This window comes from Plectropomus leopardus, chromosome 8 (genome assembly GCF_008729295.1).
Source record: "Plectropomus leopardus isolate mb chromosome 8, YSFRI_Pleo_2.0, whole genome shotgun sequence".
In the NCBI taxonomy this organism is placed as follows: domain Eukaryota; kingdom Metazoa; phylum Chordata; class Actinopteri; order Perciformes; family Serranidae; genus Plectropomus; species Plectropomus leopardus.
Genome location: NC_056470.1, coordinates 16,691,978 through 16,815,036, shown reverse-complemented (window position 1 = coordinate 16,815,036; position 123,059 = coordinate 16,691,978). Strand labels below are relative to the sequence as shown.

The 123,059-nt window shown below is 40.0% G+C and overlaps 6 protein-coding genes across 7 annotated transcripts in view; 1 reads left to right on the top strand and 5 right to left on the bottom strand.

The window, feature by feature from the left end:
• Nucleotides 1–2,248: 2,248 nt before the first annotated feature.
• On the top strand, nt 2,249–7,851 carry LOC121946563 (transmembrane protease serine 12). The gene is made up of 5 exons (XM_042491181.1): nt 2,249–2,318; nt 4,761–4,944; nt 6,635–6,909; nt 7,386–7,528; nt 7,615–7,851. The coding sequence occupies exons 1-5, from the start codon at nt 2,249–2,251 to the stop codon at nt 7,849–7,851; spliced, it is 909 nt and encodes a 302-aa protein (XP_042347115.1).
• Nucleotides 7,852–9,408: 1,557 nt separating this feature from the next.
• Nucleotides 9,409–62,419, bottom strand: dip2ba (disco-interacting protein 2 homolog Ba). The gene is made up of 39 exons (XM_042492114.1): nt 62,168–62,419; nt 36,414–36,485; nt 34,461–34,616; nt 33,337–33,462; nt 32,920–33,156; nt 32,700–32,828; nt 32,258–32,269; nt 31,760–31,879; nt 30,407–30,604; nt 30,014–30,105; nt 29,829–29,939; nt 28,737–28,860; nt 28,319–28,428; nt 27,270–27,372; nt 26,969–27,033; nt 26,768–26,861; nt 26,398–26,517; nt 26,168–26,282; nt 25,057–25,196; nt 24,814–24,950; nt 24,165–24,245; nt 23,935–24,062; nt 23,597–23,711; nt 23,158–23,359; nt 22,934–23,046; nt 19,990–20,070; nt 19,216–19,339; nt 18,921–19,042; nt 18,067–18,178; nt 17,541–17,650; nt 17,249–17,379; nt 16,487–16,655; nt 15,777–15,947; nt 15,424–15,485; nt 15,247–15,304; nt 15,043–15,117; nt 14,626–14,800; nt 13,773–13,896; nt 9,409–13,669 (listed from the first exon to the last, which is right to left on the bottom strand). Exons 1-39 carry the CDS (start codon nt 62,250–62,252, stop codon nt 13,417–13,419), a joined length of 4,752 nt encoding a protein of 1,583 aa, XP_042348048.1. The 5' UTR covers nt 62,253–62,419; the 3' UTR covers nt 9,409–13,416.
• Nucleotides 62,420–65,915: 3,496 nt separating this feature from the next.
• atf7a (activating transcription factor 7a) lies at nt 65,916–82,759 on the bottom strand. The gene is made up of 11 exons (XM_042491830.1): nt 82,480–82,759; nt 77,837–77,933; nt 77,500–77,612; nt 75,968–76,126; nt 75,725–75,873; nt 74,174–74,267; nt 73,947–74,066; nt 71,632–71,781; nt 70,312–70,500; nt 69,579–69,684; nt 65,916–68,914 (listed from the first exon to the last, which is right to left on the bottom strand). Exons 1-11 carry the CDS (start codon nt 82,576–82,578, stop codon nt 68,682–68,684), a joined length of 1,509 nt encoding a protein of 502 aa, XP_042347764.1. The 5' UTR covers nt 82,579–82,759; the 3' UTR covers nt 65,916–68,681.
• Nucleotides 82,760–94,964: 12,205 nt separating this feature from the next.
• Nucleotides 94,965–99,517, bottom strand: asb8 (ankyrin repeat and SOCS box containing 8). Its single transcript, XM_042492526.1, has 4 exons — nt 99,297–99,517; nt 97,898–98,074; nt 97,699–97,803; nt 94,965–96,858 (listed from the first exon to the last, which is right to left on the bottom strand). Exons 2-4 carry the CDS (start codon nt 98,024–98,026, stop codon nt 96,223–96,225), a joined length of 870 nt encoding a protein of 289 aa, XP_042348460.1. The 5' UTR covers nt 98,027–98,074; nt 99,297–99,517; the 3' UTR covers nt 94,965–96,222.
• A 3,864-nt stretch (nt 99,518–103,381) lies between these two features.
• Nucleotides 103,382–120,104, bottom strand: LOC121946724 (la-related protein 4). 2 transcript variants are annotated; one of them, XM_042491445.1, is made up of 17 exons: nt 119,556–120,104; nt 115,121–115,238; nt 114,683–114,841; nt 112,918–113,005; nt 112,693–112,829; nt 112,498–112,601; nt 112,295–112,405; nt 111,704–111,757; nt 111,376–111,585; nt 110,218–110,321; nt 109,433–109,474; nt 106,100–106,339; nt 105,933–105,987; nt 105,668–105,826; nt 105,418–105,557; nt 104,026–104,231; nt 103,382–103,695 (listed from the first exon to the last, which is right to left on the bottom strand). In XM_042491445.1, the coding sequence occupies exons 1-17, from the start codon at nt 119,670–119,672 to the stop codon at nt 103,463–103,465; spliced, it is 2,277 nt and encodes a 758-aa protein (XP_042347379.1). In that variant the 5' UTR covers nt 119,673–120,104; the 3' UTR covers nt 103,382–103,462. The 2 variants fall into 2 exon arrangements, with proteins under 2 accessions (XP_042347379.1, XP_042347380.1); XM_042491446.1 differs by lacking the exon at nt 109,433–109,474.
• A 2,637-nt stretch (nt 120,105–122,741) lies between these two features.
• pfkma (phosphofructokinase, muscle a) overlaps nt 122,742–123,059 on the bottom strand; it is a 13,618-nt gene continuing 13,300 nt past the window's right edge. The window contains exon 22 of the mRNA XM_042491450.1: nt 122,742–123,059. This exon is cut by the window's right edge and continues 75 nt beyond it. Coding sequence (XP_042347384.1) covers nt 122,993–123,059 — 67 coding nt within the window. The 3' untranslated portion in view covers nt 122,742–122,992.

Sequence of the window (123,059 nt, the reverse complement as noted above, 5' to 3'; positions counted from 1 at the left end):
AATTTGAAACATCAACTTCTCATTTGAAAGTAAGGGATTGTTATTTATGAAACGGGAGAGGGTAGCGCAAAAATGTCAAAACAAATTCAACACTGAGGAGGGACTTATTTTGTTTTTTGGGGTTAGAGGAGGAGCACACAACTTTAAATGAGTGTATTCTGTATTCATTTTACCGCATAATTACATTTATCATAGCCAGAAACTGTAAAAACTGAAATTATTGTTGGATTTCCGACTGTCCTTGAACACATTATGTGTGAAGAAGGTTTCCATCAGGAAAAAAAAACCAACCTAAGCTTACATTAGTGATATTTCATCAGAATCACTTTATTACATGTCTCATTTCAAATTTGGCAAAAAAAATATGCCCTTTGCACTTAAGTAACCAGTATGCAAGTTTTTTAAACAATTTCTTCTTCGGCTCATAATTTTTCATTCTCAAAAATCAAAGAATAAGTTAATACATTTTAAAATCTAACAACCAATTTAAGGTGGAGGAACCTTTATGCATTTTATCTAAGTCACTCAGGGAGGCTCAAGGAAAATTCTTTGTATCTGCGGGGAGGATAACAATTAAAACAGATAAATAACAATGAAGTCACACCACAGCCACCCACTCCTCTAATAAATAAAGGACAGTCTCTAACATAAGTGGACTATAAAATGTATACCTGCAAACTAATGTCACACATATCACATTTTGAAATATAAAGCCTCTCATCTTTAAGTAACCACAAGCTATTTTCATTTAAAGCCTCTGCATCAGACCACTGTCCTCCTCCAGCAGTGCTCTTTAATTACACAAATGAATATGCAAATAGGCAGCACTTAATCTTGTAACCCCCCCCCCACTTCTCCTGTTGTCACACAATGTGTGTGTGTGTGTGTGTGTGTGTGGGTGAGAGAGAAAGAGAGAGAGAAAGATGAATACACCTAAATCAAAATTAGCCTAACTAAAAATCTTTGAAACATTTTTATTTCTGTACATTTTTTCCCTACTGGAACATTATCTTGGCTACAATTAAATAGTTACATTATTATTATGAGTTGTAGTAGTAGTAGCAGCAGCATTAGTAGTAGTAGTAGTAGTAGTAGCAGTGGTAGTAGTAGTCGTAATAGTCCTGTTTTAAATGTTGTATTGAGTCATGATCTAATTACAGAGTTTATTTCCCTTTTAATGCACATAATGCAATTAAGTAATAATATTTTGTTACCGTACTTAAGTAGTTTTTGGGAGTATCTGAACTTGACTCGAGTTTTTATACTTCTGTTAACTTTCACGTTTACTCATCCACGTTTCCTACATAAAATGTATACTTTTACTCCAATAAATTTCCCCTAAGCTTTCTTTTACTTACTACAAAACAGGGAAGAAGGATGGGAGGAGGGAAGGAAGGAGGAGGGGAGGGATGGATAGCAGAATAAAAGGATGTTAGGATGTGAAAAACTGGATTTAGTTAGTTCGTTAAATCCTTTAACCCTTTGAAACCTGAGCAAATTGGCTGGATTTCTTTCAAAAACACGGTAAGAGGGCAACAATCAACTAAACAAGCCCAAAAATTGATATAATTAGGAGAATTATGAATATATGTAGGAACTTCTCACCCTCGTTTTTGGATAATATGTAATATATAAGAACCCCCCGCTATTTTAATTTCCATGTCACCTTTTACTATTTTTGCAGGACATTTTTGGCAAAGTTGCTCATTGAGTGTTTTTCTGTGTTTGTGAAGGAAATCAGACCAATTTTCTCAGGTTTCAGGGTTTAAATGAAAGGCATCTGAATGCAGCACAAGAAAACTGATGTCAATCTAAGTGTTAAAGGGTTAAGTTGTGAAGACCTCCCTTTTTCTTCAAGCGTAATATAGGCTCCATTTTTAAGGCAGTGTAAATTTTAAGAAGAAATAAATTTCATTATCTAAAAAATTTTGACTGTGGGCTTTTTTATCACTTGCATTTACTTGTACTTTTACTTTATTAGGCCTAGATTTATTATCACTGAATTACTTTTAAAAGGCTACTTAAGCTGGAGTAAATGTCAGTTGCTTTAAGACTTTTACTCAAGTATTATTAATAGGTGTCTTTATCTTCTACCAGAGTCATTTTCTGATCAGATATCTGCACTTTTACTGAATTGTTGCTTTCAGATCTGCCACTGCGTACACGTGACGTCATTGGCCGGAAATAGCTGCCGTTGTTTTAGTTTGCGGTCAAAGTAAAAGTCTCCCGGATTTCACCGTTAAAGTAAATGGAGTTTAAAGCACTTCTGCTGTTTGTGAGTGCTCTGTGTTTGAGTGCCCTGACTTCACCACAGGACAGTGAGTATAGTCAGGACCAGGGGTGGAGGGAGAAAAGATCATGTAGATTTATCTCAACCTTTATTTTATATACGTATATTCTTTTTTAACGAAATATTCAGCTAACGGTACAGAGAGTAGCCAACGCTTAGCTAGCTTACGGTCTGTATCTGAATATGTTGCCATGGTGACTGAGAAATTCATGTAAAGCCAGTCAATTATCATTTAAAAATATCCGTGAAAAAATCCCACTGCAACAATAGCCCGACTTGATAATGTGTTTTTTCATGTTTACTTTCCTTCTCTTCTTTTCTTTACATAATTATTTATCCTCATCTGTCTGTCCTTTCTCATGAATACTCTTATTACAGCCTATATTTTTAAAAACAATTTTCTAATTGTTTTTGATCAATGTCAGTAGATTGTATGTTTATTATTATTATCGTCACTATTATTTTTAGATAAAGATTCTTTATATATAGTCTATGGTCAAGTCCGTTGAGGGTTTTCTGGGTTTCCCCTGCATGTCTCCTTTTCTTAAAATGTATGACATTGAAGTTTTTAATATGTGCTAAATAAATAAAATTAAATCATGTAAAATTGACGATAGAATTATGAGTACAAGTAATAGTGTTAACTTTTTTATTTACACACTTAATAAACTTAATAAACTGGATATTTCCTCTTGAGTCGTTGAAAAGCTCACTCTTCCCTCTACACGAGTAATATCTAAAGTGACACTATGTACTAAAGCTTACGCCGCATTTGAAAATTCCGACCGTCTACAGGTCTTTAAACGCACCACAGACGTGTCGATCGGCTCAGAGCAGACGTCGGCTGAACATTCCCTGCAGTGTGTGCGTCCATAGAGCCGTGAGTTATGTTGTTTGACATGTTGTACATGTGGTACACTGTTAATTCTGTTTAACTTTGAGTTTATAACTCATTTGAAGCTGTAATTTCCGTTGTTATCTTGTTAGAGATACACATCCCAGCTCAGTATATTTTTATGTTTAATTTGTGATTTATTTTCTAATCAGCCTGTATTGTTGTGTTTATATTGCAGTAACCACACACATGCGCACAGAATTCATAAAGAGCTGAAACTTTATTCCTGGACTCTGTTTTCCTTCTGCACTTACCTGCACATTAACGAGTGTCCTGACCGACACTCTGAAGTGATTGCTGCCACCCAATATCCCCATACAGTCTCATACACACTACATGTAACTTTAGAAAGAAAAAATACAAATGAAAAATTTAATTCATCAGTATTAAACGCAGCATTGCTAAGTTTAACACATAGTTCGAGGTAAAGAGGGATTGTTTATGACCAGTAACGTTAGCTAAGAGCAGCTAATTCTAGCAAACACAGTAACGTTACTTACGTTACTGACTGTGGTGAAAATGCTAGCGCTAATGTTTTACTGTCACAACAGTAAAACAAAGAGATAAACACATCTTACCTGTACAGGAGACATGTTTGTTGTTTTCGGCTTGTGGTCCCCGGAGCTAAAGTCCAGTGGCGCGTTCAAAAACTGTTTTCACCGGTTTGTTCCGGTTTCCGGTGTCATATCGAAATGTGTTCCCTCGTCAAAAAGTGATTTCCTGTTAATGCGTAGCGCCCCCACGGTGGATATCACAACACACACGACACCTGTCTGAATGACATGTTACCTCTGAATTATGTTAAACGGTCTTCAAAGGGTTTGGGGTTTTTGTCCCAGGTGTACTCAATCAGCAATGACTTTCTTATAGAGCTTAGCTACATATTATAGGCTACAATGTCAGTTTTCATTTCAAACTTTCTTTGGCATATTTAATGTTAATACCCGTGCCAATAAAGCCCTTTATATTGAACTGAATTAAATCATGCCACACTAAAAAGGCTGTGCACATGCGTAACACAACAGGGTGCTAAACACATCACCATACATCAATGTTTTGCCACATTTTGTCAGAGCTGAATCATGGATGCATCGAGCTGAATGTGGCCCTGATGTAGTTACTGTAACACAATAGGATCCGGTTTACTAAAAGGTAAACTATAATCAATTTGTATCATTAAACTAAAAAAAATTAACTTAAACTATAGTGCAGTTTATCACAATGTGCAATTATCACCATGAGCAATTGCTGTTTATAATAATTTATAATATAAAGAGGTAGCAGATCATCACCTCAGAAACTGAAACCTGAACATTTTCAGCATTTTTGCTAGTTGATAGATTTAAATGATTAATACTTTTTAAAATTGTTTTGGACTATCTCTGTTGATTGACTAATTGATTGGCATATTATATCAGAACTAAATTAGAGTAATGTTATGTTGGTAGTGTCACACACCTCAGATGCAGCTACTGTCACATGACTGCCTTCAATAATGTAAACAAGATGTAACAAGAAACAAGATAAGATATTTTCAATAGTGACAAGAAAACTTTATTTGATTTTATTTCTGAGGCTGTGGGCAGCGGCCCCTGATGGGCCCCCCTGGCGGGTCTCGTATAGTGGGGGGCCGGGCAGCTTCTGAGGGGGCATGGCCCTGGCAGGTCAGCATCCAGATCATGTCCCGGCACCTCTGCGGTGGGACAATCATCAGCAGCCTCTATGTGCTCACTGCTGCACACTGCTTCCACAGACACCTGTGAGTATAACTGACACACGTCACTGATGAGACCCACCTGCACTCAGTCACATTTGGACTATAACCCACTGTGATTTTGCACATGGACTAGACAAAATAACAAACAAATTATGGAAAACATTGCTTCTAAAGTGAACTAATAACAAAAGAAAATGTGTGAGACATATTTGGTTAAACGCCAGTTTGCGGCATTTTCCAGTGATAAAGGATGTCTGCCAGCTGCAGCTGTCAGTCGTCAATCATGGCTCGTGAACTTCTAAACTAGGCAGCGCTGATCAAATATGAATACTGCATTTCCTGTTTCTCACCCTAAATGTTTTCAGAACCAATTTTAGTGCACTGTTTAGCTGTAAAATGAGAAAGTTTGTCTACTGTTTGCAAGATGGCAGCCGGATTGCATAACGTTCTCATTTTACAGCTACACTGTACACTAACATATGTTTCTGAAAACATTTTAGGCGAGAAATAGATAATATGGTAACAGAATCTTGATTCATATTTGTTCAGTGCTGCCTAGTTAAACTGCGTTAAAGACACCTCTGCTCTGATTGTTTTAGTTTGGGCACAGTGGATTCTTTCAAATGCTGTTAGAAGCACAACACATAGGAATATATACAGTATATAGTATACAGTATATATATATACAGATATTTGTATACATTTATATATATATACACAGATTGTTTCATGTACTACTACCTGGATATAATGTTGCTTATGATGCTTTGTGTTCATGGTAATGTCAGAATAGCTAGCCATGGTCATTGACATTAGACAACATGAGAATGTGACTTAATAAACTATTCTCTCCATACTCAATTGCATACTGAACTTTAAACAATATTAAACAACATATGAAGGTATAAAGAGAAGTTGCCATGGAAGTCATGATTACAAATACTAAACACAAGCAAATCTACAAGAAACACAATTTAAAGCTAAAGTAACAGGGATTCACATATAGATCACACACACAGAGTCCGTCTGGATTTACCATCATGGTTCCCTGCATGCAGATAAGAGGTCCATATGAGCAGGTTTCTCATTATGTTATTTTACACAGATTCAGGGTCACTATTTTGCTCCCTGTCTTAGTATTTCACAGATGAAGGTTTTAAAGGATGTGAGGAGGAAATAAAACGTGCGTCTGATGACAGATGGTTGCAAAACACAATTTACGTGTAACAAACTATAGTTGCAGTTTGGGGCCCTTGGACATGAAACACCAAGTGGCCCATAAATTCAGCCATGAGTTCAGACTGAGAAACGCTGCTGTGATTCGTCCTAGTTTGACCCAGTGTTGTAGTGGTCTGATTTCTCCCTCTGAGTTCTTATGATTCATTTACTTTTTTCTAAAAGTTTTCATGCTTGACATTTTTTTCCTATCTCAATACAAGTGTTTAGAGAGTTTAATTGTGTGTACACGTATCTGTACAAGTATGTTTGTTTCAGTGTTAAGGCTAAACCACTATTGTTAAATACCATTTGTTTTTGATCTCCACTGACATTACACATGAAAAAGAACAGACAGTACTTATTGAATATGTGCTTTATATTTTACAGGAAACCAGTTTGCAGAAATGACCGAGAGCAGCTTTTGTGTACTATTTAACATGTGAGAAAATGGACAGTTTGTGAAGGAAAAGGCTGTCAGTCATAAACAGTCAAATACACTCTGTTCTGTGTCCAGGCGAATCAGAGGCTATTTCCGTGTGGTGGCCGGACTTAACATGATATCTTCTCCAGGAGGTCAAACCCAGATCCGCTTCATCCGTGAGGTCAAAATGCACAAGGGCTACAACACTAGTACATCTGACAACGATGTGACTCTCCTGCGAGTCAGCTCTCCCTTCATCTTCACCGACCACGTCCAGCCTGTTTGCACTCCTCACAATGTGACTCATGAGTTCACTCTCAACTTCAGCCATTGTTTCATCAGCGGATGGGGGAGCACCTCTTACAGAGGTTGGTTAAAAAAGTCACTAACTCGGTAGAATGGTTATAAAAGGCTTAGCATCCCAACACACACACATACACACGCACACATACACACACACGCCTGCTGCAGCAAACCATCAGTCACAGCAAAGAGAGAGAGAAACCAAAAAACTCAGCTCTTCCAACAAGGGCCTTACATAATCAGACCATGATTAGGGGAGTGGTTTGGGGAGGAGGGAGGCCTGAGGCTGCATTCAACATGATCACACTGATAAAAACTGAAATGAGGGAGCACCTCAACACATATTCATCAGCTTCCATGTTTGGGCGTCCACAGGAGGAGTTAAAGTTGTTTACAAATACTAATAAACACTTGTGTCTGCTTATGAAGCCTGCAGGTCCTTCCTTCCCACTGCTGTCAGACTGTACACTGTATTTTTAAGTGTTGCTCTCGTATAATTGCTTTGCCTTGTATAAGTGTCATGTTGGTGTTTCTGCTGCAGGCCGGCTGATGAACAGACTGCAGGAGGCGGAGGTGGAGCTCATTGACAGGAGAACATGTAACCTGATCACCTGGTACAATGGCTTCATCACTGAAAACATGATTTGTGCTGGACTAGAGAGCGGGGCGGCTGATTCCTGTCAGGTGATTATTCTTTTAGACAGTTTTAAAACCAGCTGCAGTTTCACTTCAATAAGACAGGGCTGCTGTTTGTGTGTGGTGTGCCTCAGGGCGACAGCGGGGGCCCCCTGCAGTGTTACAGCGAGGAAGAGGACAGGTTTTATGTGGTCGGAGTGACAAGCACCGGGTACGAGTGCGGACTTCCTCACAGGCCAGGGGTGTACGCCAGAACCAGCAGGTTTGCAGGCTGGCTGAAGACGAGTCAGACAGCATCAGCATCAGCTGCACTCAGACTGAACACAGGACTGATCTCAGGTCTGCTCACTGCTGCTCTGATGCTGCTCTGAAACATCCAGCCTGTCAGCAATAAATACCACTGCTGTGTACATCAGACTGAGTACGTAATTTTAGCTATCTGGATCAGTGTTCAGTTGTTCCACTAACTCATCATTAATATTTTAGTTTTAACAGTTTTAGCCTGTTAAATTTACGAGACCTTGTTTTTCATGGCCTGGAAGTTTTTCAATGAGTGTCTTACTCTGAGCGATGGTCTCTAATATAATACAGTATTTTCTGCCAAAGTTAGACCAATTCTTCTTATTTTACAAGAAATGCCTTTATTTGAGTTTATTCTCAGAATTCTGACTTTAAAGTCAGGACTTTGAGATGAGCGCTTCAGCATAATGAGTGCTCTGCTCTTGGGGCTTTATGTATATATTTAATGCCAATACATTTGTAATTTTAGTTAGGTAGGGTTTTGAACACAGGACTTTGTATTGGTAATTGAATAGTCTACAGTGTAGTATTACTACTTTTGTTTAACTAAAAGATCTGAGTATTTCCTCCACCAATGGCCTGGTAGACCCCTCATCTCTTGGAAAAGGTTTTCAGGTCTTCTGGACCAAAATCCATCTCTTAACTTATTTACATTTCACAAAAGCACACTGTATATTAGAAAGTAAGAAGCCCATGAGCATTTATTTATGTATCACTAACATTTACAGCTACTTCATTACGAAATAGAAACAATCAATACCAGACAAATGAAGTTTTTTCTTATTATCTTGCAACTCAAAAACTGTATGAAAGGCAAATGGCAGACTCTTGGTCAAAGTTGCATTATTGTTGCAGTATGAAGTAGACTTCTCAAATCATCATGACTTTGCAACAATCATGTTACTTAATGTATGAATGAATGCCTGAAAAAACACAGCAGCATGGTGGGCTCAGTTGTGATTTCAAATGTACTGTTCGTGATTTGTTGTAAACAGCATGAGGAGAGATGGATGATTGGGAGGGTAGGATAAGGATGCCAGGGTATCCCACATCTTCTTAAACATAAAGTTCAAGTACTTTTCAAGGACTTTCCAGGCTCGTTTCCCTCAACGTCAAGGACCCAACAGAGTATTGTTTGAGTTAAGGATCAAGGTTAATTACTGTTCAGACACTGAGAAATATTATGAGTTCTAGCAGGCATTACAATCAAAGAAATGTCTATTTTTGCACAAACTATATAAATGGAGGCACTTTAAATGACCCATGTCTATTTTCAAAAAAATGTCATTGCCTTTTCGAATTCAAATTCAAAACATTTTTCAAGGATCCTTGGAAACTCTTTCATTCTAAGAGTCAGCCAGGAAGTGCCATAGCGATTACTATTATTTAATAATAATTTTCATATTTTCTTTAAAAAATGAAATGAGAACATTTACTGAAAATTACGTTTAATATGTGAAATTGTCAGAAACAGGGCCATGACGACATCACAGAGGGAGCAAATTAAATGTCCTCAGATGAAGTGGTCAGACTGACACCTGGTGGAAGAGAGACGCTACTCTCTTTTAACGCAGCAGCTTCCAGAGACGTCTGGAAGAGAAACAAGGACAAAACGACAGGAGAAATTCTGACAAAGGATTTTTTTTTTATTTGACATGAAACACATCCAATGACAGTGTGACAGTGTTTTTTGTCAAGTAAGACATGTTGTTAGAAGTTATCGCACCATTGACTAGTTCAGAATGTCTTTGCTGCAGCTCGACGATGCATAGTGAACAGACAGTCGTTGAGGTATACATTGTGGGCCCTTGAGTTTGTTTCTTTTTGTGTGAAAGATCCTAATTTCATTACCTCACATGTACATTTTGTGCTTAGAATAACTTTGGAGGTTTGAAATGCACGCCATTCCTCACAACACCACAACTTGAAAACTGAAATAAATATCAAAATGGAAATGGTGGATGTGTCGAGTTGCATTGTCCATGTCAAGAAGGTTTTCATCGGATCTCTGAGCCGATAAAAACTGGTGATGACGAACGATTTTATAACTGAACAGTGAGTGAAATGTTGGCATGGAAAAAGAATGACTTTTTTTCACACAAAAAAGGGCGTCCAGGAAGAAACCTTCTTTGTTATGACATTGGAGGACAAAAGTTTGTCAACTTTCTCTTATTGAATAGCACCAATGTCTATTGAAAAGGCTTGAAGGCCAACATGACATTATAAAACTTTATTAAAACTTGTTGGAGTGAAACAGAAGCAACAAAGCAATTATCACACAGCAGCTCAGAAGCTTCACTTTGTTATTCATGTGTAACTCAAACGTGCCCAGGATACTGGCTCGCAACAGTGTCCGTCACTGAACGATGAGTGGTTTATTGTCGTGTTGTGCTGTACGTAGAGCTGCTTCTACATAAAAAACAGCTGTTTGCAGAAGTTGTGCAGATTTAAAGAAAGATTGTATCAAGAAAATATGGATAAAACCCCTAGAAAACATATTTGATTCCAATCATGGATGGAAAGAATTAAAATACAGTGGTGGCGACATTAAAAAAAAAAAGAAAGAAAAAATGGTTTAATATTCTGGGATCGTTTTCTTACAAAAGACAAACTTTGTTGCACCAGAAAAAAGCCAAATATCACTGTTAAACTGGACACACACACTCACACGCACACACACACACTCCCTCATGTATACGCACACACACAGATAAAATGATATTGGGAAAGTGCACATCGTTCCTGCCAAAATAATCTGAAACCTTGTTTCCTCTTTTGCAATGTGATACCATTAAATTAACAATGCAGAAAAATGCTGTCAAGTATGAAAGATCAGTCAAGTTTTTATCGACAAGGTTCATATCCATGTACACATTAACACCAGTAATACAGTATTTGACCTCTAAAATACAGTATACAGACAACATCCTTACCCTCATTTATTGCCTCCATTTCTTTTCTATAAAGGAGGATTTTTAGCATTTTTAAATCACGGGTTGCTCACTGATTGTTGCTCATTCCTAATTTTTTTTCAGTGTTACAGACATTCAGAAAGAATTGTTTTAAATGGTAATGATGAAATGAGAAAGGCATGACTGAAAAACATCTTTGCAAAAAGAACATGACACCCCCCTTCCTCTAAAAAAAAAAAAAAATGTGATATGAGTTAAAAAACTGGCGTCTGATTCCACTTGTGAAAATAGTGGAATATTTATTTAAATAGTTCAGCTAGAAATGAGGGATTAAAAAAAGTAAAAGTAATGAAGTTCCACAGGTTTAGTAAGGCAAAGTTCTGTCCTCTTTCTTGATATCTTTTTTTTTTTTTTTTTTAAATGGTATAAATACAACAGTCCGTCATCATGAATGTCACCATGGTGCAATAAAAAGGCACTGACCTGCCTTCTGAGGATCTACATTGATCTAATTGACTGCGACGCTAATACTAAAGGAGAAGTGTGAAGGATTTAGTGGCATCTAGCAGTGAGATTGCAACTGAGTGCGCCTCTACGGCCATTGATCTGTTCACTCCTATTCTGAAGCCTCAAGTTCAGCAGTATGGTAGCAGCCATCTTGAAGTTTTGGAGCAACAGTGACCATATTTTGACGAGAGGTTGGAGCTGTGGAGGAGCGAGGGGTGGATCTGACGCCTTGCAGACAGCCTGTCATTTAAAGAGGCCTCGCCCTCAATTATGTGTAACCGTAGGGCGTGTTTCCACCTTGCGTTTTTGTTCTCAGCACCAGTGTCTTTTTTCAAGCTTTTACCAATGAGGAGTGGGCATCTGTGGCTGCACGTGGCCGCCTGGAGAAAAAGTGCCACGCCCGGCATATTTTTTCAGAGTGCTCCAAATTTTATGTGTGGCTGTTCTCTGTGCTTCTGGTTGAAAATCTTTGAACTTTTCAGAAAGGCGCTTACGATGCCAATCTATGGCAGTCTATGGTCACAACAAAGACAGAGACGGAGCCAGCCTCAAGTGTCCATTCAAGAAACTGCAGATTTTGGCACTTTCTTATTGGCTTCATTTTCAGCCCTGCTGCTTGAGGAGACAGTGGTGGTCTTTGAGGCCGTTAAATACATCGCAACAAGTGAATGGAAAATTCTTTTAACTGTACAGTTCGGTCCTCTCCCGTCATTTTTAAAATGTCTTTGTTGCGTCCTACGGTCATGTCTCGCTTGAACCACACTAAACGGCCTCCACGATCTCTGGTGGTACTGTCCCGTTTCATCCGTAGCTACAGACGGAAAGCTCCGTATGTCCGGATCTAATGTTGCTCACAACTCAGCACTATGTTTCATTAATTACATAGTTATGAATATTATACTGCATTTCTGCTCATAGATGCCCCTAAAACCTACACACCGCACAAAGATGCTCTTTGCTTTGTTGTGGGAAATTACACACAGACTGAAAGCCAGCGTCTCACTTCAGTTCAAACCAGGAAACTATTATTATCCTGTCCAAAATTTGACCAAAACATTTCTACTCAAGATCAACATACTCAGCAGGCGGAGTCTGTCTGGAGTCCGTGATACTCCACCTTCTCATGAAGACTGAGTGATATGCTGCCATCCACCGATCCAAACAAGCCACAGCTTTTTTTTTTTGGTCTTCACATTGCCACTGATTGCATCCCAAATTAGCATGCACACCTAAACACCAGGTATAGCTTCAACTTGTCTTCTGAAAATTGGTGCTTTTAAAAAGAAACATGTTAGTACTTCACAATCGTAAGAACTATCTAACGGACTGACTCACACCATAAATGAATCTGTGTTTCTGCCCATCAAAGATCACTTTTAATATCTACGTCTGTATGTTTATGAAGCCAGTCTTTCTTTTCCCACACCAACAAATAATTCAAGTGTATTTTTTTAGGACAGTTCGTAGCACGTGAATGCCGACAGCACGTCTGCTGGCAAATCCAGTATGTGATGGGAGGTGAGAGCCACGGTGCACCTGGTAGAGGAAGGTAATGTGTCGGGACCGGCCCCCCGCAGGGCTGCACTCGCTGGTGGCACTGTTTAATACTGATGTGGATTTGCTCTGGTGAAAGCAGCAAACATGGGGGGTGTCTCCTTGAGGCAGGTGAGACAGGAAGTGGACTCAGAGGTGCGAGGACTTAAAGTGCAAGAGGGTGAAAGTTCCAGCTCCTCTCAGCAGTTCCAGTGCGCCATCCTGCCTTCAAGAAGCGACGGGGTTAAAAAAAAAAAAGAAGCACACAAAGATGAAAACCAAGGAATGGAAGGAGGGGAGGATTTCTTTCTTTGATGAAAGCATGTTATTAAAAGTCTTTATAAAACATGAATTGGAGCCATGAGGGAGAAGTGGGATGCACGGGGAGGATCAAATTTCCTCCATTTGACATCTACTATCAAGAGGAGAGAAAATATCCTCCCCCCTCAGTAGATCTCAGTGAACCTGGACTGCAGCGATCGAGCAGGTGGAAGGAAAGAAGGAACTGTTTCTGTGAGGGAAGCACGTTCTCGTTACTGTACTTGCATTCCCACATTGTTTGGTGTTTTGAATGTGTCTGAGGTTTAACATCAGGGCTGCTACTGAACGCACCCCAAAGTCCTTCTCCCTCACGTCCGTTCTCAGAGCCTGGCTCAGTTTTCTGCATTTTCGTCGGTTGGTGAATCACATGTTGTAGGCCACGTAGATGGGGTCCAGTTGGTCTGCCAGGAAGGAGTCTCGCAGGTGCATCCTCTGCTTCTCTCCTCTGGAGTTGATGGGGATCACTCCGGGGTCCACGATCACCACCACCCCGACGATGAGGTGGTGCTCCTCCAGGACCACGTTGGTGACGAGGGGCACCAGGTCCAAGGCTTCCTGCTCTGAGCCGCTCAGCTCCGCCACCACCACCAGCAGGTTGGTCCAAGTAAACACAGCACTGAGGAGCAAGAGGTGTTTGGTCATGTTTCTGTGTCTTTCTTAGTGAGTGTAGGGAAATATAACTGTATATTTGATGAAAATGACCAAATGAGGAACTTCACCTTTCTGCAATGCAGCGGTGGGCTCGGGACACAGAGGTCTCTATGTCGATGGGGTGATAGCGTAACCCCCTCAACTCCAACGTTTCATCAAGAGAGCCCACAACAAACAAGGCATCATGACGATCTTTAGCAGAGAAGAACAACGGTATCTGATTATTACCAGTCCTGAAAACGCACCACTGGTTTTCAGTTGTGGATAGCTGTATTGTAGCTCAAGTGATCTCATCACAACCAGGTCTCTAGTTTATAGTTATGGATGATATGATAATATAAACTGTAAGACATAAATGTGCCTACCTTTAGACACAAGTTATGCATTTATCATTTCCCGGATGGGAAATTGTTGCAGCAGCACAAATATAGCAATCGTACAGATAAGTAAAGACGACGAAAGAATAAATAATAAGGGGTGTATAAAAATTATATTAAAAAGAAAAGAATTTAAAAAAAAAAAAAAGTGTGCAAAAGCAGATGGAGACAAAAATTGTAAAGCAACAGTAGTGATTAATAGCAGCAGAGACAGCACGCCTCCGTTCAGTGTTCATCACACTGACGTGATTCAATAGTGGCACTTAATGTATGTCGATATTAATACAGATTTAATATAAATGTAATTTAGAATATGATGAAAAACTATTATCATTATGATTTATAGCATCAATGTGATTATATATTTTTATTTTTCAATTCATATGTTTATTATACTTGTTTGGTTAGATTAGCAATCATCAGTTTTCCCTAAGCTTTACTACATCATGATATATTTTAATGTTGTAATATAAACTTGTATATATCATGATAGCATATGTTATTGATACTGCCAGCCTCAAGACTGTGTTCTGTGTCCTCTCACCTCCGCTTGCATCCAGCAGCTCGGTCCTCTTGATGAAGCCCAGGTAGCCCGTCCTGGCCCACAGAGTGTGGGGCTCCCCAAAACTGAGTCTGGTGTTGAAATGATCTGCCTGCAGGCTCTCCTCCCCGTAGATGGTGTAGTAGCCGCTGGCACTGTGAGGGCTGTTCACCCAGATCTGAACAAAAAAGTGAATTAGGCCTGAAGCTTTTTTTTTTTTTTGCACATTTCTGTGACCACTAAAATCTGGGTTTTTACATAAGTTTAAAAAAATACATATAAAAGCATCGATTTTTGTGTCATATAGCAGCACCCACTTCGCTCTGAGCAGTTGAAACCAATCAACATGTTACAGATGTATGAGAGGAAAAGGTGAAATGTTTAAACATCAGCATCCCATGATGCTCTCTGCCCACTCACCTCCCCGAGATGTGAATCTCCTAGCGGGCCTCTGGTCTCTGGGTTGACTATGATGACCCTCACTCCTGGTAGGATCTTACAAGAGAACATAAGAGGAGAGTTTAGCTTCACTGATAATAGAAACCACTTCTATAACCTCTCTGGGTCTGTGGCCAGTGAGAGCATCACGCACGGAAGTCTTTTTAATCGATGATCAATACTTACAGTGCCAGACTCCATCAGTGGAAGACTCTGTGGCGCTCCTCGCTCCACCAGCCTCACCCTGAAGAATGCGGACAAAAAAAAAAAGGCCTGTCAATCATTCTTTTCAAAAGGACTAACATGCTGTTTTTGTTTTCACTAGTTGGATTATGTGACAACTGCACTTGTTTCCAGTGTTACCTGTCGTGGCGCAGAGACTTCATGTCAACATAGACAGTGGAGGGATCTGGTCCAGCAGTGCCCTGAGGACGCAGAGAGGAAAATAAATACTCTGAAATGTAATTAATCCGAATGAACGTGAAGCATTTTGGCCCGTTTATCATTCAGTTATACTTAAGATTGTCATGGGAAAACATTTCTGTAGAATGGAATAAAGAAACATGCTGGTTGTAAGTCAAATATAACAAAAATAACTAAAAATGACTACAACATTAAACTCTGTTAAGTTTTTTAAAAAAAAAAGCAGAGAATGCAAAAGAATGAGATAAATTAGGGCAAAGTTTGAATTCAGCGCGTGTCTATATGAAACCAACCTGCATGCAGATGGCCAGGTTCACCCTGGAGCCGAAGGCGGTGCTGACGGCGCGCGGCGAAAGGCCGAGGTCTTTGAAGAGCTTGGAGAAGGACTGCGTGAGAGAGAGGCGAGGACGCTCCTCTGCTATCACCACACAGCTCCGCACGCACGACAGATTCAGACCCCGCGCCTGGAGTCACACACGGATAAAGGTTATTCACACTTTGAACAGCTGAGTGTAGACTGAGCCTGACGCGAACATGAAATCTGCATTACTGGGTGTTTTTATCCAAAGTGCGCTGAAACATAAGAACCAGATTTATGAAGTAAATAGACGTAAACTTCCACATGCTGTTAGCACTTACAGTCCATTCAATAAGTGTGCAACTAATGTGCCAGATGACCCACAGCCTGGTCTGTTGCCGTGGACTGAAATTATGGACATGTACCAGTTTACTTTTTTTTAATGATCCATATCTCTCACCCCCTTATTTCACGTTTTCTCTCTACTGTAGCCTCACTCAGAGAGTTGTAAAGTGACCAAATAAATATAATTTTTAAATGATTAAATCAGAGAGGCGTTCACTACTTTTCTACACAGCAGAGAAGATTCTGTTGCAACCATTTCATTACCATGTTGTTATTATTAGAGTAACGACAGAGCAGTAATTTCAAAGGGGAACCACATGTTGCATCATTATTTTGGGTGTGTGTGAGTGTGATTCTGACCTTCAGTATCTCCGTCTGGGTGCCCAGGCCTTTGGTGCAGAGCTCCATGACAGAGTAGGAGCAGAAGGTGTCTCTGATCTTGTACTGACTGAGCGTGCTCAGCCACAGAGGCAGCGAGCTCTCCAGCTCCAGGGGAGGGATAAGAATGGACTGGTGACCTGAGTAAACACTGGGGCAAAAACACACTCGCTACAGCAACAACACCACATTTACAGGATCACTGTGTATGTGTAATATAATACTTGGCCTGCTAGGGCTTTTCCATACACATACGCTAGCTTGGTTTGACTTGGAATGAGTTGGCACCTCAGCCCAGTGTGGCAGGGATTTGTGTGTCCATTACTACAAGGCATCTTGAGTACATGAGATTTAAAGCCAGTGGGCTGATCAACATCTGAAGCTCCCCAATTACTTTGCTGTGAGTGCTTTCCATCACACAGTATACCACGTGAAAGAAGTTGACCTGCTGGAGATGTCACCACTACCTGCTTTTGGAAGTTGGGTTCAATTTTGGCCCAACTCTCTCAACACGTAATAGTCACTAGGGTAATGACGTGACTTGACTAGAGATGTAATGTTACGTTATAGGATCCACGGACTGGACAGCAGTATCGATAATCTCAAACTTTTCAGATTTTCAGGTTTTGAAAAAAGTGGGACCGGGTACTCAGTAGTAATGGGTTTCTTTCCCAATCACTAGTTGCGTCCAGAAGTTCCGATGGAAAAGCCCTGTGTGTGTGTGTTTGTGTGTGTGTGTGTTACCTGGAGAGGCACCACAGGACAAAGCCCAGGCCACAGTATGGGTCCAGGCAGATGGCTATTTGGCGTGAGGAGTAGAGCTCACACTGCAGCTTAATGGAGCGGCACAGAGTACTGACCGCTGCATGAGACATCTGACAAGACAAAGACATGAACTCTTAACGAATAACGCATTTTGTCATCAAACATACACAGAAAGAGCAAATCCATTTCAGGTCCAACTGGCTAAAGTGATAACTTCATGTTATGATGATAATATATATGACGATATGCACGATAGGTGAGTTCAGTTTACCTTGACTCCAGTCAGCATGCCCGTTGTGGACACACTGAAGTCCAGGTAGGCCAGCATCTCAGCTGTAGGGGGTTTATAGATGTGCGGAGGTCGCTTCCTGGGGAGATCATCTGAGAGAAAAGGAAAGTGAATATTTGTTATTTTCTTACTGGACAAAATTAATCACACACACATGCACTGTCTTACTGTTAGTGTTATTGTTTGCTATTGGGCAATGTGCTGCAACCTGGTAATTGCTGCATGTTTTTGTATTTGTCATTTGTAGCATCACTCTGCTGCAACTGGCTGAACAATTTGGATTACAGAGAGTAGCTTCTGGTCTACATTAGGTTTCTCCAGTATGTTTAAATTTAGGCAAGGAGCAAACAGGACACCCTGTGGCCCGAAGGGAAACACATTACTAAGTGTTTGTGCTAATCTGTGCATTACAAACTCGTGTCCTAAAGGCAGTAAAGTGCACAGTGCAGCTGCTTCATGTCATGCCAAATACCTCTTAGTTGTTCTAATTTAAACAAATCTCCTGTACCTGTGTCGATGATAGTGGGCCACGTCTTGATGTTGACGCTGGCAGCAGCCTCCCTGGACCTGAGGATCCTCATGAGAGGCTGAGTGGTGAGGATGCAGGCTGCTTTGCTCACCTGTGACACCAAACAAACATAAAAAAGTTCACTGATGGATAAAAACTACAATGCTTTTAGGCATTTTAGGGGGATATACTGAAAGAAATGTAACACAAAAAGTATGTTTTCTTCAGTGTATACTCAACTGAAACTAAGAATTATTGAGTTTTCGGCTTAGAGAGAGACATTTATATCTATATTGGGTTTCTACAGTAGCCCAGAAGAGACAAACTAAACACTGGCTCTGGAGAGGGCCTTCTGTGTTTTTACATTACTTTAACACTAGATGCCACTAAACCTTAAATACTACACCTTTAACAGTGAACTCTGATATAAAGCCTCCATACAAGGTGCCACTCAAAAAAACCCACATTTAATTAATGTTCTACTTTATTGGTCCCTAAGGTGAAATTAAATTTGATCTACTTTCCCCTAGGGAAATCACATATAGGGGTCAACAGCAAAACTACAATGACTCAGTTGAGACTCAGTTACTTGCATTAGGACTTTTCAACACTTACAATAGATATCTCAGGTGGAGCATGAAAAGTAAAAGTAAAAGCTCATATTGCTTTGACGTATGTATTTATTTAAGTGCTTGAAAGTGAAGTAATATTGAAAAATTCAGCAGTGCTATAATGTTCAGTACTACTACTTTGAGTAGCAAATAGTTGATGAATTTATTAACCTTTAATGCTTGATTTAAAGACACTGTGTGACAGAAGCTGTATTAATCATAATGTCAGTGTTGTGCACTCACATCTATGATCATGCGGACAGTGGGGAGAGTAGCAGCCAGGTTCTGTGGGTGGGGCGGCCTCACCGTCACAGGGATGACCCCCGCATAGAGACAGCCATAGAAGGCAGCTATCAGGTCAACACCTGCACAAATAAGAGACGGACAGGAACATGGTGAACAAAAAGACTGACAAATACAACAGCTGCACTTTTTCTACTGTATATTAAATAGAAAAAGAAGGAAATGTGTTTGTCAACAATGATGAAGTGTGTGTGTGTGTGTGTGTGTGTGTGTGTGTGTGTGAGAGAGAGTTGACCTGGGGGATAAAGCAGCACCACATTGTCTCCTGTGTTGAGGCCTCCTCTCTCCATGAGAGTCGCTGTGATTTTCTCTGCTCTCTTGTGCAGCTGAGCACAAGTGGCTGTGCACACTGCCACCCCCTACAGAGAGAAGACAGGAAGTACAGCTGAACACACCCAACAAAATGGATCATTATTAGCACCAAAGGTAAAAGAAAGACTAGTATGTACTATTTGTGTGTTACTGTTAACTTGATTTATCTGATGTGTGTGTGTGTGTGTGTGTGTGTGTGCTTTGCCTCATAAATTCAATGCATCCCTTTCCTTTACAGCAGTACACTAAATGTTACCGACGTGGCAACTTTCTTGCTAGTTTTAGTGACTTTTCTCTCAAAAAAGTGACACATTTATTGACTTATTCTCAGACGTAATCAAAGTAATCACAGTCCACAGCTCCTCTTCCAACATCACTACGTCTCCTTTTGTGCCATGTTTATGATTATATTTTATTTATTTATCTCTTTTTTTTTTTTTTTTTTTACATACATTTTTTTTTCAGTTGAATTATATTTAAGTTCAGGATAATACACTGTTAAAGACATTCTTTTTTAAATGCATGATGTTTCAAAAAGCCATTATTAATTTTGTTAAATAACTGGGATCAATAAGATTATGATTTTGCCATAATGGAGCAGCCCTACTGTGTGTGTGTGTGTGTGTGTGTGTGTGTGTGTGTGTGTGTGTGTGTGTGTGTGTGTGTGTGTGTGTGTGTGTGTGTTCATGTTATCTACCTTTGCATTGAGCAGCACATACAGGACATGGTCTGGGTCGGTTTGAGCTCTCCACTGCAGAGCTTCAGACAAAAACTGGTGCTGGTAAAGAGAGTGTGACATCACATAAACATTAATAGCGGACTTACTCAATATATCCACTGTACACAAAAAAAACACACACAAAGCTGCATCAGTGACAAATAATAATCCATTTAAAAATAATCCAACAGATAAAAACACGTACTGTAAAAGCTTGCCTGAAAACAGTGAATGTGGTGGCAATTCAAGTCATCCAACCAACTCAAAAATAAACAACAGATACATTTGTTCATTTCGAACAGTGTGGAAAAGAGAACAGAAAACATTTTTAAGTACGTAAAAGATATTCAGTGAAGCTTTTGACTTTTCACACAGGGACACACAAGCACACAACAGATTATGTTTTTTGCCAAGTGCAGGGTCAAGTTGAGACTATCTGCATCTGGAGCCACTAACCAGCTATGAGCCTTTCAAACAAAGGGTCGGGACAACTTTGAAAACAACATAAACGTGCCTCAGCGCAATCTTTCCTAACGACAAACAATCCAATGGCTATTTTTAAAATTAAACACATTGGCAATATTAAATGCATCATTAGTCTCTTGATCAGTCGTATGAGTAAACGGAGGTGCACAGGATCGCAAAACGACAAGACGTGACAGCAAAGAAAGTCCAGTTAAAGGCAGACGCCAAGAGAACATTAGGCAAAACGCAAAGTGACAGAGAAATAAAGTTCACACTGTGACGTTCTCTGGACAAACAAACATCATTTATAGAAGTGTCACGTTAAAATCACTGGCCCAAGTCATCCTTTGCACCATTCTCTCTCTCTCTCTCTCTCTCTCTCTCTCTCTCTCAGTCAAACAACAGGTCGTGCTCTGGTCAACAATTAATCAGGAGTCACATCATGCAGACCGGCTGCCCTGACAACTCATCAAGCCATGCTACACGCGGGAGCATTACAGTGAACACAGCGAGCAGAGGTGCACACCAAAATATTCCTATTTAATGCTGTTATTCCGGGGTTTATCATGAGATATTAGCATAATGCATCACAGTATATGATTACATGGCCTTTAATGGTCACATGTGATGGTTTTCTCTATTACCTCCTTAAAGCAATAAAAACAAAAAACTTCACTTTGAGTAAAGCAGATTGATATCACTTAATTTGGTTTGGCCAAACAGTTAGGCTGCCAGCCAACTCCCATCCTGAAGGAGATGGCAAATAAAGTCTATCATGGAACACTTATAAATGCGGAGTGCTATTAAAACTTCATTTAATGTATTTCTGTATTTAAGTTTAAGTGTGTGGACCCCTGCTGGCCAAGGAACCAGCCTGGACAGTCATCTCTGTGTGTCGGGCCAAAGCTGCTGCTGGTGGCCATCAGGCTGTCGCGGCTGCAAAAGCACATCTGACTGACAGAAGCAGCAGAAGCAAAGACGGCTGGGAAAAGAGGGCCAGGCTAGAGCCTTACCATCATGGTGGGCCACATACAGAGCTAAAGCCCAACCCAAGCAAAGTTAAAGGCAGAACAACAACAACAGAGATTTAGGATCAGACAGCAGCATCCATTTTCCCCTGACTGGTACAGGGGCATCTTTGACCTGGTTAACACATTCAGAACATTTACAGTTTACACATCAGTTTAACTTCTATATATTTGAGTTTCATGCTGTAAAGATTATTTTTTATAATTATTCCATGAATTACTGGGCTATAAAACATCAGAGAATAATAAATAGGACATCACATTTTCATAGAGCCCAATGTTACACCATTAAAAGTCTTGTTTAGTCCCACCAACAGACCAAACGACAAAGATATTCAGCTTTCAACAATGTTAAGACAGTGTCATAGATTTGGCTTTTTTGCTTGATAAATCATTAAACTACTAATCGATTATCAAAAAACTTGCAGATTATTGATTGACTAATTATTGTAGCCTTAACATGGAGTATAATATAAAGCGACTAAGATTAGCAACAGTATAAAGCTTATTAGTATAACTGTTGTCTCACTGTCCAGGTGTTAATGTTAGAGCCAATAATTCCTTTAGATATAACAATTCACAGTAATATATATTAAACTCATGAAAAACAATGGGCTATTTTCCTGACAACATCTATTATTAAAGGTTAAGTTTTGTATTTTTCAGCCTGGACCTTCTGTTCCCATGTTTTTTGTGTTGAAGTGACTAATGGGAACAACGATCTTTGAAAGTGGTTCAGTATTGAGGGAGAGGGCTGCAGCTGCAATGTAAACACTCGGGTCACGATTGTGCTGTCAATGTATGTCCACTAAAAGTGCTTGTTTTTTCCACTGACAGGCTCGGATTATTGATACAGGTGTCAGACAACAGCCAGACTCTGTTTAAATAAACAGTAGCGTTAACAAAATGAAGCATACTTCATTCAACATCGACAGAGACAAAATCAAACTCACAAAAAAGTGTCTTGGTTTGGCTTTCCACTGTTCTAACAATCTCCAACTCTGTTTGGTTGAAATAAACCCTTAAATCACCCAGCTAGATGTGAAAATATGCTGGATCTATACACGCTAAAATTACTTTTTATTTAAACAGTCTGTTGGGTTTGGTAATAGTGATTTCGGAGCTGTTTCTAGTCAAACAAAAAGGCTGACCTCTGTAGGGTCCTTTCCATAATAACACAGAATAACAATCTGAGCCTATCAGCGGCAAAAACAAGCACTTTAAGAGGAAGTAAATAGACGTTGCAAACATGACCTGAGTGGCTTCCCAGCTGGTGATTAACAATTTCAAAAATCATTGATCCCATTAGTCAATTAGACACAAAAACATGAGGAGATAGTGTCCAGGTTGAAAAAATACCAAACTTACCCTCCGAGTTCTGATAACTATTCTAGGGTTAGTGTGGTAAGAGTGTGGTTCCAGGTCAGTACCTTCCGGATCAGATCCTGGTCCTCCACCACACCCAGCTCTCTGCCTGTAGCCTGAGCAATCCGCTTCCCTGCCACCAAGTTCCCAACCAGCATCGAAGCCGGACCGACATCCACTGAACAGATCAAAGACAATCAGATTTTATCTAGTGACACATTTACAACCACAAATTTGTCATTTCTGTGATGTTATAACGCATCAGTGGATGTGGTCTAAGGCGGCCTACCTGGCTGTTTCTGGCGCGGCTTGGGCATGTTGGTAACACAGGTGTGCGGGCACATGAGGATATTACAGGGGTGCAGGTTTCCCTCCAGAAAGTTCTGCTTGGTTTCACAGATGTGGATGCCTCCAAGGGGCGTCTTTGGGAGGGTGTTGGCCGGGACGAGGGCGAGGCAGTACAGGCCGACCTGATGGATACTGTCGATGGCCTGTGAAGAAAATGGGCACAGTGAAAAATACTTTAATGAATGCAATATTAACACTGTATATCATAAAAATTTCCTCACAAGAAAGGGTTGTTGAGTGGCTTTCTGTTTTTCTATGTGTTTGTACACATAAACACAATCATAAAAAAGAAAATATTCATATATTTCTTTAGTCATGTTTATTTATTCTGAATGTATACAGAATATTCACAGTAGGTGACACTGAATATGTGATTGTACCTGCAGTACTCGACTCATCCACTGAAAGCTGTCTTCCTCACTGGCGTCAGGTCTCTGCTCTGCCACGATCACTATTCTCTCGTCATAAAACACCGTCACTGAGAACACAGCGATCCTGCAAAAAAGACAACAGAGATATCATCACTAACACAGGGAGAGGCTGCAGGATGCTAAACAGATTCTTCATTTTTTAGTTGGACATAAAGGAGCAATTTTTCTAATTCACCAAAAAATATTGCAAAATTATCACTTCTCATGCACCCCTGTTCTCTGTTATGAGATAAAATTGTAAAAACACACAAAGCACAGTGGCTCACAGGGAGCAGTCAGTGTCTCACCTCCCCCTGTAAACTGTTTTCACAGGTTCCACTGCCAGCGCGGTGGCAACCAGGTCGTCTGCGTTGTGACGTCGCCCACTCACCATCAGCAGCCCCTCAATCTTCCCCACAACAAACACCAGACTGCCCTGTGGAGCAGACATTTTATCTCAATGAGAAAAAGTCTCATCTTATTTCTTCAGCCAAACCTCAGAAAAATAACTCATTATTTCTGTGTATGTATGCCTTACCGGTCCTACAAATCCAAGCAGACCAGTCCGGGTGAAGGGGATTTCTCCTATGGGTGCTCCAGCTTGGTTGACGGGGATCACCTACATATGAGTGGAGAAATCAAAGTTCACCCTGACATTATATTTCAAAGGTATGGCATAATAATTATGAAACTAGTTAAAAGTTACGTTAAGAGGTGGTTTATTGCCTAAAAATATTTAAATGAAGAAATGTGCTGGATAAAAACACACCTGAGAGAATAATTTGGAGGATATGTGAAGAAATACAATGCAACGGTTTTACTGTAACTGTGTCTCCACCTAGTGGATCATTTAAACCTGTGCTACATTCCCATCCATCCATTTTCTAAACCAGCTCGTCCTGAGCAGGACGGAGGGAGACTAATCCCAGCAAACACTTGACACGAGGCAGATGACGCCCTGAATATGTCACCTGGAAGTTCATTATAAAGTGTTAACATGACTTTTTTAAGTAGGCATTTCTTGTCTCATGCCAAATATTTAATTAACAGCCAAAGTCTGTCACATGGTTACATACTCTGCTCCAGTATTTTGGAAAAAATTCTATGCAAAATTCAACATCAAGTACAGGTGTAAAATGAGTTGTGCCATATGTATTCTTAAATATTAGTTTTGAACTTTGACGGACCTCGAATGTGTTCTTGGTGACACCAGGCAGACCGTAGTACATGGTCCCTCCAGCCCGAGAGTTGATCACAATCTCTCCTATTTCATCTGTCTTGCACAGCTGAGGAGGCCCGTCAGGTTTCACAATGCACATCAGAGCTGAAACAAACAAACAGGTCACAACATTACATAAGATAAGCTAAAGTAGGAATGTAGACTAAATGTGGCAGCTACAGTGCCAACTCCGCCAACTCTGGTGGCTAACCTCCAGGCATGATGTGGCCCACATCCTGAACAGTGAGAGCAGAGTTCTTGTCCTCTGTGTTCACCCTGATCACCCCGTGGCTCAGCCCGCCCATCGACAGGATGGCTCTGGCTGGTAGTGGAGCTCCTCGTGCACCAGGCCTGCGGGAAACAAACAAAGCGAAGTGATGTGTGAGAGAAATAATTAATGGATCAGACGGGGAGGCAGCAGACAGTTAACCCATTATGTAGATCTACTCATTTACACCCAAAGTCTCAGTCTCAAAGCAAAGCGGTTTCAGTCTTTTTGTCTTCAACAATACAGAAAAAGTAAAGGAAAATCACAGTTTGATTTAGTTTTAGTTTGAATTTGATTTAATCTTAAAGTAGTGCATCACTTCAGCCGAGACATCATTTTTAACTTGAACTAATAAAAATATGAAGTTAGGAAGAGATGTACATTTTAAGTGACTACTTTGTATAAGCACAGAAGTCATATCATATAATCTCTTCATTTAGTTGTCTTTGTGTCTTTTATTATGGGTGAATTTCACCAGCCAACACGTCTCCTCACTTCCCTCATTCACGTCTCAGCCTCGCATCTTAGCTCCTCCCAACAACCATGTGATAGAGAGATGCGAGAAGAGACATGCGGACAAATGAACTGAAGCTGCTTAATGAGAGATCCATAGTTCCATAGCGCCAGTCTTAAGGAACGTCAGTTACTGTGCCACATGCGGAGGTGCAGCATATATAAGGCACACCACTTGATAAAAGACTTTCACAGAGGATACATCTGTGTTTCGTTGCTCTGAGCTCCTCTAGAGGCCTCCTCATCTCCCTGAGGTGCATTTAAGGGATTGGAAGATCATCCAAGATAGCTGAGGGTGAACCATTTCCACGATGCACGAGTAGAGCGAGGAAGCACACGTTAATGAAAAGCACTAATGATCTCTCTCCTTCAGTCCTTTCATCCTCACCATTCCCATTTCCACATTTAACCTAAAAACTCACTAAATGTATGTGACTTAATGCTGAGTATTTTGTGCTAAGCTTCTCTTGTTGCCACACTAGTTTTTTACGTTGTATCAAAGTGTCTCTTCCCAGAGTATGCGAGACTGCAGATGTGGTACCTGCGTATGGCTACAGTCAGTGCCTCAGGTGAGGTGGCACATGGACAGATCACCTCAGGCTTCAAACCATGAGACTGAAACACATTCAGGAAGGCATCACACGACGACACAGACCCTGTCAACAAACAATGGGATAAAAACATTACCAAAACAGGGCCATACACATAAGTTCACACCATAACAGTTCTTCATCACAAAGAAACCATGTTTATGCAGGTGAAGTGACTCACATGGGTTTGCTCCATCAGCCACAATAAGCATACGTATGGAGGACAGGTTGGTGTCCTTCTGTTCTTTGTGGGCCATCATGGCCCAGTGGAGGTCACGGCACTTCACTAAGGCCACACGTGCTATCAGAGGGTAAAGGAATATGTTATATATGGTGCACTTACATATTGTAATTTTAGTTTGTTTAATAATTTTTGCATATTTTTTGTGTTTGCTGTGCCCTTTCTACTTGACTTTTGCTGCCATTTCAAAATGTTGTTAATTTTAGTGGTTTGTAGGTATTTTTTTAAATCTATATCAAATTGTGTAGACAGTAGAATAATAAAACCACACTGATGTGGGACATAAAATAAGATTGGACATTGGCTGAACCTTTGTGAATGTGGACCCTCTGCACCCAGGACATGGGACATGCTTTCATGACAGCATATGGCACGGTGATGGTGTGAATTCTGTTCATGACACTCTGGGAAAAAAATACAAATATTGTCAGTGTCACATGGTGCCACATACTAACATTAAAAAGGTAAACTAGTCTGGATACACAAAACAAACTGTTGCATTTAATCTCACCGTTAAGACGCCGTGCCACATGCCCATATCCTTCTTGCAGTCCAATACATTGACCAGTGTCTCTCCTAAAACAGAAAACACAAAGATCCTCAGCTAATCATCTCTGTGGTGTCTCTCTGCGATCAACAGCTGAGTGCTGCTAAACTTGTAAAAATCACGTTTAATGCTTAGTTTCCCAAAGTATTCACTATGTAAGTACTCACCCTTACACACACACAACCCCACACACACACACACATCAAGAGAGTTAGCGTAAGAGAGGCAGGAGAGGTTTACATTACATAAGGTATTGAGCTCTGACCTTCACAGTAGTTACAGGCCTGCGTCAGGGCCTGACAGTGGGTCAGCATGGAGATCTTGGACACAGCAACTCCCATCACCGTCCCCTCTTTACTGGCCTTGTACTTTAGTGGAAGACACACACACACACACAAATGTGGGCGAAGCTAAATAAGAGTAAAAGCTCTCGGGAAAAAAAAACAATCATACTAATCATAAATAAATTTAATGTATAAAGCTATAGCAAATCTAGAGCTCTATTTGCAGGGGGAATAGTATTACCAGGAGACCTTGTGAGATTTAGAAATTAACCCCCCTAGGTCTGTGTTTAGTGCAGTGCATTCGCACAGAATAAGCAAATTATTTTGCTTATTTTGCTTAGCAGAGTACTTTGTAATTTACTCAAATATGCTGACATTATCCCTCAGATATGATGTCATGGCTCTGTGTAACGAACAACAGCCCACAAAGCCTGTTTGAGCAGTGCACGCACCTACTTTGAGCAAGCACTTGGTCGCTTAAAGGGTCGCTGGCAATATTTAGTGAAAAGAAATTACTCTCAAACTTAAGGAAATGAAAAAGAATTGCTCCCAAAATGCTGCAAAAATGTTCATTAATAGGCCAATTGCAAGCGTAGCCTCCACGATTCTCGATCAGGGAAGAGGTAGAAAAAGGGCACAACAGAGAAATATGGTATGGTGAAATACGGTGTGTAATTTGCGGTGGATCGTGGTGGATTACAGACATGGCAGATTTGCGCAGGATTAAGTTTACAGATGTCCTCTGTAATTATTAAAAATTTGCAGTCAACAGTCCCCAGGTAGCACTAGTCCAGTGCGAACAGGGCTCAAGAGTTAGATGTTAATTTTACAAGGCATGAAAAAGGCATTAACACAATAAATCATATTATAGAGACTTGGAAAATTTAGAGTTGAGACAGTGGAGAAATGTAATATCATATTATTTACTTTCCCAAGTTTCTCATGCAGGGTGGATGAAGGAAAATCAATCAAATTTTGTTGGATTACCAAAGTAGAAATGCCAAAAGTGAATGTATGTTGTGAAGAGTACCTCTATGTAGGCGGTGTCTGTGTTGGCAGTTGGGATGTGAGGCTGCCAGTCTTTGGATGGTTTGGTCAGATACTTGGTGTCTGTCACTACCCATTTCATCCTTGGCCATCCTGGTATCACAGAGAAACACAGAGATATTTTAGCTGACACAAAGCCAAAAGAAAGTGTGTTTTGGTACACTCTGCACAAATCTGACAATCTTCACCTTGTGACCTCCTGGTTTTAAGGTTAAAGGTGAACAGTAGATACTTTACAAGCAGGATGACCACTGTGCTTTACACACTGTGGTCCTAAAGTGGCCAGTGAACACCACACTGTATATATAATGAGTCCATCTAATGGGTCCCTAAAAGACTGAGACAGAAACGACTTCTGCTGAGTGAGCAGCATTGAATATAGTGCATTTGGGCTGACTGACCTTTGAACTGGATGATCTCTCCGTTTGGTGTCTTAGGCAGCCCTTTGAGACACACCTCACTGGTCAATGCTAGACTAACACCACAGCTGCCCAACAGGAAGCCAATCTGCTGGCTGCCTGCATCCTATGGAGAGGGACAAGGGTCAGGAGAAAGTGATACACACAGAAGAGAAGACAGAATGCTGTGACAATTAAAAACCACATATACACTCTAGCTACCAATATATTGGTCATATTATATATATATTATACAGTCATGACTAGAAGCACAGAGATGGCATTATGGCTAGTAAATAAATAGTTGCTCGGTTACAATTGACCTAGTTTAAAGGGACAGTTTACCCAGAACTGAAAAAACAAATTTTTCCTTTTACCTGTCGTGCTAACTATCAGTCTAGATTGTTTTAGAGTGGGTTGCACAGTGTAGGAGATATCAGTCGTAGAGATGTCTCGCTTCTTTTTGATATGATGGAACTAGATGGCACTCGTCTTGTGGTGCTCAAAGTGCCAAAAAATACATTTTAAAAACTCAACAGCAACATCTCTTTCCAGAAATCATGACCCGGTCACTCAAGATAATCAACAGACCTTGTGTGAGCAGTTTCATGTAGGAACTATTTTCTTTCTACTGAACTACACCCGTCATTGTATCACTGAGCAGAAGGAAGCGTGCATCTACTGATAGCTCACCTTGTGCTACTGAGCTAGCTAAAGTTTCAGCTCAGCCAAGGAGGACACCATTAATGTTAAATCTTGTGCTTACACAAGCATGAGCCTTTTGTTCCTGAATAGATACTTGCTTCCTTCTGTGCTGTAATACTGTAGACTGTTGTTATTCAGTAGCTAGAAAACAGTTTGAACATAAAAGTGCTCTACCACCGATATCTCCAACACTCAGCAAGTCACACCAAAACTATCCAGATTGCTTAACAACACTACAGGTGAGAGGAAAAATATGTGTTTTTGATTTGTGATGAACCGTCACTTTAAGTGATATACAATTCAAGATAACCAAGACTAATATTATCACAAAAAATCTCATTTTGTATTTCCACCACAGAGGAATTCACTTAGCAACAGAGACATCATTACCTGTCGTGACAGTGGTACCTCAATGGGCACAGGGATGACCTCAGCCAACAGGCAGCCGTAGAAAGCCACCCAGAACATACCGGGGTCGCTGTTTGGGTACACCAGTGCCACCTAAAAAACAGAAAAAGTTATTTTCCATGTTTCTTTATCCTTTACATACTAAGTGGTGACTGACAGACTCTTACCCGATCTCCAGGTTGCAGGACAGGTTCTGTCTTGGTGCCCAGTTTATTCAGCAGTGTATAGGCCAGTTTCAGACTGCGACTCCACAGTTTTCCTGTGGAGAAGAAAAGCGAATAATGATTTAAAAAATGTCCAGTTTGTTGTCTATTTACCATGTTGTATAACTGATCCAGGATAGATCAGTTCCACTCCCACTGCAGCTCGTGTAGGAAATGTGCTGTACATGTAGGTGTTGTTCTGCTCAGGCGGGCCAACAAATATTTATTCAGTTGAACCAACTCATATGCAAGAGATAAACCTAACATTTACATCTCACAGACACAATAACATGAGCATTAACTTTGGACTATAAACCATTGTTGTTTATTATTTCTATGAGTGGAGGTGCTGCTCACCGTATGTGAGTGTGTAGAGGGGTTTGCCGGTGATGTCCAGAGCAGTGAGGGCAGGACTCTTGGCCTGTGTGGCCCCCCAGCGAGCAAGGGCAGCCTGCAGGGCAGGAGGCCAGTTACTGACCACTCCGAGGGGCTCCCCCTTCACTGGGATGATTTGACGTCCCTCAGGCTTCGGGGTGTTGGGGTCCGGCTGGGGCACTGGACAAAGGCACAGAGGAGAGGGGACACAGTAGATGATAAGGAGAAGCAAACTGCTTGCAACATTAATTCCTGCCGAGTGCAGTTTAGTTTGAAATGCTGGTTCTAATAATAAATCCATTTTGGACAGTTTCTTCCCGTTGAGTGTATTTTTACCAGTTACAGTTCTATTTCAATAACTGTAAAAAATAATCAAAATAATTCAACATTGCAAAAGTTGATATAAAAACAGCAAAAAAAAAATCCACCTGCTATCAGTCTGTGTGAAGCGACCAGAGGTTCGCAAATTTATCTGTTTGGCAAATTAAATGGTGTCAACAGGACATTTCACATACTATTATTAATGGTAGAACTGTGGCCAGGCATGTGCACAGACAGATTAAGGGTGGTGCTCTTTTGTCCCCTGACTAGAAAAGTGCCCTTTTTGCAAGACATATCTTTCTATTTCTTTTTAAAAAATGTATAACTTAGATTTTTAAGCTTGGCGCATTAAAAGAATGATGCAGTCCCCAAATGTCTGTGCATGTTGCTGTCCATGACATGTCCCTTTTTCAAATGAAATGTCCTCTAGTGTTCAATACCCCGTCATACCACTTACTTGGTTAAAAATCTTGGTGTTTTTCAATTACAAAATACTCAAAAGAAATTGGCATTTCAAATACAAGTGGAGTCTTCATACACGAAGTCTGCATGAATCTCAGGTTGACTTTAAAGGCAAATAATAATAAATAAAAATCACTGCCACCTAGATTTTTCACTTAGTTAGATGTTCAGTTCCAGATTTATATAGTTATTTAGGTATCTATTATAATAGTTTGATATGCCATGCTTCAGATTTATTTAGGTATCTATTTTTATGACTTCCAGTTTCTAAGTCAAAGATTGTTCATTTCTGACCATGTGAAAAAATAGGCTTGGAAATCGACGGATTTAACAGCTTTTTTAAAATGTTCCAGCTCCAGAATATTGTTAATATATTGGCCTTTATATATCACCTATCAGTCAACCTCAAGAAGCAACCCATCCATCAGATTGTGAGATGTTTTTTTAACATACTTTCTGTGATTATAAAATGAGTTAGGTCTTGATTCTGTGATTATTTCAGTTGACTTAAAAAAAGAAAAACATGAATATAATGCACACTCTGTCTCTCACCTTCTACAATTTCCTCAGAGTCATCGAGGAAGAATTCGCTGAGTGGTGGTCTCTTCGGCCGTTTGAGTGTGTTCAACAGCTGCTGGATCTTAGTGGACACCCTGCTGCTGACAGGCACGCCTGGACAAACACCGAGACAACAGCCACTGTCACAAACATGAAAACAAACAACCCAACTGACACAAGCACACACCCACACATGCAATTCTATTCTAACACAAACACTAATCTACTCGATCACGCACACTCATACAGGCAGAACCCTACGCACTAGCACGCAGTCAGGATCAGATTCAGCAGCAGGAAGGATTCAAAGGGAAATTGGTAGGAGACATAGATTGGACGATCTTTAGGAAAATCAAATGTAGGAGATTCTCTACGTCTAAACCTAGGACACGAGACACACATAGAGACAGAGAGACAGACACCAGGCTGGAAAGCAAGCTGATTTTGGGCTCCTCAGCATCCCTCCCCTTCCCCGATTTCGACTTATATTACCTTTTCTTTTTCCTTTTTTTAATGAAAGGCAAGACAGGGACAGGATTAATGGACCCAAAAGAAAGAACAAAAAAGATCTGTGATTAGCAGCATTCACCACACAGTGAAATGAGGATGATGTTGAAGATGAATCTGGGTGAACATGGGCAGAGGGTTTATGGATTTGAACGTGCTCCAGTCAGCTTCGTCACTGCAATGCTGTGAGCCATACGGTCAATGCAAAACAGAAAACGTCACTCAGCTGCCATGATTAGCACATGCAAATGGTTTGACCTTCCAATTTGGAGAAGATTGATAACCAGGTGACAGTTAGCATGTTCAACACATTTCAAGAACAGAAAACTATGATTTTTCTCCCCACAATATGGAAAAAGAACACCCTGACATATACATTTAAACCACTAACAGACATTTCTAAACTTTTTGGCTTGTGTGAGAATACCGTCAGCAGTGTCCAGCATGCTGGAGCGGCTCTGTCCACGGCTCATGCCCCTGACCGCTGGCGGCAGGTCCACCCTGGACCCTCTCTCCTGGGGAGTGGAGGATGTCACATCTGGGGGGACACTGTTTTCTGGAGGATAGGAAGTAGGAGGAGGTCATGGGAAAACAGCCAACCATCACTGTTATGTATCAGTTCATATCAAAGCTAATAATTAGTTTACCTATGCGTGTGTGTGCCAGCACATCTGCTAACAAAGAAGCAGCAGGTGGGGGCTGGGGCTGTGGCTGTGTCTTGGGCTCTCCATGGGAGAGGGTGGAGGAAGCAGACGAGGACGTGGAGGAGCTTTGGACGGAACGGTTGATCCAGTAATCAGGGCTCTGCAGGCTCTGAGCTAGCACTGCACTGAGAGCTGCCTTTCTGCGCAGTGAGCCCTCATCCTCTGATGCAGAAGATGTGTCTGATGGAATGAGATTAGATGTTTTGTTTTTTTTATACATAATTTAGCCTAAAATGGCACATTTATAGTTTTGCTTGCTCCACAGGGGGTCCACAGGGGCTGAAGGTTTTTGATCAAACAGCAGGTCCCATAATTACAACACCCACCACTTACCCACTGAGTTTGAGAAATCTAGTTTACCTGGGGGTGTGCAGGTGTCTATAGGCGACTGGACAAAGGCTGAGCGTCTCTTGGTTGGCATGGGCAGTGCCATCTTCTCTTCTTTGTGTTTGGCCAGCGCTGCCTGAACAGCCTCCGTGTGGATGTCTACATCAACAATAAAAACACATAAAGAGACAAATAAGTGAGGTAGACAGAAAGAAAGAGTAAGTGACAGGCTGATGCTTTCTTATTGCTGGATAGAGCTGCAACAATGGGTCAATTAGTTGTCAACCAACTTATTTGATTACTAAATTGGTTTGAGCAATGTTTTAAGAAAAAAAAAGTCAAAATTCTCCAATTTCAATTTCTTAAATGTGAAATGGAAACTACACATCTTTGGGTTGCAGACAGAACACGATATTTAAGGACGTCATCTTGGGCTTTGGGAACCACCTATTTATATTATTCATAATTTTCTGACATTGTAGAGACAAACAACTTATTGATTATTAGAAAAATATCCACAGAATAATCGACAATGAAAATAATTGCTAGTCGCAGCCCTACTGCTGTTCGGTATTTATTTCCTCTGCCAAGAAGGTAACGTCCTCCATTCAGGCTGTTTGTCTGTCAGCAGGATTACGGACAAACTGCTGTTCCCATTTTCACAAAACTTGGTGGACGGGTGTAGCGTGGGCTAGGGAAGAATCCATAATATTTAATTTTTTTATATTTACAAGAATGCACGATATTTCGGACTGGCAAGTTCCTTATCCTCTTTTAAACCCCTCTTAAAAACACATCTTCATAAATGCGCTTTCACAGGGTTAATGGTCTGAACTTTCTGAATTCTTAAAACCTATTTATATACACAGGCATTCTCTTAACCTTTTCTGTGAAGCACTTTGTAACTTTGTTTTAAAAAGCATTAAATAAATAGAGTTTATCATTGCTGTTATTATTATTATCATGATTACTAATAATAATCTGAGGCGGATCAGAATCACAGGGTGGATTCACTTCATTTTTTTTCTTTCATTCAGATTCTGAGATAGGGCGTTTGGCCTTGGCAGTGGTCTGCACTCTTTGATTTCCTTCTTCTTTAATTTGTTTTATTCTTTTGTTATAGTGTTTTGTTTTGTTTTTTTATCTATGCTGTGTACCTGATCTGTAGCGCTCGTCTCTGGCCCCTCCACTGCGATGTGCGCGGTGGTGTTTGGCAGCTGAAGATGTGGAGGGCCCCGGAGCCTCAGGACTCGGGCTGGGGTCAGCACTATGGCCTGGGGAAAGCTGCACATCTGGCAGAGACAGATCCACATCTAGAGAACAGATTTGTGCAAAGTAAAAAAAAAACACATGTAGAGAGACATCAATAAACAACAACAAACATGAGCTTTTGGAACGCTCCACATAATGCCATTACAGCTACATGTTGGCATAAATATTACATTAAACTCTGAGAAGCTTTCTAAATTTAGCAACACTACTGAGCCTCTGAGCATGAAGTGAAATAAGGACATGCACTTGACTGATGCAACTTATACCGTTAATTCAGTACATGAAACTAGGCTAGACACAAGCAAATATATTTTTAGTCAACTCCTCTCAGAGGGCCTGGGCAACAGAGTCCCTGTGTAGAAGATGGTTCAGAGGGAAAAGAAGCCTGATGGGATGGATGCAGGAGCAGGAGGTGAACATTGGAGTTTCAAAGCTTCCCAATACCTGCATTGACATCCAGGGCACACTGCCCAGAACCCACTGACGACAATCAAAATTTAATTTCAGTGCTTAAAATGGAAATTATCCACATTAAATTACGATCCCTGCAGTCCTTTTCTATTCCCTGTGTGTGTTACCGCTTCACATGAAAGTGTTGTTGCTCAAGCCACAACAGGCAAAGGTTACACTGGTAGGACAGGAAGTCAAGTATTCAACTTTTTTTAAAAAAAAAATCTCACAGTGACACATAAAGAAGGATTTTTTACATGCCAATGCTAATGTGGCACAACTCTGTCTAAGGAAACACCACACCCTCGTATGAGTCAGCTGACTGAGGAAAAACTGAACAGATCAGCTTACCAACGAGGACAGAGGTGACGGGCTCATAGCAGTAGAGCGAAACTCTGGTACTTCCCCGCTTCTGTGTCTTTTCGTAAACCGACACTGGTTAAAGACAACTGTGTTTGTGGGTTCACAATCAAGAGCACACACTCTGTGGCAAACAGTGGTTTTGTTATTCTGGGGATTTCTACAGTGGGTTTGTGAAGAAGCTGTTAGATGTTACTGCATGCCAGTGATACTCAACACAGTATTTTATCTCACTTAGTTTTAGGAATTGTGTGTCTTTTAGTCTTAGTATTTTATAGTGTTGTTTGTTGTATGAGCAACGTCAAAGACAATGTTCTTTCATGACAGACAATAAAGATTTTCAAAAAAGTACCAGTGGAGGATCCCCTGCACTGCCTGCAAAGCTCCTAGCTAAGCCCCTACAAACCTAAAATCCTAGAAACGTCTTAAAACCCCAAAATATCCCAAAATCCTCAAAACATCCTGAAATCCGAGAAATGTCCCAAAATGTTACAAACATCCTAAAGTCCTTAAAATCCTAGAATGTGCTAAAATTCCAGAAATGTCCTTAAGTCCTGGAAACATGTATGGGGTTACTGCAACTGGCCCCTGTCATTTTGCAAAAGTGGCCCCCAACCAAGTCAAGTGAGTATCCCTGCAGTATACACTGTTGTCACATGTGGAATTCCCATATTGGCCACTAGAGTGCCACAGAAAGCCAGAAATTCTCCTTGAAAACTTGGACAAAGAGAATTACAGATACACTGGATATTCAGTGAAGCTACTTTTTTATTTAATAGCTGGGGTGAAAAATAAAACCACGCTATTTTTTTCTATGTAATTTTCTATACAGATGGGGGGAGTCATCAGCTGGGATGAAACAACCAGCAGACTGAACTCTCATAACAGGATGAGTTCTTCTGATGGAATCACTTTGGTTTCATGGCCAGCATCAAAAATGCTGACAGAGAAGGTGAAAATCACACAGGGAAGAAAGAGTACTCATATGCAAAATGACTAAAACCAAAGAGCAGAAGAGTTGGTCTTACTTGGCAAATGGGGGATGTAGGAGGCCAACAGCTTGGCTCTCTTCTTCTCATAGCCCTTCTGCGTGATGTCACCTAGGAGAGAGGACAGCGACACCACACCGTTATGTTAGTCATAATTACCACACAAACACCGGACAACTCTGCGCATATGAACCAGATAAAGTACACACAACACTCCTCTGACACTCGCATGCACGCGCGCACACACACACACACACACACACACACACACACACACACACACACACACACACACAGAGAGAGAGCCTCTGCTTTGGCTAATACATTTGCAGGGGTTGAGTCATAATAATAATCCTCTTTAAACCAGATCCACTGAACTCCACATGTTGACGCTCAGTCCATTTACAACTAGGCAAAGAGATAACACCATTGTTTGGCCTTACATTAGCCCCGGGGGAATAAACATGACGAGTGCATAAAACCTTCTCCAGGCTATGAAACCCAAATATGATTATAGTGACTAGCAGATAACCGTTTGTGGCAGAGAACAATGGCGAAACTGAAGGCTATCGGGAACAGTTAGGATAGTGAGCAGAGCAAAAAGGAAGCCATGTGAGCCAGTTTCACATGGGACTCTACGATTTATCTGCTCCACCTCCCCCCTCTTTTTCCCACTGTACACCCCACCCCTTCCTCATTTGGCCTTGGACAGACAGGACTCTCGCCGCTACCAAAGTTTGTTGGAGAGAAACAGAGGCAAGATAAAGTCCGCTTAACTGGGACCCCAAAACACACAGTTTGCTTGAGCAGCAAACATGCATGCAAGACACACCCTCTCCCAGTCAAGTCCAAAGTCTGGCCTGGGGGCCAACTGTGGCCCTCAGACTGATTTTAAATGGCCCTTGACTTGTCTTTTAAAATATACTATATACAAAGATACTATGATTAACAGTATTTTGTGTATGTGTGATTTTTATGTATTTGCTGTTTCCACCGAGGAACACTGGACGTTAGTGTTTGTAGTAACACTTGAGTGCTATCCTCTGGGATTTTTTTGTCATGATACTCATGTGAGTTGTGGTGCCATGAAATTAAATAAAAGTCAAATAAAATCAAATATTGGTTTATCAAGCAAGATCACTTTGTATTTACTTTAATTAACCTCACAACTGCAGGACAATCATACAGTTTGTAGACGTGCACCAAGTAGGAACTAAATGGGAGAAACTAATGTGTTCATAAACAGACACTAAAGAAGCAAACAAATGGTTACCTAACTCAAAATATTTCCTGCAACATAGAAGAAAAAAAGCATAAAGTCAACAACAACAGCTGCCGCTTTCAGGAATGGTGGAAAAGTTGTATGCTTTTTCACTTAAAAATGTTGTGTGCTGTCTCATTTGTATGCTATTTCTGTTTTTCTTTTCTTTTTTTAACCCATATGATGTGGGAGGCAGCTGGTATTTTTTCTACATTATCTAATCTGGCCCCCATTCTAAAAAGTTTGGAACCCTATCCAGTTCACTGACATACACCCTCCTTTAAAACACAAACACTATTCTCAGTTATTCCACTTCTCATGTGTCCAGTGATAACACCGTATGCTATGTCAAGTGCAATGTGCCAAAGGACTGCTTAGCCTCAATCCCGGCACCTCCACCAATCTGACTGGTGACAACAAGGAAAAACCCTCGTCCAGCCAGCTGGGAGGGGGAGAAAATCAGAGATAACAAGAAGGAGAGGGGCTGAGAGTCACTGGCAGAAGTGGGAACAAACTTAGCGTGGTGTGTGTATGAAACAACAATGGAAAGAAAATGAGGAGATGGAGAGGAGCGCCAAAGTTCAACAACAGATTGAAGGGTGGTGGGCTGGATAAGCCGGCAATGGGTGGGGAATCCCATGTGTGACTCTGACTCTGTGTGTCTTAAAGCTTTCTCACACTCTGGTCACTGTGCGCTGGTGTGTGGCGTTTGCCTGGAAAAACAACTAAATGAAAAGGGGAGCTCTCTTCAGGATTTGAGTATGTAGATTGCCAGGGTTTGACTTTTGGAGACTTTTTATTTTTTATCCTTCCCATGCAGGAAACTCTAGAGATTTCACAACACTGAAATCATGGGAAACAAGGGAACAGAGAGGGAGCAGAGGGAGTGCACATCATTTGCAAAGAAACAAAACAGCAGAGACAAAGTTAGAGAGTTTTAGAGAAAGTGTGGTTCAGTGCTGACTGCTTTGTTATTCTCTGCGTTAGAAAGCTCAAATGAGGTGACCAGCAGTCAGCTCAGACTTCATGCCTGGGTACACACACTGGCCTCAAATGTACTTGGGACAAAAAAAAAAGAAAAAAAAAAAAGTAGCAAAGTGTGTTGCCGTCTCTTTGTTTCTCCAACTCTTAGGCATGCTACTGGTGTGTTAATGTGGGGGAAAACACTCCCAGACAGACATGCAAGTCCAGCAATCAGCAGCAAATTGATTGTATTGGACTGGAACGTCATTGTTGTTGGAGACGGGGTTCTGTCAAAGCCTGGTCCTGGTGTCCAAGTGGTGCCCGCAGGGATGAAGGGAGGGATGGAAAGATGGAGGGAGGGTCATTAACACAGACAGAGGAGAGTCTGTATTAGTGTGAGGGCATAACAACAGGCGTGGACTGGCACGGCCACACTGGCTCTGTGGCTGGCAGCGGGCACAGAGACACGGAGGGCTCTAGGGCTGAGAGAGTGACTGTGACAGCTGCTTCAAAACAGAGGAAAAGCTGTATGTTTTGAGAGCAAGAATGTGGTGTTTTGAGTGTGAGCACGAGCAAAACAGCACAGTGCCTTTGTGTGTGTGTGTGTGAGTGTGTGTGTAATATGAGGTCAGGGGACAGGATATGAGCGTTACTCCACCCTGTGTGTGCGCTGCCAAAATCGTCTCCCTGTGTCTGTCTACAGAAAGAGGAATGTGCTGATTGGAGAACACCATGCTAGCAGAGAGGACAAACTTGCCAGGAGAGCTAGCCCATTGGCCAAAAACTCCCCTGAGGTGCAGGAAGTGAATGTATTTGTGTGTGTACATGTGTGTGTACACAGCTGGTGCAGGTTAAGGGGTGCTACAGTACACAGAGGAATGACTGCTGACTGAGCCCCGAGCAGGGTTGCATTACAGGCCCTCTCTGTAAAATGTGTGTCAGTGTGTCAAACCAGAAGGATCATGTGTGTTTTGTTGTCCTGGCATATGTTGGGTCTGCTCAACGCAGAAGTAGTAAAGGCAGTTTTACCAAAATATGTGTGTAATAATGTCTCTTAGATGCACTGATTTATATGGATGTAGTGATCCAATGATCTGGATCGATATATATCGATTCAATGATCAGCAATGCAATTTGATTGATGCGTGAAGTGTAAACATCGATCCATATTATCATCTTTAGGATGCGCTTTTATTTTGAAATTCTGCATCACAGTCAATCAGTGGCAGGCAGATGATGGCGAGCAGCAAAGAGAAAGACAAAGAAGATAACGCTGTTTACTCAGGAATAAATCAGCAGTGTAATAATATTCAGGATTTCACAATAAAATAAGAGTCAACAGACATAGCACATGTCAGATGTAAACAATGTCGTTAATGGACTTACGAAAACGTACCTGCCGGGTAGTTATCTTACTCCATTAACTTCTATTAGCAGCACAGCAGCATTTCAGTAATGATCTGCTAAAAAAAGCATGCATGCTGGCTGAAATTCAACTCTGCTGTTGTGGCGGGAAATGGGTTGACTTAAATCAGCGGTGAGTAACAAAAAGTGTAAATAATATATCTAAATTGTTGAGCTAAACTCCAATAGCCACTAAGCTAATTTATGCAATGTAAAAGTGCTTAACCCTTTGAAAACTGGATCAACACCATTTTTTCTTGTGCTGCATAAACCCTTTGAAACCTGAGCAAATAGGTTTACGTCTCTTCAGAAACATTGGGGGAAAGGCAATAAGGACGCTGGTAAAAATGTGACAAGAAAATGTTAAAAATGGGAGAGAGCAAGAAAAAGATAGAAAAAGAATATTAGAAAATGATCCAAAAAAAAGGTGAAATGTCAAGAAATTCTATTGATCATCATAATCCTTCATTCATCCATCCAGGCTTTACAGTTTGTCTTTATCGAGCTGGTTGTGTAAACCGGCCGACCAATGCGGCTGTTTGACAGCTCGTTCAAGTCAAGATGACAGTGACCCTCTGACTCTTCCTTTAAACTGCTGCTGCTGACCTCTGACCTCAGGACCAGTCAGATGGAGGGCTGATCCTCTAGCAGCTGACAGCACAGGGTCACAGAGGGGATAAACACACACATAAACAGCGCTCGCAGTTACACTAATAATTATAGCGAGCTACATTCTGACAGGAAGGGATTTTACAGTCGGAGTCATGCATCCAGGCATTAGTGACCACTTCAGTTTTAATCTGCACTGGTATTCTGCAGCACATTGGAGCCTTTGTGATTGTGCAGCTCATCTGTGTGCTCACCATGATGGTTAAAGCCAGCCATTAAATGCATCCATTCAGATTTATACAAATCTGCTGCCAAATTTTGACAAAACGTACAATTTGATCTATTCACATATCATTTTGTGAGTGAAAAAAAGTATTTTATTGCTGGAAAGATGGTCTTTGCATAAAATCGGGCTTCTATACAGTAGAAAGAATCAAAGGCTTTTGAAATTAATACGACATGATCAGAGAAAAGAAAGGAGAAGGAATGTGGCATTCACTTTTGGTCAAAAGATAGAAAACCTACAACTACAGGAATGCATATTTCTGCCGCGCCAAACCAATAGGCGAGCTTGGCTGTTTTGACACAGAAAACAATATTGCTGCCAATGATCTGAAATTACTGAAATTTCTGAAAACATTTTAGACTAGAAAAAGGTGACAAAGTAACATAATATTGATTCAGATTTTGTCAGTACTGCTTGGTTTTACCATTTCATCTTATTCATATCAGCCTAAATTTTTGTATTCTAGAAACTGAGCACTGAAATATGTTTCCTAGGACATTTTAGGTGAGAAACAGGCAATAGAGTGATAGAATCTCTAACAGAAGTGTGCGAGAGAGAGAGGCAGGCCACTCTTGATCCGCTTCAATACTCTTTGAGTCTGCGGTGGCAGGTATATGCAGGGTTTCCCACACATTCATCTATTTGTAGCAGCCCGCCACAAAATAAAACAACTGGTGCGACATATTAATTTTCTATCTTTTGGAGCTGGACCTTTCATTATGTTGAAATACCATTTGGTTATTCCTTGCACCACACAATCGGAGCACAAAGCATGCTCTGGGCACAGATGGAGCGGTAGAAGGTCAGGCAAAGCGAGAGTGAAACTTGCTTTCATTCACCTTTGCAGCAGCCACTCCTCTCATTCATCAATCTGATCAGCTCTGATCTGATCGACTGATCAATTATCCACCCGGCTTATCAAACTATATTAAACTATTGGAGCGCTCTGCCTGTGCTGCATTCAAAGAGCAGCAAAAACCTAATAAGATGGAGGGAAGTTTACTATGGTTCATTTTAGGGGTGTTCTGACTGAGTTTTTATTCCCCAGATCCCAATCCAAGTCATTTAAAATTGAGTACCTTACAATACCATGTCCAATACCTCAATTTTTCTGAAATATTACTAGCCACAGTGTTATGATACAAAGCTGCTTAAAAATTGGAAAAGTATCCTTTTCAACTTTTTTTGTGTATTTAAAAAAAAACATTCAGCGATGAATGAAATCAACTGGTGCTTTAAGTTTACTTGTTAGGTGTCCAGAGTGATAGATATATATTATTGGCCTGTTAAATTCAGATTGTAGCTTATGTGAAAGAAATCCAAGAAAAACACTGAGCTGCCCAGATGCCGGAGTACTTAATAGGTACTGAACATTAATGTCCAGATAGTGATTTCCATGGATTTTTCCAGCCCACAAGCAGCTGATATGTTGAATCATCTGACTAACTGTAGCTGACACACTGAAAATGGTGTTTCTTAGGTCACTTTTAACGATGGACTGAATATTTAGCTTTCTCAAACAGACCTAAAGAGGAACACTAATACCACATCAATGGTGAATAAATGATGAGTCAGGACGAGCTGGGAAGGAAAGGCTGAGGTTATGGTTATAAGTGCACGCTGTGTGTGGGGAATTCATAATGAAACTCAAATGGACTGGGACAAATCCTCACCAGAGGCACATAAAACCTTCTACAAGACCCCAAGTTATTCAGCAATGGGTGAAATTAATATTGGAATTAGAAGAGGACTTGAAAGGATTTTTTTCAGTTTGTTAATAATCTGAACAAGCAGTTTAATTCCAGCTGCCACTATCAGCAAACAGCACTTCATAAAACTCAACAACAGAGTCAATGTGCTCCCCAGCTATAATTTCAATCAGAGTAACACCTGCTGCCAACATTTATACTGCAACAGTCCTTCTTCTTCTTAACTGATATTACTTGGCTTGTGAAAATTGTTTTTAATTTTGGAAAATGCTCCCCTTTGCCTGAGAGGCTTAGTGAAGTGCTTTTTTGATGCCAAAGTTTTCCATCTGTTTTGTGGTCAGTGCAAAATTTTCTTAAATGAAAAACTCACTGGCAATTTGAAAATGCAAGAGTTTAAGTGCCTTTAGTTATTAAAGTAGAGATGAAGCATCCTGTGTTCCAGATGAATATAGTGGTATGAACATATTTCTGCCAGCAATCCAGGGATCAGATGATTGAAACGCTCCTAACAGTGTACCAAAATGCTAAAAACGAGTTTCCCAGGGGTCTCAATAACAGTCAGAGGTCACTGCTGGGCTAATGTTTGCTCTCCTAGACAGAATGAAGAGCTAATAGTTGATGCTAGCAGACAGGAGAGAGCAATAAACACCTGCCCATCTACCAACCTGCCCAACACACACAGGGACAATCAGATTAAAGTAAAGTCCAGTGTACATTTGTGTTGTGTGTGTGTGTGGTGGGGAGTAGTGAATGGCTTATGGAATCAGCTGATTAGCCTTCAAGCACACCCAAAAATTCAAAGATCATGTATGAACAAATAGTAAAAGGACCTGTTCTTCTAAAGCACCTTTTTAGTCTTACAACCACTCAAAGTGCTTTTACACTACTTGCCACAATCACTCATTCACTAGGGTAGCAAAGTTTATTGAAATATTATCAAAACTGCAATATGGTCAAATATTGCAAGGGCTGCAAGGTAAAATGTGTCACAACATAACATACCATCATAAATGAAGCACTGTAGGCTTGGGTGGTATCTATATTTTTCATACTTTAACACCCTCCTGGAATTTTACGGGGTACATGGTATATGACGGTACCTGTGCGCCGGTGTTCCCCCCAGCGGCACCGCCAACCACCGCGTTGGCTATGTTCTGCAGGCAGTTACGCCATATTCAGTCTACTTAATGTGACAAAATGTCAACAACAGCTAATATTTTTACACCCATTTTCCGTTTTAAACAGAGAAACACAACTATACACGTTCAGAATTCATGCTTCTCTCTTTCACTTAAATTAAGATTTCTGCAATGCGAAACTTATTGTTTTTTTTGGGGGGGCGGTCAAGGCCCATGCTTCGCTGCTCAGGCGCAACTCATGTAGAGACACTGAGTATTGCTGATTTTTTGTGCACTACGCACATGGTCTTTAGCAAAAATAGACAGCGAAATAGTCTTTTGATAATTATATTGACTCTATACCAGCTTTTACTATATCTGTCACATACATGAGGAAATACAAATTTATCGGTTGTACTCAACTTTTCCTGTTTCTGTTTAAAAATAAAAGCCCCCTGGCAGCGTTTCTGTCAACAGAATCCCTTCAGCTGTTGACACAAGGCATTTTACGGTAAGACAGTTGCAGGGCCATGTTGTTGACAATGCAGTAGCTTGCACTGCGTCAAAAATGAGTGGAGTATGTGCTTTTAATTGTGGAAATACAGTAATTATAACAGCCGCGACAACAGCCAATATGAACACACATTGCTCACGCATGAAATGTGGCCTGGGCGTAACCTCAATAGAGAGATTTATAATCACACCATCAGGACTTCTATATACACTCGTATACGTAACACCGTAATACTGCCCATACCTAGAGCACTGTGGTGCTACATAGATGCTCCCACCTACAAATCATATTCCAGACATTAAGGGAACATGCATAATTGGTACAGACCCCAAGCAAAAATGACATTATCATCAATTTCATATATTTTCAGTTACAATGAGATGCAAAATCATGACTCATATCAGAGTCACAATATCTGCCAAAATAATCGCAATATCATTTTTTTGCATATCATCAACCCCTACCATTCACACACACATTTATACACTGGTGGCTGTGGCTACCATATAAGGTGACACCTGCTAATTAGTTAAACCTTTACAAGCACTTACAGGGGGCAATTCGGGGTCAGTATCTTGTCTAAGGATACCTCGACATGCAGGTTGGAGGAGCTGGGGATCATATCACTGATCTTTCTGATTAGTGGACAACCCGCTCTACATTCTCAGCCACAGACATTGACTCATTATTTGGCTTCAATCAGCAGCTCTATAGCTCTCTCTGTCTGTTGAATGGTTGACAAGAGTTTCCCCTCCCTTTGGCAGCCACATTTTTTGCCCTCAGAGGCTGAAATTTGGCATGGAGGTTGCAGCTATTGCAAAACTTCTCACTTGTTCACCTCTTTGCCAAAGATGCGGCAACAACACTTATGTCTCATCTCATTGTGTCGTTCTCTGTCGATGTTGCAAACAAAGAGGACTTCCATACTATGTACAAACCACTGCGACCCCCCCTTATATCCACACATGTATTTATCCCCCCCACTGGTAGAGCGCTGTAATTACTGTGGGGATAGATTAGCCTGGTGGCATCCAGCTTTAGGAGGAAGCGACATGACTGTTTCAGTCACCCACGATTTCCTCTTGCCTCACAGTATCAGTTCCTCTCCCTGCATGCACACACAGGTTACCACATGACTGCACACAAACACACACACACGCGTCAGTGAGGATAACTGCCTACATTATACAGATAGTGGTAAATAAAACCTCCTTTTCACATCCTGAGAATCATCCAGCGTTTGCATTTTTGGCTCTATCCTAATCTGTAATCTCAGATTACATGTTAACCTAACAGATTACATTGCTCCGTCTGGACATTTGTGTGGACTTGTTAAAAGGATAGATGGCAAAAATGTCTAAACTGAGACAAGCCTCCGAGCCTGTAGTGTATGACTATCTTCTAACCCTGTGAGGTCATGCTCAGGCTTCTAGCCAGCGATACTGGTTCGATCTGCACAAAGCTGTCTTTGTTTATCAGTGGTTTATTGTCTGTGATAAATGAGATGCCAACATACAGCACTGTTACAACTCAATCTCACGAGAAATAGATACCAACAAAAGAAAGCCATTCTCCCGTAGGGTCTTAGTGAGCAGATGACAGCAAGGAGACACAGAGCACAACCGCAAACAGAAATACTCACACAAACAGCCACAGTATGCACATTTACATGTAAATACACACATAAACACAGGGGCTGAGAGAGGAACTGACATCACCCACAGGATCTTATTTATAGAGCAGAAACACAAAAACAACGGGCAGACTGTGCTGAGAACATGGGTAAATAGCACTCGGCAGGAAATGCAAATGAATGAGTCTGACATCAAGGCTATTTAATAGCACCTGGTTGTTGGGTAAAGTAGATGTTAGAGGCTTATTTCCACAGTTCATGCTCTAATATTAAAGCAGTCAGACAAGAGGAAAATTAGTAAATTCCTCTGGATTTGCATTCCCACGTGTGATTTATTCTGTCTGTTTTCATTTTAATACTGTGAATTAGAAGTGATACAATTAGTCTATTAATCAAATAGTTAGGTGACAGAAAAATCAATGGCAACTACATTGACCACTAGTCAATAATTTATTTTTCAGGAAAATACCAAACATAACCTTGTTCCAGTTTATATATTATGAGGATTGCTGCTTAACTGTCTTATGTGATAGTACATTTAATGTCTTTAGGTTTCTGAGTATAAGTCAAGCAACAAGCTCATAATGTTAACTTCAGGAAGCTGCGATGGGTATTTTTCACCGTTCACATTTCATAGACCAAATAATTTAACATCATTTGAGATGATAATCAGCAAATTCACATGAAAAGTCATCATTAGCTGCAGCCCTGCTGTGAACAAACAAAACATGGTCTTGATCATGTTATGTTAACATAAAGCCCTGAACAATACTTTACATAATGTGTAATTTATGCGTGAAATCTGTTCACGCGCTGACACACCAATGTGTATGGGAACTGACAAAAAAGGTAAAACTTAAAATGTGTGATTGTGGCAGCTGGGTGCACCGAAATAATGTGATGGTGCACCTAAATGAAAATGTCAACTACTACAACACCACTACAACCACTGTAAAGTTAGCCTGGAGTCCAACATAGTGTATTTTTTGACTTATGCTTTTTTCCCCTGCCTTAGTGGATGTTATGTTTCTTGTGAAACCTGTTTTTTTTTCCGTATAATAAATAAAACATAATGGAAATCATGAATCTCTGTTAGTCTGGTTGAGATACTGCAGTTTGACAATTACCAGAAAACTAAATAAGCATCTACACCCTCAGGACTGCGTATAACTCTTAGGTCCAAGTCTGCAGGTGCTCAGCAGCTGAATGACAATTATTAAATATATGGCAAACAGGTCTCAACCAGGGGGTATTTTGTTCATGTCTGTAAAGAGATTGAAACATTTACATAAAGGCCTCTCAACTCCAGGGCCAATGTTTTCCACTCCAAAAGCAGGCCTTCAATTCCTCTGGGACTCAGCTAGCCCATGTGAGGGGTTTTTATGCAGGCAGGGAGGATGAAGTATTCTCTGGATGGAAGGAGAAATGTCCCGGCCAGCTGAGAAAAAGTCTGGGGGAGTGTAATTTCTCTTGACAGAATCTCCATTGGAAACAGAGATTCGGTTTGTATTTGGTTGCTAAAAGGGTGGAGCCAGCACGTCTCACAAGTTAACTGAAACTGTCAAATCATGATTGAGTGAGGTTTTGCAAAATATGGTTAACTATCATTCATCACTGTCATTTTGTTAAACTCGTGCTATGGGGACAACACTCTTCAAGCTCTGTATGAAACTGTAGTCAAGGTCTCAAATATTCAAGTCATAAAATAAAGGAGCAATATATATTCAAAATAATATAAATGGCATTTTGATTAATCTACTTAGATTAATCTGCTTTGTTTCAGCCATAAAAAATGTATTTAAGTGTTTAAACCAAGCATTGTAGCAAGTGGATATAGGGTTGGGAGAATTTTCTTTTTTTGTGGCTGTGTGTGCCCCTTTGTGTCCCCTATTTAAATCCAAAAGTTTTTGCAGGTTCCTGAACGTAGTGCAGGCGAGATTCCTCATGAGGAGTGCTGTACCTGTCTCAGATTTATTGCAGCTGATTGCATTTGGCTGTTCCATAAAATATGCTCTGAAAGTGTTGTGACATGAGTAACTGAATGGCTAATATGTTACAATAGCGCTTCTAATGGACAGTTCAGCCCCAAAAACAGAGAATCGAATCTTGTTGGCACATGATGTCATTGTGGTTGGCTGCCACAAATTATTAAATGTGTGAGAAATGCAGGTTTAACTCTAATTTTGAAAATCCATAAAAAGGAATGTATGGGGGACACTTTGAATATTTGGGAACCAGAGGTCAAAAATACAAAGTTTAAGTCTTTTTTTTTGTCTCCAGAGAGACTTCAAATACCTGATTAAATAGCTGGCAGTGACCCACCCAGTTTTTACCCCAGTACCATTGAGTTGACCAGTACCATGTGTCATTTAGGTCAAAAAGAAAGCTTGTTTTTCTCTGTCTTTTTTCTCTGTCATGCTGTGACGCATGATGATATCAGAAAGAATGTGGGTTGGTTTGTCCAATTTGATGATTAATGAATATGATTATCTGGCATATCAGATCATTTCATTTCAGTCTATTTATTGCTGTTTTCTATGCAGGGTTAGTGTGGCTGATCATATTACAGCTCCTTTAGCTATTCTTAGCATTTTCTTATGAAAACATAATAATCTAAAGAGAATAAGACTGAGATCTGCATGGAAGAACAGATCAGTTTAAAAAAAAAAAACCCTACGTGGTCTTACAGCTTTAACAGATGTGTAACACCTGGGTTTGGCCAATACGGAAGGTAATGAGTTCAGGGAGTGAGCAGCACAGAGGATGTAATGAAGGGTGTGAGTAGTGTTGAAAGTGAAACCATGTAAGTGGTGATGGTAGGACAGCAACAAGGTGGGGCCTATAGGAAACGAGAGAGAGGGAGACAAGAGACAGGAAGACAAACTCACAATGTACAATACGCACATCAAAGTCACTTTGCTTGTATCTTAAATGTGAGGCAATGATACATTCCTTCACTTAAGCCTCACAAACACTTTCACAATTGCAAAATGCGTGCTTGAACAAACACACGGACACACATAAACCTGCTGGCCAGTTTTAAATACCACCCTCCCTAACTCGAACACCTTATCCTTTCATCAAATCAGAACTTCCTGTACTGGATAAAAACACTTTAGCTCAATTGTGTTGGCCCTGCTGGGATCAAAATTAAGATTTTTCCCTCTATGAGCTGAATGAAACATCCAGACTGGACACAGTCAGCATCCTGAAGTTGTTTTTGCCAAAGAAATAAAACTAATGTTCCTCCTTCCAAGCTTTTAAAGCATTCACCTTCTGTTTGAGTGCAGACTGAGAAGTGCCCCACTTCCTCCATTACTTTTATTACATTGTGCATTTTATATTGGCAGAGACAGTACTCTTGAGCCAGCTGTGTGGGTACAGTGGAGTTTTGAGCTGGGGACTGTTAAAGCGCTGAGACAGCCAAACTGAAGGAGAGTAAATTTAACTACCCAAAAGACTAGAAAATGACATTTTTTTTCGCTGGAAGACAAGCAATATCACTGACTCCTTAATTTACCTTTCACCAAACTGTTTTTTTTTTTTTTTAGTTAAAATTCATCTAACCAAAACACTGAGATTAAAAGCCTCCTTAAGACACCCCCCTGATCTGTGCTTCTGTTAATATGCTTTCACACAGTATTTCCCTGAAGACAATAACAGGCACACTGCAATCTTGGCAATGACAAACTGGTTTTTTTTTTTCAAGATAAACTGAGCGCACATTACTTCATCGAAGTGATAAGACTGGTAAACAACTGTAGATGGTTCATTGCTGAGTCAGAAAACTGACGTCAGGCAGCCACAAGTAGGATGCATGTTGGTATCAGCAAAAGGTTAACGCAGTTTATTCTTCCGTCCGGCTGTCTTTGAGCACACAATAACCACAATGAGCTCTTAGCTAACAGGTTGTGTGTTTGTGCTGTTCCTGCAGATGCACAGATGAGTAACAACTCCTGAGGTAAAACGCCAAATCTCAAATTGATTTCTGGTCAGATCAGCTGGCTACCCTGCCACTAACTGGATAATCTGGCACCCAGAGCTAATGCTCAATGAATGCTTTAACATTAGAGTTGTTCTGATTCCAATCTTTCCTTCCAGATACCGATTCAAATACCTTTGCCTCAGCCGATACAAACTACAAATGCGATACCGTAGCGTATACTACAAATGCTGTATGTGAAATGATTGCTGTTATTGTTGTAGGGCATGGCCCAGATTAAACCCTTGCAGCTAACAGCTAATGTTCCACGATTTACTGGAAATTAATTCTTCTTCATTGCTCTAAAACAGTAGCGGGCAGAGGCCAAACAGTTCACCTTACTGTCTAGGCTTCTGTTTAAGAGCGCCAAAGATGAATGATTTCTAGGAAAATTGCAGTTTTATGTGTGTGTGAAACTACTTCATTAAATTACATAGTATTAGTATTACAGTACACAGACTCATGTACTCGCCGAACCAGCATGTAAAGGATATCTGTGTCAGAGCAACTCTGTTTAAAATGATATTGAACTGAGGCTATTGCACCAAATTGATGATTTTTAATAAACCCTTTTCATAGGAGACATTTTGAGCTGTCACAGAGGTTAAATCACACTTGTGCTTTACTGACTTTAATGACAGGGTGTCACTGGAACTGTGTGACGTGGAATATTCAAACGGCTTACAAGGCCACAATAAAACTGGGCCATGGTTAATGTTATTAGTAACACCTGCGTTCTTCCTGGGATGAAAATGTGTGCTGTGAAAAATGTCAGTAAGTTGCCGACAAATGTTGATGGAAAGCCAGCTGAAACTACTACAGAGATATTAGATGAGAAGAACGGTGTCCCTCTCATGAGAGTATGAAGTACGAAACTAGAGCCAGGAGGCAGTTAGCTAAGCTTAACATATTGATTGAAATATTGGAACTTAATATGTCCTTGTCATACTTGCACAGCTTACTGGAACACTTGAACTGAACAGAGTAATTATTATTGCTATGAGTAACACCTCTGCTTGTTTGTACTATAACAAGATAACATGTCTGCTGTGAAAAAGGCCTAATTCACCTCAGAAATCGACCTGTGTGAGTTATTCTGTCACAGAGCTCATTTATTTTAACAATAAAGGCAGTGTAACCAGGTTAGTAGGCTGACTCTGAGTTAATTCAGCACATTGCAAAGAACAGAAAAAAACAGAGACTTATTTAGGGAGAAGCATCCTCGCCTGTTAGCTGCATGACAGACCAGTGTTTCTGCATTGCTGGGTAACCAGAGCAAGCTGAGCAGTGAAAGTGAGCCAAAGGTATCGAGTTTCACTGTGGCAGTGTTGTAGTTTAGAGATGCGGGGGTCAGAAGTGTAGAACAGACCTGACATGAGGTTTACTGAGGCTAGTACGTCAGCTGAACTGTCATCTGTCTGCTCTGTTGCCCAAATGTGGTCAGTGAGTAAAACAAGACAACATAACACCACACACCTGCCATATGAACTGGCTTAGTAACATCCTCCCTATGTTCCATCTCAACATGACACATGCACCAACGATGCTCCTCGACTGCTTAATTGCTTTTGGATGAAGGGTTATGAGGACATTAATGTAAAAGGAAGAACGTTAACCAGGCAGCCAACTCATTAAAATCAATATTAGAAGCTCATAACAAGCCAGGAGTAGCCTTTGAGAAACACTCTCATCCTGAGGTGTTGAGTCTACAGCTGACACTGAAACCGCACAGGCCTTATTGCCTACGTTCCACTCTCTGGACAGCTCATGGTCCTGACCTCCCACCACCCACTGCTCACAGTCATTTAAGAGCCTGTCATCACGATGGGAATCTATCGCCGCTCTGAAAATGATGGCTCTGAATGTGTGGGGATGTTCCACAAGGTACAACACTGGAGGAATGTGTGGAAGTAAAACACAATGTGGTAAAAAACAGGCTGCCTGTCAAGGTCCAAAATACACAAACCCATACATCAGCAAAACATTTCACTTGAGGTGTAACTGAAGGTGCAAGGTCACAGGGGAATGGTAGTGAGGCAATGTTAGCAACAAGCTACTCACTTCAACAAAGGCGTGTAGGAGATTAGATGAAAGTGTGGTCACTGTGCAACAACTCAGACTGGTTTCACCGAGTTACAACTTTAAGAATTACTAATGCAGATACAAAAAACTGCAGCCCTTTTAATTAATATAAATGGTACTTATTTTTATAGTATTTTTTTATAACTTTATTATATCCTATATTTGTGTATTGATTTTTGCAAAAAAGTTGTTATTTTTAATTTAATTTCTATACAATTGTTTGTTTTGCACCAATATAGAAAGCAAATTTCTTGTATGTGAAAACCTACTTGGCAATAATCTTGATTCTGATTTTCATACATTTGAAAACCACACCGGCAGAGCAAAGCCATCAACATCAGATCTTTTTAGCGACTCTGCAAAGCGGATGCATTGACAACATCAGTCTGACATACTTAGGAGAGCTGTAAAAACATCTCATTAAATCTTGTGCTGTAAAGATGTCCTGGTCTACACATCATATTCTGCAGACTTATAAAATACAGATCCCTGCAAAAATCTCCCCCTTATCATTTTGATGTGTTTTTCAATCACATAGTTTTATAGAGCCAGACATGACGTTCACACTTGATGACACCACACACCTGGTTACAGCTCACTACAGTGTTGTCACTGTCTGTGAGAACATGCATGTAGCACGACACTAGACTACTGTAGAATGAGGGCCTCCGGCTGATACAGAAGTGTGAGAAATACTGTGTTGATACACTGTCACTAGTATCATGTGATCATACACACCATCTAAACAGAGTCTCTAATTAAAAGCTAGCATTACAAAATCTAGTCCACTCTTAATAACAGCTGCCATACCAACACAGATAAGGCTAAGCAGTAAACAACCAACCTCACAAAGCAAACACACAAGAAATGACTAGAGCCAGAACTGCAGCAGTGCTTCAACTGAGTGTCAAATTATTAAACAAATGTTTCCATTCAAGGCAATGAAGACACAATATGTGGACCTGCAGCAGCATAGAAGCTTGTGCTATTGACAGTTAAGATTAAGAGGTTAAAGCCCCACCCATTCGATGTGTTTTCATGGCCTTTGTTTTACCTCTTTCTCTAGGGAGTTGAATTAAAGGGGTCCATAACTACAAGCCAAGGTCCAGCACAATGTGTTCTGAGGGGCCAAGATGGGAGATACACATCAGCCTGTTGAGGGGGTTTCCTGAGGACTTCTACTCACTGGTATTTTTTCGATAACCCTTTGGCTCCGCACCAGAATTAGGAAGAGAACTATTCAAATGTTAGGCACAAGTCCAAAAAAAAACAAAAAAAATGTAACAACCCAGTCAGGGACTGAAAGAGAAAGCAGTTGACCTTTTGGAAACTTTCATTGTACATCTACGGCAGGACTGCTTTAACCCTGAGCTCTGGTTTCCCATCAGCCCTTCCTGTGACGCAGGCCTGAGCTTTCATATATAGAAACTGACCAGCTGCTGAGAAAATACTCCATGTTCTCCACACCCTCTTCAAAGGCTGTAATGATCAGCTGTGGCTGATCAGCTGAAGAGCCAGAGTGAGAGAAAGAGACAAGAAAGAGACTTTGATGTGATTTATAATAGACAGCAGGTTTATGGTCCAAGCTCTGGTCACTTCAAGGGTTAATATCCAAAAACAGTTACAAAAAGCATCCCTTTTTGCTGTCAAAATTCATGTGGAATTCTGTTTTTAATAAATTGTTAATATAGTTAGTAAACAAGCTAACGCCGATAACGACGGATCGTAAATCCGCAACAGCATTTTTTGCAGACATTAGATATCAAACAACAGCAAGAAGCTGTATCCTATTAACTTTGTGAGCTGTAAATTCATCCATTTCTTCACCTTACGGTGAGGTCTCTCTCTCCCCCTTTGCCTGCATGTCCGCAGATGCAAAGAGTAGTGTGAAAGACAAGAGTGCTCTCTCTGCAGCAAAATCTGGGGACCAAAACGTACCCTGAAGTACACTGCACAGAAAAAAGTGACTGCTTGACTAAAAGCAATCTCTGACTGATGATTTGAGTCTGTGACTTTCATCAGCAATACTGTTTAAGCAGACAAAATCTCTAGTTAACATGCTAAAAACATTTAAAACTACTGGTATGATGCTTTAACAATTAGCATACCTATAGCAACTTTCTCCATGGGTCAGACAGCAGGCTGATTGGCCTGAAAGGGGCAGTTCACAACAGGCCGCAGTATTTCACACACAACCCATGGGCGTAACAGTGACCCACATTTAGCAGCCAACCAACCAGCCAGTTAGTTGGATGTGGAAGTGTGAGTTTGCTACTTGCTGCTGTCTACTAGCCAGGAACATTAGCCTCAGCAAGAAAGAAATACACACAATTAGGACTGACTCCTTGGGACTTTGAGAGGGTGGCCTCCACTGCAATAATGGCAGAGTTTTTGTGTCAAAGAGATGCTTGTTTTCTCCTCCTCAGGCATGAAAGCGAATTTGTCTTGCCAGCCAGGTCTATTTATATTCACAAGAGCATTCTTCAGCATTAGCACAGTCACATGGCCCGCTGGGCGGTGGATATAGCCTGGCGATACATTGAAAGGGCTCTGCATCAGCTCAGTCTGACAACAACCGAAGATGCAACAAGACTGGATTTGGCCATCAATGAGTTCACCATTTAGCCTTTGAGGTATAAATCAGGGTGTGAATCAGTCAGCATTGTCTGATGTGTCACGGCCTGGGCCCCTGACTAAATGACTGCAGGCCACAAAGGCACAGAGTGATTGTGCAATGCAACGTCAGAGAGGTGATTCGCCATCAGCCCACTTAAGATTACAGGTTCGTCAAACTGTGAATGAAGGTAGGTGTTGTGAATAGACTGGGAGAAAGGGGCTAATATTACAAAATCCCCATTCTTTCTTCACTTATGATGAGTCACAGTTTGCATCTAACTCAGTAAACAGCCTGGTGAGACAGGAGACTCAAACAGGTTCTCTCACTTTGCGGTGGATGGATGTGCCCCGGAGAAGAGGACACACCTAATTACCGTGACTCACGGATATACAGCAAGCAGGAAACTATGAGACACAACATCAATGCATGAGTGATAATGCTTAATGTACTGTCAACTTTTATTCATAGACTGTAGGGAACTTCTACATTAAGTTGCCCACTTTCACAGGAGGGTCAGATCACAAGGTCAGTGCCATTTCAGTGACAGAGTCCTGCTCAAGTGTACTTCAGCAGAGAGGATGCTTGTTAGCACAGGTGCTTCAACCAAGGCCCTTCATGGCACTTTACAGGCATTATCACACTATTACATGGCTTCCATGTGTCATCTCAGACTTTCATAGCCCTGTAACACGAGTCCCAAATAGAGCTGATAAGCCAACAACCATTAACTCTTTGAAACCTGAGTAAAGTAGCCTTTAAAAAAACAGGCAGTTAAGTAAATGGGAAATGTAAGGACAAATGACCCAAAAATTTTTAAAAAGTACAAGAAAAAAATCCTGCTTCAGTGAGCTTTAGCACTACATTTCAGATCCCTATGCATTCAGGAGTGGTGCAGTTTGAATGTTTTGTGATGTAAATGTCTTGACTTTTATTTGCTTTCTGTTGGCTTTGCTGACAGATAGCCCTCCAGCCGCCTTAACATGTAGAAACATGCCCACCGCCTAACCTCTGGTCTTTACTGGTTTCCTTGCCTCTCTGCACTGCGCACAGGAAGCGTAGGAGCTAACTTAGCTAGCCAGCAGCTCATTCAGCAATTACAGCCTGCTGAAACATTCCCACCCTCCGGTGTCCTTCTAGATTGCCCCGGTGAATAAGTGGCTCCATTTTGAGCCGCAAAACACCTTTAGCATTATTAACAGTGATAACATAATTAACAATGTTTCCAAAGCAACCCTGTTAGGTTGTAAAGCAGTTACAAGTGGTAATCGCTGAGAGGCACCACTAGCCAGCTTCCACCAGACCTGAGCGGGTTACAGATCAGTAACCTGAAGAGCAGCAAAATTAACCGACAGCAAAATAAAGCAACATGTGTACCCAGTCAAAAATATTCCCTGTGGTTAACAGGTAAACATGTTGACGATTAACCATTGACATCCTAAGTCCTGACACTGGGACTGATATTGTGGTGATATTTTGTTAGCATTCAACAAAATTTTGTTGTCTATATTATTTATACCAAATGAGTTGGAATTGTAAAAAAAAACTAAAAGATGTTTTGTCGGATGTACTGAAATATACCACAGTGGAAGGCTTCATTTCATGCAGCATCAGTCTCAATATTTTTTATGTAATACTACATCTACCGTACTATAATGTAAAGTTGCAACAACTGATCGATTTCTTGTCAACTATGAAGTGTCAACTAATTTGATCTTCAATTTATTATTTTGAGCATTTTTTAAGAAAAAAAAGTCAAAACTCTCTCATTGCAGCTTCTTAAATGTGAATATTTTGTTTTCTTTTTTTCCTCCTCTATGACAGTAAACAGAAAATCTTTGGACTGTAGACAAAGCAAGATATTTAAGGATATTATCTTGGGCTTTAAGAAACACTGATCACCATTTTTGACATTTTTTGACATTTTATAGACCAAACAACTAATCAACTAACTGAGATAAATATTAATAGATTATTGGACAATGAAAATAATCATTAGCTGTGGCCCTATGGACAATGTGTAGAAAATCAAATACTGTGATATTTTTTTTACCGAATAACTTGATATTGATATTTAAGGGATGGATATTGTTGCTTTCACAAAATAGTCACACAATTAGATTTTTGATAAATAATCATTTGTAATGACAAAGTGGGTAAAGGCAAATAATGGAACAGCGACAAACAGATGGTGAAGTTCAGAAAATTACTTCACTTTACTGTAATGCAGCCGTTAAAACCAGGAAAAGACAAAACTAATGATATTAAAATTGTAAGTAAGTATTACAAAAAAATCATTCTTAATAATGCTGTTAATTTCTGTGAAAAAGCCCAGCCCTGCCCGACATCACACATGAGCTTGCTGAACAAGTCAAACTTCTGCTGTATGAGCACGTCTGGAGGGCTGATGAGTGGGATGTCAATACATCTCCTGGCACTAACTCAGAGGAGTCCGGTTGGCTTATTTTTCCTATGCATGCCTCAACTTCTACCTGGGGAGCGTAAAGAAGTCACGCTCACTAACCACACACACCAACACACCCACCCACACCCAGACCACGCTGCCAGGGTGTCCTGGTATTTAATGAGAGCGTGTGAATAATTCAGCCTACAACAGGTTTGGAGGAGGAAAAGGGACTGCAGCCATCATTAACTATTCACAGTATAACAGTATTATGACACACACATTTGTCAGTGCAAACTGTACACACACAAACACACATAAAGAAGGACCTTTGCCAAGACTACCCAACCATCTGCTCAGACCTGAGGCCTTGGCTCCAAAGCTACAAGTAGGATGATTCTTGTTTTTGCATTTTGGATTTTGACCTACAGAAGCATATACTTCAAACAAAGAAAGCTCTTTCAAATGTGGTGAGAAATTACAGAGGAAGGTTGAAAGTTGTCTTGCAAGTATGACTGGGCAATAAATCAATTTTATTGTTTGTCATCCATCTTTATAATCATATTGTTACATAAGGCTCACCATGAAGTATCATGGTTCACGGTTGTGTCTGCATGTATAAGTTAAATTTGACCATCTATCACAGTATGACATCTAAGAATGTACTTTTTTTTTTTTTAATTATAGCATTATATTTCAGAAAAGCACTATGAAACCACTGGACTCAATAGGATAAACATGAGTTCAACTTTTTATAAACATGTCATTTTGAATATTTCTGTAAATAGCACCACAGGAAGTAGTCAAGTAGTCTGTAATTGCGATGTTGTCGGTTTGATTTGGCTGGGGATATTTTTGCATGTCATTGCCCCATGTCCCCCTCCCCTTGTTTCCTGTCTCTCTACACTTTCAGTTGTCCAACAAGATAAAAGAAATGCATATTCAAAGTCTTTTAAAATACTAATTATTGTTAACATGTTGAAGAGATAATGCTGCGCAACAATTTCAATTCTGAACATATTGTCTACTAGAATTTGCAGGACAAGTGCTTTAACAATTGGTTGAGCTGTTAACAAAGCATGTCTTATCAGGCCTGCAGGAATCAAAAGCTGTGAAATGTTTGTAATTTGGGGAGAGATCTCAGCTTTAGAATCACTGCAAGAGGCTCTTATTTCTTTTTTCTGTGCCAGCGCGAACCTCCACCTTCTAAACAAAGAGCTCTGCATCACGCATGATTGAGTTTGAGGAAGTGTCTATCACATGTCTGTAATGTGTCTCAAAATAAGCACTTTGCCTACAAAAACAACAGTTTGCTGCGCGTCTCATTCATAAATAACAGAGAGAAAAGACATATGTTTTCGCAGCCTTCCTCCCTGGTTGAGAGGACAGTCTTCCTCAAGGATCCATCAGGCTTTGCCCTACATGTTGTCACTGACGGTGAGGGTCAGGAGGATGGATGGCAGATACAGACTGGGTCCATATCAGTGCTGTCATCCTCTGCTTAGGACAGTCTCTCTTCATACAGAAATGAGCCAAGCATGCTTCTGCTGCAGCCGAATGCTAGCTGGCTGGTTCACTGCATGATTGGCCTAGAAAGGAAGCAACTGGCAATAATCTGGACTCTTTGTCTGCACATACTGATCGCAGATGCAAAACAAAGAGTTTGTATCTCCACATAAACACAGGCAACATGTGCACCTGAGACACGAGTTTAAAAACTTAGACTGGGAGGGAACGCCAGGCTGTATTTTAATATCATTTTGGCATGGACCACTAGTGACTGACTCACAGACAAAAAGCTAATCTGTGTGGAATTTTGCTTGTGTCAGCAACATTTGACTTCTGTGGGACATGCCTGACAGACAGTGGGAGATGTCAACAAGGTAGACTGGTTCCAGGGAGGAATCAGACATGACCTTTTACCCCCAGGCTCAGCTGAGAGGTGGCAGGGTGAGAGGGGTGAACCACTCCCCTCAGCGGTACACACTACACGTCATCTTCTCAAGTATGACCAGTCGCCAGCCCCTCCCTGCTCGTCCTATGGAGGCAGCTCATTCCAATATGCACACAAAGGCTGGGTTCAGCTGAATGGCCTAAATGGCAGCAGAGCTCCTGGCCACGGCGGCTCAGACCAGCTGAATGGTCCTCATTGTGTCCCCATGGTCACAGGGGGCTAGCAGAACTGGGTTGTTTTTTAAGGGGCCATTTGGCAGGCCTGTGTTCTTATCCGAGCAACGCAGGAACAGCCATTTCCACTTGGTTTAGAGGACGGCTTGTTATGAACTCAAGAAAAATGGCCTATAAAGTTGATGACATGCCACATGCATCCAGTCATAAAGGGGCTAAAAGGCTTACACACACACATATGAAGCTAAACTACTGCAAACAAATAAAAAAATGTAGCTATCAAGGCTGGTAGAGACAACATTTTTTCCCTCTTTTTTCCACTCTATATACGTATAATGCAATGTGATTCACCAACGAACATGTGAAAAACATCCAATGAGTGAACATGGCCCCTACAAAGATGTGATTATGATTGTTTCTTTTGCAATTCCCACAAATCCCATGCAATTAAATGAACCAACAAGGAAGAGTTCTCACAACAGTTCCTGTTCACAGCTGCATTACTAACAAAAGTGGCCAAAAATAAAGGTGATGTTTACCACTTTAACCTTATTATCACCACAAGCAAGTGTTTAGTCTGGACACGTCAGTGACTGAAATCTAAAATATGCACAGGGTTGGGCAATATGGACGAGAGTCATGGTATATTACATTTTCTGTTACAATATTTAAATGAATCATGAAACAAAAGATTTCCTGGAGAATAAAATCATAAATGATTAATGTTTGAAATAATCAGACCGATGTCTTTTTCCTGGCTAGTCCAGCAAATAAAAATATCTGACATATTAAAGTACTTCATCATAATGATGCAAAAATCACACAAAAATTCAACATTGCCATAAACACTTCTGATCACTGATTTATGAAACTGGTCACAATGTGCCATGACATGCTAAAGGGACAGTTACCACGGTATAAACAATATGGCCAAAACACAGCAGACAAATATCTATCAATCTCCACCCATCCACCATCGCACGTATCATATACAAATTGTCACTTACAGTCACTCTGTAAGATTACCAATGATATTACTGTAGTAAATCATCATTCTGTAAGTATATACTCTTTGTAATCAATGGGCTAAAACATCCAAAACCACCAGTATAACACTTTATTAGGCCAACACGCTGAATACTAGCTGAGTCGACCTACACCAGAATATCACTTAAATGATGCTGCAACGATAAATTGATTATTGTAGTTGTCAACAATAAAAATAAGGATGACTGGATTCAGTCACCTCAGCTGGAAGAATGCAGCCCAGGTGCCATGAGGCGGGAGGGGGTTGGGGGGGGCTGTCACTAGGATGTGACAGCATGAGTCAATGGAGAACAGGGGCTAACAGCTGCTCTGGGGGAGGGGTTGATTTGCACTATGCTTTGCATGAATGAATGGTTGCGATGCTTGCAAACTACAATAAATAGACACATCCATCACACACCTACATCCACAAGTGCAGAGCAAACATGCATACACCTGACTCAAATCTCACACAGTTTGACCACAAGATTGAAGGGAGTGAAACCCATGATAAGCAGCGCACTGTGGGCAAACCCATAATTTAAGTAATAGCAGATTACACGGGTGTCTCTGTACGTGCATCTTGTTGATCATGAGGTCATACACAAGGTTTGCTAATTACTGACAGTCATTCATAACAGTCTGTGTCTTGACATGACACCAGAGCATACGATAACTGCAGGCCTGGTCATTACATCTGAACACCAGTCACAGTGACTCACAGTTTTTACTGCAGTAAAACATTTTTCAGCTGAAATCTGGACACAGACAGGTGCCAAATACAAGGTTAGTGATGATGTCAAACTGGAAGCCATGCAGTCACAGATTAACCACATCCCTTACAGTGAATTCCTGAAAACATCCAGTAGTCCAATTCCTGCACAAGAATATAGCGTAGTATTTGATGCAGTATCTACATGTTTTTTGAGATTGCTGCAAGGAAGCAATATCTCTAAAATAAAGCCTATGTTCAAACAGAAGTTTTGTTAAATGGCCTTAACATAAAGGATAACAAATGTAATAATATTTTGTGTCATATGATAAACTGCCCTGCAACTTAATATGCCCAAAAAATCATTAAAAAAAATAGTAGTAATAAACAATTGTAGAATAATACAATATGGTTATTATTAATTATACATTTAGATTATGAATGCATATATGTAAAATTATTCTGGATTTGTTTTTGTATTGTTTTGATTATTTAGTAAAATATGTTATTTGTTCATCATGAAAAAAATGAATTGATCAGAAATCATATTATTATTTTGAATCTTCTCATTTTATATCGAAAGTTTTTCATAAATAAATGCAAATAGTCTGAAGGAAAACCCAATATCCACCACATCAAACATGAGCTAAAACTGTATACAGAAACACTTAACAGGACTGACAGATCCAAAAGCCACCAGGACCTGCAATGCCTCAAAAACCTCTTTTTTGAATATTTGTGTACACGTTCTCCTTTTGTTCTTGTTACTCCTTTAATTTTATTCTTCTGTCCTTTTGTAACATTTCATATGATGAAATAAAGGAAATTAGTTTTTAAAACATGAATGAAATTCCCACCATATGAAGAACAGAGATGACAGGAGAAGGGTCAAACCCTGATGGCTAGACCTTGCCTCAGGCTGTCTGACACACACACACACACACACACACACACACACACACACACACACGAGGAGCTATAGCTTTGACATTAAACCTCACAACAAATACGGGAAATTTGGCACAGAAACACATCTTTAAATCGACGTTTCGCTCTAAATTACACGAGATAAAGCAGAGACAGGGCAATGGATGAGAGCCTTTCTCTGCCTCCTGCTGCTTGTCATGCACTGCTAGCTCGCGTCCTCACATCCTGTATTAGCACAAAATAAGCTAGCTCCAGAGCATGACGCGAGCGCTCATTCAATGTATTATCAACATAAAGTAGCATAAACGGAGGAAAACTACAGGTTTTATCGGCGCCGGTTGGCCCAGACAGCTGAGACGCACACAGCTAGCTTGAAAATCTGCTCTAGCATCCCTCCCCGTCAGCCCCCTCCCCTCCTTTACCTTCAGACAGCTCCAGATCCAACTCCGCCAGTTGGTCTCTAACCTCTTTTGGCAGGGCGGACAAATCCACGCCGCGGTCCGCCATGGCTTCGCCGAGAAACTCGAGTGCGGTCTAGTTGAAAAGGAGCCGGCCCGTTGTGAGTAAGTGTAAAAAAATAAAAATAAAACGCCCTCCCTCAAGACACAAAACAAGCATCAGAGTGGGAGAGACAGTCCGTCCGCACGGCTGGCCCCTCCGCCATAATGGGAAAAATTCACCAACGGCAACGGAGCCGGTCACGTGACCGCCTTTACCTCGACTGTACGTTAATTCACTGCATCCACACTGACACACACCGAAACTACTGCTCCCCCTGCTGTCCCAGCCACAGAAACACACGCACACACACACACACACACACACACACACACACACACACCCACACACACACACACACACACACACACACACACACACACACACACACACACCACTTTTTCATCCTGCCCCCCTCAAATGCTCTGCCTGCATTGGGGGGCCACTTTTAAAAAATGACAGGAGGCCAGGGGCCAGTCGCAGCAGCCCAGTAAATGTTTATAGGGTTTTAGGACGTTTTTAGAATTTTAGGAAATTTTAACGATTTTAGGGCATTTCTAGGATGTTTCTTGGATATACAGTATAAATATATTTTCTTGGATATACCGTGTATATATATATATATAGACACACACACACACACACACACACACAGACATACGTACATACGTATATGTACATACGTATACATACATACATACATACATACATACATACATATACTATATATAGTACATATACTAAAAATCCAGTAAAAACCCAGTAAGGATCATGCTTTTCTTATACCAAACTTGGACATTGTCTTTTAAGGACAACAAGCCTCAGAGCAAACTTAATGTGACATCATGATTATAGGCTACTGTGTCACTTGTGTGTCTTCCAAAAGTACTTGAGTGCAGCTCAAAAACACCAACTTGAAAGCTGGGCCAAGGATTTTGGAATACTGAGTAAAAATACCTACTTTGGTTAACTTAAGCTACTTATAAAAGAAATAGATCAAACTACTTAGTAGAAAATGAAAAACAAAATAAAGAAAAAAGATTAAATTGACAATGTGCCACCAAAAAACTGTCACTCAGTTTGTTGCAAAAAGTGCTGTCTTGTTCACAGGTCATGCATAAACCAAAAATAAATAAATAAATAAAACATGCCACTATTCATGAAAAGTGCAGGAAATATCAGCTTTGATTTTGTATACAATACTTATCAGTCAGACACCTGCCTCTCAGAAACTAGTCCAGGTGATGTTACTGCAACAAGCAGAGTTACTGTGTTAGTCAGGTAACTTCTAAAATAACCTGCAACAACTTCTCTGAACATTTGTTAATAGCAATAATAAATAGGTATGAGTAACCGTGGGGTTCTACTACTACTACTACTACTACCACTACTGCTCTGTGTGCCTTACGTGTTTTTGAATTGAATTGAAATTACAGTTAGCAATATTAAATATATTGAGCAATTCTTTAAAAAATCATTACAAAAAATGTGATACTTTGTCATATCATATAAGCATATCATGTTTTTTTATGCACCCCCCCCCCAAAAAAACCCCAAAACACCAGTGTAAAATAAATGTAGCGGAATAAAAAGTACAATATTTCTCTGTGAAATTGTACATAAAGTAGTCCGTAAAGAAACTCAAAATTGTACATAAATACACTTGACTAAATGCACTTGGTTACTTTCCCCCACTGCCTGAAGCCTAACGCTGTAGCCAGAGAGGGTGGAAAAAGTACCAGAATATCCTTCTTAAATCTGGATTAGGAACCAGGCAACTGACCAGTGGGCCCAAAAAGCTCAGGGTCACTGTGTGGTAATTTGATTAATTGCACATTTGAGATTACACAAGTGATCATACAAACAAACTGACACACATTAAACTGGGACAGGGTCTAATGCCAGCACAGGAGTAAGCCTACTGGTTGGTTTCTGGGACTGTAAGCAAAATACAGTATATTGAAACTGGCATGTGTCAACTGTAGAGCTGCGACTAATCACTATTTTCATAACTGAATAATTTGATTATTAAGATGTACCAGTAAACATTAGTCACTTCTGCTTAAAATCATTAAAAATTATACATTGATTATTAAAAAAAGTTGTCTGTTCATTTTCAGATCAATTCATTTCTACTTTAGAAGACTGTTATGGAAACACAAACTGATGAACACTTCAAGGAAACATACTACATATAAGCAGCACGCAGTGTTGGAAGAATGGGCCCCAGCTCATTTTTACCACATTTTGGGTTAACCCAAACCGGAGTTTAAGTACCTGATTTTGAATTATACATGTGCAAACACGTGGGAATACTTCAAAAGGCTAATGTGGTATTGTGACTGTAAGCATTATAAAAAAATAAATATACCTTTCCAACCACTCCGTCTGCAATTAAGGTTCACTTACGAAAAGTTACAATCATGCTTTTCTTGTAACAAACTTGGACATTGTCTTTTCAGGACAACAAGCCTCAGAGCAAACTTAACGTGACATCATAATTGTAGGCTACTGTGTCACTTGTGTGTCTTTCCAAAAGTACTTGAGTGCAGTACAAAAACACCAACTTGAAAGCCGGGTCAAGGATTTTAGGAATACTGAGTCCAGTCTCTAAATACACACCACGCCAGCTCAGAAAATATCATATTTCTTAAATGTTTGATTATATCTTCTGTGAGTATTATTTCCTTACACGAAGGTCAAAATGCTGCCTCAAAATCTTTTTTTTCTGAGCTACCAGAATAGAATACAATCCTAGACACTGAATCATTTATATATTTCTGTTTTTGTCCAAAATTAGTTCAATTTGAAGACTGTAAAACAACAAACACCGAGATTAGTCTCCTCATAATGCATGTTTTTGATTGTAGAATGTAACCTCTGGTTGCTACATGCTTTTAAGTCCCAGAAAAATACAGAGGACACGACCTCAGTGTCCTCAATTGCACTGACAACTGTGCTTCAATGAAAGTTTTAAAATGTACTTTAAAAGTACAGGGCAGGAAATCAAATAGAGCAACTACAGAGTCAGTAGTAACAACAATAGACTGTATATATATATATTCCAAAATCAACAACATAATCATGCCAGCTGATGACTGATACAGGCTGTCCACAGGAATCAGGAGCCAGTTGCACAAAACACCATAGGTTTTCGCCTAAATTATGACACTGATGATCTAATTTCCCCTTAACTTGGGGACTTACTAAAGAGTGTTGCACAGAGTCCCTTAGAGATTTTTCTCAGTAAAATAAAACGGTTAGGATATTTACTGCATTGAAAGAGATTTTTGTTCCACTAATGGCAAGACGTGGGTAGATTGTATTTATATTGATCATCCTTACATATTTAAAATTATGTTACAAAATTGTTATAATTTTAAAGCACTACTTCCAAGTCTTTTCCTTGTCTTTTTCTTAAATTTTTTTTAAAACTAATTTTCAGGTAATTTTATTGTACTTTTCAGAAATTTCTTGCTAAATTGGGGTCCATTTCTTTTTTCATTGCCAATTGCATTACCATATGCATTCCTGTAACTTTTGCCAGCAAAAAAAAATGCGGTGATGATGGTAACGAGCTTAATCCGGCGGTAGGCATCACATAACAGTGCTATTGCGGTCATGCAGTTTCCGTCACAGCCATAACTGACAGCAGACAAACAAAACTTTGTAAATGTTCATTAAGATGTAGTTTCTTTAATTAAAACTGCAGCACTGTAAGTGTTCATAGTATTCCACTTTGACATGCATGGAAAAGTAAATATATTCATATAGTACAGATATGTACAGTACAAGGACAATTTTCGAAATCATCAGTCCAAAAATGGGAGTGTGAAAAACCATTAATATGCTATGCGCAACTTTCACAATGTTGCATTTTCATTAAATTGCTCTTTTCACAAAAATTGACAACAATGACTGTAATAACAATTGTTAGTTGACCAATTACAAAAATAAGTTAGGAGGACTCTCAAATTTATCTTTAGAGATACAACAAAGGGGGTAAAATCACTTTTTGAAAAAAGAACTAATGACATTTTTCTGTAGAGGAACTAAAACAAACAAAAAAGAAATCTGTGTGTTAAAGAAATTAGTTTCTATATTCATCAGTACAATCAGAAGCGTTATGACAAAGGTTGTATAGTGCTGAAACAGCACACGACAAAAGAAGCCAAGAAATGACAGAAAAGGTGCCGATGACATGAATTACATGAAAACATGAACGCTAGATATAGTTTGACTTTTCATTTCATATGAACAATCGTCTATAAAGGGACTGCCAGCCAAATATAGCGCCAGCTCCAAAATACAACAAAATGCCTGGGTCGCCATTGGGACTGTAGGACAAGAGGTTCAGTCAAAGGTGAAACTTTTTAAAGTTGCTGAGCAAACTCCCATTAACATATACAGTACAGATAGGAGAAAATATATCTTTTTTTTTAAAAAAGGGATCTGATATCTCTGAAAAAAGACCAAGAGAACTGCAAAAACCTAAAATGAACAGAAATACAAAGCAAAAATAAACTTGTATTATTTTAGTGCATAAAGACACGCCCGTATGTTAATGGACAGATATCTTGTTTTTGAAACATCACATCTTGCAAATACATGATCATATCATACAAATGAAGGGAGAGAAAGATACAGGAACAAAAGAAGCAAACTGCATGTTTAGGTGTAAAAAATATACTGATATCTTGGTAAAATATCTCGGAGGGATTTTGAAAGAACTCAAACCAGAAACAGACATTTATACTTTTTCCTCTGTCAGAAGTTGTAACAAGATGTGTTTGCTGCGTCTCTCCACCAGATGACAGACAAGTATTGAATCCTTTTATGTCACTAAAAAGAGAAAAATGGTTACACTAACCATTAATATTAAAGGCTTTAGGAGTAAATCTTTTGTTCCTCATAAGTTGTTTCTTATTTGATGAAATTAACAAATTAAAAATATTTTTTTCTGACGTTTCACAAAGGCAAATCTGCAAGTTTTTGGGGGATATTGGAGGCACCAATGTGATCTTAAGGCAAAAATCATCAGACATTGTGTGTGAGTGCAAGTTACAAGCAGTGATATACTGGAGATTGTGTCACCCTGACCTCTGAATCACAAAATAACAGTCAGGCTATTTACTTCCTGCCACCGGAACGAGTACGCGGTGGTCTTTGGAGATTCTGATTTGTGGTCATTATGGCTTAGTTCAGGTTTGGTAAAGAGCAGACTAATGGGGTTCATCGCACTTCCAATGAGCAGCAAGGATGTGCAACCATCCTGAGAAGTGTGAAAATAACAGTTACAGTAAGTCCAGGGCCCACACAGAAACACTAGAATAGTTTCATATAAAATGGAAAAGGCATCCACGTACATACCGATAAACAGCACAACTGTTTTAGAGGAACATGAGGAGGAAAGGTTGAATTCCCTTCAGGTGAAAAAAAAACAAAACAAAACAAAACAAAAAAAAAAAAATCTAATTTTAAGGTAATACACCGTCAATCCAACGTGTTTTGGTTCTGTGGACTAAACTGGGAGGATTAATTAAAAGAATATAGCTGCACATAGCTGTATCAAGAACATAACACCCTAATAGAAAAAGTCACATGCTAACAATCCAGCTATTATCAGATTAGGAATAGGCAAACTGCTATGTTCTGATGTACATAAATATATACGCACAGAGCTAATCACACACACAGTTTATCATTTTTACCATAAAGGGGAGTAACTGAGGTAAGGTATTTGGGTCCATGTTGAGATCACCTTGAAGGGGAACCGTTTACAAAAGGTTTGAGTGAGTATTTGAGATCTGAGTCACCGACGTCTAGACGCCTATTGCGTCTCTGGAGCCGAGGATGTATAGGGACGTATGCTGTGATGGCATGTGTGGGTGTGTGCGTGCATGGCTAAAAAGTCGAGGCGCACAAGGCACTATTCCCTGCTGAAAACAGCCCTGTGTGTTTGTTTGGTATCCGATTTGATCGAGAATGTTTATGCAACACCTGCGTGTTAGAAACTGTGCACATGTGCCCACATGGGAAGTTCATTATGGCAGTACACTCGGAGCGATGCAGTCCTACAGTCCAGTGAAGAGTCGTTTTGACTGAGGGTGAGGAGAGATGAGCGGGGAAGCACAGAGGGGGAAACAAGGATGGGAGGTTGGAGTCCAGCCCCTGTAGTCTATGGCAAAGTGAACAGGAAGCTCTCTCAAAAGTCTCAGTCCATTCCCAGAAGGCTGCTGCTGAGCTCCAGGCCACAGCATGATGGCTCCACAGGAGGGTCAGAGAGAGCAGAGGAGCACAGCGAAGGGGAAGGGGTGGATGAGAAACTTGGACTTCTAGATTGAGGAAAGTTGGGAAGGGAAGGGTGGGGATCCGCTGCTCTTTTTTACCCCTGGGTGACGAGTGTGAGCCAAGTCTGGGCCGTGGTGACATCGCTCATCATCTGGCAGCAGATTGAGATTGTGCAGCCATGATAATGTGAGAGGGTCCGCTCTCAGCCCTCTGCTGCTGGCCCATCCCTGCCAGCACAGACATAGCCATGGCCTCAGCTGCTGCCCTTGAGCTCAGGCCGTTGTGCCCTGTAGAGGGGCTGTGCGCCAAGGAGCTGTGTTGGATCACCGGGGCAGGGGAACCTGTCGGCTCTGAGGTGTCTTTCATGCTCTCTTCTGCAGCTACACAGATAAAAAAAGAGGAAACATATAGAGATATTTTTACTTTAAATGGAAAATGCACTTTTAACCCCTTGAAACCTGAGCAAAATGTTTTTTTTGTTTTTTTTTTATCTCTTTCATTAACATGAGAGGAAATTGAAAAGCGCCTTCATAAAAAATGACCCAAGATTAGCAAGGACTTAGTAGGAACTTACATGACAATGAGCTGAAAATTAGCACGGGAAAAAAAGAAAATGGCATAAAAATAATGTATTAACTTTAAATATATAATTATGTTTAAATATTTATTCTTTTAAATTTCCCCCCTCTCTGTCTCTCTTTTTTTTAAAACTAATTTTCAGTTCATGTTCTTTTCTGCATTTTTCTAATGTATTGCAATTTGTGTGACATCTCTTGCCAAGCTGCTCATTGACTTTTTAGCCATGTTTTTAAAGAAATCAAATCAATTTGCTCAAATTTCAACTGGTCAAGCCCTTGTGAAAGACATCCGAACATAACTGATGTCAATCCAGGTTTCAAAGGGTTAACCTTGAATACACTCCATACCAGCTGTACTGTTTAGCAGTATCTCCAGTGCATCTAAAAATCACATTCTGAATAATTTTGAGTGACAAAATGAATATAAGAAGCTACCAGGTAAATAACACTGCAAAAAAAAGGTCACCTAAGTAGGCAGTCTTCTTCTGCAGGGTGGTCACAGGACAGTCCTTGTGGGCCAACAGCAGCTGCTTCAAATGAGCCACCTCGTTCCGCAACAGAGACACTTCATTCTGAAAGATCAGAAAATAAGGACTTACAACACTTTTCAATAATTCATAGAGAATTAGTATCATAGTTAGTAGGGCTGGGTACCGAATTTTGTACTTTAAAGGTTCCGACCAAATACAGTAAAAAGTACTGTTGGGTACCAAATTCCAGGTACCAGAATCAGTTTAAATGTGACCGGTACCCAGCCCTAATAGTTAGACATACAGTAAAACCAAAAGCAAAATCACCACTACCACTGGGTCATATTATTAAAAACAGGGAGACCTTAAATTGATTTTTAATGTGTTTCAGCTAAGAAATGCTCTACAGGAGTTAACAGTCTGTTTTCCAGTACAGTGCAGCTGACAGTGGAGAAGTGGTCATGAAGTGTAAAAATGACCTGAAACCACCAAATGACCCATTAAAGATGTGAAACAAGTTATGATGAGTCCCATGGTTTCAAGTCTGTATCCTAAACCGTTTATAAAATTACCTTAAACTGGCTGAAACTGATGGAAAACACCTCACAAACTTCCACTGCAAGTTGAAAGGCTGTCAACTGTGCACAATGAGTGTGACTGTGCACGAACTCACACAGGCCTCCCACGGGCCACATTTCATCCCCGCCCACCCACTCCAGGCCCACTCACCGACAGTGAGACGTTCAGGGTGCAGAGCTCCTCAGCCTTCTTCTCTAGAGAGCTGACCCACAGTTTGCGTTTCTGTCTGCAGCGTGATGCTGCGGCCCGATTCCTCTCGAGGAAGCGCTGTCTTCGCTCATCTGGGTCATCGTCTGCTGTTCGCCGCCGACGCCCACCTGTAGGCTGTGCTGGAGATACCTGAGGGGAGACCAGGGGAAAGGGTGAGAAGGAAGCAGAGAGACAGGGAGGAGAGCGGAAGAAAGACAAGAAAGAAAAGGGAAGTTTGAGTCATAGTTTCATTATTTTAGTCAGAGCACATTACAGTCATCTCTTGACAAGTACAGCTCAATTTTCTGGAACTAAAACAGATGATAGGACATACATCAAACATGGCTTTGCTCAGTCACTTTTGGTCATTTTTTTCCCCCAGATTTTCCAGATTTAAGTGACATTGTTCTTGGACCTGAAAGCCATGTTTAGGGCTGGGCGTGGTAATCAATACTTTTACGACAAGCATTCTTGAACCTACCGACTGAAATAACCTTCATGCGATCCATTTTGCGCTGGGGCTCTGATCCCACACTGTATTGACTCCCTGCTGAATCAGCAAACTTTCTATTGCTGTGGTCTCCAGAGCTGCTCTGCTCCTGCTGAATGGTCACTTCTGCTCATATAGCACAAGCTAACACAGCAGCAGTGGCTTACGTCCTACAACTTGCCACTGACTGTCCCAACAAATTCACAAAAAAACTGCTCGACCTGTTGCCATACCTGTTATTAACAGTTAGGTAACATAAGCCGTGTGATGCCAACGGTTTCTGTGTGTGTGCGCAGTTTGGCAGACTCTCACAACTGTCCTTGGCGTGGAGCTCATACTCCTGTAAGAGCAGTTACAACCTTTACCATCTGTGGTATTGTAAAGTCAACCACCACAAAAACATACGAAAATGTGGCTGTACCACACGCAACTCCATTCAAATTGTGGGTATCAAATGAAGTTCGCTACCGGTATCAATATCACTTTCAAAGTTTCAAGTTTGTTTGTCACATTCATCTGATACAAATACGCACAGTGGAAAGCACTTTAATGGCATATTATAAATGGCAATTGTTTGCTTCTCAACAACTATTATTGTTGTGGTGGTCGCTTGCATGAATGATTTTGCAACATAGGCTTCGTATTTTTTCACTCTAATTTATCTCTCTTTTTTTGTTTTTGTTTTAGACAAAACACAATTTAAGGAAGAAAATGTCAGTATGCTGTGCTGTATGATTACCAGCCCTCACCATGTGACAGTCAGGTCCTTGGCAATAAACAAGACAATGTACCTGAGGTTGTGCAGGTGATGGAGCATCTGGATGCTGGACAAGCAGCTGGCTCTGCTCTGCCCTCTGAGGTACCATGGGGCTGCCGCCCATGGCCATGATCCCCATACTGTGTCCTGACGGGCTCTGCTGTGACAGTGCAGCCTTCAGACGCTATGGGAGAACAACGATATCACCAATATCAATAACAAGCACAGGAATTAGAATTAACATCCCAGAGAACATATTTAAGGCCACAATGTTATTTTAAAAGAAAAGGCTTTATCACTGTACCCAGCATCATAACAAGCCTAAGAGCAAACTCTGTGTTAACCCTTCAACTGATTTATAATTTCAGCAACAATAACTTTGTCTGAATCTTATTTACTAATCTTCAGCACAGCCTAAAGCTAGTTGTTGATCACTTTTGTACACCAGATGCACTGTGGGATGAAAGCTGATTGCAACAAATCTTTGTGCCGTGGTGTCCCTCTGCTGCTTCAGTTACATATTCCATATTCAGTGCATTCGTTTATGCTAGATCTCTGATGTCTTTATAGCATAATCAAATAAGTTTGTCTTAGGAGAAACCTGAATTCTCCAGGGCAAGAATTTAAAAAGGTGCTCTGATTCTGCAGAGATCAGCGGCCGACAGTGTCGCACCGCTCCGGCTCGTTTTCAGCAGCACAGTCATGTGACATCCTGCTCAGTCTTTTGAACTGGGCTCAGCTCTGGAGGCTTTGCAGCTGTGAGCCAATTAAAACAAATTTCCATAAGATGTTGCTTTGTGATATGGTGCTCTCCAGCTGGGAGAGAGTATTTGAAAATAACTTGACAGTGAAGGCATAAAACTGATGAACACACACAGCTCGCAGAAACTATGCACTCTATAGCGCTCTAAAAAATTCCACATTGGAATAAAGTAGTATCCACGTACACTACTTACTGCCAACAATTCCACAATGCAACGCACCTAATTTTATGCATGCAAAAATTACCATCAGGTGTGACTCCACACCTGTCACACATTAGTAAGTGTCCAAAATCTCAATTTACTGCTTTTTTTAACTGTTAATTATATAGGGAGTAATAACTGAGTGAATCGACGTCCATGGTTTGAGAGTAACAGAGTACATTTACAGTGAACTGTATTTAAGTACATTTTTAAAATATCTGTATTTTACCTGAGTATTTGGAAAACATAGGATTTTCTCCACTACATTTGAAAGACAAATATTGTACTTTTGACTCCACTAAATTTTTTATAAAGGTTCTTGTTACTTGAAGTCAGTGGATGGATTTTCACAGTAAACTGCTTCTCCTACGTCTGTCAGTCAAGTTCAAAGTGCTGGGTGCATTTTTTGAACAGTTAAATTTGAACTTGGTGATAATGGTGGCTACGGCAGACAAAGACCTCAGATGACCATAACTTGAGGCCGTGTTTGAGATTTTTCAAATAAAGAAAGAGTATATAGTAGTCATATAGTTTTAAATGTTTGCAGTTTACTACGCACAAACTTCATCAATGCCTACAAAAATTAGCGGTCCAGCACACACACTCACGCACCAGATTGCCACAGCTGATTCAAATGACCAGCTTGTTACGATCTCCTGAACCTGCTTAAACGACAAGCTGATCATTTACTTCATTTTTGTCGCAGCAGAGGAGAAATCTAAAACATTAAGTGTTGCTCGAGAAGAGGTTTGGGAAACGCTTTGTAGTATATTCTACAAGCTTTTTATTCTACAGGTTCCACAAGCGAATTAAGCAAACCAAAAGCATTGTGGCAACAATATAACAATTTGTTGACATTAAAAAGAGTATGTACTTTTAAATACATTAGTATTGTTTAAAGCACATCCTCCAACTCACTTTCACTTGAATTGGAGTAATATTTGACCAGGAGTATCTATACTTACTCAAGAAGAGTAGATGTGTGTTTTGTTCACCACCGCAGGTCTGTGTGTGTTACTGCGCACACAAAACTCCCCTAGCCTTCATTTACACAAACAATCTTCCACTTGAGACTAAAGGAGCACACTGTTTGTGTAAATAGCTGGATCTACTCAAGTCGATACTTTGTGTATGTTGTAATACTGTAAACAATCGCCATATTTACTCATTCTCATCTGAAATACAGGTGAAACATACGATCATTTAATAAAAGCATTATTAATTGTGTTGTGTGGTGTAAGGGTTAAATAAAGTTAAGAGTAACGGCAGTATAAAAGTCATATGATGAACAAACTAAGCCAGTGCAGAGAAAGACTGGAGGGTGAAGATGGAGACAAAAAGAACAGATAAGGAGATAAAAATAGAGAGCTAATCTAGTTCTGACCATCTTGGCCTCTGAGTGGATGCTGTAGCCAGAGGGGGAGTTAGAGCCGCTGCTGCTGCCTCCCAAAGGAGGACCGGGGATCCCAGGAATGTTGGGTACCATGCACATGGGTCGGGCCAGCTGGAGACCAGATAAAGTGCACAAATAGCACATGCATTAATAACATGAACAAACTTCTTAGCTACACAACTGAAATCCAACATATTTAGACTGTTGGTCTGCCTTACATTTATGACAGAGGGCATCTGTACGGGACCAGGAAGCACCGGCACTGCCTGACCAGAGGGAAGCATCATCATCGGGTAGTGGCTGGTTGGTGAACTAGACAGGCAGACAGGAACAGGAAGTTCAGTCATGTTTGTAAAAATATCATTTTTTTTTATACCACAAAAGTTTCTCTAACACAGCTACTATCATCATTTTAGAAGAAAATATCCACTTCAAGCCCATAAAATCCACAACATCCATCATTACTCATCCAAGGAAATGTATGAAAGCTACACAAAACATTAAAACTGATGGAGCCACAAAAAACATGATGACATGTTGGGTTTAAAAGGTTCACTCATAGCGGCATATATGTTTAATATAGGCCTGGAAATATAGGCCTGCCTGGAACAGCAGATAGAAAATATGGAAAATTTGGAATCAGTGGAAAATATGTTTTTTAAAGGGGAGCTAATGCTTTTCCTTAATGTCTGTCATATATATATATATATATATATATATATATATATATACACATATACATATACATATACATATATACTTTTACAATATCATATGTTCATAATAAAAGTGGGCAAAGTTTCAGACAATGAGGTAAACATATTTAAAAGTATTCTCTCTGAGCAAAAACCTACTACTAAAAGTACTCTGTTTTTGTTTGTTTGGTGTGTGTGTCCTTTTTTATTTTTGGTGCAAAGAGCAGTACAAAAAAAAATCAAATTAGTGACATGTATTGTATAGATGTGGGTAGATGGATATGGGAGTATTGGCATAAAAGGACAAAACACAGCAAACAAACAAGTAAAAGATAATTAGGTATAATAGTATTCTTGCTGTTAAAGACATGCAAACTGGTTGTTTTACTGTATGCAAGGTGGTTATTTAAAGCGTTCATGTGCACGTTCACGAGTGCATGCACATTTGTAGCTGATAAGGAGAGAAGAGAGAAGAGGGATTGGGCGAATAACAATGAGGAAAATACATAATACAAATAATCATAAGATTAATATAATGCTACATATTAAAGACAATTAAAATATTAATAAGAAAGTAAAATAAAAATAATGATTAAAAAACAACACCAAAGAACATAAAAACAGTTCTGAATGCTGTTTCATCATTCTTTTTTTTTTTTCTTCGGCTAGAGTGTGATATCAGATTGTGACGGATTTCTTTATATGGTAATTTGCTGCGAGCACACTTCTGCACGTTTTCATGCAACTGCAACTAGTGTTTACATTATGTAGCCTGCACTGCTACATAAAGCTACACACTGATGTGAAAGAAACATGTGATCCTGTTTGTTGATGTTGTAAATGTTTCCACGAGTTTAATCATATTCCTGTTGGCACATGCTCACTTGTGTTAAGAAGCTAGGTGTTAAAACTGAGTATCTCAGACAGTAGGTGAATCCAGGGTTCCAGCACAGACAGTATGAGGAAAATAAAATGTTATTCTAAAAACGAGCACAATGGGTCCCCTTTAAGGAGATTTAAAGCTGTTTAAGGCAGTCATCAGAGGTCAGTAGAGGGATGTTGAACTTGACTCACCCCAGAGTACGATTGGAGGGTGGTGCCTGTGTGATGACAGAGGTGGGTGACGGCATGGTGGGCTGAAGGGATTCAAAGCCCAAGTGCAGTGGGAGGGAACCTGGACGCACAATAGTCGGGGTAGGGGCTGAACTCCTGGGTGGTGTGTCCTGGGAGAGTAGCGGTGAAGTAAGTGCATCATTTAAGGATCCACCCTCCTCTCTATACACTAATGCAATCTCCCCTCGTCCCAATGTGTCCTACCTTTCCTTTAACCAGAGGCTCTATGTCTGAATCTCCAGAGACAGATTCTGGACTGCTTGGTGGCAAGGAGTCGACATCTACAGGTGCCTCTTCTTTCACCTTGACGTCTGACGATGTCTGCATGGTCATGTCCACAGCCACAGAGTTGGGAGCGGGGAGCTGAGGAGGACAGAGACAGATAAAGAGTGTGAGTTCACACAACTTATCAAAGATACAAAGATACAAAACTTTTTCATGACTTTTCAAGGATCAATCTTTTCTTTTTCTTGCCCCATTTGCTCAGCGATTTTTAAACACATCAGATAAAAACTCTATTCAAACATAATTTCAGATAGCTGGCATACATGAAGGGAGATATGGACTGGGAGAGAAAGTGGAAAATGTAGAAAAAAGTCACACATCAACGCATATTAGAGCTACGTTCAACTGCTACAGAAAATACATTTGCAATTTAGTTATATTACATGGAGGGTTATCCACAGAAGATTACTGTAACAATTTCATTGTATGTAACAAAATTCCATGACTTTTCCAAAAGTTTAACTTCTAACTTCATGAGATTTCCAGGCATGTGATTGTGAAATTCCATGACTTTTCCAAAGTACTTTTTGACTACAGCACATTAGAAATTGGAATTACCACCTTGCGGTTGTATGCTTCTGCAAAACAGTCAAGTTGCACTTTAAGTTTACATCCATGTCTATGAAACAATTGACGCCTCAGCCACAGAAGATCCATAGAGTCAGCACAGTTTCAAAGCGGACACCCAAGATAAATGTCAGATGTCTCTCCTTTTGTTCCTGAGAACCTTGTTCCTTTTTACAGAACATTATGATGACACAGTGAAGCTATAATTTGATTTTTTCGATATAAAATTATAACCAGTTTATCCTTGAGTCCAAATGGACATTTGTGGCAAATTTGAAAAAACTTCCCTCAAGGTTTTCTTGAGATATTGTATTTATAGGAATAAAACAGTCGAGGTCACAGGGACCTTGACCTTTGATCACTAAAATCTAATCAGTTCATTCCTGAGTCCAAGTGTGCATTTGTGCCAAATTTTAAAAAATTCCCTGAAGGCATTCCTGTGACACTGCATTTATGAGAATAGGACGAACAACCTGAAATCATAATGCCTCTGGCCATGGCTGATGGCGGCTGGGAGACATAAAAAGGAAGTAAGTATTAAATACATAAACCAAACAACCACAGCACCAGTTCTCAAAACACTATTTGCAGTGAAATAAAACACACTGACCCATTTACATAAAGTCACTATAATAAGCTGCTGCACTATTTTAAAGTATGATCACACACAGACAAAGTGCAAAAAGCAGGAATTTCTGCAAGCAATACATTTTGATTACATCAACACTTGAGATGAGAAAGAAGGAAGTAAAAAGTAATTTTTCATGATGTGGGAGTCTTGTAGGAAATTCCATTGGTTTCTGTATATAATACTCCATAAAGGCAAACACGCACACAAACACACGAAGGTGAAAACATTCAGAAAACCATAAAGATTTTCTTACAGAGCTCTTTGCTCTCTTGTCATCATCTTCTTGTTCGAAGGAGCTGGCCAGCTCGTTGAAGAGACCAACCTCCTCGCAGTTCTTTAGGAAGCGGGTGGGAGTAGGTGTCTGGTCTGGTAAAAGGGAACGAACACAGAAAACTATTCAAAGAAACATTTTCACACTTAGTTCACACTAAGCATTCAATATAGAAACCAATGAAATAAATGTGTTTTCAGAGCTGCTTTTTTGGAGAGGTGTTGGATCGCACTGACGCTGAGGTATGCTAAGCAATCTTCATCTGATCACTAAGAAAGGATATCTGACAAAGAGGAAGAATAGAGCCGTGCAACAGTACCTGCAATTATGACAGAGTCGGTCCTGGCTGGACCAAATTTCAGTGTCATCTCGTGCTTGTGTTTGTGTACAGCCAAGTGGTCCTCATTGGTAAACCTCTGGAACACGTAAAGAAGCAGGAAAGAGAAAAGATAAGTATATCATATGAAGTAGCCAACAGGTAACTGTCCTGGCAGCTCGGGAAAATAGCCTGCAGGACCTTAACGCAGATCTCATCTTGCAAAAATCACAGACATATAATCTCTTGAAGATGTAGCTCAACTCATTCAATCTATACATTATACAATTATTAGGAATACTGTTTCTGTGGTGTACAATTCCTCATAAACAAATGAGCTGACACAGCATAACAGGCGCTGAAAGTGTAATGTTTTCTACAGAACACAAAACCTTAAACCAGGGATCTTCAAGGTTTTTCAGGCCAAGGACCCCTTAGCTAAAAGAGAGACAAAGCTGAGCACCCCAACAACATATATTGTTTAAAATTGAGTTGCACTTGAGATAATTCTCTGAATATTTTCCGGCCCTTTCTTGTTTGCCCAAAGCTGTTCAGTCAACAGCAGCTGCAGCATGGCATTGTGGGTCAGAAGAATGTCCATTCACTTGGAACAACAATGCAACTAAACAATATGTGTCAAAAGTACGTAACCTTTAACTATTAATTCACCTCCCTTTTATGGAAAGGTGCCACAAAGTGAAAGAAAAGGTGCCACAGAGTCATTTAGCTTTAACTTTGGTTAATAGCTAGCCCATCAGTACTGTTGTGTACTATTATGTAATATATCTTCACTAATATGTAGGATTTAGGTTCATGTGTACTTTCAGACGTACTTTATTTTTTGACAAAAAAAAATTGTTGTTAACAAAAAATTGATTTAAATTATGTGATAAGACAGTAACTCTGAGGACGCCCTGTTAAGACCCAGGCCTTCACTGTTATCAAACAAGTCAGTGTGTAAACCATGTGGATGCCGTAAACTGTGTCTCAATAAAAATCTGCATCAGCCTACGTTCAATTATTTGCTATCAGGCACCCACAGTGAAAGGAGGTTTGGTACTTGGCAAAATCAGAACTTTAGAAGAGCGCACCATCGTCTGAGACACGGCACTTCTTCTTTGGAGAAGTGGCGAGGTGAATCAGACGTAGGAGGAATAATCTTGGCTCCGGTACCAGCCTATTCACCATGTGCTGCAGCCTATTTTGGGGGCCGCGTTGCAGTTGCGAGTTCAGTCGTGAGAGAGTGAAGTGGAAACACAGTCAAGTGTCAGGGGGCTTATTTTTAGCCCTACCAGGCAGCATCACCAATACAACTACATGTCTCATTTGTCTCTTTCCTCTGAACAACGTGGCTGGATCTTGCGGGGGGAAACTATCTCCAACTAATCTCCGAGTATGGGATACTGGCAGCTAGGATTACCGCTCCCCACACAGGACATGCCATGCATCATATAATGGGGGGCTTCTGCTGCTGCTGCTGCTGCTGCTGCTGTTGTTGTTGTTGTTGTTAACTTGGTAAAAGGAAAACCCTGAGCAAAGCCAGGAGTCAATCATTCTCCTTCTATTATGGGCGTGATTCAGACTTTCCTGGGAGACAACTGCTGGTTGTAAAGAGCAGAAGTAAAACGGTATTTGGATGCTAGGCGCTTGCATGTATCATAAAGGATGTTCTGTGTCTAAGTGTACACAAATAAATATAAAAGATAACCAATAAAAGGCAGCATGTGTCTAAGCTTCATAACAATTTGTATAATGACACCTAAGGAAGTATAAACTGTAAGACTAAATCAGACTTTTGTAAATTTTATATTTTAATCAAATAATTTAATTTCAATAATTTATTTATTTTAAAAAAATCTATTTAGGTCAATTTTTTGTTTGGCTGCTTGTGTTTAGACTGTGTTTAAAGCCGCAATAACCAATAATCTTAAACCCTTTTTCTCTGCCTGTCCTATGAAAGAATTTGACGCTGTTATTTTGGTTTCTTTGCTGTTCTGTGTGAAAGGTACAATCTCCGAATGGGAGAATTTTCAGAGTTGTCTCGCCTTACAGCTGGCAGCAGATGTGGTAACAGTGCTGGATTGAAGTTTGTGTACACAGGACGGCTGGGACTGTATGGGTGTGATGTTTTAACCATGAGAAGAACAGCAGCCAAAAATGGAGCCACAATAAAACTGCACTGGAAGTGATCATTATTGCGATATTATGGCATTGTTATTATTTAGAAAGTTCTGCCGGCGTGTGTGTTATATGTCACACTATAAGCCGCCAGTGCTGTTGTGTTTAACGTCACACCCATCACTCCTCTTTTGCTTCTGGGATGCCAGCATGCAACCTTAAAATCACACACTGAGGCTGCATGGTGCTGCCGTCATATGATTCTGTGTAAAAAAGCAAAAGCTGGTGTAAATAATGGACTTCATAATTGAACTGTTGTGCAATCTCTATGAAAAAAAGAGCTTCACATTATTTGAAATCACTGTAAATACTGTCAGACTGTAATCTATCAACCAAAGTTAGCAGCAACAATCTACTAAAGACGCAGCAATGTTGAACGTGCAACCCATCCCTCACCTTCTGAAAATATCCTAAAATGAACCTGAAAGCATGATGAAAGGCAGCACTAGTGAGTGATATGTTCTAACATGCACATTGCTTTGTTTATAAAGGTTTTGTGTTGCTTTTATATGCACATTTGCTTAACAAAGGTTGTGTTTATTTAAACCTTCGCAAGGGAAACTTTTCAATGCCTTTATGAGGTCTTCTGGTCAAGCACGACCAGTGCTGCGAAATCTGTAAAAGATTACTTGAGCATATGTGAAGAAATGTCCTTTTGTCTGCAGTTTCCCTACCTGCAATGTGCACAAAGTGCAGTTACCTCTTATGGCCACATGGTGCCAAAGTTGGACATTTAATATAGTTTTCACATTGCGTTTTTGTTACATAACTGTTATCATATTAATGTAATGCAAAAAGTGCAAAGTGCTGCTGCTTATTATGTTCATGTTTAATACAAAATTTGGTGAAATGATTTCAGCGTGTGTATTGGTACTTTTTGAACATTATCCAGCAAATTCCAACAATATCACGATAATATCGAAAACTGTGATAATGTTGGTCACAATAATCGTGATGAAAATTTCATACCGTTACATCTCTAGTACGGAGTGAAAACGTGACGCAGTAATGTACGTGTTTTCGGGCAATTATAACATTAAAAAACTGGGTTTTAAATTTCCAATTATTGACTTTCCTGCATCAAGAAATAATCTTTCTAAGAGAGAATTGTGATGCAGCTTAGACCCCCCCCAAAAAAAAAGGTAACTCATTGGTTCAGTCCCATTAACACAGTTTTATATTTTGTATTTTTTGTTTTTTTATTTGTCACAAATTTTGTGACAAACACTAGTTCACAAACCTTTAGTAGCTACAGAGCCAGATATTTCCCACTGGAGTTGTCAGAGACCAGAAAGAGTTAAGAGGGTGATTATTAAATTAAAAAATGTCACATGGAGAGAAGCATGACTCTAAATTAATGATAATGTTGCTTCTTGTAAACAGGCAACTGTATGTTAACATGTCCTCATGTTCACCGTGACATTAATGCCACAGCGACAGACCCGCACTGTCATAAACATCACATTGAAAAGCTTCCATGTAATTCTGTTGTTTCAAATGCCACCTAAATTAATGATGATATCTAAAAATGAAATATGCAGGATATTTACATCACAGAAACATGCCGAAGGAAAGTAAAATGTTCAGGGAAAGGTTCCCTTGGTTTCCATAATGTTCTGAGATTAAAATAACCAAAAAAATCTTCAATTATTTATCAACAGACACATGTTTAACTGCTTTACATGTCTGTTGCTCAAACCACAAATCCCATGTACAAGACCTCGCCTCTGATCAGAGAATACAAGATGGTTTATGAATCATAAATGTTTGTTAACCACATAAACACTTTCGTCCTCCAGACCCCAGGAGATATAATCCATCACTACTAGCTCCAAGGATATAATCACACCCAACAGGATCAGACAGCTAATAAAGCAAAACATCAGACGTGATGTTTCCTGTGTTGAATAATCATGAGTCTTATAACACACTAGTTTTAATTTTCTGTTATATCAGGCCAAGCCCCGACAATACACCACGTTACTGGCATGTGAGAGCACTACTGGCACTCAGCTGAGTCACTGCCGTGGCTCAAACCTGTGTCTGCAGGCGCTAGAAGTCAACAGTGACAGGTTGAAACAATAACTGTGCTCTGATTACTCACTGGAGCTTCCAGTGAGTCATTGCAGAAGGAGACAGCGTTTGTCTCACAGGACAGCATGCTAACTAGAATGCTATCGCAGTGATGATCATTAAAAAGTGTTGCATAGATCACAGCCAGTTACCTCATTCTGGCAATGACAACCAAGTGTGAAGGCAAGGTTTTCAACTTATCTTGCTGTATAAAAGCACCTTTATTCAACTCAAGTAAAGTGTCTTTTCTGTTTTGCTTTCAGTTACTTTAGAAGTAACATATGATTACTCATCACAAGTTAACTGCTGGAGAGTACAAACACATGGGCAGAAATACAACACACTACACAAATGCATACACCTGAAACCCAAGAAAAAGGAGGGAGAGGACTTACCTGTCCACAGCCAGGAGCGTTGCACACAAAAGGTCGGTCGTCCCCCATTTTTGCAAAGAGCTTGCAATGTAACTGTGGGAGAGGAGAAGAGGAGAACATTGCTGTGGCTTTTTCGTCGATTTGTGAAGTGGCAAATCCTGAAAACAACAAAACAGGGATGCTGTGGCCTGTAGTCTTTAGTCTGAGCAGGAAGCCGAATGCTATTTAAAAATAACCCTGGCAAAGAGGAAAACATGCACAGAGGCAGCAAGACGAAGTTTCCCTGGTGATACTTCCTTCACACAGGGGGGCTTCTGCTGGGCCAATGAGGAGCCGCTTACACCAGAAAACGACAGCTAGCGTTTACACAAAGACATCTCCCTCTCCTTCTGTCTCATTTTCCCTCATTTCCAAATCCCTCCTTCTCTCATTACCACTCCCTCTCCTCACCTCTCAAGCACCTCCCAACCTTTTACGTGCTTGTGCGCCTCGATGTAACTCTCCCTCACTCTGATCCAGCTGTTTCTGCCATCCCCATCCACTTTCTGTGAACTCTTGTGTGAATCCAAAGCACAAATATCGTGAAATGGGCAAACACTGAACTGACACTGTACCTCACTTTTACTTGTTGTCATGCTTAAATCCAACTTATTTGCTTTTTCTGTATTGAGATGCACCAAGCATTACAGATAATACTGACAAAACTCTTATTTTGTACTCAATGCATGAATATATACAATGTTATGATAATTTACCACTTTTAATACTATAATGTAAACTAGGGGTGGGTGAAATAGTCTCTGAGAAAAGATAACTAATAGATAGACGCAGCTCAGGCAAAGACAACCTTTTAACTATTGTGATTATATCTTCACTTCAAAAATGTTGAGTTAAATCATATAAAGATTGTTTTAATGTTCCTCCCACATCTATATTTGCTAGCTGGTTGCCAAGATGAATTACGCTCTGCTGCTAAAATTGGGCTGAACAGTGTGATCCAATGTGCCTTAACACACTGTCACATCTAACTCCAACATGATCAATGTGATGATAATGATTATTCAAATACTGTATATCAATATATAATAGCTACTTTTAAATGTTGGCTCGCTTCTAATATTTTTTACTTTATTCATTACAGTATGACCAGTTTTAGTTTAGTCTCTGAACTTGGGGCTGGGACAGGGTAACATATCGATATTATATCTACAAAACCGTTCAGTTGCTTTCACTTTCTTGTTCAGGCAAGTGGGCCAGAGATCTACTTGCCCAAAGTTATTTTTCAATTACCCCTATACAAATTGTTTTGGTTATTAGGGGTTTTATCAAATAAAAACAAAGACTAAAGTTGGCCTGTGAAAATGACCAACTTCTATCCGCTTTCCTCCCAAACTTGCAACAAACTGCGCAAATAGGATATTTACCCACGCCCTTCAGCGCCTTTTACCACTTTCCGGATCAGGCAAGTGAGTTGTTGCTATATTTACTAGCCCGATGTGAAATTTTCCTTGCCCCCGGCAATAGTTATTGTTGAGCCCTTTATATTGTGATATGAGATTTGATATTTTCTTAGATTTTGGATATCTTAATAACACAAGTGCTGTCTTTCCTAGTTCCTTTAAAGGCCACATTACAGTAAAGTGTAATTTTCTTAACTTACCAGACTGTTCTACAAGTTTTATTATTTTCCTTGACCCAATTAGTCATTATATAAGTATTAATGACAATTATTTATTAAAAATGCTGTGTTAATATATTCTGTAAAAGAACAGCCAGCCCTATAATATTGTTGCTATATCCATGAGGTATTTTGTCAAAAACACTATGAAACTGGGTTTTCTCCATATCGACCAGTCCTTGATTGTTCAGTTGATTCAGTTGAGATTGTTCTGGTGAGATGTGACTAGTCGCTGTGGCTATTCTCATGTTACGTACATAGAATTCACACATTGAAACTGCAGAGAGTAAATGAAGGTGAACAAGATATTTATAACATTGGTAATTCAATAAATTAACTTCATTTTACAGCCCTACGCTGTAAAAACATAATTTGGAGGATTTTATTTGGGTGCTATTAACACAGCATAAATACTTGATGACACTGTAAAAACAGAGGCACATAAGGATAAAACTGTTGGCCATTTGAATGAACTGGAAAAAATATCCAGAGCTTTACACAGGACCACAAGCTGAATACTCATCCCTCTTTTCCTGAGTAACGCTGTTGTCAAGAGTTAAATATGCAGATGCTTATGTTTGGTTTCTCCTCCTGTTGTGCCTGAAGCTGAAGTGACATAAACTAAAGCTGTGGGAGGCTCGCGGCTTCTATCAGCTGTCTCCACAGAGGAGAATAACTCCTAACAACCCCCCCCACCCCCATCCTCAACTCCTCCAAACCACCCCACCCTGCACCGCTCGGCACAGCTGAACAACACTCCACGTGAAGACAAACTGTGAAGTTTAGAAGAATAACTTGGCAAATGAATCTAAATCAGGGAAATGGAGGGGTGGTGATGGCAATGGAAGAGAGTTTTGTTACAGTGTTTTGTTTGTGCATTAATGTTTTAGCACTCTCAACTGTCCCAAAGTGACGTCTGGCAGCTATTACACAACACCAACAGTACAGCAACTGCCAACATGTATCAAGGACCTTGCTATGTATACACACAGAAACATTTCAATAAACAAAATCTACTGACTACTGCAATACTCAAAAAAATTTCAGTAAAATACACTCATTAAAAACAGAAATGGTGTCTGATTTTAATTATATCCCTTCAAAATGTGCGTCTTCGATGTCTTTTCTGATCTATCTTCTAAATTAGGGTTTTTATTATGATGATGACATGACAGCCTGTTTTGTTTCAACTTGTTTCTAAAGCTTGTTCATATCTGATAGTGTGTAATCCAAAATAATACATACCGCTATTACACAAACAGGAAAGCAACACTGGTTCAACATGTTTATGACTATAATATTGCCTCTGTTGTACCTACTACATGGATGGCGCATGTAGCCTAACATTATTGAGTGGGACAGATTATTCATTATGTTGGCGAGGCATAAATGTCTGAAAGTTTTCCCAAAGTTGAAGTCAGTATATTTTCCTCCTTCCTCCCTCCATTTCTCCCTCTGCCGAGGACAGCTGCCCCTGAGCCAACACATGATTACTGAAGCCTTGCGCTGGAATACCATGACGCCGTGGCCTGTAACAGGCCTAAGCACTGTGTCTCTCAGCTCCGTGTCTTTATGGAGGAAAGGGGTGTGCATTGCGTTTGCAAGCAAAAGCCCTGTCCCTCTCTGTGCAGATCAAAGGGGACGATAGAGAAGAGCAGTCTGATTTCTTGCAGACCTCCCATGCTCCGGAGAAAGGCAACAGGTTGGTGCCAGGGCCCTCACAAAGTGCTTCCAATCCACTGAGTCTATTTGGGCAGAGATGTGTCTGCAAACGAGATACTCCGTCTAGCTCGTTATACCGAGGGTGTGGACTGTGTGGGGAAACGGACACATCTGGCGTGAGGAGTGGGAACAGATTTCAGAGTTTACATCTTACTAAAGACGTGCTAGACATTAACTTGGCTGGCAGGCAGCAACATGAAAAGTGGGATTTGATTTTGTGGGAAGTCCACCATAAATTTCAGATGACAGGGGTGGAAAATACCATTTGTTTTCATAGCTGCCCCAACCAATATCTTAAACCTGATTAAAACAGATGTGTTAAGGTATTTTCTTCAGCAGCTATCACTTGGCTCTTCAAAACCTGCAGCACTATCTGTAATCCTCTGCTAGATTCGCAAGAATACAGAAAGAAATGGTAATGTTTAGGGATGTGGCAATCAGGTTTTTTGCCCCCCGATCCGATCCAAGTCATTTAATACTGAGTACCTGCTGATACCGAGTCACAACCCGATACTTTTATTTTTCCAGATAATACAGCTGTATAGTGCACACCTAAGAAGGCTTCTTAAAGTTATTAAAACCAATGCAATGTATAGCCTGTTCTTTATTATATGAGTAATTGAACAGGCCTAGCTCTGCAATGCATCAGCCAGTTTACTATTATTTATTTCACTAAATCAAGTATAAAATGACAAAACCTCCTTTTAATCTTGTTGGCCTGTCTCGGGGGAGTGTCCGTCCCATTAAGGGAGTAGCCTAAGCTCTGGTGCAGCCTGTGTCTCAGTTACCTGTGTGAAGTGTATTCTCCTAAATGTTTATTTTCGGTGTCCTCATATCTTTTGATGGATTACGTGCCATTAATACATAAGCCATGGTCGTTTTTTGCTTGCGGAGCTCGCACACGTACAGTGGCGAGTGAGGTTGTAATTAACTCAGCATCACTGTCTGTCTCTCCTTGGAGCAGGGCGGAAAAGCACTGCAAAAGGAATAATGCCAGATTCTCACACTGAGCTGAAACAAAACGACTGCTCAAACTGCAGAAATAATGCAAATAAACAGTGTTGTAGTGAGTTCTTGTTTTTGGTGTGTGGTATTTTGCAGCGGGTGGGGCTCAGCCACTGCTCTTACAAACATGGAAGTTTAACAGGGGGGAGACAGACAGCTGAGTGGAGAAGAGTTGAAGAGGGTTGCACTCCATGTTGCTCAGCATAAAAATAAAACACCTGTGTAACAGCTGACATAAAACAACGGATCGGCTCAGGCTCTATAAGCTAAATGTTCCCAATCAAATGTCTTCATTGGCTCTGATACTGATGTCTGAGATCAGATCGGGACATCCCTAGTGCTTTTAATTTACTACTTTGACTGTCAGATGTGTCTCACTGAGGATAAACTCTGAGGGTAATGAATGAGTTGACAGTGTAAAGTTTTACTGCATACAGTAAAATGTTCGGCTTCGTTCAGACCTCAACTCTGTAGGAGACAATAAATCAGTCTGCTAGTCACATTAGTCCTAAAGCACATCACTAATATTCATTACAGGCATGGATATCAAGTCCAACTATTTTCGCCCCCTTTTATCCAAGGTGACATGGAAGCAGTCAAAGTGCCCTAATTCCTGTCCCTCTCATTGAGCTGCTGCCAAAGTCCCACCGTTAACTTGGATTTCTCCGACTCAGCAGGTGTAGGGGAACGAGTCCCAGCTATAATCAGCCACAGCCATCCAGTGTTTGATGCGGCCTGCTAGGAAACTGACTAAACAAACTGTATTAATAGCTCGCACAGCAGCCATGACTCTGGAATCTGAGGCTTGAATTGCCAGAGGGTAGGGGAGACCCCGCAAAAAAAAAAAAAGAAATGAAGAGGGAGGGAGAGAGTGAAATGGCGAATGTTGGTCAGTGATTGATTAATTGACGGATATTTGCTGGATTACAGGTGAGTTCCTGAAAATGTGGGCTATGAGCTTTACAGCCTGGAGATCTAGGCTGTAGCTCTGGGTGTGTGCAACAGCCAATATGTATTTACGTAAGTAAAGTGAACCCGAGATTTGGTAAATGGAACAAATGAAATCCTATATCCATGTCTGCATAACTAACAAGGCCTAAAAGCTAAATCCATGCCGAGCTAGCAGACAATGCAGGACAATACAGGATGGACCCAGGGCAGTTTTCTAAAATTAAAACAGAAAAACTGTTCCGAGGTTATTCACGGTCGACAACTTTTATGAGCATTTGCCGTGAGGTTTTTGGCTCTTAAACAACAAATTCAAAGAAAAAAGGCCATGTCACGTGACGTTTTGTGCCTTAAATAGAGCCCGTACAGCCTCTGGCACTGGAAATAAATTTGTCAGATAAAATGTGCTTAATACTCAATAGCATTGTCAGTTAATGAATTTATAAACCAATACTAAACCTGACAGACTTCAAATCACTTATATCACAGCCAAAGGCACACACACATAGCTGTCATGCTCCACATATACTTCTGAAGCATTACATTTATTCACCATACATGTAATAGGATTATGATTTAAGTTGCAGTAAAGAACATTTCACACATACAGACTCAAGAAGTTTCTTTCCCTGGGCCATCAGAATGCTAAACTCAAACAATTCATTAATATGACATAACATCCCATCATTCTCTGCAATAACATGCTCTCTTTTGTGTGCATTAACAAATAGGTAACTTTTTCCCTATTTTAAAGTATGTATTATCCCTTTATGTATTGTATGTGTGCCTCATATTTTATTGGTTTGTATTTTATTTTGTCTACTTGCACTGTTTCAGAAGTGGCACTCTCAAATTTCATTGTACAATGACAATAAAGGCTTTCTATTCTATTCTATTTTTGTTGCATAAAATTTCAAACTTATATCATCCCTCAGATTGGGTCAAGATGTTTGGTTGGACAAAACAGGCTGCAGTTTTCTCTGGTGTAACTCTATGTGATGGAATGAGGCACAACTCTGCCAAAAACATGACCTACATTCCTAATGAAGGTGTTGACATGCATGGGGATGTGGATCCCGGGGCGTTCAGCAGCTCAAATTGCAATACTATGGATATCATTATTACTCTAGACATGGACTTCTTTAGAGTCTCTTCTTACCCAGACTCAGATTATCATCACGGCATAGTTTACCGCCAAAAAAACAGGTTGGCAACTGCTTTTCGTGGGCTTTCAGGCATGTAAAAGATGTCAATGTCAAACTAAGATCCCAAAGTCCTGCAAACTTTAGTTCCCTGTTCCAGACAACGCCGACTGCCTTGAAAAAGTTTGTCTATTTTAGCCTTCATTACCGTCTGGCGACGTACGAGCACACTTAGCCCTGCCTTTTCCCGTAACAAGACCGCCTTTTCTTCTCAGCTATTGGCTATAAGCACGTCAGTCAACAGTGCCTAACGCATGCAACGCTTTGGACCCTGTCAATAACATCGGCTAGCTGAATCTTATTGGTTAGAAGCCGAAATCAACTTTTTGTATCCCCGAAAAACTAATGGCTAGCTGGTGTGGCTAGCATTAACAACAGGCCGAACGCACATTCAAAACGTGTATTAACAGCGCTGGTGCCAGTTTCAACGGTTGCAACAAACACACATCAACATTAATTTAATTACACCCGAAGTGGCCTACTGTGTTTTAGGACGTTACGGGCGGTCAAATTGACAAAAGAAGAGAAAAAAAGCTAGCAGTTAGTTGGTTAGCGGGCTGACACTGGAGTGCAAAGCGAGACACTGGGTCCGAATGAAACGTTGAAGCTGCCACAACAGTTTAGAAAATTAAACAGACGTTTGGTTTAAACATTAACAAACACTGAAAACTGGCGCGCCAATCGCTACTTTGTCATAGTTTAGTGTAGTCGACATATCTATGGTGAATTTAAAGGGTAATAAAGTGTTTACAAACTCACCTTTGCGCTCCTCTCTCTGGCTCCCCTCTCCTCTCTTGGAATTTGACACTCCCCTCGACGTCAAGTCATCGCGAGAGTTCAGCAACTCAGTTCTCGTAGACAGTCGTTATATATATGTGTGTGTGTGTGTGTGTGTGTGTGTGTGTGTGTGTGTGTGTGTGTGTGTGTGTGTGTGTGTGTGTGTGTATATGTATGTGTGTATATAAAAAATAAAAAATATAGTCTGTGGATCGTACACTGATTTTCTTTTACTTTGGACTGTTTTTATTGTCTTTTTTAACAAGTAACATAAAATAATACATTACAATCAACACATAAACCAATACACGCACACACATATGTACAGTAAACCAACAAAAAATAATAATAAAACAGAAAAAACAGGGATAAAATAAAATAATTACAGTAAAAGAAAAAGTAAAAAAAAAAAACAACAATTGGTGGGTGGGATGCTACAGAACTCTGATCCTTAATTCCTCTCTCTTATATCCTTGTTCAGGTCATTCTGATATTTCCCAGAAGATGTGACATGTTTGAAATGATCAATAAAAAGGGTTGCCAGTTATGTAAAATTCCCCTTCTTGTTTTTCGGAGAGAATTTGATTTTCTCTAGCTTCAGTTAATTCATTACATCTCTCATAAGGTTTGTATGTGTTGGTGCTGTTTTCTGTTTCCAATTAAATAAGATCAATCTTCATGCCAGTAGACTGACATAAGATATTATATTATGCTCCAAGCTGTTTTTTTTACTATATTACAGTCTATAATTCATGGAATCACTATCAAGGGGTCTAAGTCAATAGGTCTTTGCAAATTTCTTGCTGAATTTCAACTGTTTTACTTTTGGCCTTCAATAACTTAATCAAGTGAGGATTTGCCCCACATGATTACACAGGAAATATTACTTCTATCAGGGTAGAGCCTGGAGAAAAATACAACAGTTGCGTCACCCTAATGTTGTAGACCTGTTATTTGTAACTCTATCTTAATAATTTTATGGAAGTATTGTGATGAATGGTGCAATAACTCATGCTGACAACCCAGTTTTTGCAAAACTAAAGAGATGCTGCTTGATTTTCGTAGAAATCCACCTGCCTCAGCACCTGCAAGTGTTAAGTATTTAGGCACCAGCTTGGATGACTAACTGACTTTTGAGGCCAACATTGACTACATCTGCAAAAAGGCCAATCAGACATTGCTCTTTTAAAGGAAACTGAGGGATTTTAATGTTGACAGATTGCTGAGGCTGTGAAAAAGGGTAAATATATTGTAAATTATGATTTATGATTGAATAATTACCCTCATAATGTTAAAGACAAACACAGAAGACAACAATATCTCTATGGACAGATGAATCCAGTGTATCCCCTTATGAGCAGGTGCACTGAGAAAATGAAGTCACTGATTAAGATATTGCAACATAAGAAAGTCTAAGGCTGCAGGATGATACATGCTGTACAGACTGTGAAGCCCAATTCAAGCTATTTTGAGATTTTGTGATTTTAGGCGAGCTATATAAATAAAATTATTTCTAAGTCATCCCTCATGTGCAGTAATGCTGCACTCGGATGGCTATCCTTTTCCAAATATATTAATTTCCCTCTTTAATAAAATTCATGCTCACATTACTGTTGCATGATGTGTCACAATTCACACAATAAAATAAGACAAGATAATCCTTTATTTATCCCCAGAGGGGAAATTTAAGTGTTGCAGCAGTACAGGGGTAAGTACAAGGGTAAAAGTTGCATGCATGAAAGGTCAAATAGAATAACATGTTATAAATAAGAGATCAATGTACTGTAACTACAAACTGTACAAAAATAAAAATCAAATAAAAAAATAGAGGTACAGTGCAGTAGATGGAAGTTAAAGTGACAGTGATGTTACAAGGTGACACAGTGTGAATAGTAGCAGCAGTTGTGTAGACAGTACAGTGAGCAGTGCAAATTTTTATCATGAAATAGTGTGCAGTAGTAGAGTGAGGTATACTATGATACAAGGCGCAATAGATTGGAAAGGAAGTATCGGTCTCTTTTGACAGCAAAATAAAAGCAAAAAGTTGAAACTATTGTATGGAAAATATGACCATTTAGTGGGGAGGGGGGGGGGGGGGGGGCGGGGGTCTTTCCCTCTCTTGCTGTGGTTTCCTTCCTGATACTCTCACTCTATGCTCTCTTTTTGGAGGTAAACGTCTTGACTGTGCTGGTGCAATGCAGCATGGATAGGCGAAATATTCTTAATATAAAAACTTTTTTTTAAAAAAGGAGGACATTGTTGAATTAGAGAAGATTCTAAATCAGCTATTTTTGTGTGTTTGGGAATGCATGAAGTATATAAAACAAAGCATCTGATGTAATACACGGCAATTGTTACGTAACATCACAGTTTTCTTTTAATATACAAATCACACTAAACATCTCATCAAGAGGCCATCAAACAACTCTGACTGTGAATTCAGAGACAAGGTTGGAGAGACCCCCAGTGGATGATATGAGAATTGAATATGCTCAAATTCACTTTTGAATTTCTTGTAAGTGATGTCCTGAACTACCCTTTGTCCTGCATGTTTTCAATCTCTTCTTGCTCCATCACAGCTGATATAAGCTAGAGCTGGATGTTAAAAAAGCTGGTGCCACACTGCACTGCGGGCTGAGATGTAGAAGAAGAAGATAAAGCAGTAGGAATAGTTGGAGAAGTAGCAATTAGTATAGACTACTGTATATATCATTGAAAAGTTGAATAATGCCAATAATGTATGACAGATGTAAAATGCTGGCCAAGGTTGGCCAAAGCAAAATCAGAGATGTCAGCATTCTTAACTATTTTCTAGTGTCTTTTAGTGTTGTAACTATATGTACTGTAACATTGATATTTTTCCTTTTTTTCTGTAAATGTATGTTGTAATTCTATGTAGTCTTGATGGAAATATTCATATACTATTTGATTTTTTTTTTTTTTTTACCACTACTGTTATTGCATGCACACTATTGTTTGTAACCTTGATATCTTCTATTTTTCTTCTTTTTCTTTACTAAAAGTCAAACTAGGGACATGAGTGAGATGTTTTTAATGTGAAACACTTGGTGCATGCAATTTCTTACAAATAAAGTTTATTATTATTATTAGTAATAGTAGAAGTAGTAGTAGTTGTATAGTACATTCAGATTTTAAACATAGATATATTTTCAGTGACAGAGCATCATGTGTTCCTGTAATTGTCACAGAGCTTCAGAGAAAAAAAGACATCAAAACATTTCTGTGATGTTCCCACTTGGTTCCTAACTTTTTGGAAACTTTTCATTTCAGAAGTATTGAGCCGTGATAACTGGTCTGGTAATCAAAACAAGCAGACTTACTCTCTGTGTATTTAAGGTGCTTAAGAAGCTTAAGAAGGTATAAATAGTTAAATTACTGATAACTGAATTCCATTTAGGTTTTTTTTCAGGGTCCTGGTATGGTGCATGCTTACTGGGACACTTGAACTGAACCATTATTAATATTATCAGTAAAACGTTTCCTTTTCCTGTTCAGACAAGTCAAATTGTCTGCTGTGAAAAAGACCTGTGCAAATAAAATCTCAATCTGATTTTGGCAAATAATATGAAAATGAGCTGTGTGTTTTAAGGGGGTTCTGTAGCTTCCAGCTGAGCCTTTAAAGCAGCATTGCTGGAATGACTTTAACGCTGATCTAAGTCTAAGCATTTAAATTACAGTCCAAGCAGCAACGCTTACTGCTGGAACACTTGTTTTTGTTAAATTTCTTTCTTATTATTAATACTTTTCCCCACAAAAAGCATTTGTGCAGGAAAAAAACTTAAGACCAAAAGTCACCCAAATGGACCTATTCCACAGCAGACATTTTAACTTGTCCTTGTAGGAAAAGCACAAGTGAAATCGATAACTCTAACGAGTGTCTCAGTAAGCCCCTCCAGCGAGCCAGCGCGCACAACATCAGGGCCTCTCCAAAGTGGAATGCAGCTGTCATTAATGTTCTTAAATTCACTTTAACACACAAAATGGCCAAAAAGGTCTATCGGCAGGTGGGTTGAAAACTCCACCCACTCCACAGGGACACAAAGTGACACTCAGGTGGCGCTGTAACAATTAGCCTAATTTCATGTTTTCCCAATTATCTTGAAAACGGCTTGGCCTCTATTTTTGAGACCTTGTCAGAAACCGTTCCTACATCCTATCCTACATTATCAGGTCATCTATAGACTTCACTGATCTACAGTTATACAGGACATTTCAATACTTCACGTGAATTTATACTTAGGCTTATGTTAGGCTTGTGTCTTTACATTCAATTTTGTACATATGCTCATAAGTTAAAATTGGCTTAAGCGATTGTTAAACTTGGTGCACATGTTCCGATTTTTGTCTGAGCCTCTGCTACTACGGTGGGCCACAAATGCAACAATTGACCAATTCAGTTATGACTTAACAGAGGCATAAAATTTGGTAATATTTAGATTGCTTTGTTTGGCACCGCTTATTGCAACAAATCTTAATTTCTAGAAATTTTACATTCCTAACTCAAAAAAGAAAAAAAAAACATCACCAGCATGTTTTACAGAGTTTTTTTTTCAGTACATCCACTGAATTGTGACAAAAGTTTGCCTGACTGCAACCTATGGTCAAGTCAGAAGTCCATAACTTCCAAAATATGCTAAATCCATTTACATCTATATCTCCACAGGTCTTTATTCAAATGCAGCAAAACTGACACAGACATTCTTTGGACACTAGTTATCACATTTGTTAAACGGGGTTCAGATCGGTCAAATAGTGAGTCGTCAGTGACATTCATTATTTAACAATACTCCTGAAACCAGAATATTATTTCCAGCATTTTGACTGTTGTCAACATTTTAAGTTTTAAAAGACAAAATTACTCTAGGTATGCACGTGTGATATTATTGCTTCAACTTATGAGCCGTTTGGAAAACAATGTCTCCAAAGTAGCAGAGTCAGAAAGTCTCTCCGGGGATATAAGGATCAAGGATTTGAATAGGAGCCAAGTCCTACTTGCCGTTAACACAGCATTTTATGCGTGTGGTATGTTTTCAAGTGCTCATCGAGTTAATATCAAGGTAAAAATTGCAATCTGCTTGGACTCAGCTTGCTGCTATATGATTTGTTAGATAGTGGCCCATGAAAAAATGTCATGAACAATGAGGAGAAGAAAATTAAAGGAATATAAAGGCATTTACTTTCATTGACAAAGAAAAAAGCACTTTTGCAGGTGTACACACAACATGATCTACGGGGTTAATTTCTATACAGAAATAGAACAAGCAAACAGAATCGATCACAAAATTGGTCAGAGTTCAGACAGATGCCAAAACAAATGTAAGCCATAACAAATGTTAATACATTTTGCAAGCTTATTTAGTGAATCTCTCAAGGACATAAAATTAGTAATCATGCCATTCCATGGTTGTAACGTTTAAACACTGAATTTAAAATAAATTTCTTTTTTACATATGCTGCAACAAATTTAGATCTGGGAGCACCTTTGAAAACCCAAACTTTTGCAAGTTAAGACTGAAAAGATCTGTCATTTAAAAAAAAGAGAGAAAATTTTATTCCTCCTTGGCAACTGCATTCTCCTTTAAAATGAAGCCCAAATAAATAATAAATCACATATGACAGCAGGCATGTTGACATCACTTTTATCAGTGTTTCAGAGGGCTAGATGGTGGCAAGAATAGCGTGCCTGGCACATTTTGATAAACCAATGATAATATTCTGCAACATGACGTTGCTTCTAATTAAATACATTTTCCCATCTGGCACAATCTTTTTTGTTGTCATCAGAGTGTTATTCTTTTAACTTTATTTTTCCTTGGTATTGCAGAAATGATTGCACAGTGAGTTCACTGGGACGTCACTGAGAGAGAGATGGCCACTCCAACTATCAAATACACTACATTACATTTGCTCCTAAGCACCACTTCAGGAATTACATCCTCTAAACAGCCTGCATCATTAGACATTAGCCCTCATTCATAAACCTATCTTTAATTTAATTATAATCCTACAATGAGCATACACTACGACTTTTACCAGCAAACTCGACATTTAGGTTTTTCCTCATGTTCTGTGATGAACCATAATAACATTATTTTATTGTATTTAATCATTAAAATATAACATTTAACACTTTTTGTAAACTTTGCATATGAAAACTCCATCATAAGTACTTAAAATGTCAAAGGCGTACTGGCTCTCTAACCACCAGATAATGGAATAGGACTTAGAGAGGTTTGTACGTCTCTTCTGGGGCATAAATCCATAATCATTTGCAAGAAGGGTTAATAAATGAGGGCCACTGTCAGACAATACCCTATAATTTAATGGAGGGACTTCTTTGCCAATAAAAGCTTTGTGATGAGCTGTCAAATAATCAGCGATGGCTGAGAGCTCCCCAATGGTTTTATCACCTCAGTCTCTCAGCAGTAAATAGTCTTTTATGGTCTCTGGTAAAGGAAGCTCTTTGACAGCAGTGGGGAGGAACTGGACTCCAAGACTCTGCCGGACAGCACAGCGTGCCAGAGTGCGAAGCGTGGGAGCCTGAGCCACCATGCTGGTCAGCCTCGCCAGCAGCTGGGGATCCTTACTCAGCTCCCTGGGAAGAGTGCCGTCAGCCCGTCGGATTTCAAACCGCCCAGCTGCCCGGCACAGCAGCTCCAGGCATTCCTCCTCCTGTTCAGTGCCCAGGCCCCGGGCCAACAGGGCCACCAGTCGAGAGATAGGGGTCTGGCCCTTCAGGTTAGTCACGTGGACCTGTGCTCCATAGTCTAATAGCACCTTAACACTCTCCAGGTTACCCTTCATTGCTGCCCAACTCAAAGGCGTGTCATTGTTGTAGTCCCGTGCATTAGGACAGGCCCCGCTCTCCAGCAGGGCCCTTACACACTCTGGGTTATCTTTGAAGGCGGCCCAGTGAAGTGGAGTGTCCTTGTTGCCATCCAGGGCGTTTGGCTGGGCCCCATACTCCAACAGCAACTCCACACAACTCTCATCCTTCTCAGCTGCATAGTGCAGTGCTGTGCGGTTATATCCGTCCAAAGCATTCACCTGATAAGGAAATGTAATGTAAATAGCCATGTTAGGCACATATTTTAATAGGGCAATCCCAATGACTTGCACAAAGCGGTACATCTGAGGTGAATGGGTTATACACTCTATGTTTTGGTATGTGCATGAATAAGTGCAGCAGCACAAAGCGTAAAAGGGCTGGATGGAGTGGATATAGATCAGGGGACGTGGTCGTTGGGTACCAAAATACTACACAGATGGGCAAGCAGAATTTCAAGGTGAGGAAAATACCAAGCTGTTGTAGTGCTGCACAAAAACAGAGCCCTACAGTTAGAGGCTCGGTTCATTCAAATGACAAAAAAAAATAAATCTGGAATTACTTTTTACCAGATTGTCCCAATAAAAACTGTTCGCAGTAATTATCTAAACTAAGACAGACATTGTTTCTCAAAGAAATGTTGCTGTTGATCTTAAAAAAACAATTCAAAGTTTTTTTTGCATTTTGGATTAAAAAGCGTCTGACACTGGACAGTTGGGTGTCAAATAGCAACCTTTTGATGACATTGACAAACAATTGACATTCTCTCACAATTTCAGTTCCATGTTCATTAACAGCGTTTTTGTTTAGGAACGCACGATTCAATCTCAGATGTCAAAGCTTCCTTGAACACACCAACAGGCAAGAGTACTTAACACTGCTCCTGCTGACACCTGCATTTTTGTTCAGTGTGATGGATTGCCTGTCACAAACAATATTCAACTTTCTGCAGGTTGACTTTCATATCATACAGTGGCTGTCTGAAAGTTTGTAAGTGAATCTCAGATCTTGTGGAATGCTATGATGAATTGTTCAGTGTGTAGGAGTCATATCTGACATACCTCCGCGCCTTTCTCCAACAGCAGCTCCACACAGTCAGCATCAGCGACCATACAGGCACAGTGCAAGGGCTTCAGTGTGCCATGCATCCGGTTCACATCAGCTCCCTTTGGGCACACAGGGGATAAACAATGTCGATATAACTAATGACACTAAGAGATACTATTATTTGAAATCAGACTGGAAAATGAGCAGGCCTACCTTACGAATGAGATCTTCCACATTGTCGTGTGGGAATGAGCGGATGGCTGCGATTGTGCGGATGAGCCGCTCAGACAATGAGTATTTACTCTGAATGCTTTGCATGATGTACCACATAGTAGAGCTCATGTGTAACTGAGGACCATGGCACCCGGGCTGGGGTGACACTACAGCACACTGAAACACATTTTTCAAGAAGCTAGGATTAATGGCAATCTCGGAGTCTTAAAAAAATGAAAAATAATGAGCAATTTTAAAACTCACTCAGGTTTTATTTGTGGGGTAATTAGACTTCTTGTTATGCAGTGGGAGGAAGTGTGTCACAAGATTATTTCATGCATGTTTTAATATGGAAATGCATTTATTTCAGCAAAATTTGACCAGCGGTTTGTAAAATGTAATGTTGCAAACTCAAGTCAACTTTATTTTTACTGAACCTTTCATACAAACATGCAGTTTTGCAAAACAAAACAGAGAAACTAAAGGCAAAATGATCAGTCAACAGAATAAAAAGAAAATAAATACATAAACAATATGCATAGAATGTAGAAACTTATTCGTTTCATATAAAATTGCATTAGCAGTACATAATGAGATCTGCTAAGAGCAGTTATATTGAATAATGGGGTTTGGTTTGTTATTAATATAATTTTTTTTTTAATTCACATTGTTTTTGACAGAGTCGTCATTTCGAGTCACTTACTTGTTCTTAAAATAGAAATTTCAAGGAATCATGCCTGATGACATTCACTAATGATTAAATTTGTTTCCAAAATGAACACGATTAACATTTAATATATTAACACATTTCCCCTGTCTTTTAATAATAATCGGTCTAGGGTTAAATACATTTTAAAAATCCGACTATGCATTGATAGATGATATAGATGGTGTTTGCTTGTATTGTCGTGAGCCAATATACAATGTTATTCTGCTGTTGCTGCTTCATGGCAAAAAACCGACAGTAGATTATCTTTCTATTATCATCATGTATGTAACTACAGGTAAACAGATAGCTTACTGCTAACGTTAGCTCACTTGAAAAGAACATGCTCCACAACAACATGAAATAAAGAAACAATAATGATGCACGTTTTACACCAGGCAACACCTTTTAAAAAGTAACACATTAATGGTTATATGCAAATAACAACAGCTGCTTGACACTGACGGACTGGTTCAGTGTAAAAAAAAAAAATACCTAGCTACATTTTCACCGGCAGCTAGCACCAAGTTAGCTTGCTAGCGAGCTAACGTTAGCGTCGAGATGCGAGGAACAATCGACACTCGTTGGCGAAAAAAGAAAACATGACATTCACATCATTCACTTGCGGGCGCCCTTTCTTATTATTTTTGCATCTACCGTCAATAAATTACCGACGCTATTTCGACAACGTACCGTTTGAGGTCCACGGTCTGAAGGTCTGGCAGGTTACCGGACTGACTGCTCGCTGCTCCTTCCACATAAACACAGAGCGTCAGCGCTCGCGGCCACGCCCTCTGCCTCGAGCCTCTGTTTCCCAGTATTTAAACCGGGCTGTGCCACCCGTCGCTGCATTACGCTATAACTTCACATAATCTTATTGTTTCACTGACTACCGGTTTTTACGGTGTCTGGCAGTAGGAGACGTCTTTACCGAGAGTACTTACTTTCCAAAAATAGTCATGTATGTCCGCACCGCAGCCATCCAACGGCATGCCGTGAATACCTCGAGCTCATGACCATGTTAAGGTACAGTGGAACAAGTGGCCTCACAAATCATCGAGGAGTGACAGTCAAGGCCTGGTGGGCAGCCAGGCCTACACAAAACTATCAATATTAATGTTTACAGCTTCTCAAGGCATAGTTTTATATTTAGTCTGGGACCGTGGACACAAAATGTCAGAAAAGAGTGAAAACAGCCGTGATAAGGGACTGCTCGTTATTTATCGTGGGGGAGGGGCGGTGCTACGGAGTTTTAGGGCTACAGTGAACATTTTTTTTTGAGACTTCGAGAATAAAGTCATCATTTTATTAAAAAAAAAAAGTCGGAATATTACAAAAATAAATTTGTAGTTTTATGAGTACAAATAATTTTATGAGAAGAAGACCATAATATTACAAGGATGAAGTCATGATATTACAAGAAAAAATGTTGTAACTTTACTGGAAAAAAGTTGTAATTTTATGAGAAAGGGGATTTTATATTATTGAAATAAACATACATAAACTATAAAACATGCAAGAGCACTGGCAGCCTTCTTGGCAACCACGTGAAACTCCTGTGAAACTACGACTTTATTCTTATAATATTACAACTTTATTCTCATAAAATGATGACTTTTATTCTCGTAAAACAACAACTTTATCTTCTTAATATTATGAGTTTATTCTTGAAATTACGACTTTATTTTCAGAATAATATGACTTTATTCTCAAAATCTAACTTTTTTTTGCCTTTAACATATCCCTTATGCTCCATCGTAGTGGTGCTAAACAAGGGAAGCAGATCTTTTTTTTTCCAGCACTGGTGAGTGCATTATTTATTTAGACTTTGGCTAAGGGAGGGGGCATTCCATAGTTGTATTTTGTACTGTTTTGTAAATACCCTCAGAACACCAAAACCCACCAGTGGACCTTAAAGGCACATTTTCCTAAAACATCTCCAAAATAACAACATTTATTACAGCCAGAAACTGAAAAATGTTTTTTTTTCTGGTGAAGAGAGGGTCATCCATTTCCCCCTAGTCACTCAGAATCGAGCTAAAGTATCAGTAGCTCCGGGGAGGTTCATGATATAAAGAAAAAAGTCACACACCAACCCCCTCCTACTTCAACAAATAATATACAGTCCCTAAGTTGCAGCATCAAACTGACTGTTGTCATCAACAGTGCAAAACTCTGATATTCAATTTACATGAATATGTAACGTAGAGAAAAGCAGCAAATCCTCACCTATGAGGAGCAAAAGTTGACACAAGTGATTTTTAAATTCTTTTATAAATAATTACTTGATTATCCATCTGCATCCTGATATTGATAAATATTCTAGAATCAATAGATGATTACACATGAACATAAGACCAAAATGCACAAAATGCCTCAAACCACACAAAACATGACACTTTACCTGGAAGACAGCAATTTGGAAGGCCTGGATCTGAATATCCACTGCCTTACAATACTTGGACATCACTGCTGATTAATATAAAACACTGCATATTTAACCACGGGTGTGCATTGATTTGCAAACGAAACCCAAGACAGCACAAAGAAATGTGACACAGGAAAGCCAAATCAAAATAATTTATTTTTGGTGACATTTCATACAGTTCTAGGATTGTGTCTCAAACACTTGGTTGATCCATTACTATATTTCCTTTTTTGCCACCCCAACCCAAATTAACAGAAAAAAACCCAAACAGATGGAGGCGGGGTTCCTGTAGGTATTTGCAAGCCTGTCAACATCAACCATATGCTTCTAAAATGATTTCACATTACTCATGAGTAAGATTCTTTTTAAAAACAAGTTAGTGCATTTATTTAATTATACTAAATCACTAGCTGCTCATACTCATTAATGAAAAAGAAATAACAGCCCCAGTGATTGGTTACTCATTTTACTGCATTATTAAACCCAAAGTCAATGCATCAAGTATTTTTCTCTCAGCTGACATGTCCAACGGTATATAAATGTCATATGCGTGATTTTATTTTGCCAATGCGATTTCACACAACTTTGGGGAAACCAGCCTACCAAGATTGGGAGAAAAGCGTTGTGCATCAGAATTAAAATAAATAAATTTAAAAAGCAATACATACAGTGAGTCAAACTTCAAATTCTAAGTCAATCGTTTGTTTTTCAAAATTAAAAAAAAAAGGAAAGAAAACAGAAAAATAAACAGCAAACTCACCCTAAAAGCACAAAACAATCTGGTGGATACCTGCTGTCAAAAGCCTCCCTCTGTAAATTCAGTACTAGAACAATTACATTCTCCCACACATTTTCTAGTGAAGGGTTACCACAATATAGCATAGGCAACTACACCCCTACAGCTTCTTCAAAATCCAGTTTTACTGGGCCAAAGGTTTCCCAAAGACTACATTATTTAGCAGACCTCGTCAGTAAAAATCAAAACTTTATCCTAGCACACACTATGATAGTAGGCAGCTGGCACATAGCACGTGAAAATGTTCCAATTTTCTTTCTACCAACGACTTGGCTGCCAAACATCATGTAGCTATCATCTTCAGCTAACAGCACTGCTCAGTCTATTTTTGACACTATGCCATTGTTAAGAACAATTCACAGATATAAGCTTAACCTGGATATCCTGTGATGATGTAGAAAAGCCAAACCTCACCTAAACCACCAGGCGCACTGAACAGTCAAATCTCATAAACCTAGTCTCTTCTCTCTCGTGGAAAACATCATCCTACTATCAAAACAAACATGTAAACAGAGAACCTGACTGATTATCAACATGACAATGTTCTGAGTCCGTCAAGAGTGGGTTAACCCCCAAAAAACGGTTCAGAAAGATGGAGATAAAACTCAACGTGAAAAACTTTGGACCAGGCTAGCAGGTTCACCGCGGCTAACAGGCCAGTGAGCACCCCAAAGTGGATTTCGGCTTCAAACAAAACCACACATCTGACTGCGGCGTACATCGACAGTTTCTGATATCCGACTGATACAATTTAAGCCAATTATGAACCAGGATCAAAATACCACCATAGAACACATTTCATTAATATACATTAGAAGACTACACTGTCCAGTTTCGGGACAATGACTCGGTCTCTGATGTAAAAATCAAAAATCATCCATTTCATTACATCCGTGCAACAGCACACTGTAGCACTTCAATCATGTTGCTTAACAATCAATGCATACACAGACATCAGTCAACCCTTCAGTCATACTTGCAAACCTAAGCACACAAGAAAAAAACAACTGATGTCTCATTGCGTGTTAGTGATATCTTTGTATATGTACATGACATATATGCATGTTCTTTTCTTCTTAGTGCATATTGTTCTTGCAGACATCTATTCTTTAAATTCAAAAGAAGGTAGAGGGCCATTTACGCGGCCCAGCATCCCACCTCTCCCTAGCAGAGCATAAATGAGATGACCTCCAGGTAAATCGCACTTAAAATCTTTTAAGCATAATGCTGGAGGCCAAACATGATTTTTGTTTCCTTTTCAAATCACTCGTAAAAAGTTCTTCAGGTGTCATTTTGCCCATTAGTCCTGGATGTCCCGGTCTTATTGTCATTTTAAAAGCTTTTCTGTGGACAAGTTCCAGGGGGGAAAGGTGGCTACCATAATGTTGTTGCTTTTATGTTATTCATTTTTATATAATTATATATATCCATGTATATATTCATACATCTTTTTTCTATTCATATCAAGTTTTTTACTTTGGCGATACTGGTGGGATATTCTGCTCTTTGCCAGTGTGCCTGTAGCCTCCCTGGGGGGAGCTGCGTCGGGCCGGAGGCGGGCGCCTCTGGTCCCGAAACTTGAGGCCCCCAGCTCCTCTGGGGCCATTGCTGCGATAGTAGCCTTGAGAGTCACGTTCACGTGGTGGTCGGCTCTCCTTGCATTCCCATCCTCCCTCCCTGTCGTGGTTTTTCTCTTGCTTGTCTCCAGCGCTGCTGCTGCTGGAGCCCGGCTCCTCTGCCTTGTTCACGCGCAACTCGCGCAACGGCTGGCCCGTCGCGGTGCTTGAGGAAGCTGGGGCGGGGGCCGCGGGCGGAGGGTCCTTTGGTGGCCTTTGACACACCTCGGCGTAGCTGAGCTTCCGTGGCTCCTGAACCAAAGCAGGGAAAAAGCACACCTTTAAAAAAAGGATGTCACACAGACCCCCAATAATTCACTTAATGATTTCCCTCGTCATCCCTCAGATCTCATAATCTTAACGCTCATCGGGGTGGGAGTGAACATCCTGGACATTTGGTGGGAAAGACCAGACGGAGATAAAAGACAGAGACAAAGAGGAAGAGTGACAGCTAGAGAGGAGGGAGAGAACCAAAGCCAGTCAGTCCACTTCCTCACTTCCCTCTATGCGCAAAAGTTCTCATCATCGGGAAGACAACTCTGCTCGAGTGCAGGCGGTCAGTACAAAGAACGAGCCTCTGACCTGTGTGGGGGGGGGGGTTAGGGGTTGTAGCAGGGGCCGGCGTGCTGGGTGCCACTGGCGTGGAGGCAGCAGAGGGCTGAGGCCTGGAGCTAGGCACAGGCTGCGTGGTGGGGGTTGGGGTTACAGTAGACTGAACAGGTGTGCGTGGAGCCACTTTTGGAGGCGGTGGTTCTGCCCGTTCAACCCTCTTCTCCTGACGGGGGATACTGTCAGAACAAGAGTTTCAGACATTCAAATAACATTTTTTTTAGTTTTGTTAGGTGTTTTAGACAAAACACCCCGTCTACATGTAAACAGATAGTTTTGAAAACAAATTTCTCTCTACATTTTGGCCTCTCTTCCACATGCAAACATCATTTAAGGTCACTAAAACAGAACATTTTGTTAAACGCCTTCTAAGGTGCCAATTTTTCAAAACTTCCTAAATGCTCAGATCAGACGACATCATCTCCTAGATTGGTGCATGTCAACTGTTGCTGTGTAATGAACATGAGCCTGAAACAACTGACTACAGGTCTGCTTACATTTTGTCAGCACTGCTTGGTCTAATGACTATTTTACTCTTAAACTTAGTACTGTTGCACCACGTCATGGACAAAGGCAGCCATCTGCTGCACCCAATTTAATTTGGTCCTCCAGAAGACAGTTTTGGATCAGACCCACTCGGACCAGCAGAGGGTGGGACAACTTCGAGAGTGTGATTGTTGTCAGTGAGGACTGGGAGGAAAACGTTCACACATCCAGAGCACAACTCATATGGCTGAGTGAAATCCTCTGTCTTTATACTGAAGGCAGGGTTTCTACAGTTGAAGGCAGGTTAGATTTTAAGACTTATAAGTAGTAAAGACATTTTTATTACCACTTGGAATGAAATTTGAGACCAATTTTACAATAACCAACTGAAGGACAATTTTGCCCAAATGTTTATTGTGCTTTCCTGTGAAAATGTTAGATTATCTATACCAATTTATTTATTTGTTTGAAGTGGACCACATGGAAGAAAATGAACATACTGTATTAAAGTAATCTATTTGGTTTACCAGCTGAATTGGGAATATTCATTATTCTTGCCAATTTTGTGTTTTTCACTGCTCTTGAGATCCCACTGCCTAGATTTTTATTGGTGAGTTTAAGAAGAGGAATTTGGGAAATGATTTAACAAAAAATGGATGTCACCACCATATGGATGTTTTTTTTTTTTTACGCAACATCAGAAGAAACGATTTATAAAATACTACTTCTCATGTCCCAATTTTTTAAAGACTTTTGAAAGATTGACTTAAGATATTTAAATCAGTTAAGTAAGTCAGTGCCTCTTAAAGACTTTTTAAGGATCCGTGGAAACCCTGCTAATACAAATATTCTTTATTGTAGTTATTGAGACCGTCGTACCCAGGAGCTGAGGGTCCAAGTGGTTGTGTAGCGGTTTTCGCTGCTGCCAGGGCAGGACTCGAGACAGCCACAGCCTCCTCTGCGACTTGGGGTTGGCCTGAACCTGGACTCACAGTGGCGTCTTTATTGGCTTGTTCTGTCTATAAAAAGCAAGGAGGAATGCACATTACACCTCTGACACCCCCCTCTCAACAATTCTCTTTATGCAGTTTCATATTTATAAGCTGTTATAGTCTTTATGTCCTCTTACCTTGTCCCTGTACAAACCGCGTACAACATCTGACATCCGGTTTTCTAGTACTGGCTCCCCCTGTGTGCTGACCACGCAGCCAGGAAGAGGTGGGAAATTGGTAGCTGCCAAGTCAAACTTGGGTGGAGAAACCTTGACCTCTGCTAACGGCACAGGCCTCTGAGAGAGGAAATTGAAATGGCGCCAATAAACAGAAAGATCACAAGAGGGTTCACGCTTTACTACAGCATACAAGTTCGAGGGCAACATCATAACTGCAATTTACCGCAACCCGTTCGTCTTCTCGCCTTCTCCGTGTCCCTCTGTAGGTTGTGCTCCGTCTGAAATGCAAATAAATTAGAAAAAAAAAGTCAGCAGCCACTCAGTCAATTGTCACCAGTGTAGTCAAAGCCAATGAGCAGCCGCCATTGCAGCCAGGTGAAATAGATCTACCTTCCGCGTCCAGCTATGCCACTGTCGTCACTGGGGTCCAAAGACGAGGAAGAAGAGGAGAGATGTGAGAACGCTGAGCTCAGGTCAGAGGCTGTCTGGACTGGGTTAGTGGTGGTGGCAGCAGGGACGACGGGAGCGGGAGGCTGCGGGCTGCGGAGTCCAGTCAGGCTCTCCAAGGGGACAGGAGTTACAGACGCTGAGGTCACCTCACTTGTCCTCACCTGGGGCTTCACATGGTTTCTGTTGCAGAGTGGAAAGGTGAAATTGAGTAAGGTCAATATTAAGTTCAAAATACTCTCACCACATACTAGTAACCAGTGTTTCCTGTAGAGCTTTCTGCTTGTGGGGCTAATTTTTGCAATGGGGCCTTAACTTCAGGAGGAGTTACACTGACCATACTGGTGGTTTTTACATGCCAAGTCTATTAACATGCAGCAAATGATTCTAACTAGGGTCGCGTGATATTGTTTGTCATGCAACGGCAGAAATGTGCCAACCGGTAAAGATTTAGCTATACTGTTTCTACAGTGGTCGCTATTCAGGGGCAGGACTGGAGTCTCACGATTTTCACAGATCCAGCTGCCTCTAAAGCTAATGTGATTTTGGCGGGCATGGAGGAGGAGCGCAAGGTTGTAAATACCGAAATCTTTAACACATGAAATTATTGTTCACAGAAACCTTGAAGGAGTATTTCACCCACAAAATGACCATCTGTTTCATTTAAGTCGTGCCATGTCGCCTTGACTTTGTGAAGAAAACATTTCTCTCACGTGCCTCCGCAAAAATGGCCAACATTTATCTATTAATTGAACGCATTTAACAGCAAAGCATCTGTTTATAAACTCACACAACTGATGCAGTACAACCCAAGTCTCATTTATCCAGCCGTATGCTTACCGTTTACACTGAACTGAACGTGAGACTGTAGTGAGACTGTTGTGCTCACTGCTGAAGGTTTTTCTCGTGAGAATGTGTGTGTTTGGGAAGTAATGAACATGCGACAGGATAAATGAGACCTGGATTATACTGCACAAAATGTGTGAGTGTTTGTAAACTGATGTTCTGATGAACTTTTGCTGTTGTCAAATGTCGTCCTCGATCAACATGTTTGGCGTTTTCCGTATGTGGGAAAAAGGTTTTCTTCACAATTTCAAGGTAACAAGCCATGACTTGATGCACAAATGGTCACTTTGTGGGTTAAGTATTCCTTTAAAGCGTCCATTCTTGGCCCACTGAATGTGAATTCAGGGCATTGCTGTAAAAGAGCTTAAAGCTCAGTCAAATTTCCCTGAATAAACAATGGCTGACGATGATGATTCTTGAAGGAATTTTAGTTTTACAGTTTTGAGTCTGTTTTGTGATGAAGTATGGTATGGTTACTTTAAAAACGGGCATGTTGACACGGCTACGGAGAAGAGTGGACTGAGAATGATGATTCTGATGCAAACGTAGGTTTCTGACTGTTTAGGGAATCAAGTTAGAGTGGATGAAATGTCCGAGTGAAGACGGGAACAGAGTGTAACAAGTTGACAATCTGGTATCAGGCCACATATGTGTATGTGCCACTGATAACTTGATGCCGTGGAAAATGTTCAGCAGGTATTACGGCAATGCAAATCTAACTGAATGGGCTATGACATGTTAAACCACTGTATGGTCCTATAATGGGAGCTTGTGCTTGGACATTAATGCCATTACATACAGAGAACTGCACTGTAATCACAGTGCTGATGTGACAGGAATTAGAACAGACAGTAACAAGCCTATATATATATATTTAAAAAAAGCTATTTGTTGTGGGTCCATCAACAATTTTCAGATAACTGAGGCTGAAGCAGCGAAATGAGTTCAAAGGAAACACTTGTGAACACTTGTGTTCAGTTTGCTGGAGGAATAAGACAGCATGCTGTGTCCTCAGGGTAAGACATGCAGGGGAGGTGAGGGGATTACATTTCTGCTCATGACTGGTTGAAGACTTTGAAGTCAACATACTGTACATTTGGAAGCTACAACCAAAGATGTTCAGAAGAGCTGACAATGCCCATGTTGGACCTAGACAGGCTACTAATGTCTTATGGCAGCATAAATAGGCTCTGACACAGATATTAGCCCTTTGTACACCACCTGTTGCTGTTGTGTTAAATCGCGTTATTATGCCAGATCACCGTTCTGTATAAACGGTACGATCGTGTGTAATGGGAAGGACAGAGATGTCTCGCCTTTAAGCCTGCAACAAAAGGTAGCAACACCGCTGAATCAAGGTCTATGTAAAATGGGCAGCCTGCGGTGCGGGTATCTGAGCTGCTTGTCTAGCTGTCACACTAGAGGCAGATGCCGTTGTGTTAAATGCCACGACTCAGTTTCGGCAACGCTGGCATGCTGTCTATAACCACACACGAGGGATCCGCATGATGCTGCCGCTGATCCTGTGTTTAAAAATGCAAAGGTGGCGTTAGCACCATCTCTGTGTAAAAAGGGCTACTGCTTGTCAGAGACCGAGCAGCATGATTCACATGGACTGATCTTGTCATGAGTCTTTGACCCTCAGATCTCATAATCTGAACGCTCATCGGGATGCGAGTGAAGCTCCTGACTTTGGGAGGGAAGGACAGAGAGAAAAAAGAAAAGATCAGGAGAAGATGAGGAGGAGAAAGAAAGAACCAAAGCCAGTCACTCCACTCCCTGGTTTCCCTCTATGCGCATCTTGATCTCATCATTGGGCCTGACTTGAAAGGAGTCCAGTGAGATATTTCTTTGTGAAGCTGCTTTTTTTAAATTAAAAAAAAATATATATATATATATAAACAAACTCACAAAGTAATCACCTCTTTGCAAAAGATGTAAAGCATACGGATTAAAGCTTGACAGCTACCTGACCCAGACTCAACTCCAAACTGTCAGCATTTCTTTTTTTGTTAAAGCAATTAACAACATGACATGTAATGCAATCACTGACGTAGAAAGCAGCAATAAAAACAATGAATAAATAAAATGGGTGGTTAGTTGTGATGGAGAGAAACTGTTACATGTAATGTCAATACAAGGACGACAATTTGGAGCCAACAAGGTCGTAACTGGAAAAGGCAGGTGCTCAAAATCAGATAGCAGCTGCTGCCATTTAGTCGGCAACCCTACATTTATCAAATGACATGACAAATCCAGGATGTCCATTACCTGGCAACAAACATTTACACACTGATGAAAAGGACATGGTCATAAAAGTCGGACTGGCAGAAGGCATGGGCCCGGTTATGGATTTAGTCATTTGGCTGTAGCAGTATGGTAAGAGATGAGGGTAGCGATGAAGCTTATTGTACAGTATAGCAGTGGTACCTGAAGGCATTTATTACATTCTTTCTTGAATAGAGGGGGACACTGTGGGGACAGTAAGAAGACAGGGAGGGAAGAACAATTCCCTGGTGAGGTTACATTATCTTGAAACAAAAGTTAACTGCAGATGATCTGATGTTCACAGTTCATCATGCAAACAATGACAAGTGGTAAAATATACCAATTTGAATATGTTTATGCAAATACCAGAGTTATATTTAAAGGTTCAGTGTTTAGGGTTTAGGGGGATCTATGGACAGAAATGAAATAATGTTAAAAAGTATGATTTGTTGGTGTGTAATCAACTGCTTGGCGTTATTTTAGAATGAGACATTTATGTCCACATGAGCGGGTCCTCGTCCATGGAGACTGCCATGTTTCACAGCCATGTTTCTACAGTAGCCCAGAATGGACAAACCTAACACTGGCTCTAGATGTGGCCATTCAAGTTTTCATGTTGGCCATCGTCGGAAATCTGATTTTTTTTTTTAACTGTTAAACTGCTTTATTCAGTGTTTTAATCACCTGGTCTGTTTTTTTTTTTTTTTAAAGAGGAAGAGAGCTCTGTAGATAATTCAAATCCTGTAAAAAACCTGCTGAACAATGAACGCTGGAGGAATTCTGCCTTCATACCTGGCACATGGGAGGAGTTTCAGCTGGTTCAGCTGCTATCCTCACTGTTAAGATGCCACTAAATCCCCATAAATCTTACACACTGAACCTTTAAGCCAAAACTAGACAAAACAACTCAAATTAACAGATGGCATCTGGAAAAAAGAATTCCTTACCGGTTTCTGTTGAATGGGCGAGTGATATTAAGAGAACTGGAGCCAGTTTTGTAGTGTCCCGCAGAGCCAAATCCATTCACAAAGCTACTGTTGGGAAATGGTGCCTGCACAAGAAAAAAAAAAACAAAGACTATTTACAAACCCAATTTTATGCAGTATTTAAATAAAATTTGGCGATTTATTTATTTAGCTGCTGCCACAACGACCTGACCTGAAAATAAATTTCCTGTAAGTGCAAGAAGTGTTAAGAAAAATTCAGCATATTTGACCATCTTGATGTTATGCAAAATACTGTGTGTTTGTCTATTGACAATTCAAACTGCAAGAAGGGAAAAGACTCATTTAAATTCACTTGATGCATTTCTCTTCAGGCGTTACAACAAACAAGATAGCAAAGACTAACAATCAATTATGCTTTTTATTTTTGGGTGATGAAAGACTTCTGTTGGTGCATGACTTGCGGCTTTTATTATTAGCACAGAGCAATCACCAGACACTGAAAACATTCATTTACATGCAACACCACAACATACTCCCTTATACAAACAAATCTACAAGGACACATCAACATAAATACCTGCACACTCATCCAGTGCACATATAAAACTACAATTTATTCCAATTAAAACCCAGAATAAGTCAAATTGATGTTGACACGACTGGTTGCTCAATATGCATTTTTTTGCACCGCAGGATGAAGAGCCTGTGCATGTTTTAAGATCAGCTGGAAGCATATTTCAACATCTGATGGATGTAAATGAGAGAGCAGATTGTGCCGAGGCAGTCCACTGCTGTTGGATGTTTAAATGTGAGTTTAGGGCAGGTTGAGAGGTTCTGCTCATTTGCTCTGAGCGAAGCTGAAATAAGCTTTCAGTGGTGGAAGAGTAGTACTGTAAATTATCTTGAATATCAATCAAACTTCTGAAAACAGATTGAGATTTTCAGGATTGAAGAGGTTTTACTGGGACAATATGTTATAATGGTGCTAATTTAAAAATTTCCAAGCTATAAAAGGTTTATTATCTGCATCACTTTTTACACATTTAATGATGACAAAGCATGAGAATGTTTTCAACTGAGGTGCCCAAAGGGTGAACTGCAGAGTCGGTTTGTGTTTGTGTGACTGCATCATAGCAGTGTGAGTGCAGTGTGTCTCACCAGAGGAGTTTCAAAATACGGCGTGGGCGAAGGCGTCCAGGTGGGAGGTACGATGCCGTAGACTGGGTACTGCTGCTGGGGGTAGACGTGCTGCATGTAGAGCGGGGAGCTGTACTGGGACTGGCTCTGGGACTGCTGAGCGTACAGGCTGCTGTCCATGCTACGGTAGCCATTCTTCGCAAAGAATGTGTTGATGGCCTTTATCCTGGCCTGTCGGCATGGAAAATCAAGAAAACAGCACAAAGTGAAATAACCAAAAAACGACTTCACAAAACAGGCCTTTCCAAAATGTAAAATTAAAAAACATAAAAATTTTGATTTTACTCACCATGATGGGTTTTCCCTGAAATGTTTTTACTTCCTCTCTTAAATACTTGTATGCCTGTGGGAGCGTAAGTCATTTAAATATAAGGATTCAAAAGGCAATTCAACAAAATCACCCCCTCATCTTCCTCAAACTTTGACACCTTCAATACATACATTCAACATTTTCAGAATAGAGGTTGTATAACAATATTTCAGGATCAAAATCAATTCAGTTGCATAATGAAAAAAATGTCAAGGAAATAAACATAACAAAAACCTTCATGGTCTGCTTATAAAGACGGAATGAAACTAAAATGTCTAAATAATGTTATCGTCTTTGTTAATTAAATGTTGATGAGTTTTAAATTTAAGTATATTTTAAAATCAGTATCTATAACACTTAAAAGGGTGGTTTTTGAGCCAAATCATTTTATGTATATATTTTGCTCAAATAATCAAATTAATTACGTACTTTTAATCAGATAAGGAACTGTTGTCTTATATATCTAATCTAAGAAGTTTTGAAAAGTATCTTTGTAAATCAAAGCCAAACGAAGTGACATAGTTTCTACAATATACATAATTCGGACAGTGCGGGGGGAGAATGCATTACCTGTTGAGCGTCTGTGTCTGATTGGAATGTGATGTACCAGTTGTTGTTGTGTGCAAACTCGACACTTATCACTTTTGGACAGTTGTCATTTTTGAATAGTGACTCCACTTCCTGTGAGTTAGACACAAAGAATGATGTCACTCTTCAGATAAACAGCAACTGTGCAGCATTCATTGCTAAGTGCAGGCACACTTTAGCTTTACCTCGACAGGTGTGGTCTCAGGGACCTCCCTCAGGATGATGATGCATCGCTTGTGATTAGGACGCACTTTCTCCCCTTTCTCGTCCACTTGTACCATCGGAGAGGCTGACAGGAATTCAGGGTATTTAAATATAGACACAATACAGATGCATGCAGCTCATTTTAACACACAACCACCTTAAACTTCAACACTTACATCTCAACACATCCAGGATGAGGTCCATGTCAGTGGTGAGGACTTTGATGCCTTCCATGCTGGCTATAGTCCAAATAGGGACAAACTGGTCGCTGTCCATCTGGGACATCAGGTACAAATCCTTTGAGAGGTTTTCTCTGAATCACAAAACAAATCCATGCAGATTAGCTTTCTCTCCTCAGATTCGGCAGTATAAAAAAGGTGGTTTGAGTGCTAGTCTCTTACCTAGAGAAATAAAACTCCAGCTCTTTCTTAAGAGACTCTCGTAGATTCTCAGAAGAGATCGGAGATCGTTCTTCAGTTTTGGAATCCACTGAAAAAAAAAAAAAAAAAAAAAAACCAAGTCAATAGTGATCAAATACAACCGCTCATGAAGTCCACTTTTATTATGCCTGTAATGTTCAGTGTTTGGTGACACCGTCAGAAGTATTAAATGAAGATTTATCATTGACAGGGTTGTCCTCAAGCCAGGATTTTTAGTTACGTCTCAGTTGGCAGTTCAAACCGAAGCATTATGTACAGCGGTCACATCATCGCAACCACAAATTCTTTATCACTCGATCGCAAGAGATACGCTGAGCGTGACTCTACAGTGTAAACTTATAAACTGCCTCATTATCTTTTGATATGTAGTAATATGCACGTCATGCGAGTAGTATTTAATAACTATGCCCATGAAACAGACGCTGCATTCTGAATTGCACACGTTTCCTTTTTAGTTTCATTACATTCTGCAGATGTCATACCAAAGTTCAAACTGTTACATGGAGTGTGCATACAGTCGAAACACATAACATTTTCTCCTTGAACTTTGACCCTCTAGCTCATATAACCGTCGCAGTCTGTAGTGCGAGTTGTCATCTATCTGTGGCCCGAGCAACGCGACATATCTGCTAAGTAGAGGATTGTGGGTCAGAAGACCCAGAAAGCATGCGGGCTTGCATACTGTAAAATGCAGCTGAATGCAGAGTAGGACATCCTCGTATTTTTTGCATACTGCATTTAACATGCTATGTCCTGGGACATAAAAAATAATTTTCTGGCATACTGAATGGCATGGTGGTCTGCAGGACTAGGACGACATCAGATTTTTAGCACATGACTATCGTAGCAAAAACAATTCACCATAACATTAATGTAATATCTATGGAAATTTTAAAAGAATTCTAGCTGTCAAAAACATGTTAACAAATGGAAATGATTTCAGAAATTTTGGATTATTTACACATTATTATTATATGCATATATTATTAACATGAAATCAATTTCACTTTTTAAATATGGTTATCGTCAATACCAGTATACACTATGACCCCTGGGAGCGTGGGTATTACAACAGAAGAGAATTTCCCAGACAGGAAAAGACGAATAAAATATATGATTGTGTTGCGTTCTGAGTGGTGTAGGATGGAGTCTGATGGATAATAGTAACTAAAAGTACCTCATTAGGCAAAGGGTCTTGTGTATGAGGTGACAACCAGGCTGAACAGGTCAAACAAGCGTTGAAAGTATGTAAATCGTCCCTGAGTCAAACACGGGATTTACATGTGAACATTGTAAATTAAATACAAATAACATTTAGGTGTGGCCAAAAAGTCTGTGTTCCCAGTTTCACCTGCAAGACAAATATCCCTTTGGGGACAATAAAGTAAACTTAACTATGTGGCCTGAGGAGCCAGCAGTCTGCGGGTTTTCATCCATTTCTACCAAGACTAACCGCTGATTAGCACGCCGTAAAATCACCTGTGAGGTGATGAAAACCTGCACACGGATACAGGTCAATGTGCTGCAGTGAAAAAAGCACATTTGTGGGGCAACACTGCGAAACAGTATCGTCTTTAAGCTGCAGAGACTGTTAATGACGTTAGATCACACAGTTTTAAATCCCATCCTGACTAAAAAAAAATAAGAAATGCTATGAAAGAGAGTTATCCTTAGTTGTGGCCAGTTTGTGTGAGGAGACGACTGCATGTGATGTGACGTGACTGACCTGAGGTCCCCGTGGTGGACTCAGCGGGGGAAAAGCCCAACTCTGGAGGGTCCATTCCATTTACTGCTATCTCAGCTGTTGCTGTGGAGCTGCTGTCATCCAGGGCCGTGAATCCCACAGTGTACTGCTTGCACCCAGCAGACGAAGGCTCAGAATAACCTGTGAACAAGGTAAAGAGTTCAAAAGCAACAACAGACGTCTATTTTCCAGTGATGCTTCGCCTCGTCTTTATGTCTCCCAGGGTTTGGCTTATAGCTGTATATAGGGTGATGTCAACAAAAGAGTTAAAACACTAAACACTAAAAAGCAAGAATTTAAGGGAAAATTTAGCTTAAACATAAATACAGGTGTGGAAAAAAGTCTATTTATATAATTACACGAAATGTTAAACAGTTTTCAGATTAGATAATGATTTAGGGAAATGGAAGTGAATCTCACCCTCACTAATGTCTGAGGAGGGCCAATGAGGGCTGTTGGTAACAGCCTCGCTGGGGGCCACAGGCATCTCCTGCCACACCTTGGCATTTGGGTTCAAACCGGCGCCCTTAGAGGTGACCTTCAAAGCAGAAACAGCAAGACCAGGAGAGTTCATTCCTTAAACACTGTAAAAGCAGAGTTTATCTTAGTGTAATTAAACATCTTAAACATACAGACACAACTGCGGCAATAGTTTGCATTTAAAACTGGCAACGATCTAAATTAGACTGCTGGAATTTGACAGTTTATATTCCAGCAGACTTGTGAATATGTGAATGTTGTGTTTCATCTGAAACAGAGACCTACACTATGATGAGCATCATGCTTTTAATATTCTTGCTGAATCACCTCAGATTTGCCGTCTCATCTCTGCTTGGCATCTTACTCATTCCCAGACAGCAAATCTTGAACATGCTGCTGTCCATGGTGTGTTTTGCAACGTTCCAGTCAAGCCACTGACACTTTTTGGTTTATCAACACATTGAGTTACTTTTTATATTTAATGTTGAGCATCAAACAAATTCAGTGTGTGAAAGAAACATATCAGACGGCTTTACAGCAAAGGCCATCAAGGTAGAAATCTGAGGGTAAAATGATAACGTGACGCAATTATGGAAATACACTTGGAAAATATCAATGAAATAAACAAAGCACTAGTTGCCACCTAATTAGTAACCAGTTGCCTAAAGCCACCATTATGCCTCACCAGACAAAATAACAGTTAAACACTCCATATAAGACAAATTCATCTAATAAAAAATGACAAACAACTGTGTTGACATTAAATTTGCCTTTTGTTGTTTGGACAGACATTACGTGTGCAAAGGTGCACCCGTCATCACAGCAGCGCCAACATGCATACAAAAAACAGGCAGCAACAACCAAACCTTGCAGGTTGAACAAGGAATCAAACTGTGAGGACTGAGACCCGACCATCACTACACCTGCCGAGTTCACTAATTATTTTAACCTTATATTGGGGGCCGCTGACTGAAATCACCTGGTGCACTCAAAGGAAGGCGGGAACACCTGCATACCATTGGGCCTCCATGACATCTAATTAGAAACCAGAGAAGTGCAATGAAATATGGCACAGAGGGCCCCGTGATCCCCCGCAGACAAAAGAGGCTATTACCCCGTTAACCTCGAGGAGCAGAAAAATTATAAGCTTTGAGTAGAGCTGAGTAAAGCTAAATGCTGAAAAAGAAAGCATGTAAAAAGAGTAGTTTGAGTTACATATTTATATTTTTGATGCACGTTATTACAGGATTAGATCTGACTCCCTATATCAAAAGGGCTGAGGACTGGCAGGAGAAACCCTGACCCTGCAAAGATCTGTGGCCAGGAATAGATCACATACTGTACGTGTTAATTGAGGTACAGTACCGTGCACAAGTCTTAGGCCACCATAGATTTGCTTAAGCAAAGTTGTAATACGAATATGCATGTATTTATTTCCCAGTGTCTTTTTTAAGATACAAAGAATACAGAGAACATGTACAGTAGTTTAATACAGAAGACAGTGCATTATTGAGCAATGTTGGCGTGGAATTCATTACCAAGTTTGGGGATTTCTGAAAGTAATGCAATATGTTTTAACAAAAAGGTAAGACTGTATTTATTTACACAAGGAATAGTGTAAAACACGATATATACTATATACTTTTGATGGTTTTGAAGATGTGAAATTGTCTTTGAGCAATGTAATTTTTTTCTCTTGTGATTTAGTTGATAAGTTTCCAGGTATTTTTATTTTTCTCAACTACTGAAGAGATTAATCATTATTTGGAGCTGCTGTATATATTAGACAGTCTTTGAATTTGTGTTGATTGTTATGTGTTGTATTAGTGTTATGATGTATTGAGTCACCCCGAGTATGAATGTATCTTACCATCATAACAAAAGGTAGCTCAAACAATTAAATATTGAGCTTTGGACATGTCTTGACTTTGATGCAAACCTGGTGTAAACACACCAAAACATTATCGTTGTAAATCTCATTTTATCTGCCCAAGAGTGCTCAGGACATGCTAAGTGAAAAAGGGAGATCACACCAAATACCTGCAACTTTAGCCTGCTGAAGTTGTTATATTTTGAAATATATGTATTTTCAATTCTGTATACATATTTTCTGTATGTTCTGGTTGTATTTAAGTAAAGAGACTACTGAGAAATAAAAATGCATGATCATTATAACCTTGCCGAAATAACAGAGTTTAAGGTGGCCTATGATTTTTGCACAGTACTGCAGATGATGTGAGCTTGATTTGTGGGTTACAGTTTCATCCAAAGAGCGGGGGATGACAGCTGTGCACTAACTTTGAAACGCCAATAACTGTCAAATTTACCAGCTTCTTCTTTTGACATTGTCACCTGCCTCCTGCTAATAGATCCACCCCCAGTTTAGCCAAAGCACCCGGCCTGACAAGTACAGCTGCTGGTTACAATGTGCCTCAAGACACTTCTCTCCTCCAAGTACACAAGGATGAGTGTGCCACACGTTTAGGCCTCAGTGTCGTTAAAAAGGAGCACTAACATTTATGTGCCGTGCAACTTGACACATGGTTACAATGCATGCTTCTGTGTTACAGGCCGTGGCGAGCCAAGTAATGTCAGCTGACTAGGCTGCGCAGCACAGGCCAGGTATTTGCAACGCATGTCACCGCGCTAGCTCAGTTAGCTAGCGGCGCGATTAGCTAACAGATAGTGAATGAACGTTTACCCTTCGGCCAATAATGTAACGTTAACCATCGATCGTCTTCATATCGAAAACGACTCAATCAATACTTATGCGTTCCCAATACCACTGCGGTTATTCTGAGATACAGCTGTGTCATAACTTAACTTATAGGCTAATGATTACTCAGCAAACTACTTAATGAGCTTGCTTGTTACAGTGGCTAAGCTAGCATTAGCCGGCTGTATGTTAGGGCTGCAGTGGAGCGCTGGCTAACGCTGAAGTTGGCTCTTGATTCGTACCTTCAGATTCAGCAGTTAAGGGGAAAAGTGACTTTTTTAACGACCGGCTTTTTACACATCTTACTGTTTTAAGAGCATTTTAGACATTTAAGGTAAAGCCCCGACACTGTCTGCAACCCACTGTCACAACCGTAAAACGTTTATTATATTTGTAAAAAAGCAAAAATGGAGATTTCACTTTTTTTTCATATGTTGACCACATTGTAAAAAACAAACACTAAGGTTAGATAGGTCAAACCTGGAATACATTATCCCAGAGAGGCTAGAGGTTGATAAAAACATAGTTTCACATTTAAGAAACCTTGATACAATTTGTGAAAATGCAAAATGTGATGATTTCACTGCATTTTTCACATGTTGACAACATTAGGAAAAAATAACACGCTATTTAGATCAAACCTGGACTAAATGATCCAAGAGAGGCTAAAGGTCGATAAAAACACAGTTTTAGATTTGTGAAACTTTGTTCTACTTGTAAAGACGCAGAAAAGCAGATTTCACAGCCTTTTTTTTCCTTTTTTGACCACATAAGACCAGGTCCACATCAAAAACCACTATACCTCAACTAGTCAAATTTGATTATCCCAGAGAGGCTGAACATTACTTTAAAACACAGCTCCACTTTTTAAAAAAAAAAAAAAAAAAAAATCTTATTCCTATTGGTAACATTTCAAAAAGAGGAAGATTTCTGCTGGAAAGAAGAAATCTTCAACATGGTCTCTGTCAAAAACAATTATATTTTCACAGGTAAAACCGAGACAAGTTTGTCCCAAAGAGGCTTAAAGTTGATAAAAACGCAGTTTCAGATTTGTGAAACCTTTATTCCATGTGTGAAAACGCAAAAACATATGATTTTACATTATGTTTCAAAAACAGACCAAATTGGGCCTGATCTCTGTAAAAAAAAAAACCCACTGTACTAACGACAGATCTGCACTAAATTATCCCAGAAAGCCTAAATATTATCAAAAACATTGTTTCAGATTTGTGAAACCTTTATTCTGTTTTTGAAAACGTGATAAAACGGAGGATTTCTGCTGAAAAAGAAATCTTCCTGCGGTATCGGGAGCTTCGAACTGCAAGCTAACTTCAGCGTCGTGGCTAACATTAAGTGTAAAATCACCTGCCTGGCTGCAAGTTAGTGGTCGTGCAAGTGCCGCCGTATGTGGTCTGAGGGTTTTTGCCTGACGGTCAATAACACACTAACATTAAGCACTATCAGGCAGCGATTACGCAAATAGTCGCACAGCCACAGCCAAGCTGAAACCTGGTAGCTTTAAATGTGTCTTGGTTGCGTTAATTTTAGCTGTTGGTTAATGAATATCGCCCATCACTCAGAGGGGGGCGTACTGTGCTAACAGGTCTCCAGTGAGTCGCTTAGCCAGCTAGCTTGCTAGCTAAAGAAGGCCTCACTCACCATGCCGCCTGACCCTCCCTCGCTCCCCAGCGGAGCCTCGTCCTTCGCACCGGTCTTCGGTCCGGGATCAGCCTCCTCCTGCAGCAGCGGCGGCTCTCCGCTCTGATCTGAATTCATCAGCCGCTCCTGACTCACTTCCACCCCGTCGCGTTCTCCCGGCCCCCGCCTGCCACCACCTCCTCTTTCCGAAATAGCGGCTGGGTTCAGCAGTCGGTCTGGTTCTCTCCTGTTGGACCGGATTGGCCAGCAGCACACTCAAACTAGCTCACTGGCTAGCTAGCCGGCTAGCACCGTATGCTACAGACTGAAGCTAGCGAGCTAGCGTGCTATGAATCAACGGAGCGGGCTAACGCCAGCTAGCTCAATGAATCAAACCTGCACGCTAAGATACTAATGGTAGAAGCGATGCCAAACCATGACTCTCTTCAAACCACAGTCGCCGCTGGCGGCTCGTCAAATATTACACCACACACCGGGTTCGTGAGGCGCATTCCTAACCGGGCGACCGGAGCGGACACTGGGGACACGCACCCTTCCTCAGCGCAGGCACACAGTCCGCCGACGTCCCGGCTGCCACCGCGAGCTCTCGGTGACCTCTGCACACACTGTTTCCTTTTCCTTTTCCGGATCCACACTGTAGTTTTCTACTGTATTTTTTGTGCAATATTATTATTTTTTTATTTCCTTTTTTTTAATATTAATATATATATATATAAAAAGATGGAAAATACGATTAAAGGAGTAACAAGAAACAAAAGGGAACATGTACTCACAAAATAAAAAGAGCTTTTAAAGGCATTGTAGATACTCATAGTCTTGATGGCTTTTGGATTTGTTAGGCTGAGAATGAAATTTAAACTGCCCTAATAACAATAATAGTTAATTAACAAGGACTGTAGTTATGTGTTTTTGTTTGTTTGTTTTTAATTTAAAGGAAACAAGTTATCTTGTAGAGAAACCTTTAGGTTTGCTCAGTTTGTCAGTAAAAAAAAAAAGCAACATGATAAGTCATACAGGAAAGGGGAGTCACTTTGTGAAAATAGTTTGTCAAAGGCAATTTTAAAAACCAGCTTCACATGAGAAGTAATACAAGTCAATGAGTTGCCCAGTTCGTGGCAAAAACAAAGTAATTTAAATTGTTTTTTCAAAGCTTTACATGTAATGTCTTAATTTTCTGCATCAAATTATAGAGAGTAGTACCGATAAGTGTTGATACCAATGAGCAGTACCGCTATCAATATTGGTATTGGTATCGATAAAATCCTAACAATAGTCAGTCCTTGAGTGTTTCAAAGAACAGTTTCAGTTCATGCTTGAAGTGGTGGATACTGGGTTTCCATTTGCATTTATGAATTAAAGAATCTCCAACATAATTCTTAAAATAAATTTATAATTGTTTCTGTTCCAGTGTTATAAAATACACAGGATTCAGACAGATCTTTTCTATATTAAAAAAAAGTTGGATATATTAAATGCATAACTTTGAAATACACTTTACTGACCTTATTGCTGACTTAATATTTGTCAGAGTAAGGCCACACTGATTTGAAATTAATGTTGTCAAAGTGACTATTCCAGAGGTAGCAGGGCAGTGTATTATGTGTCTAAAAAAAAAATGATTACATTTGTTATTCTTTATGTTGAGGCCATTTAACAAAACATCTGTTTTAAACATTTGCTGTGTATTAGACATATTGCTCCTCTGCAATAAACGTGTAATGAAGTCCTTAATCCAAAATGTATGTGCTGTAGAGTCAAGACTAGGCCAAATATGCAGACTTCTTTTGTGTTTTGTTGTTGTATTTATAAATTTGTTTTATTTTTACTAAAATTGATGCATAAAGATATAACTTAAAACCATCCTGAGAGAAGACCACAATGGTAAATACTGCTCTTTTATTTTATTCTTTTATTATTTTGTGCAATGTATTAAGACATATGCATGTCTCAATATAATGCATTTGTGTTCCCCTTTATATGAATGCAAGTGTCTTCAGTTTGAGTTAATACACTGCTATCACTATCACAGTAATGCTCGTAAGGGTCGGTCAGTGATTGCCAGCAGGCTTAGTGAGTGGTCTCTCGTGTAGCATCAAAAGAAAAACGCTGTGATGAGATCACTTTTTGTCCCACCTCAGATGCAATCAGGATCAGGTGATAAGCCACTAAAAAAACTTTAAATAACCCAAAAAAGTTGTTCAAAGACTGGTCACACAGTGTTACATTGACAATTATTGGATTATAGTTGCAAATGAAAAAAAAAGGCTCCACAGCTTATGTTCCTTTCAAAATAAAGAAAACATGTTTGTAAATGGTGAATATTAGGATTAAGAGATTTGGGTATTCAGGTATAACCAAAGGCAGCATGCTGTTTGATGTATGGCACCTGGACCTGCAGTGAATCTGTAGCCTTTGACATTCAGATATCCTGTGACCTGGGTGACTTCACATACATGTTTCATATGTAGTGGGGTGACAGATTTTACAGGCTCACAACTAAAGACACCATAAACTATGTTTAATTTAAATTAATCTAAACTTTTACAAAAACAAATTTTACATGAAGGTAATTCAGAAAGATAATTTCACTAATAACTCACTAATAATGGTAAATATATTAAATGAGATATTTTAACTTTTATTTAGACTTTTTTCTGTGGGTAAGTCATACCAGACATATATTGTTAAATATCTTTAATATGTCTGGAGAAGATTACAATGAAATCATTACAACAAATTACAATGACATAAAAGCCTCCAACTTTAGATTTGACATATGGTTATGATTTCATAGATGAATGTGATTTGGGAGGCAGATGTATCACCTTTAGAACTGAAAAAAAAACCCCTCTTTTGGGGCCATGCTCTAAATTCAAAAGGCAGTTGGCCATTTTGATTTTACAATGCAATTTAAGGGTAATTTATTGTCATTCCCAGGCACAGTCCATCTTTAATTGCCCACAACTGCAGGTGTTTAAATGAACAGGAGTGGATACAAAAAGATGGATTTATATTCCCTGTGTTTTTACAGTTTTTGTAACCACTGTTTTTCTCACACATCTGTGTTCTATATGTCTTAAGCAAGTGCAAGGATACTGATTGCAAATTAATTAGACTTTTATTTAAATTTCCCATTGCCCAATACAGTTCACATTCTGCTCCATTTATCATAAAGGACAAACAATGTTATTTTTGCAAATACATCTTTAATCCGTGTCTTAATATCTGGTATCCTCTACAAAACTGACTTCTTAAAGGTTTTGAGAGTTGAGAGCTGCAGAGCATCACTGCAGATCGAGATTATATGGACTTCAGTGATGATAAAGGATAAGACTGCAGCTCTTTTACAGGTGAATGAGGACAGGTGGTGGAACAAGGAAAATACTTTGTCATGTAACAGAAAATTGCCTCGCTGTGTTCTTGGGGGCAGGCTGAGTCTATTTCCCAAGAGGACTCCTCTTTTTGATCACATGCTCCATGTCGGCGTGTTCGGATGTGTCTAGT

Coding starts and splice junctions, on each gene's coding strand:
- atf7a (XM_042491830.1), bottom strand. CDS start 82,578: ATGTTCTCCTCTTCTCCTCTCCCACAGTTACATTGCAAGCTCTTTGCA. Junction 74,067..74,173: donor AGATGCCCTCTGTCATAAAT/GTAAGGCAGACC, acceptor TCTGGTCTCCAG/CTGGCCCGACCCATGTGCAT. Junction 68,915..69,578: donor GAAGAAGACTGCCTACTTAG/GTGACCTTTTTT, acceptor TTATCTGTGTAG/CTGCAGAAGAGAGCATGAAA.
- LOC121946563 (XM_042491181.1), top strand. CDS start 2,249: ATGGAGTTTAAAGCACTTCTGCTGTTTGTGAGTGCTCTGTGTTTGAGT. Junction 4,945..6,634: donor CACTGCTTCCACAGACACCT/GTGAGTATAACT, acceptor TTCTGTGTCCAG/GCGAATCAGAGGCTATTTCC. Junction 6,910..7,385: donor GGGGAGCACCTCTTACAGAG/GTTGGTTAAAAA, acceptor TTTCTGCTGCAG/GCCGGCTGATGAACAGACTG.
- dip2ba (XM_042492114.1), bottom strand. CDS start 62,252: ATGGCGGACCGCGGCGTGGATTTGTCCGCCCTGCCAAAAGAGGTTAGA. Junction 25,197..26,167: donor CTGACTGTAGCCATACGCAG/GTACCACATCTG, acceptor TGTTTCCCGCAG/GCCTGGTGCACGAGGAGCTC. Junction 23,712..23,934: donor AAAACAGTTTACAGGGGGAG/GTGAGACACTGA, acceptor TCTTTTTTGCAG/GATCGCTGTGTTCTCAGTGA.
- asb8 (XM_042492526.1), bottom strand. CDS start 98,026: ATGAGCTCTACTATGTGGTACATCATGCAAAGCATTCAGAGTAAATAC. Junction 97,804..97,897: donor TGGAAGATCTCATTCGTAAG/GTAGGCCTGCTC, acceptor GTGTGCCCAAAG/GGAGCTGATGTGAACCGGAT. Junction 96,859..97,698: donor TGTTGGAGAAAGGCGCGGAG/GTATGTCAGATA, acceptor TTTCCTTATCAG/GTGAATGCTTTGGACGGATA.
- LOC121946724 (XM_042491445.1), bottom strand. CDS start 119,672: ATGAATTCAGATCAGAGCGGAGAGCCGCCGCTGCTGCAGGAGGAGGCT. Junction 115,239..119,555: donor AGGGAGGGTCAGGCGGCATG/GTGAGTGAGGCC, acceptor TCTGCTTTGAAG/GTCACCTCTAAGGGCGCCGG. Junction 105,827..105,932: donor GAGAAGACGAACGGGTTGCG/GTAAATTGCAGT, acceptor TTCCTCTCTCAG/AGGCCTGTGCCGTTAGCAGA.